The sequence below is a fragment of the Thunnus albacares genome, chromosome 20 (assembly GCF_914725855.1).
Source record: "Thunnus albacares chromosome 20, fThuAlb1.1, whole genome shotgun sequence".
NCBI classification, from domain to species: Eukaryota; Metazoa; Chordata; class Actinopteri; order Scombriformes; family Scombridae; genus Thunnus; species Thunnus albacares.
Genome location: NC_058125.1, coordinates 9,271,927 through 9,382,459, shown reverse-complemented (window position 1 = coordinate 9,382,459; position 110,533 = coordinate 9,271,927). Strand labels below are relative to the sequence as shown.

Here is a 110,533-nt window from a genome sequence, read left to right as displayed (position 1 = left end):
GCCCAAACACACTGATCACTGTACCTAGTGACCCAGGTATCCACCCACAGGCACACACACACAAACACACACACTCCACTGCACAAACCCAAAACACTAATTTACACAGTGCTGCTCTTTCTCTCCCTCTCCGCAGGACGCTGTACACACTTCTCAGAGTTTGAACCAACACACTGACACACACAAACCAAACAAGACATATACCTGGGTAAGTATAGTGCTGACCGCGTGCCTCCCAAACAGACTTAAAAATAACCCCAAAGGTGGAGCAACTCGGAGATTTGGCCCCATAGTCTGATAGTGGAGAAAAGCAGACAGGGTCAGAGAACTCTTCTCAATAACATCTTATTATAGCCACAGACTGTCTGGGCTTTTAAGATGTTTTAAGAGATGACCCTCAGGAGCCTGTGTCACCACTTAAAAGTCTTGATTCGAGGAGGGGGGCATACATCCTTTAATTCCTTTCCTCCTTTCTAAATTTTTGGTATAGGCGGCTCCAGTGGTTTTAGTTCCTTCATTCCTTCCTTCAGTGGTCAGATCAGTATGATGGAAATGAGGAAATGACTTTACCTGCATGTCCAGGTTTGGCATGCTGTAAAACCAGAACTCTTGGAGTTTCTGCATGATGGTACAGAAGCACTGAATTCTTCACATTTCATTTATTCAACAATATAGTTTTCTTTACAGTACTTTTTTTGTGTGTGAAATTGTGGAGTATTTGCATTATAGTGGCATAAAATATGGGCTACAGGTAGTTGTCAACCCACAGATTGTGATTATACTAATGAAAACAAAACAGCCCACATTAACAGTTTACTGTTTTGTCATAATTATTCATGAAGGCATAAATTGTATATTTTGTACACTAATACTGGTGTAGAGCCACTGATCTGAGAAGAGCTGCCAAGATACGTGTTTTTTTAAGCCCTCTGGCATCATCTTAAGGAACAATGAAGTCTCTATGAATATTGCATTTTTCTCTAAATGAGATGCCAATTATTTTTATCAACAACTTCCATCCTTCTGTAAGTAAAAACAAAGTGGCGATCACAAACAGAACAAATCTCTCTCACACGACCCTAATATGCAATCAAGCAGAATGTCAACATTGCTTTGTGCTGACACCCACAAGTGATAATTGTGTAAACAAAAGGAGCATAATTCATTCAAATGTTATAAGGAGATAGATGAAAAGGGACAACAAAGGAGTACAAATATTATCAAGAACAGTAGCATCATGGAAATAAAAGAAGAGCCCCTGGGGGTGAGAGCAATTCAGAGAGAAAGTCTGGTGATTTCAGAATGTCATCGGGTTTCAGGAGACTGTGGGTGTTTTTGCAGAAATGATTATCATGACAGTTTAAACGTCTGTGTTTACACATCTAGCTTCTGAGCGGAGCAACTGTAAATGGAGGTGAGGAGGGGCTGACAGAGGAGGAGGAGGAGGAGGAGGAGCGGTGAGAGCGGCGTGAGGCTTATTGGGGCCAACAGAGGGCATTGTTATCTGTAATATCCATTCAAATGTGCCGTATCAGATGCAGTGAGTGCGGCGCTGCTCAGGGATGGAAATTAGTCTTGTTCTCCACTCAGCCCTGGTCACGCCAAGGGCAAATTCAGACAAATGAATTTACTCAGACAATACATATGGAGAACTGGCGATACAGAGGGATGCATGAATGGCAGGAACAGTGGAGGGATGTGAAGCAGGGAGGGTTGATGCCTCAGTGCGCCTTCCAACTGTTCTAGCTTTTTTCCCTCTTATAATACTAAACAACTGTCAGCATTTCATTTTCATGCAGTTCAGGGTGACTTTCACATTTCATTTTAATATTACTGCCGTGGTTACAACTACTGCAGAAATCCTTCAATAATTGTGACCATCTATTTTTAACAGCTGAACCTCACATGATAATAAATCAGATGAGCTGTGTGTTGTTATTATAATGCAGTGACATAGGAAAAAAATATTTCCCTCCAACTTCTTATGGCGCATGGGTATCATATTCCCAAATAAACCCTGACACAGGTTTTTCTTCTTGTAATCATTCCTCCTTTTCATACTGGCCATTAAGAGATCCCTTCATAGTGCACATCACTACATATTACGTGAGCAAAAACCTTTTTTCAGTGTTCATTTGGGCACCTGACTATTGTTTTGAAGACAGAGTTGAAAAATTGTGAACTTGTCCTTTAATGTGATACACTCCTGCTCTAAACAGGAAGTGCAGGTGAGACATAATCCAACAAAGGGACTTTTTCAAAAGAGTTTTTACAATTTCAACAATGCATTTTGTGCTGTTACAACTTCCTGGTTCACTCAAATACATAAACCCAAGCCACAGTGATGCAACCAAACCTGTTAGTGCGTTTCTGGTATGCCATAAAGCCAACTCTGAAATAGAAAATTCAAGTAAAAATAATAGCTACAAGAAAAATAATAATGGTATTTTGATATAGAAATATAAGAAATAACTGTTGGCATTTGTTGTTATAGTAAATAGAGGTATGTTATGAAATGTAATATCAGTTAACAAAGTGAAAATGCATTTTTCATTTCGACTTGAATCCCCTCAAGCCCAAATCTATTTGGCACACTTTGTACAGTAGCAAACGCACACCTCACCCTTTACTGTGATAGTGCAGATAGGAACACGGATAGTGCTATCTTGCTATCCTCTGAGCCATCTCTCTGAGAGACACTGTGAAGTGTAGAGGACATAAATCTTGTGTATATACAACCTGTGCTGTAGTCAGCTATCTGTTAGGATGCCCTCCTCCTCCTCCTCCTGCTCCTGATCTTGTCTGTGCAAGGTCTAGGTGCTTTTAATACTGTTGTCACATGGGATATTGGAGGATGGTGTTTCTCAATCAGTCTGTTAAGTCACAGATTGTGATCAGAGGGAGCTCTTTCAAAAAAAAAGGGCTTAGTCATTGAAAATGTGAACATTGCACAAAGGGTGATATTTGACACTGGAAATCCCAGGATTGGATGCATTTTCCGCTGTTTTCTCACATGGTGCTTTGTCATTATGGCTTGCACCCTTCCCAATTATAGAGCGAGATTATTAATTTGGTAGAGTTGCAAATTGTCATCTCACAACAGCCCGCTTCTACAGTATTAACAGATCTGAAGCTTTTAAATGTGTTGCTGTAACGTCGAGTGAGTGAGAATCAAACAGTCCTCTTGATTCCTCCTGAAAGGCTCAGCAACAATTGCACAAGACAGGCCTTGTGAGGAACCATTGACCCATCGACTGCTGTGATCCATGTCTGACTGACATCAATACACATTCATCTCTGCTTGTTTCACCTCAGGCTAGTAGGCCACGGGCTACAGTGGCTGGCGTGAGATCTGGACGGGCAACAAGCATCACTTTGTCTTCCACACTCTGCACTATCACTGACATCAAACACCAGAGGAGGCCAATCTGATGGACCTTTTGCTTTGTTAGGAATTAGTCACTGTTAAAGCGCCCTAAAACGTCAATGGTGAGTGTACCTCACGGATGTAAACCCTCCATTACAGTGTAATTTAGGGGAAATGGGGAGTACTTCCTTTATTGCAAATACAACAATCTTTCCTCTGTCTAACACAATAGACAATGCTGTGCAGACGGTTTGCTGGATCCATTGTTAGTCGCTTGACACTTGATGCTACTTTCTGGAATAAAGCAATCACTGCCGCTCACTGTACCACACACACACACACATACACAAACACACACACACACACACACACACACACACACACACACACAAACACACACACACACACACAAAATTTAGAGCTTCAGATTAGCAGTGATCTCCCTGCTGCTGTTTTAATTTTACCTCTATATCAGCTTCATTAACATTCACAACTAATGTTTTGTTCCACTGGGTAAATCCCCCCATAGAGCCTATCTTAAGCCATCTCCACTTTTCTTTCTTATGAATCTATTCCTTCCGCCAACATGTTCGTACAACAATCTCACTCCGTCTCTCTCTTTGGGCTCTTTTAATTATAAACTAATCTAGGGAGGTAATCACAGACAGCATGATCACTTACTCATGCATATATGCCATACTATGAAATGCAGGCAGTTTATTGCCCTGCCTCTCTTGCCTATTTACAGCCACGAAGGAAGCATGGATGCAGCCATGATGCTGCGCCAATTAGCCGTAAAAAAGAAACATTAGTGCACTTACTGGATATTGGACATTGTATTTGGCTTTCATAGTAATTTATGTGGTATACGTGCTTCATGTGGTATATAGGTGAAGGGTCAAAGAAGGAGGAAAGTGTGGACTCAGTTTATTCCTCTATACTGCATAATTTTCTCTTTTCCTGGCCTCTAAGAAAGTGCAGTGCTGAAAGGTGCTTTGTCGTTTTCATTTCATGCGGCCTTTAAACATTATTGAAGATGTGATTGCTGCTGAGTGGCAGCAGTGCAGGATGGAACTGGATCCTCAGACTGATGAGCGGTCTAATAGGCCTGTCTAATGTATCATCGATGGATTGACTGCCGTCTCGGAGGAGACATTTCAGAGGGATTCCAGCAGATGAATTTCAGACAAAAAAAAAAAAAGAAAGAAAGAAAAAAAAGAAAAACTGCTGCGTGTGAGTCAGACTGAATATTGGCCAGTGGAAAGACGCCCTCTTCTTGCACAGTCGGGATGTGCAGGGAGGATTTATTCCAAGAGGAATACAGACAAGCAGTTATACGCTTCACATGGTCGGTCTCTCTCTCTCTCTCTCTCTCTCACTCGCTCTCTCTCTCTCTCTCTCTCCTCAGCCAATCTGCGCACAGTGACGCTGCGCAAAGGCTGGATCTAGCCTTGGCTTCATCATCATATTTAACACACCCACCCAGATTCACACATGCTACAAGAGGTACATTCTCCTATCCCGCTGTAGTCCTAGAGGTTGCCTGGCCCTCCGGGGGGGGATTTCTGTCTCCTGTTACCTGTGGCGAATTGTTCCGTTGGCTCGCCTCGGGTGATTAGTCCGGACTCGATGTGACAGAATTACGCATCTTGGATCGCTGAAGTGGATGAGTGCACGTCGACTACTTTTCGGGGACTTTCCCTTGAAAACATTTAAATGTGAAGAGCTTCACTCCCCGTACATTTTTTCTCCCGGGGCCGACGTCCCAGCTGATCCATGGCTGCTCTCCCCGTATCGGATTGAGGTTCGACGGTGAGACCGATGCGCGCCTTCGGACCTCTTGGACACGCACGTTTAACGGATCGTTTCTCCCGCGTATCACAGCTGCGTTTGGATCCTACTCACTTGTCTGCGACTCTGTAATCCTTCATAAACATTTAGTGGTCGACAGGAGAGGGGACAGCAGCAGTGTGAAAAGGATGTGGCTTGCGCAAATCGACCGCTGGTCTGAACCGACTCGACCTGTTTTACCTGGACGCTTGCGGATGATTTTGCGCTTCTGAAATCTGGACATCCACGCAAATAAAAGCAGGACTCTGATGTTGAAAATACAAAGGCTGAACACTGAATCCTTTACTCAAGACGGCAAGTGAAGATGGGTCCTACGTGTTTAATGTATATTTCATTAGATTGGCGTCCAGTCTAATAAACATCATCAGCGATGTAGTCAGCTTGTTCATCTGCGTGCTGATCATTTGCAGTAAATACTCACATCTGCTCAAAAGGGAGACCATGAAGATGATCCTCCTGCGTAAATTCCGGGTTTTGATTCTCATGGTGTTCCTCATTGCATGCTCGATGCACATAATGATAGACTTGTTACCAAAGCTGGAGAGGCACAGCAACAGCGGCTGCTCCTGCTCTCACACGCCGAGCGAGGAGCCCCAGAGCTGGGGGAAACAGAGTTGGCCTAACAAGCACACCCTGCGGATCCTTCAGGACTTCAGCAACGAGCCCAGCTCGAATGTTTCCTCCCACTCCCTGGAAAGGGTCCCGGTCACAGGCGACAAAACACAGGCTCTCAGGAGGCTCGATCACTACGGGCAACGTGGTGACAGGAAGAGACAGTTCATCCAGGACGCCGCGGTGACCAAGAACATGCCGGCTAGGAGTTCAAGGTTGTCGGCTCTCTATGACCATCCCTTATATAAAAGATCCCCTCCACCTCTGACAGACGAGGACACGCTGTTCAACGTCAACACGGACATCAGATTTGACCCCAAAGCAGCAGATCAGGAATGGTAAACTGTTTTTGCTCATAAAGTCTGAATCATAATCAACTCAAGTGCAAGAATGAATAAACATTCATTATAATATGTCTAAACATCAAAGGGCTTATAGTTGAGTTCTGTGCAATCACATTAGTCTAATTCTGCATCTGTGCTCATGGGCTGTTGCACAACACCTGTCACTCTTTACATAAAAAAAACCTGACAATCCTCTTTCTCCTTTCTTTCCTCCCCTCCCCTCCTCCCTCTTCTCACGCAGGAATGGGGAAGGCAACATGGATGAGTTCAGCCCAACTGGGGAGCTGACGGCTGACTCCTACCCCAACTGGCTCCGCTTCCACATTGGGATTAATCGATACGAGCTGTACTCCAGACACAACCCGGTCATCGATGCTCTCCTGAAGGACCTGGTCACCCAGAGGATCACTAGCGTTGGTGAGTCATAGTGTCAGCCATGCAGGTGGGCTCACCTACATGGCTGACACTAAATAAAAAAAAATCAAAATGATCCAAAATGACACTCTGAAGAAACAGACTAGAGTTTGCACTTTTAAAATCTGACACAAATCATCGTGGGATATATTTTTGCGGTGCGTTTAGGTACAAAGATAATTATGTTTGTGCTCGTATTGGTCGTTGCTTGCTGTGTCACACAAACTGGAGGTCATAGTTTGCAACCCACATTAAACAAGCTTCTAGGGAGTCCAGTGTGTTGATCAAAGACACAGATATTAGATGTGCTCTTTAGACTGTGCCTCTGTAGTGTGCCATGCAGAGAGAGAGGTCAAAATTCAGTTTAAAGGGTCTTCTACACGAGAAACAAGTTGTTTTACAGTCAGCCAAAAAGGAATGTGTGCCTCTGACGTACAGTAACTGTGTCTACAGGTTAGGAGAGGGAGGAGGGGCTGCTTAGTGATGGTTAAAATGTGCTCCTCGCTGCCACAGGCGCTGCTGATATGAACACACACTCAAACACACACGCAAGCATGCATGAAGATGAAAGTCAGCTGCAGGCTATCGTACAACAGCGCTCAATCTGATCGGCCTGCACACCCCTGCTTTACGAGGCTTTAGGAATAATAAAACACCACAGTCTTCTCTCGTGTATTCCTCTCAAAGCGTCACAGCTGAATATATCAAGCCCGAGAGAACACCTGGTCTCGAGATGCAAATCAAACAGCTACATGGCGGTTTGATTCAAATCAAATGCTGTGGCTTTTATTTGACTGACAAGCACACGGTAAATGTAGCTTTCTGCAGAAAGCCATAAAGCCTTGGCTGCAAGTGAAAGTAGATACCTGACAGAGGCGATAATCCACACTGGGGCCGTTACATGGAATCTATTTCTGTTTTTTTTTTTTCCTATTTAGGGGGGGATTGTCTTCCTTTTTGGCTCAGACCGGCTCCCAAATTCCAAGAGTGCTTGTCGACTCAAGGTCGCCCATCTTGCACTCGCTGTGAAAAAGGATTGCAGATTTCAAGTTTATCTGCCAATGACAAAACTTTAACTGGCCTATAGCAAAGATTAAATACTTAACTGGGAGTCAGATTAACTGTTTATGAAAACAAGTATTCCTGCTTGGTCATCAGAGGAAGTATTTCTTTCCTACTTTTCCTTCTTTCTACTAAAGATGTTCTCTAATTTTCTCTGATTTTCTTCCTTTTGCTTTCTGCCTCTCAGCCTGGGTGGATAGAGGAAGCAGTTCTCAGCGTCTCTAGCCAGCTAAATACATGGTGGCTCAGTAATTATAGAGCCTTAACACAGGCCTGGGGCAGAATACCAATAGAATCCAGCAGAAGTTCGTTATTATCTTAACTTAAGGATAGGAGTGATGGGATGTATTATACTCTATAACCTCTTATGAGCCACATTCATTAATGGAAATATAGCGTGAAAAAGCAGATGACAGTAAAAATCTATAACTTATTATTCTATAGCAGCCCTAAAAGAGAAAGAGGTAAACATTTTTGTAACATGAAATATGGCTTGCTTACTGTGAGGAGGTTTATTTTCACTCTTGGTAAACAGAGTCTGAGTTTGTAACAATTACAGTTAGATTTGCTTTTATTTAAAATGTCTCCTAACATCACATGAGCACACACAACTTCACACAGCAGCAGATGAGGTCAAACGAACATTGATCTTTTCACTTGTAATTCTTTTCTCCGTAAACATTGTGCTTGTCCTCATGATTCTCATATGTAAAAATAAATGAGAGCATTGATTAAGAAGGTTGTTCTTTGGCAAAAGGCCACCAAAACACAGTTTCCAATCGATCAGACGAGAAATAACAGGCACGGTGACTGCTGTGCTCTCTTTGTGGATTTCAGTGTGTTTTAGCCTTGTAGTCCTTCACTCCAGCGCTGAGCCCAGTCCCACGAGTGCCTTTAGAATGCATTATCATGTTCAAAAAGGGAGAAAACATCAAGGATAGATGGATGAATAGAAACACAAAGAGACAGCGCGAGAGAGAGATAGACCCTCCAGAGAATACACAGAGAGAGTAAACAGCGGAGGAACAGAGAGCGTTGGCCGAGCACTGGCTGTCCTTCACCCCCTCACTCTCCCTTCCCATCAAACAAAACACTGTGACATCAGCACTCAGTCTTTTCAGAGCGCACACATAAACACAAACACACATCTGTGCGCATACACAGGCTTTCATACACAACAGTCCTCTTCACCAACGTGGCAGAGGAAAGTCATGTTTCAGGCTTCAGGTGTACTATGACACATCTCTAAAATGTTAATCAAATCAATGACAGTGAGTATTACATTATATAAAGGGAATACGGTCCAATTTCACCATGTGTTTATGGACTTTTGGTTTGTCTCTTATCTCTGAGCTTCACGTGTTTTCTTATACTCTGCTGACACTGAACAATCACTAACTAATGTTATCCGTCTTATCAAAATGATCAGTCACTTAATTGATAAGCTGATCCACAGTAAATAACTGATATCTGGCCTTGTTTCATTTGATAATGATAAGTAGCTCTATAGCTTAATTGTAGAATACTTAATAAGGGCTGATATCGACCTAGTCAACCCTCGCTTCTGGTTGGTTAATATGTCGAATAATTCTGTGTTTGTTAATTGATTTAGATGAATCTATAGAGACTGGTGGACACGCTGGTCTTTGACCTTGCTTGTCATGCTTAATGTGTTTTTTGTGTTTTGCTACCATGTTTCATTTTGTTGTCTTGAAGAGGAAACTTTTTCAGTAAACAGTTTAAACAAAGAACATGGATATGGAGCTTTATTGAAGCGTGCATCAATAAACTATATGCTTGGATTCTATAGCTCAAGTTGGCATTTTCAAGAAATAGACTGAGCCACATTAACAATTGATCATTTATGTCTTTTATTAGGCAGAAACATCAAATATTCATTGCTTCCACCTTTTCCAATGTGAGAATATGCAAGTTTTCACTGTTTAATATCATTGTAAATTTATGTCTTGGACTGCTGGTTGGATGAAAAATTGAACATCTCCATGGGCTAGAAATGTTGTCACTGTTTTCTACTTTAACAAAAAAAAAAAAAAAATTAAATAGTTGTTAGGCCTACTTGCAATCCTAATTAGTTTATCATCTTCCTAATTTGTTACAGATTTTAGACAGATTTTCTTTTCTCAGAAAAGAGCTACATATGCAGGTAAAAAAAAGCTAAGTGGTGGACAAAGCTACTAGTACAATTAACATTAGCTAAGTTGCAAACTTGAATGGGCAAAAACTGAACACTGGTGGCAAAAAACTGAAGACAGTGACATATTTTATTCAGGTATGGCATAGGTTCATGTTGTTGCATGGTCAGCAGCCTAGTTACCAGATTACCAAAAATGTTTGGCTAGTCTGAATTTGAAAATTTCGGCTAGGCAAACTAGCGAATATCATTAGCTAGCTAATATCTAGCTAGTGATATTAGCCACATTTTTGTATAACTTAAATTCCAATGGGTCAGTGTATGCCAGAGCAAAATAACTGTGAGCCTACATTACTACATCTCATTTCTTCAAAAATATGTGAAGCTGCTTTCAATGAATTGATCGTTAATAGCGGTGTTGTCTGTTTTATTCCAACAGCAATGAAGTCTGGAGGCACCCAGCTCAAGCTCATCATGACCTTCCAGAACTACGGCCAGGCTCTATTCAAACCCATGAAGTACGTTCATTTGCTTTTCTAGCAGAAACGCATTTTATGTAAGAAAAAGTTCCCGCTGGCCACATTGTTCCTCTGGTCAAACTGCCCTCTCATCTCTCCCGCTCCACTAGGCAGGGTGCACTTTGTTGGGTCCACTCTCTTTATGAAAAAGCAATCTCTTCTGTATCGTGTTAAAGCTTGAGTGCCATTTCAGCAAAAAACACCAACTCTGCAGCTTTCTACCTCGACTGACTTCCTTTTCGCATCTCACCACCTACTCATTCTCCTCACAACATCAATCTCATTTCCTCATTCTCCTCTCTGGCTGTATCAAATTGCTTTCATTTCAGCACAACCTTGATATTCGATTGAAGGCCGTCATCATTCTGCTGTGTCAGAGCCAAATGTTGTGCAGGCATTTCACCTGATAGGGCTTTCAGGTGACTCATATCATCCTTTAGTGGCCATGTTGGAGGTCCTCAGCCATCAGGCAACACTGGCTGTGTCATTGTATGACTGATTCATCTGATCGATTTTCTGTGCTCTGGTAAAGTCATATCATCTAGTCAGCTAAATGTCACTTTCTTGTTATCAACACATGATGTGTGTGCTTGCTAAAAGTAGCTGACTCCTGATTATACAGCGTTGTGTTTGCGTGTATTGTTGCAGATATTTTCTTATAGGTATCATTTAATGTTAATTGTTGGTCCATCACTTAAGTACAGACTAAAATATCTCAACAACTATTGGGTGAATTGCCATGAAATCTGGTACACACATTCATTTGGTGATGCTTTGACTTTTCATCTGGTGCCATTATCACATTAAACTTTTAATTTGTCCAATATTTTTGTTCATGACCACATGCCGGCAAAACTGAACATTCCCATCAGCCGCAGCAATATTTTGTATTTAGTGCTAATTTGTTAGCAGGCTAGCACACCAAACTAAGATGGTGAACATGGTAACTACAGCATTATACCTGCTAAACATTAGTATGTTAGGAGTGTCATCATGAGCATGTTAGCATGCTTACGGTAGCGCTTAGCTCAAAGCACCACTATGCCTCACAGAGCTGCTAGCATGGCTAGCTATTAATGAGTTGGATTTCTTCCATATTGGTCCCTGAAATAAATGAAAAGGCAGCTGAAAAAGACCAAAAGTTCAATTTGAGTTCATGTTATCTTGCTATCCAATATGATGGACAAGTTATTAGATGAGTTTATGCCATAATTTAACAATACTTTTTGGCATGTGCCCAGCCATAACTGAAAGCAGCAGCCTGTCGGGTTGTTGCTCGCCTGGGTGGCCACATATTTTGTCTTTATTTTTCCTTAGCCAGTTTTCTATGATGAAGCCAGACTTTACTGGGAGCTTTGTGAATCAACCACAAAACCTCTGTTCCTTGCCTCATCTTCTTCTGAAGCTTATTCCAGTTATGATATGAGAACATCCAACCAGTGCACAGCATATCATTAATGTCTCACAGAAAGAGGTGAGCACCTAAGCTTACCTCTGCACACCATGTAATACACCTTGGCTTAACTATTAGAGAAGATAAGTCTACCCAATGGTAAAACTGCCCCACTGGTAGATAGTGTGAAATGTTTGATTAATTCACATTTCCTTTATCCACATTGTCATATTTAGATGATAACACATTCCCAAGAGAAGTGCTCTTCGCTCCTAATCCCTCCTCGATTGGTGGATTTAAATGTCACCCATCCTTTGTTATGGTGATTGTAATTTAATTGTGGGTTAATGGTTTTCTACACAGGCTGTTGTCTGGCCCCTGCATGTCAGCATGGAGAGCGGGGTTAAGCCTGTGGATGATAGGTAGTGAGGTTTTCCGTGGGAGGAAAAGCTATTCAGAGACTGTTGTAATTACTGCTTCAATCGTACCACACTAAGTCAGGCCAGACGCAACAAGCCTGAAATCATCCTGACAGGCCGGAGAAGAGGAGAGATGAGAATGAGGTGAGAGGAGGGAACGGATGGGAGAGTGCAAGAGAGGAGGGAGGAGAGGTGAGGGGGCAAGGACTGGAGAAGATACAGGCTGAGGAAGAGAGACAGGGGAGGAGACGCGGGCGAAGAGTGTTGTCAATACACGCACAGAGTCAAAATCCACAGATTATCTCGCTGCATTGCCTCGAATTTGAACCCAGATGAATATGCGAAATGACATTTTCCGAGAAAAGCACAGGGTGATGGGGTTGGATGTAAATCTGTTGCTTGACAGTTGTAGTTTTCAGAGCCGCCGTGATGTTTGATAATCCTGAGAAACGGCGAGAGCAAAGGTTTTTTTTTTTTCCCTTTTCTCTCCCTCCTGCTTGAATGCACTTGACTTTAACAAAATAGGGCAACCCATGCTGGCATGTGTGTGCTCATTTGGACTGCAATCAAGGTCTCGACAGATTTGCGCAGTCATTCCCGCTATATACATCACTTCCCTCGCGGAGATCACACATGCACACACGCCGGCATCCACACGCGCACATCCTCTTAACGCCCAACATCATCTCCTCGTCCGCTGCTCCCAAATCTGCTGGTGTGTTTCCACATGGTGCATCAAAGAGACAGAGGCTGAGAGATCAAAGACTTCTCCGGCTGTGCTCTTCTTGCTCAGCTCCTCTCAACTCTAATGCAAATGTGTGCCAGGCAATCAGGCAGCGAAGGAAGGCAGGCAGGCAGGCATGCATGCAGTGTCTGGGTAACGATCGACCCTCCAACCATCCATATCTGTGGAAACCTGCGCTCTCTCTGCTCTGCTCTATCTGTTTATCGGACCCCCCGTCTGCCTCTCATTCTTAGTATTCCCCGTCATCCTGCCTCCATCTCTGCAACTCTGTATGCTGTTTGTTTTTCTCTCTTTTTCGCACACTCTATACTGAACAGCACAGATGTGGGAATCCATTAAAAGGCTTGCTGTATTGATCCTTTAGGTATTCTCTCTTCTTTGTTTTAATTTCTTCTCAGAGAGGCAGAGAATGATGGTCAGTGTCTCTGTTTTGTGGTGGAAAGGGTCCTCTTTAGGTGGGATGAAACAGAACTTAGCATGGTTTTGCTGTGTACAAGCTTTTACTGTATTGAGGTGACACAAAATGGCTTACAGCTGCTGTCTAGTATGATGTAACATCGATGAATCAGCTTGTTGATTTGCTGTCTGCGGTACAGTTTTCCAGACATAGAATACACCAGTCTTAACTAATGTAATCTCACTCAAGGCGTGTTGTGCAATATTTACGACTACAGGCTTGGTGAGATCAGAGAGGCTTTATGGGATAGCGCCAAATATTCCAGTGACCAACCCCTGTGTTGCTTAAGCAGAGAAAACATCACAGCTGTAGTCCCTGTCACAAAACATCTGCATTGTAACCTGAATGACGCTCAGTTTGATGACTAAGCTCAATTATCATCTTCGTCATCCTCTGCATCCTGTTATGCTTGGGGCCAGAACTGAAATAACCCTGAATTGCGATATTTCCACGAAATCTGCTTTTGTTCCAATAAACAAATGCTTTACAAATGGCAAAAATGCACATAGATGCTTGGGTAGAACAGGAACAAAATAGTCCCAGTTTTCTGAATAGTTTGGTCCCATGTTGCTGATTCTGCAGCTTGTAGGCTCAGCTATTGTTTTTCATGTAGAATGTGCTACAAATCTGCATCTAAATCAAGTGGTTGGCTGAAATAATAGTTCATCCAAAAATAAATGACTCTGAGTTATGAGGGTGTAAGTTGATTTCAGAAAAGGGGCTGACACAGTGAAGTGTGGGCTTCTTTAACAAAAATAATTACATAAAGGCTATTTATTCACATACATTTATATTAACCTGGCAAATAACACAGTACGATGAAATTGATCTTCGTACTTACACAAGCCTAATTGAAGGAATAGAAATGTGGCTTACATTTCTATTTCACACTAACACTAAAAATTATATTATTTTTTTAGTTTCAACAGTGCTCAGTGCTCTATATACAAGATATAATAAAATAAGCATAAAAGACTGAAACATTGTCTTAAAAAAACTCAATTCTTGGATCAGGAACATTGTCCTTTGTTGCCTTAGCTTTTAGATGTTCAGTCTTAGTGTTTTTTTTAAATTAAAATAATGATATTACACATTGTTCACCCTGAATCAAAGATAATTTTTTTCTCCTAAAACATGCTGAGGATGTGAGTCGTGTTTCCAACTCTTCCTGTCAGGCTGCTTATGCCTCAAATAACCTCCGCTAATCACAGGGTTAGGGCAAGCTCTATATGACCTGACAGGTGAAACTGAGGGCAAAATAAGTCCAACAAAGACTCTCCACTGCTCCTGACACTTATTGTTCGAGTTGGATGCAGCTTCGGTGATAACTAAAGGGCATGTAGATGAATGTTTTTATCACATCTGCTCCTCTCTCATCTGGATATTTGTACAGTTATACATAAATATGCTCCCACACATTTTATTTATTTTCTGCTCACATCTTCTACCTTTTTATTTTGGCTCACTGACTGACCATACTACTGCAAGTCCTGCCCAGTCTTAATTCACATTGGCTAACTTGTTGCCAAAAGGGTCACCAGTTATGACCACTCTGACCAGCAGCTATGAGAGAATGACTTCAGCTCGAGAGTGGACTAGTAGCTCATGGTGGCACTCTGTAGTGCTGTGGGGGGAAAAAAGAGTAGATTTTAAAAAGGTACAGTCCCTTTGGGAGGACCATAACAGCAACAAAACATTTTGGACCATCAAAAGCTTACCTTCAAGTACAAATAATACTAATACATATAATGTGCCTTCTGCTGTCAGAAATGTCCATGTACCTTTTAGTGCAGTATGCATGTAATACCTTAAGGACCACTAGAGACCTTTGTTTCAAGTACCAATGCGTACAGAAATAGACCTGCGCCGAAAGGTGTGTTTGAATCCCAGCTGTGAAGTTGTGTTTTGCACTATTTTGAACCTGAATGCCTGCGTAGAAAATACTGACAACAAACAGAACAGAACAAACAGTCTTTTATTTTCTGCTTTTCCCTCCATCTCTTTGTCTTTCTGTCATTATGACTTTGTGCTGATGTAAACTGGGGAGACATGATATGAATATGAAGACATGAATATTTACAGTGAAATTAGTCTCCGAGCACACAAATCCCATTAGATGAGCGCAGATGATCGACAAAGGGAGGCAGGGGAAGGACTGATGATTGATATAATGTATGGTCTTCCGTTCCTTCTTGCTTCCACTTAATTGTATCGCTTGTCAATCAGCCAGCTGTTGGTTCAGTCACACACAAATCAATCCGAGTATTCCTAGAAGAGATATCTGCTCTTTCTGCTGCCCGCCCCTCCCCTCACTGAGCGAGCGATCTATATCTGCGCTGAGTCGGGTCCGTGAGTAATTTTTGATTGACAGTTCTGGGAGACAAGAGGCGGGAGCCACATAATGTCACCTTGTTTGTGTCAGTAACATATTGACAGCAGCACAAATAACAGCCTGGAGGAAATGTGAAATATTAGTGGGAAATTGGCTGTGTATAAGAGCTGGTGTTGTATCATCAAGCTGCATCAGCTGTGGGAGGTGAAAGAATAATATTGAGGGAGTTTGTCTGAAGACATAGAGGGCATGTCTCAACAAAAAAAACCCCTATTATCCTCACTCAAAGCTGCCCAGATTTGTCCTCAAACGCAGCGCCGAGAGACAGATGAAAAACAGGACAATTCAGCGATTGTTCTTGTATGTTCCCGAATAAAGGGATGTCAAACAAAGTAACTTCTCTGTGGACTAACATTTCTCTCCCTCTAGGTTTTTGGCCGCCTTTTTGTTTTAATATATATGTGTTTTGTCCGTTTGGTTGTTTGTTTGTCGGCATGTGCGCTTGTTTACTGTGTGATATTGTATTCACAAGGTCTTCTGTGCCTGTGCTTTGACTTTGAGTCAGGAAATAAAGGGATGAACCGCCTCAGGACAAGTCATTCAGAGCACAGATGATGAGTGCAGCTCTGTTTAGAAATAGAGGAAATTCACAGCAGTGGAGTGGCAACGGCAGAGCTGAGGGGGGGGGGTTTGGGGGGTCTACATTAACCCTCAAACTGCTGGCCCGTACATCTGTAAATGGTATTACACAAACACTTGAAATCAGCAGCTGAATTGAACCTAAAGCATTTACGTAAACACTATCTCAAGAGTAATTGGATTTATACAGTACATACAGTAATTAAGCCCTATACATGCTTGCGGCATACAATATACATCACATCAGTGAAATCCACAGTGAATGTATTTGCATGCATTACATGCTTTCAACTGAAGTAAAAGGTTATATCTGATATAAGCAGTTTTTGTACACCCTCAAATTATACAATCACAATAATTTCTGTATGCACAATCAGAGGCGTCGTGCATATTCAAGTTGAGAGTGCACGTGCCCCAGCTGCAGCTGTGGAAGAATGTGTGTAGAATTTGTGCTGGTTAGATGTTGTTGCAAAATGTGTTAACTGCAGTATGAGATACAGTATGAATAACCAATAGCTCACACCATAAAACAATTTGTAAGTTACCTTGAGCTTCAGAATTTCCTCCCATTTAAAGTGACTTTAGCGTCAGTGGTTTTAACCCACATGTCATTAACATTAGTGTTAGCTTTGTTATCCTTTGCTGTAATTAGTAGCTAAATTATTGTTTTTGTTAAAACAAATTTGAAGGATGTAGCCAACAGTCCTCTGTAGCTGTTTCTCTCTGCAGCTGCGTGTTGCGCTATATTCTAAGCCCCGCCCTCTTTTTAGCAGTCCAATCAAGTGCAAAGGATTTGGTTTAAATCCTTCTTGTAACTGTGCACTGCTCAAATATTCCGTTTCACTGGGAGATGCGTCACAGTACAAAAGTTATAGATGCCGTTTCATGGGGCCTTTAATGTTTTGACTGTTTCCTCTATTTTGTGATTGTTTCACCAGGGTTATTATTCTGCACAATGGAGTTCATGCTGAAGCACAATTTAAAATGTTTATAGCAATATTGTTGGAGGTCATGCTCACTTTAAAAGACATACACTTTACAGCACACACACACACTTTGCAGCACACACACACACACACACACACACACACACACACACACACACACACTCACACACACCAGTTATCACATGTACTGTAGATGAAATTTGCAGTAGCTGAACATACTTTTCAGTATGCAGTGGAGTGATACGTACGATCAAATGGAGCCCTCAGGCTTAGTAATCTGACCCCCTTACTGTCTTCCCTGCAGAGACTGTGACACACTGCAGGCCATTGGTGCACCAGGATCATACAGAGTGGAGCAGTGTGTGTGTGTGTGTGTGTTCTCCCCCTATATATGATAGCCTTTCTGTTCTTAGCACATAGAGAGAGAGGGAGAGAGATAAAGGGAAACTGATGAAATAAAAAAAGGTAAAAGCCACCCTGATGTCACGGAGATTCATGAATATACTATCACTAATTTTACTAATGCTGCATACCAAGCAACTACTGTATACCTGATTTCATATCTGGTAAATTTGTCACTGAGATCTGAATATGCACTTGCACAGCACCATCTGAATGATGATAAAATTAAACATGGTCAAAGGCTGCATGAAGAGCCAATATAAGTTAAATAAGGAGTTTTTGAACTGCAAATCATGCAAAGATATATAGACCAGGAAATATGTATGTTATGTTATGTTTTAATCTGCTAATCGTTATTCTCTTCACTTTTGGTAGAATGTAGCACAAAAGAAATGATCAATACTGGACAAGGTAGTTTCATAAGGCAGTGATGCATGCTGTTTTATTCAGTGTCTGGTTCCAATAAGTCCTTGCTTTTTCTCAACTAGACGGTCAAGGCCCAAAAATGTATTGTGCACATTTTACTTCAAAATAAATAATGTTCCTAAAGACTACAAACTGAAGCCTTATTTCTGTATATGAGGAATGTGTCTCTGTCAATCCACTGTCAGGACAAAAATAACTCCCAGCTCCCTGCGTAAAGTGAATTTTATGTTCTGATGTAAAAGTGGTTGAGAACCTATTTACCAAGCAGATGTAATTAAAATAAAACCGGCAAACTGGCCCTCTCTGATAATAATCTCTTAATATGGAGCTAAGGCTGTGATGGTAATGGACAATAAGCAGTGCAGACCTATGGCCCTCTGTACTATAGAAAAATATGCTAGAGTATGTGCACTCAATAACAGAAGCTTATGCAACTAATCTATGGCCTAGTGGGGATGGGGGAAAAAGCTGCACATGAGCAAGTAGCCCACTGTAATAATCTGTTAATGTACTGTTGGCATCCTGCCATCTACAGTAATCAGCCGTCATGATTTATGTAGAATTTAGATATTAGTAAGCCGGTGATGTTTTCCCCGGTAATGTATTCTAACACACTGTGCCAGTTTTAATCAGTGTTGTTGATTAGCATAATCATTAAGTTTGACATGTTTGTTAGATGCAAACATCCTTTCCTTTTCTCCTATTTTACACTGCACTTTCTGCGAAACTCAACATCCATTCTTCTTCCTCACTCTGCACAGCTGTCTCTGCAGTTGAGATCTCAGTGTGTGTGTGTGTGTGTCAGTGTCACAGTCTTATTGCCACCTCTGACAACTTTGGACATTTGGCGCTCCAAACTGTCACAGTATTCATACTGTAGTTGCCTAGGAGACAGAAATTGGTCATATTTCTTTGTCTTTGTGGGGTTATCTGTGTGTGTGTGTGTCTGTGTGTGTCTGTGTTTTTGCAGTCATGTGCATGCCTGTGCATATGAGCACCAATCTGCAGTGATACTGTTCCAGCAAATTCTACGCAGGCCTCGCTCAGACTTTCCAGGAGCAGAAATGTCTTGACGATATTATCAGTCAACTGCCCCCTTCAGGTAAATGTTATCATCTCTAATGTTGTGCTGAAGGAACGATAACACAGTGTTGCAGCCAGCAGAAATGATAAGCCAGCATCCAATCTGCATATCAAAGCCTAAATTCCTCTGCCATCTGTGTGCGCGTACACGTGTGTGTGTGTGTGTGTGTGTGTGTGTGTGTGTGTGTGTGTGTGTGTGTGTGTGCCTGAGCAATCGCCAGAGCAACACACACACACACACACACACACACACACACACACGGATGCATTTCAAATGCATGTTGTCTCTGCATTTCTCAGAGGCAACTTGTTCCTGGCCCGTCACAATCGCAGTTCATCCCTGATAAACTCAGTCATTGTGTCTGAGAAATAATAAAAAAGAAGATTAATTACTCGCCCATAAACATTTTAGAAACCTGATGCAGCTCTCTGTTTCAGTGGGAACGCATGCTTTGATACCATCTGTCATCTTGTCTCTTTTTTTTGAAGGAGCTGTCACTCAAAGGCAGGCTTTACCCTGTCTGGACACAGCACACCTCAACAGCTGATGTGACAATCGCAGCAGACATTGATTCATCTGGCCTTGGCCCAGCCTGCCTCGGTGCTATTCTTATTGAGGACCAGATGCTGAAAGCAGAGGCACAGGGGTTGCTTCATGACTGGAAATGAGCCTTTCATTTCTTCCCACAGTCAATGAATAAAGGGAGAGTAGGACAGTGTCATGTGTCCCAGAGTTAAGTGGAAACGCCAGCATCCACAAGACTAAAATTGAACTTCCTCAAAAATGAAGTTAAGCTTGGATTGTGGTTTCCTGACACCTAAAGCCATTTTACTATTTGTTTCATTTAGTCTCAGACTGCCTGATTTCAAGCAAAGCCAGGTCTTATAAACAAAAGTGACACTGATTCACAACTTGCTCGTTTACTGGACAGAGTTTTGGAAACCTGTCGTCTTATGAGGTTAGAGATTTTGGCAGCAGGGAGAATCTAAATAAATCTGACTCCAGTCCCTTTAACTTAGCCAAGAATGATGGCCGCATCTACATTCTGTGGTGTTTTTATCCGTGAAAAGCATGTGAAGAACTATGAGCATCTGTCCTTTTGCTCGGCTTTTCAAACACAAGGAGCTGCTGGATATCAGATGTCAACATCCGTCTTTGTGTACCCTTCAAATTTTGCATTTTTTGGGTTGCATTTTTTGCATTGTTTTCTGCAGTCGGTCCAGATGCATTTTTACTTCTTAGAAACAGTACTGCGCCTCTCTTGGAAGAACCATTTCCACCTGTCCTGCTTTGGTTGTGCTTCGGCCAAATAAGCTTGTAAACGCTCCCAGAGTTTGAAGAAACGGCTCCAGATATGGGGTGAAAGTGCTGTTAGTGTCATTAATTATAAAGGGTAAAGTGCTTTGATTTAGCAGTTAGAGAGATGCTCTGAATGGGGCAAATATACTTAAAACTTTTTTGATCTGAGAGCTGCATGGCCTGAAGAAGCAATTGTGGTTCATATAAAACACACAGTATCTGTTATCTTGCCTCAGGGCGAGACAACTCTAGAAGTATCCAGTGTTTTATAGTGTGGTAGCAACCCAAATCACATCAAAATGTGTAATAGCTACAGTGGTCCACAGTGCAAAACGTATTAGTTTCATAATAACAGCTCTTAAATTATGAGATGCCTATGTTTTTTTTGCCTGTTCTTTTCTATTGGCCTCTATTGGATGCTGCTATCGCTGAAAACAGATAGCTTGCATGTTGTTTGCTTGCACGTCATTTCTCGCTAGAAATGTGCATATTTAACGCATTTTAATGCAGAAACTATATTATAATATAGCATTTTCCACTGAGAATAAAAGGAATGGCAGCCATTTTGTTTGTTTTTGCAGACAGAAACTTCATGTGACATGGATGCAGGTGAATAGAAAAGAACAGGCTAAAAAAACATCTCACAATTATAGAGCAGTTATTGTGAAACTAATACGTTTTGTGCTGTGGGCCAACGTAGCTATTATACACTTTGATGTGAGACTGGGTTGGTGATGGAGCATCAGTCTGGTCTGCAGAGCCCAAGGTTTCTCCTGTGATCTTCCTTCTTGCTTTCTGTCTTCACCTTCACTAGCCATTAAAGTTGCTCTTCTCCTCATGCTATCCTGCCAGCAGAAACTGATCCCTTTTATAAGCCATAGTTAGTGTCAGGGAAAACACCTTAGGGGGATCATTAGACAGTAATGAAGCAGGAGGTAAAATACCATGTTCACCCGTCGCTCTCCAACATTCCTGATTGTCAGGTTTAATTATAGCACCGCAAGGTCTTTGGGCGTCAGGTTTTTTTTTTAAACTGCATTTATCTAATTTCTTCAACGCACTCTCCACCTCTTCCCTTCAGCAGATGGACACTTGGTCTAATTAGGCTTTCTTTTCCCCCTGAAGAGTCACCCTCTGAGGGAGGCGGTCAAAAACGTGGCATTATGAGGCCATGTTGTGATACGTAATTAGCAAACAGCAGAACAGAGACTAAGGTTATGGTGGGAAAGAGGTTGTATGAACCACAGCTGTCAGCGCTCTGGCTATAGTGTAGATGCGGATTAAACAAAATCTGTTCCACACTGCTGCGTCCTGTATGAGCTTGATAAACACGTCGCGTCTATATCACTTTAAGAACGGGTGCGACGTTTGCGTGCTGCTCCCTTTAGAGCCGGATGTGACGTGAGCGCGTTTTAGATATCATAGTTATCAAGACATGTGACCGATGAAATGCATCGTGATTTGCTGAAATACACGTGGGAAAGGCGAAATGCATTACGGGATGATTTTTTTTGGTTTGTTTCTTTTTTCAGCACACAGCATAGCCCATCTTAGCCTCGGGTTTTAGGAGGGCGTCTTAGGTCATAATGGATTAAGGTAGAAGGCTCTGCTCTTACAATTCAATATCTGCATGTCCCTGTAAGCTTCACTCCTGACGGCCTCTTTAGAGAAAAAAAAGGAGGTTGGATAGTCAAAACAAGTGATGCAAGCAACCTCAGATGAGTGGAGATTAAAAAGCCACACATAACACCCAAGTCTCAACATGTATTGTTGTCTTGCACCTCACATGAAACAAGATGGAAACAGTGGTACTGTACTGTCAGCTTTCTTTTCCGATCAGTCAGTGTCTGCTTTCTTCTCAAACAGAGCATAATTAAAAGTGATGACAGCATGTCATTTGTTTCACTGTGGAAGTGCTGCTCAGATTCCAAAAAACACACTCAGTCTGAGTTTTTTTTTTTTTTTATTGTCACACTTTAACTGTATATGACAATTCAGATGCATTACATTACAGGTTCATTCATTACAGTTGTAGGTGCTATTATAATACAGTAACCATTATGTAATGTGACAAAATGACAACAAGTGCAGTAATATGTGTTTATATTCTCATTAGTCACAAAATAAATAATCACTATGAAATGTATATAAGATTATTGCCAAAATACATTTTATTTGTGTAGACTGTCATACTGTTAACACACTACTAATAGACTTTTTTGGCCCTGGGGGGCAGTGCAACAAGCTGCAAACGCAGCATTGCCATACTATCATTTTAAAGTATGTATGGCTTACCAGTTAGAAAATAGTTGCTTATTTACACATCCAGATACAGAGCAACATTAGCATTCATTTAGAGTCATGTTTCTGTCCACCTGACAAATATTAAGTCCAGTTTTCATCCACCTTTTTGCTCTGTTTTGACCTCCACCAACTCTTGAGGGAAATATTTGGCTCTTTAACTGCTAGCTAGTTTACCAGCAAGTCACTTACTTTGTCTGTCTTCTGTTTGGTGCTGGGCAGGCTAGTGTACAATGGGTTTATCTGAACTTTTTCACTGGAAAGAACTGTTTCATGCATCTAGAAACAGTTCCATTAGAGTGAGCTGAAACAGTACAGTTATGGGCTCAAAAACCAAAACAATGAGCTGAAAGATGCTAAAATGCTCTATAGAACTGAAGGGAACTGAAGGGTGAGGTGATAATTTTCTTTGGTCTCATCAACATGAACATCACCTTTCATGTTTCACATACTTTGATACATTGTAATACAAAAATAAAAACTGAATAGTGCAGCTTTAATAATAATAATGCCCTCATCAATTATAATAAAGTATTGGCACATTGTTAAAGCAATAACAATGTCAGTTGCAGCCAAAAGAAGTACAAAAATGACAGTGGGATTATTTGAATGTTGGGAGTGTTTTGGCCCTATACCATCTCTCCAGTCCTACAAATTATTAATGTCAGTGGGGTGTGGATAAAGAAAGGATAAAGAAAAGACCATATGGTCGGGCTCACCAAAGGATTATGATTTGTTGTTGTTCGCAAAAAGAGAGAGTGAGAGGAGGGAGGAAAAGTGACTTCGGCATTGTTAGACCCAGCGAGGAGAAAGCTGCTTGGCAAAATGGCACAGATTAGTGTGCTGCGAGAGAGCGCTTTACTTACCAACTGTGATGCTTTGCTGTGTGTTCAGTTCACTCAGTGTGGGTTGGGGAGGGGGGGAGATGGGGGTGGAGGGGCATTTATGGCGTGTTTGTCTAGCGCTTATTCAAATATGAGCTTTGGAGCCTAAGTTCTTGTCCAAGCACGAGCTAACTTCTGAGGGGGCGTGGCTGTGTCATCATTCAAAGCAGTGATCCGGTAAACTCATAGCACAGCGTCTGGCACAGGGCAGGGCATTCACCTTTAATTCCACATGCCTTCTTTTAATTCTCTGTTCATGAACGACTCAAGCAAGTATCCAAAACACTCTCCTATATATAAAACCCTGTGTGTACAACTCTTAATTTATTACTCAGTCTTAAAACGGGCTCTCACATCTGTCATACTGTGTCAGGAAACATTAAAAGCAGTTTGTGTGAGCTCTCAGCCAATATTCATCCCTTTATTCTGCAGTGTAATAATGGTGCAGCTAAGTGCAATGGACTGAGGAGAAGACGTTATCTTTAACATGCACATTTACACAGTTTGTCTTTAGTTTTAGTTCTAGTTTTTCACCATGTATTTTTTATTTCCTAAATGAAATGTGCATGCATCTGTCATGCTGCGCACATCATTAGATACTGTTGCATTTACAGCCAGTTTTTCTCAAGGCTGAAGAGAGACTGGCATGTTACATGAGGATTTACTGCTTGGTTCTCTTGTTGGAAAATCCATGACAAGCAACAACTTAGAGGCAGTTTGTGTCTTGATTTGCTGCCACACTTTTCTCCCTCTTTACTTGCACTTTCTTTGCTAATTTAGATGCATGAAACTGCATGCCATGGTCACACGCCCATTTAATCAGCACCTTTCATCTTCTTTTGCTTCTCATCCTCATCCTCATTCTTGTTCTTGCTTTTTTACTGCTTTATTTCCTCGTTCACCTCTCCGCTTCTTTTTGTAACCCTCCCTAGGCCATCTCCTTTTTTCCTCTGTCCCTTTTCACTTCCCCATCACTCCTTTTCACCATCACTCGTTTTTTTCCTCCAGCCACGCCTCTCAATCTCACATCCTGGGAGAATAAAAAGCGAGAGAAGAGCACTATTCTGGCTCCCTCCGACAACACCTTTCTCTCATTTTCTCCTGATATGATATGAGCAATTCAGCTGGGAGAAACATGCTGTACACTGTCCTTTACTCTTCCAGCTCTCACATAACTGGAAAATCTGAATCTGTCATTTATTGTTCCTTCTCTCACAAAACTTGTTTTTCCCTGCTCATAAAACCTCCCAGACACTCCTTATAAATGCTTAACAAGGTCAGTTTTGTATTGTTCTTTTCCAGCAGCGTCCCTCCTTTTGGCTTCCTCTTGTATTTGCAAGGTTATAATGCTGGTGCAATAAAAGAGAAGTTGGATTCTCTGAGGAGTAAGATGCACCCTTTCCCTTGATTTACTGGTCTCAAGCAACAGAACAACTGACTCATGGTGTTAGTGAGATCTGAAAAGTTTGTTGCTTGTATGTTTTCTTGTTGGATACATTCCTCATTTGATTTGCTCTCTCTGTTTTTCTGTTCCTATCCCTCCAATCACCTCTTTACCTCCTATAGATTATTTCTGCCTCTACCCATCCCTCTTCCATCTCCATCTCACTCGTGTTTTCCTGATAATTTTTGCACTAGCACTCCACAGCTCTGGTTTGCCTTCCCTCCCTCCCTCTGCGTCCTTGCCATGCTGGTCCCATGGCTCCAGGGTTTCCCTATGTGTATTTATAGTGTATTTATAGGCGCTGAGCCCTGTTTTCTATCTGCTTATCAACAGCCACCGTGTACCCCACCCACCAATTTGCCAGACACAGCCCTGGGATTTCAGGATACCACAGGCCTTGACTACAGTCACTCACAGCTCACCACACCTTGATGCCTGTCCTCCCCTCTCTCATCCACTGCTCTTCACAGTTTTTTTTCTCCAAATCCCTTGATTTGTGTGCTGCTGATTCATGTTTTTTTCACCACCCGTTTTTTAAAATTATTTCTCTTTCTTTTACCATCCCTCTCTGCTAACCCACTTTTAGAGCTTTCTCTCTCCCATGCTTTCCTCTGCCGTCTCACTAAGCACTCGTAGCTCTGAGACTCTGAGTCTGCTCCTGTGTGGTTTTCTCCAGAAACAACAGAAGAATAACCACTTAAACACTACTCTGTTCTGTTCTTGTCATGTATGTATTACTTTAGCTATGAGGTGTGAACTGTGATCCGCAGAGATTTGTGTCATAAATCAAGACACGGTAGTCGCCTACGAGGGCTTGTTGCCAAATCACATCTGTGCACATTTTTACATGACCTCTGTTTTTCTGCTTTTGCAATAACATGTGAGTCAAAACTGGAGACACACAGAAACACACAAGTTGGATCCTGTTACAGTGGCATGCCATCGCCTTCTCAGCCAGGCGGCAAGTAGTATAATTAGACTAATTGTTCAGCAATAAATTTCCATCCAGACATGAAAGAATTTGGTGGGGTTACATTACTAATTACTCACATAGTTTGCAGCCCATGTTCAGAGACATAGGTTTCATGCCTTAGACTGGCGCAGAGATGTATATTGGGTAATTTTTAGGCACGATTGATGAAATTAAAATTCACAAGTTGAGGCATAGTTAAATGAAATTGTGCACAGCAGCCACAAGTTTTAAAAAAAAGCACCTTAGTAGTTTGTAGTGTACCGTATGACTCAGAGAGAGAGACAGAGAGAGAGAGAGAGAGAGACAGAGACAACGTGGGAGGTAGACAGGATGAAGCTCTGCCTGGCAGAGTGAGCCACTTCAACTGGATTTAATGGGATGTTTGTAACGGATGTATGAATGGTTTATCTTCTCATGTCTAATTCAGCTCCACTCTGTCCTCATTGTCAGCCATTCTGAATGAGACGAAGCACTACAGGTGAATAGGGAGAAAAAAATCCTTTCATCCCATCCTAATGACATTTTCCAAGTTAAATATAGTCACGTACTTGACATATTATACCTCCCACAATGAGGTTAGCGAATATTTCATTAATATTTCAAGATACATGAATTTGCATTGGAGAACACTTTGTGGATGAATTGTGCTGCTTCATTTTGATAATACTGCACAATACAGCAGAATTTGTAAAAAATCTCAATGGCATCTGTAATGATGCTGCTGGTGTTAAACCAAATGGAAATGAATTGTGAAGTTCAGCTAGAGCTTCGTCAAACTGAAGTGAACCCAAACAAAAGGGGTCAGCTTTCTCCTGTTTTACTCTATAGTGACCCTAGTTGCAACGCTCAGACTACAGCTTGCGCTTGTGTTACATTAGGAATTTTCCAATGACACACTCCAGAACACAAAGACATATAAAATCAATCTCGCGTAGCTCCATGTGCGCATTAGCATGTTTTGATGAGAGGAACGATGCTAGTCTAATGTCTATACAGCAAATATGAAGCTAAAGTCAGGAAGAGATTTTCTTAGCTTAGCATAAAGACTGGAAACGGGGAAACTGCTAACTTGGGCTCTGCCCCAAACCTGCAACAAAACACACTGATGAGCATGTTATATCTTTTGTTTGTTGAATCTGTACAAAAAGACGGTAATATAAAAAGAATAAGTTGAGTTACATTGTGTAACTGTTAGTGAGCTTGATACAGCAGGCAGAGTTTTTACCTTTAGACGAACCCACACTAGCTGTTTTCTCCCTGCCTCCAGTCTCTATGCTAAGCTAAGCTAACCATCTCCTGACTCTAGCTACCAAAACTGCCAGGTCTCATGTTTTGACCATGAGACTCACGCAATTGACACAGATCTCACAATCTCAGGCCACACATGCCTTTTCTCATGCTAACTTTTTGTCATTGCTTCCTCCAATGTAAAGTTTGTGATTTTTAAGCGAAAGAACAGCAGTTTTTTGTTATTTTGTTTCAAGTTCAGATGGACTTAACAAGGTTAAGGCAGCACTTTTCATGGATTGTCCATGAACGCACAGATCATCATCTGTTTGAACTGAAAGTGCGCAACAACAAATAATTGTGATGTGCGTTCTGGTGGAGCTGATAATTAATTCAGATATTATTTCTATTTAGACCTGAGAGACTAAGTTTGGAGTGTCAGATGATGGGAATGACTTGGTGAGGAGCCTGTACACATGAGAGTGGTATCCATACTCTCATCTAACTCTTGGCAAGACAGCAAATACATTTTTCCCAAAATGTCAAAGTATTCATGCTTTTTGATAACATTTTTGTTGTTCTTGATACTACAGAACAGAAAAAATGAACACCTCAGACAAGGTGAATTCAGCATACTGAGGATCTTTCTGTATCTTAGTTTTGGTTCCCACATTAAGAACAAGTCAGTCACAGTTTAAGATGGGCTAATTTGCAGAATTATTTGACGTCCGTTTATGGTGATAAAAAGATAGCCCTCTTTTGTCTCCAAATTGGCACTCTTAACAAATCACTGCCCTTACCATCACCAGCATCTTGTGATTTTTTTCTTTCTTTCTTTCAAGTCCAAAGCCACAGGAAATGAGGAAAATCCATTAGCTGGGTGATTTTAGCAGTTTTTTCCTCCGCTCTGTACTCAAGTCCAGTGGAAGCGCAGTCCTGCCCTGTGGGCCTGCCTGACAAGGGCAGAGGAAATGGCCAGGCATTAATGGCAGCTTTGATTACTCTCCTGTCACTAATGTAGCCAACATGAAAGTCAAGAAGAGGAGAGGGATGACTTCAGCCTCAATCAAAGGCAATCTGATGGCATCTACATGTAGCCAGGCCATACTTACCGTGCCATTTGGAGCAAACACAAAGGATCTGGGGGGCATACGTACATTATTCTGTCACCGCATACCCCCAAGCACACGCCTCATATCAGTATATCTGGGTAATGATTGAAGAGGCTTGTGATATGGGAGGTTGTGATGTTGGAGGTTCCGGGATCTTTGCTATTATCTTTGTCCTTCTTCAGCCCTCTAGACTCAGAAGGGTGCTGTTTTTTCCTACATGTTGATAGTGTTGTCTGTTGTTGGGGCATGCATGGATGCATGGCATCATGTGTCACACTGGGTGTGTCAGTGACATGCAGTTATACCTGTTTCAAGACATGGTGTAATGTTATTAAGTTATAAAAAGCAGAGATTGAGTAAAATGCATGAGCAGTTGTTGAGAGTCTTGGTAAATAATGTTTGTTTTTATAAATCTGTGCTTACTTTTGAGCTTTTCCAAAGTGCACCTGCGTTCATATGCATCTGTGTTACAAGTCAAGACATGGACTGGTAGTGGAGGTATCTATTGAGGCCATAATGCTTCATGCAAATAAAATATTGACTTTGTATTTCAAGAGAGAATTTGGTACTTTTTGAATGGATCCACTTGGAATATGAAAATTTTTTGGACTCAGTATCTAGTGGCCATTGTTCTATGTTGGCTTCAACTTTTAGCCATGCTGGTGTCCACTTAGCTGATATGCACCAACACTTCAATTTAGTCATATTGAATTATAAGCTAACTAATTAGCCTAGGTGAACCAGAGCACAGCAGCAATTGTACTTGAGTGCAGACCAATCAGAAGAAGTGGTCCCAAACTAATCTTGAGCAGTTAATTTGCGGTGCGAATGTGATCTGACATCAATCCGAACTACAAGGCATACTCTGCAAGTTTGAGCTAAATGGCTCCCGTTGCCAGGTTCGATTCACATACTGGGATGTGGATGAGCGAAATCAACAGCATAGCCAGAGAGTGACTCAAGATCCGACCTGGACTAGTGTAATGTGAGTATGTTGCATTTGGTCGAAGGACCTTCTTGCTGTGTTTATGTACTTACTCCTGCACCAACTAACCAATGGGCGGAGTGAATATTCTCACTTGGCATTTAATGAAATATTTTGGTTTTTTTGAATTTTTTCTGTGTGAAAAGAAAACAAACCAACAGGAAAACACAAGTTTACCGACTCACCACTGACTCAGACCAGAGCAAACAAACTTAAAAGTTTTGAAAATATCCTTAACCTATCCTCTGTAAGACAGTCAGTTGATCCTCCAAAGTCATGAATGGAGAGTCAATTAATTGATTAGTCATTTGACAGAAAATTAATCATCAGATATTTGTGAGAATTTGCTGCTATTCTTGGTCATACATTAGACTTGAGTTTTAGACTGTTGGTAGGACAAAAGATATTTTATTACGTCTTCTTGGCCTGTAGAACATTGTGATGGGCATTTATCAAGGTTTCCTGATATTAAATAGAGGGAATGATTAATTGCAGTTCTACATGAGTGCCATGTCATGAATGAATGAAAAGAATAATATATCACCACTTACATTTTTATTTTTAATTTGATTAGAGTTCTTTCTTGGCCACTCAAATTAGTGATGTAATTTTTCAACTAAAACACTGCAATACTTTAGCTCTGCCCACCGACTTATCTCAGCCATTAAGATTAGCTCTGCCTCCACAGAAGCTCTGGCTCCTTGAAATGTTTATAACTAAATTTCCAATTTGCAATATGCATGCCCCCAAGGGCTTTGGTGTGTCATATTAAACCTGATCATGTACTCGAAGTGCAGACGTGTTGTTATCCATCCAGTTCACATTTGGAGTCTGTGCCCAGTGGAGCCATTTGTGATCCAACCTGAGAGATATAACAGCAGCATGGCAGCCTGTGCTGGCCCTCCCCACACATACAGACAGGCTTACATACAAACTACCAATAGACAGACTCTAGTGTTAAAGGATAAAATTTAAAGGAATACATACAAGTCAATACAGGTAAAATAATTTTTCTCAATCCCCTTTTAAAAAAAAAAAAAAAAGCATATCTTGAAATTCCACTAGACATAATTTTTGAGTGAAAATAAAACGATGGCTGTAATGGAGAGGAACATGCTGTCCCCTCCTAATTGAGATGCTATAATTTGGCTTATTTGCCCAAATTAATGATGCTTGTGGGAAATCTTCTCAGCACACAGGACTGATGAATAAAACTCGAGAGCAAAATGCAAGGCTGTCCTCTCAATAGCAGCAAGTGAGCACTTTGCAGGGAGGAAGCTGGACTCATCCGAACCTGCTGTTAAGACTTCTTTTGTAAGTTCGAGTATAATTTCCATGCCAGCTGTCATTTTGTGAGGAGCCGTATCTCAGAATTCTCATTTTACAGTTAAAATTAGCATGATAATAACAAATAAGTGATCTTTTTTTGCACATAGTGTTTTCTTAATTAGACTTTTTTATAACGGAATTTCATATTTTGAATCAAAACACATTTAAGAAACAGACACACTAAGTCTGTAAATGTATTTTAAATGACCTCAAGCACTTTATGACAGAGTTAATAACGTGCAACAGGACCCTAGTGCATTACAAAACTATTAAACCACATTGTGTCACGCTGTTGAGCAGATTGACCCCGTGTGAAGCTCTGTGCTGTCTACCGGTGTTGATCGGCCATGTCCAGCTGTTTCCAGATAGTCCGACTGCTCTGGCCTAAGCCTCTCTCCTGGGGTCACACAGACACTCTTCACATGCATCACTGTACACTTCACAGTATGAAGATATCCATGTGTGTGTCTACGATTTGAAATTCGACTTTCCCACCTGCTCACTCAGCATCACTGGCAACAGTATTGCCTACGGTTCACATCTCATCTCTCTCCCTTTCTCTTTCTCTTTCTCTTGGCTGCTCCCCAATCACAGATGTGGATGTGTTTCCCCCGGGTGCCCTTACTCTGTGCCTGTGAGTTCATTTAGTGTCAGGCATGGCCTTATTGACTGGAGCCTGCACAATGGCTACAACATATGTCCACGAGGCCATTGCCTCCTCTGGAAATGAATCCGATCTCAACAGAAACATCGCTGCCATTCTCTTCTCCTTTCATTCCCTCCTCATAATTCTATTAGCACGTCCTATTCAGGAACTGCCTGATAAGCCCGTGGCACAATGAGCGGCGAGATGGAGAGGTTCTTCTGGGGTTTGGATGGCGCTGGCCTGTACGATGTTTCAAAGAGCCTTGGCTTTGTTCTGAGTAGTGTAGCCTCTAGCAGCTACTGATGCTGCTACAGTAAGCTCCAGTCTATCAGCTCTGAGAGACGCTTGATGAGCTTAGGAAGGGCCCATGTCTTTGTCGGGGTTTTCATGCTCTGTTTCTGATGCCACAAATGGCACGATGTAGCATCTTTTGAGTGTGTGTGTGTGTGTGTGTCACTAAAAGGCACACACATAAATGAGCAAACCTAGTGACAAATATGCAAACGCACTAGCACATCCATACAACTGCACACATGCACACACTGTGACACACTTAATCACACTGACTCGTCTCTGCTGCCTCAGGGAATATGTGCTAGTGCTTGTGTGTGCTTTTATGTTTGTGTTTGTGTGTATGTGTGTGTCTGTGTGTGTGTGTGTGTGTGTCTGCTTGTGGGTTGTGACTCGGCCACTCTCTCAAAGGAAGATTAATATTGCCCGTGCCCATCTGCACTGTGTGCTTGTGCCATTAAGCTGTGTCAGACAGAGAGCTGTAATCTGGACTGAACAGTCTTTGGTGTGGAGATATTCTGACTTGGTCATCTGCCTAGATTTAGAAAAGTCAACCAGTGTATCCGGCCATCCATAGAAGAATGTTACTGTAAGTGTGTCTGTTGTTTGTACAGGCTTGGGCTCCAGCCTTCACTCCTATGATGCAATGCAATGACGAACGCAGCCCATTAAGCAACCGCTCCCGCGAGGCTTTCATGGCTGGCCTGCTCACTTTATATGAACAGTAAGAGAAGACAAAAACAAAGACAGACAGATGCACTGAAGGTTTGATGGAAGGATAGGCTGAATGTCAGAGAGGAAAAGAAACAGAAGGCAGGTTGAGCAGCTCAGAGAGCAGAGAGATGAGAACATAGGACATGTTAATACGACACAGCTTCAGTAAGGCCACACAGAATATTTAAAACATTCTTTTCGTGTTTTGTTGTGGACACAGATGATAAAAAATGTATTTTAAAGAACACATTCTTGTCTCCTCCCATGAATGTTGTTGTTGAGTTACCTGTTGTGTTGCCTCCCGTGTTTTCTTCCTCCTATGTCTGCTCCCCCCTCCTCCTCTCCTCTCCTTCCCGCATTGTGTCCGTCAGGATGTGAGCACAGAAGCGCCAGGCCTTCTTGGTAATACCTTCTAATAAATCCATCGCACGCTGTGAGAGCAAAAGGGCGGATGAGGGGATTGAGGGAAGGAAGAAGGGAAACAGCGGCGAGGAGGAGGGCGGGCATGAATAATGAAAAGCGCCAGAGCTCGCGCTGTCCCATCAGGCTCGGCGACACCCCAGCATCCTCCTGTTCTGTTTTGGTTACAGGCAGATGAAGGCTGTGTGTGTGTGCAGAGGGAAAGCAGAGATAGAACCAGTGAAAAATGGCCTGAGAAGTGAGCGAATGGATGTGTGCAACGTGCTTCGAGTGCTAAGGGCAGGAGCTGAGGAGAGCAGAGCAGCTGATAATTAGCAATAATTGTTGTTCAAGGAGGAAAGGAAAGGGAATTGGATTGGGTTTCATCTCAGGTGCTTCTCTGTTCGTGTCAGAGAGTTTCTCCTGTTCACCCCTACATTTGCTTTAAACAATTTTATATCATATTTCATGTGATTCCAGCACTATGATGGCATATTTCTGCCAAAATCTGCAAGAGCAAATGATATCCATGCAAATGAGATAAAAGTAGTGTTAAAAAAATGAAAATACACAAACTTTCCGAATCTGCTTGAGCATTCATTCTGAAAAAAATATAAGCTCTTGCCTACATTACCACAACTATACAGAATAGCCAATAAACTGATTTTCCTAGCTGTTTGTAGTTTTGTCATTTTGTAGTGGTGTTACAAATGATACTGACAGTGCCTTTAAACCTGTTTTAATGGCCTCTGCTTAACCCTTGTGTTATCTCTCCCTGTGTGTGGCCTACGAGCATATTGATAGGGCCAAGTTTATGTATGTGTGTATACTCACGCACACACGCACACACATGTTCTTTTGAAATGTATTTGAAATGATTACTGAGTGAATTACTCTGTTCCTACATATGATCCATAACATTACTGTTAACTGGGGATTCATTTCAATATAGCTACTGTACCCCCTCATCCTTCCCTAAACATAAGCCCTTCATCAGTACTCATACACACACACACACACACACATACACACACACACACACACACAAAGGTCTAAAACTCAAATTGGTCCTCTGTGTGAGACAGACAGTACATACATACATAAACTTGTATGCCCCTGTCAATAGGTTCATAGGCCACACACAGGGAGAGAGATAACACAGTGGTTGAGCAAAGGCCATTACAACAGATAATCCTTGAGCCAGACAGCAACAAGATCCCTCAAAGTTTTCACTTTGACAGTGACAGTTGGCTTTAAAAGAAAATTACTCTAAAACTGTAACATCTTAACTGGGGACCCTCTTCAGGCCAATCAGTGTCAAATATACAATTTCACACTATAGTGCCAAAAACCTAATTCCTCTGATTTGATTGGATCCCTCCAAAGTGGGTTGGGCTTAGTGAATATGGACGGATACTGAGGGAGTAAGGACTAAAATAGACCTTAACCACATTCTTTGGTAATGTTTAAATGGTAATAAATGTTTTTAAAAACTCTAACCCATGATATTGCTCTGCTAGTGTCAACAACACACAAGCTAACTGGAATTGTAATATAAAAATACTCATACATACATATATTTGGCATATCAGAAGAGATAACTGAACAATTAACACAGGGATGCATGATTATAATTTGGAAAATGTTTTTTTTTAAAATCACATTGTGTTGTCAGAGTAAAAAATGCTGCTTTTTAACTGGTCTGGTAAGACAAATTATTGTAATATGTTAAATGCCACAAGTTTTCTCAAAAATCAGGAATGACATCAAGAATGTCAAGATATGACACTTTCAGAGAGTTGGAGGACTAGCTTGTCTGTTGTGAGAAAGTGCAAAGTACAACCTGATATGCAAACTGCCTGCAATAAACTTTGACATTTCTGCACAATAACCATCTCACTAAGGATTATGATATTGTGATGATTTCAATATTCATTTGCATTTAATTGCAGGTTAGATAAACATAGAATGCAAAAAAAGTCTTAGAAAACACACTGGATGCATCTGAGCACTGCATCTGCTCATATGAATAAATATATGTCAACAAAGTGTCCAGTGAAGACCTACAGTCCTGATACTGTTTTTCACTGTAAATACAGAGCTGTAAAAGCAGCTGACTGCCTCAGGGGGAGAGAGATAGAAAAGTACAGGGTGAAATGCAGACATAAAGTGAGGGAAAGGACGGACATGATGGAGCTGTAAAGAAGCAGCTCTGTATGTAGTTACATTGAGGCCGGATCCATAAGCTTTTGTTGCTGCACACTGGAGAGGAAAGCTCTGTGTACGTGAGTGAGTGTACAGACGATGGAGAAAAGTGCGGTTGAGTGTAGAGCACAGTCAAGATGGCTTTCAGAAAGACTTAAGAGACTGATTCCTCTCTTTTTATATCCGCGTTTCTTAATGAGAATCCCTCTTCAATTATTCATCTTAAAAATGTTCAAGCATATTATAATGAATGTATTTGAAAAGGAATTATTTAGAAATCCAGTTTGATATGGAGGAAAATATCGTAAGCATTTTTTTTTTGTCAGTTCTCATAAGATGAGGGATATTAGGAAACAGCAGTGGATTTTTGACAGTTATTTATTCCATGAATATAGTTCACCTTTAACCCCGAGGCATCAACCTGCATCTCATCATGGCAGACAATAGCAATCGTTTTCTTAACCCTACCTGCCGAGCCGCACAGCTACATGGATGGGCTGCTCAATTCCAATTACACTGTAGTGATTGCAACACTGTCACAAAGCCTGCAACGGCTGCTCAATGGCGCACGACCACACATACACACACATACACACACAGGAGGCCAGAACGGCAGGCTATTGTTGACGCAAGGAGAATTCAGAGAGGCTACATCAATCTTGTCATCAAAAATCAACATGCTTGTTAGTCTGTGTCTGTGTGTTAGTGTGTGTATGCATGGGCTTGTGTGTGATTGTTGTGCGTATGTGAGTGTGTGTGTATGCGTGTGTTTAGAAATGAGATTCACCTTTTGGTCTGAGCGAGGTTTTACTGGACTGTGGGTCGATAGATCAATGTTGAGTGGAAGGCACACACTCAGCAGAGCCAGAATAGCTCTGAAAAGGCCACAGCAATCAGTCTTAGCCGAGCCTGTCCCCTAATCATCCAGTGGAGATTCTCATTCTGAACAGAGGCTATTTTTACAAACTGGCACTTGAAGCACTTCCAATGAAGTCAAATATGCAGCAATTACAGATATGGATAATTGAATGTGATGATGATTATGACGCATTGACTGTCTATCTTCAGCCATGATTGTTTATTGTGTGCATGATGAGGATGAATGTTATAGCAGCAGGTTAGGACTTTAAATTAATCTAACAGTTCTCAGAGGCAGAGGGAGACAGATACAATCTCAGTGCTTGAGTTAAACCTAAATGGGCAGAGCCAAAACCACCGATTGCTAGCTGGCAAGCCTGAATAGCAAATAAATAGCCCTGATCAAAATGGTTAGCATTCATCAAGAGAGTGGGGCTTTATAATAATACAGTAGCTGCTTTCTCTCCCCAATTGAGGTTTAACTGAGCCAATTAAATTGTTTCTGCCTCAGAGAAAAGCTTGTTTAAGCAAAGGTTTGGATTATAGAAACGCCTTACTTACTTCCTTCTCAACTGCGGTAATGATCAGTCATCTGTAATTGTTGCTATTACAGCTGCAACCATAGCATAATTTCATTTAGGAACGTTTAGGAGATTTTGGTCGGTGGTTGTTGCTACAAATTGCAGAAAGAAGTAATCAAACTTTGACGTTAACTTTGTTCCATTTCAGTTCAACTATAGTCTAATCTACAATTTCCTTTTATTACGTACTTTAGATAAATACGAGGCCATTTTTAGCCACACTAGTGGTCCACCACTGTGGTCACGACTGAAATATCTCAACAACAGTTGGATGGTTAGCAAGCTAACCTGCTAAAGTAAGATGACAACCATGGTAAACATTATACCCACTAAACATCAGCATGTAAGCAATGTGAAAATGCTAACATTTAGCCCACGCTAAATTCAGCCTCACAAAGCCACTTGCAATGCTCTCAGTCTTTAAATGTACTTTCCCACAGATGCTAGGCGTAACAGCAGTTTCTTTCAAACAATCAAAATACTGATATAGCATTTTTTAACCTCTATAAATTACAAATTTTAAAAAGTATGCTGGGGCAGTAACTGTTTCCTTCAAAGCAATTGGGGGTTGAAATTGCAAATCAGAAGTGTGATCTAATTTCCTCCCCATAACACATCTTTTAGCCCTGAACAGGAGATTCTATAGAGGTTGTACCCATGTATCACAATACATACTTCAAAGGCACAGTTCAATTCTCTTTACATTCGTAGTCCAAACAGTTGTGCAGCGTAATGTGATTATTTGGCCAATATGCAGCCCTGCGTGCGAGACACTTGAGCAGCACTGTGTGAGCCGACTGACGGTGGCACCGCTTCATTGATGTGATTCGTTGGAAAGCTGAATGAATGGTGAAGATTAAGGATCATCTTTTATGCCGTACGGGGAAATTCATCATCTCCCCTTCCCACTCACCAAGACACACACGTGTAATCCACCTCTGCTTTAGAAATGGAGATTAGAAAACAGTTTGGTTGTCCCCTTATATGGCTTCTATAGGAATTCAATGCATGCATGTTTACATTTCTGTGAAGAGATTCAGTTTAAATCTTCTGCACGTTTGTGATGCCTTCATGTTTCATTGATTGGTTTGGTGCATGGAAAATGGGATTTCTTTTACTCTATCTATCTATCTATAGTATGTATCTAGCTATTAGTATGGATGACATCAATGTATTTATTTCTGTCCTTTCAAACCTTTCAAGCCATTTTTCCCTCTCTACACTTGACTTTGAAGCATCCATCCATCCCTGTCTTAATCTCTCCATCCCTTCCACTTCACCTTCAAGGTGCAAGGGGATGGCTTTTTGCAATGCTTAATTGCATTCCCAAGCTCAATTTTTAATCAAAGGCAATTTAATTAACTTGGAGCCCTTCCTGATTTCCTGCTGGCTTTGATGCATTTGAAACGAAATAAGAAATGATTGGATATTTCCTAGGAATATTCCAGCACTGGAAGGACAACTTGCTGGTTGTCTTCTCTCATGCCGCCTGCACATTCGCCCAGTCAAACCACGAAAAATATATTTCTTATGTGAACTGAAACAGAGAAAGTAAAAGCATGAGGCTTGGGATATTTTTTCTTTGAGGGCGATCCAGATGGAGAAAGAGAGAGAGAGAGAGAGAGAGAAGCTGACAGACATAGGTAGTAGGCTTGATGTTTTTTTCTAATAAAGAAAGACTTACAGAGACAGTAAGGAGGATAGAGGTGTTGAGATGAGAGGAGGTGCTGTATTAGGACGTGTACTGTTGGGAGGAGGAAGCATTCTGTACAGATAAGGAGGTCGAGCTGGCTGTCAGAGGCAGCGGTATATCTGTCTCAGATTATGTTGAGATGATGGCTTCATCTTTATGGCCTGTTTATCTGCTCGGGATATTTACAGGATGACATGACAACAGCTCAGGCAGCAGGAGTGGGAGAAGCCTAAGATTTTATCGTGTGTATGTGTGGAAGATAGGTGTGTTTAGTGTATTTGTGTGTGTCTGTGTGAAGGGGTGTCATGCAGTCAATTTTTTTGTTCATACCAAACCAAGTTGTTACCAGTAATTATCTGCTTTGCCTTCTATATTGATGATCAAACCGCCCCCTATCTAAAGCTATAATTGAATGACACTTAATAAAACTATATTGAATTTCATAGCAATATTGAACAAGAAAATGTTAGCGAAAAGGCTTTAAATTCAGGGATAACATTAGCTGGTTAAAAGGTTTTTACTTGCACTATTTAGTTCTTGACACTTGGTAAAAAAAATCTCTTATGTCCATCCTCCTCTGTTTTATAGGAATCATATTTTCAGTGCTGCAAACTTGTTTTTACCAAAACAATAATTTAGCTACTAATAATAGCAAAGGAAAACAAGCTAACACTAAATGACTTGTGGTGATGCTAAAGTCACTTTAAATAGTAAAATTCTGAAGCTCTAAGTAATTTACATATTCATAGAGGTCATTCTGTTTTATGGCATGAGCTAAGATTGGTTATTCATAGCTCACACTGCGGTTAACACAACTGCAATGTGCAGCAGCTGTACTAGCTTTACTGCTACTACATAATGCTTTCTAGCTGGAAGGAACCAAATAGTCTAAACAGAGAGAGAGGTGAGTGTGTGTAGCAGGCAGAGTTAAAGGGGGAATATTATGCTTTTTTGTGATTTTCTGTTATTTATATACTATTATGATGTCAGATATCTATGTTAAACATAGTCAAAGTTCCAAAACTTGAGGTAAACATATGTAGAAATGCTCCCTGAGAATCAAAAGCCAGGGCTTCAACCTGGTCTGAACGCTTCCTATGCAACGTTTTTTTCTACCTGCTGACAAGCTGACGTTGGCTCATCGCACATGTCCATAAATGGCCATCCGTTCCGCAGCCTCGGTTCTTAAAGTTGTTGCTAAGGTTGTTCCATGTGTTATTTGTATTGTCCTCTCTCATATTTCAGATCAGATTTTGGCTCAAACATGTACAGATATGAAATTGACATCTTGAGTAAAGAACAAGAAAAAGTAGTAAAATCGCACTACTTTAGTTTGTTTCATTGTTTATTGATATAGCTTCCAAGAGCTGGCCAATCAGAACAGAGTGGGCTCATCGAGAGGAGGGCCTTAAAGAGATAGGAGCTAAAACAATCTGTTCTGCACAGAGGCTGAACTGAAGGGCTGCAAAAGGGTCAGTATAAGATAAATAAGGAGTTTTTGGAACTGTGAGTCATGCAAAGATATTCTAGTAGAGCAGCAGAATAAAAATATAGACCTGGAAATGTGCATAATATGTCCCCTTTAAATATGAATGAAAACATACAGAAAACGACTTTTGTTTATATACTATATTATTAAGGCTAATTAAAAACACTTGTTGGGAATTTAACAATTTCATCAATGCCTCTGTCTGTGTGTGTTTATATGCATGTATGCATGTCTCTCTTTAAGGGATTAATGCTCAGAATGACAATGCAAATCCATGTTGACTTAAACTAATGGCACACACATTTCACCCCTTTGTCCCTTGTCTCCTGCCGTCATCTAAAAAGCCTCTCAATAACAATCTAGCTGAACATCCTTCTTCCAGCGTCTCCCTCCTCCTCCTCCTCCTCCTCCTCCTCTCACAGCTAACACTCTTCATGGTGTCTTGCCACGCACTAAACCTCTAATAGCTGTGTTTTGCTCAGTGATTTTCATTTAGGACTATTCTTTGCTGAAGCGCAGGCCTCTTTGAAGTGGCTCCAGATAGAAAAAAAGAAGAGTCTGTTGTCTTGTGAAGGCGTTGGCTATTTATTCAGCATGGCTGCATTTACATAGTGTTGGCCCCGAGGAGGCAGAGGCTAAACTTAAAACAGGATGTTTTAAAATCATCTCTATTGCATAATTCATTTTATTGACATTATCTTTATTCATGCTCATTGTGATGTATGTGAATCATGGGTATGTCTATGAATTGCATTTACAGGAACATGAATACATGGCTGTTTGCTGTAGAGAATAGCTAATTTTCTATATAGGAGTCAGGCTGTAACGGTGGTTTTTGCAGAGAGTGTGTGTTACTCCAGCTGCCTCCATACTTTCATCCTTTGCCAGTGTGTGTGAGAGTGTGTGTCTCTCTTTTAGCCTATATATGCCTATTTGTGGCTCTCTCCTGTTCCTTCTATCCTAATCTGTTTTTTCAACTTGTGTGTGTGTGTGTGTGTGTGTGTGTGTGTACCTACCTATATACATATGTGTGTGTCAATGTGTCAGAGAGAGCGAGAGAGGGAGAGCTTTGCTGGAAGGAAACAGCTGTCTCTCTGTATGTCAGGCCTGGGATCTGAAGGGGTAAGGGAGTAAAGGAGGAGGAGGAGGAGGAGGAGGAGGAAGAGCACTGCAGTGCCTGGGGAACTATGACAGCCATCACACTTCGAAACTGCGACACACACATAACCCAAGCCACACACAAAGACAAGACACACACACACACACACACCTGGATAATGGTGTGAAGGTTATTTAAAGAGCCCTTGGGTGTTTGTGGTGTGCTAGTTAAAAATCCTTCAGTGAAATTTGTACTCCGTGACTCCGGGTTGACTTTATGGCATTTCGAAGACTGTGATCATATTTGACCATTTTTATGTCAGAACATATATTTAATATATATTTCAGTTTTGTTTCCTTCAGATTATTTTAATTGTCAGTGTGGAAAGGCCTCTGAAACAACTGTAATAAGCTTTTAAATGAGTAAATAAAATAACTAAACTCTATGGCAGGTTTAATGCTGTGGTCAGAGAGGAGCTTCCGTCATATAATATCCACCTTTAAAGAAAATTCTGGTATGATATGAGGCTCTGACACCTTTCTTCATTTTTTTTCTTTCCGTCTTTCCATTTTCCCTTCTTCCTCCTCTCCTTCTTTAAAGAAACAACTTGTTGATATGATAAGAAAGGCTACTACATCCTTCTTTCTTTCCTTCCTTACTTCCCCCTCTCCCTCCTTCCTTACAGGAAAAAACAACATCATATGTAAGAATACTACTTTTCTCTCTCTCCCTATCTGTTTCTCTTTTGCTCCTTCTTTATGTCCTTTCTTCCTCCCTTCCTTGTTTCCTTCTTTCTTTTCATATTTCCTTGCTTCTTTATTTTTGCTTCCTTCCTTCCATCCTTCCTTCCTGGTTTCTTTCTTTATTTTCTTGTTTCCTTCCTTCCTTACTTCTTTTCTTCTTTCCTTCCTTTCTTCTGTTCTTCTTTCCTTCCTCCTTTCTTTCCTTCCTTCCTACTTCCCTTCCTTCTTTCCATCCTTCCTTATTTCCTTCTTTCTTTCCTTCCTTCCTTCCTTGTTTCCTTCTTTCATTTCTTGTCCCCTTCTTTGTTTTGTTTCTCTTCTTTTTTCTCCCTCTCTGTCACTCTGTCTTTTTCTGTACATCCTTTCACTCACATACACAAAATGTCACCTCCACCACTAACTGAGCACTTACTCATGCATAATAGCCTGTCACACCTTGCCGTTTGTGTGCCCAATCCTCGCCGCGGATATTAAATTACAGTGGAAGGATACAGCAGCAACACCAGTAAACAGTAACATGTATCGTCAGATGCAAAGGCACAGGTACGCTTGTCTCATATGCCGGCAAGCGGCTTTTTTTTTCTCACTTTATCAAATGTCATTGCTCAAAAGGTCAGCCTTCACAGGCGTTATGCTTGAGATAAAACAATGTACCGCCTCCTCTCATCTCCACTCTCCCTATGGTGGTGTTTTTTTTTTTTTTTTTTTTTTTTTTTTGACCCATAGACAGGATTTGCTATCTTACCCTCTCATGCATTTAAAGCTCACCTAGATCCTCGCAGCTCAACACCCCCCTCTTGAGGTTTTGAAATAAACGGTCCCCTCTTCTGTGTGCGTGTGTGTGTGTGTGTACAGCGCAGTATGGCTCTATGTTTGTGTGTACAAGTGTGTAAGATTTGTGTGAGCGTACGTGCACTGTGCCATGCCCGTGTGTTTGACGGATGATGTGTGACAAGTGTGTGGAGTCAGCCCTTTGGTGGGAACCCGCTGGGGCTGGAAGATGCCCTTGTCCTTTTATATTTTACAGCATATCTTTTTACTGCTGCGCTCTGCTTCCCCTCTGCACTGTGGCCTGCCACCATACTGTAGCTATAAGCTCATATGCTGATCGATTGGCAGTTTGACTTTGAAACTAGATAAAACAGCCTCTCCATGCTACATTATTCTGTGTGATGTGGTGACACTAACTAAAATTATACCTAACCTTGGATAAGATTAGATGAAACAGAAAACTGTACCACGAGCGAGGATTATTCCAAAGTGAGCAGGTTGAACCACAAGAAACATGAAAGAATTCACAGTGAAACGCTTTGTGCACAATCTTGAGCTGTCACAGCTTTTGGATCCTTCATAATGAATGACTTGTAGCTGCCGGAGTGAAATGTTAGTGTCTTACAGAAAGGAAAACATTGATTTGAGGTGTGAACACCCAAAAATGTTGTGGGTGAGGCAGAGGAGGTGGACATTTGTTAAAATTTGTGAAAGTTCTTGCACAGACTCAAGCTACAGATTTACCATCCTGCTCGGCCTGCAATGTTTTACACCAAAGAGAAAAGATGTTCGCCTTTCTCTGTACAGTCAGAGAAGGAGTGCTGTGTGGGAGTGCACATTTCACCCCCAACTGAACACTGACGGCAGGAATGTGACCGAACCAGAATTTTACTTGGACAAACAAACGCAGTGTGTTTTTATTTTGCCTTTTTCTTAATGTTGATAACAGCGCAAAAGGAAATGCCTCTTCTTTATTTTCCTTCCTTCTTCCTCTCTCTCTCTCTCTCTCTCTCTGTCTCTCTCTCTCTGCTCCCGGTGTCTCTGAGGTAAACTAGGCACAGGTAGATTTTCCAGATGCGGTGCTCTCGTTCACCTTTATACTCTCTCGCTGCTGTGTGTTTGCTTGCTAGACCTCCGCTGCCCCACTGGCTGCTGGGGCCCCATCGGAGCTGGAAGCGCAGCCAAGAAACTGTCTGGCCACCCAGTGTAAACTATGTGTTTACAGCCGTGCCGGGGTCACACTGGGCATGCTCCGCTCAGTACGTCTCACCTGCTGCCGATGATAAAGGATCTAATGTCGGTGTTGACATAATCCTACATAAAGAATATACATTTCTATATGTCTTTACAGAACAGCATTTGGCAGTTCAACTATTCCTCACTGTGGTTGAAAGGAAATGTATGCTTTTCCTGGCAGCTTAGTGCTAGATATCTACTTATCATTCAGCATAAATCCGCTATGGATTTGTAAATATTTTAAAGGTTAAGCTCAAGCAGGCAGTCCAAAGTGAAAGGGACGAGTAGCTCTTGAGCAACAGACATGTCTGCCCTCTGCTCTGTTTTCTCTGAGCTCACTGCGCACTGTGTACTCAAACATTTATAGAGCCCCCACCAAGACTTTATCATGTGGTCGCATTTATGTATGTTTCCTCTGCCTTAAGTTGACGGCACAGCCTCCTCGTAACAACATGCCCCTAATGGTTTGCTTGATCAGAGCACGCTCAGAACACAGGTGCCTGAACACAGGTGCTGCTGTTAGAGGATTCAAACATAATGTTACGTAACTGCATATTTGTTAGTTCAAAGAACACTCGCAGAGATCTACTGTGCTGTAGTTTGTCCCTGGTTATTCTCTCCGTTTGACTCCAGCGCCTTTGTCACGTTTTACTTTTTCTTCTCTCTTTTATTCTTCCCTTTTTTTCAGTCGTCCTCTCTCCGGGTCAGTGGGGGAGTGTTATGCCATGCTCTAAATAACTTTATTGACATTTGAATTTGATGTGGATCACGGTAATTATCCAGCCTTCCTGCTTCCTGGCTCTCATTCACATCAGTGCACATCTCAAGCCGGGGTGCAGGCAGAGAGATTTGTCTCAAGCTTGTATTCACATCCTGCTCACTCATATTATCATTCATATTCTTGTGGAAAAGCACTGACACAAAACACATGCACCTAACGCACGTCATCGTGGTTCAAGAATAGAAGCATGAATAAAGCAGCATATTGTGGTATCTTCCCCTATGGAGATGGCAATGTAGCGGGAATATGTGAAGTATGCTTGTGGATTTCTTTAAGGCTGAATGACCATGAATCATTTCACCAGTATGTTTGCTCATGCTTATCCTCCAAGAGATCTCCATGACTACGCTCCTGCACAGACAGCACACTCTTGAAACACTGGCAAGTTAGAACTCCACTATCAGACAAGTTGTCTGTAGTATCTAGACGATTTGACTGCACATGATCCTGTCATGCAAAACTTTCCTGCTCAGATGCCAAGGGAAGGTTTTCATATTAAAAATGCACTAACAATATTTTTGATGCTGTATCATATTGTCCTTATTATGTGAAAATGTTGTATCTCCAAAATGTCAGCTTTTTAGATTGTAACAGTTTATTTTACTATTTATTATAACATTTTAGCTTGATGGCAGTTTATCTGTTATATCATCCTGTGGGTTTTGAAATCATAGAATCAGATGCAATGTGCTAATTTTGGGAAATACGTTTATTTGCTTTCTTGCCAAGAGTTAGATGAGAAGATTGATTCTCATATCTAAATATGAAGCTACAATCAGCAGCCGGATAGCTTAGCTTAGCATAAAGACTGGAAAGAGGTAACCTGGCTAGCTCATAAATTAACACCTCATATCTCGGATGACTTCCTGAAGTTTTGTTGTCCCCTTGAGTTGCCTGACAACCAGCTAAAGCTCTACCAATTTAAGCCAGGCTCAGATTACAGGAGTTTTGGGCCAATTTATCCCCGATTCACCCCTCCCGACAATCAGAGGAGAAATCTGGTCTGTGAGCTTGGTTGGTACCGATGTTCAGCCCAGATTATCTTGTAATGTGAGGGGTTAACAGATCCAATCTTAAACCTCCTCTTGCAGACTCATGGGGGCCGCCCCGTTAATTTCAAACATGTTTGATATTTAGGATTTAAAATCTGGATGATTATGTAACTACTCTCCGAGCAGGACCACAATAGCCAATGATAGAGCTGACAGTAATGCCAAGCAACAGTAAACGTTCTAGCTCTTGAGGCTAACGTTAGCTAGCGTACTACTGTTGACATTACGCCTCCAGTTCCCTTGAAGAACAGACTTTTTTTTCATCCAGACTTGTTTAGCCTTCTGCTTTATTAATTTTTTTTTTTTTCTCACTGCAAAGCACTACTAAAGCAAGTTGCACCCTGTCAGTCTCTATTTTGTTTACATTTCCAATTTGTTAATATCCTGTAGTGTGTGATGCGCTGTTATTTTGAAATCTTGCAGAGTGTGCAATCTGTGAAGTTTCTCCTTATGTGCGTGATGCAACCCCATTTCAAAATCGGTTAGGATTTTAAAACTCAGCCAGGCTTTAGCAATCAGCTAAATTGAATTGACAATCTCTATGCTACGCTAAGCTAACTGGCTTCTGGCTATTGCTTCATATTTAGTATACCAACATGAGTGTAATGTTGATCTTCTTGTCTAAAGCTTGGCAAGAAAGTGAATTTACCAAAATGTTGATTACAGTTGCTGTTGATAAACAATTGTAAACAAGACAAACATAGAATAGGTCAACATTTCTCAATAGAGAATGGAGAACTTCGTAAGCACGCTATTTGGTAATTCTACCAAAGAATTCCATTGGATTTAATCCTCTCACGCTCACTTTACATAAAAAAATCAAGTTTAACCTAAACTTTTATACATTATCGTCCCCAAAAGACATCACTGATTTATCCTCCCAAGACTAATTTTACAGACATTTGGTGGGAAATAAAACAGTGACACCTGTCCCCATCTATAAAACAGTTGTCACTGTGTCACTCTATATGCTGGACTGAATGATACTATCCTATAGCGTGTGCGGGGCTGAGCAGCACTGGTGTAAATAGACCAGACTGCTCTCCGCATTCAAAGTCTGCATCATTTTTCCTTGATGTAGAGTGAGAGCTGTGTCCCTGAAGCAAGGCTATCTGTGAAAAGGAGAGCGATACAATCAACAGACAGCGCTCGGCCTTTACTTACAGAGCCGCGCAGGAGTGAGGGATGAACAGCCATCTGCATGTGGCTGTCTGTCAAACGCTTGCAGGGAGATAGAGGATGGAGAAAGATTAGAGAAAGACAGAACAAGAGCAATAAAAAAGCAGAGGAAATTGGGGGATTTTTAGTGGACGAGTGTGTTTCTGGGCTCCATGTTGGGCTAGTTAATGACTGGTGCATATGTCAGCCACGCAGCTGTGGAGTTACAATCAGCCAGCCAGCTGAGGAAGGGAGCGACGAATGGAAGGAAAGGAGAAAGAAAGAGAGAGAGGCAGACAGATATGAAGTATTAAGCTGTGGATGCACAGAAAAGTGGAGAGAGGAGTTCTGCGCGAGCGAAGGCGAGAAGCAGAGGAGGTGAGACACTGTAGAGGATTTGAGCGAAATAAACAGAGAGAGGCATCCAGAGGGAATAGAGAGAGGAGAGAGAGAGAAGTTGCCAAGATAGTTTCCATTCTTCTCATCCTCCCTCAACTAGCTGAAGCAGAAATGGCAGAGGCTGCAGTCCAAATCATTACACTCAACTGCCTTCCTGGAAAGTATTTACTGTTGTCAATAAATAAAAAGCAAAGAGACGGCAGTGTTCATAAAAGGAAAAATAACTAAAATCTCAAGGAGTATTTTCACCCACACCTCCTTTGACTTTGGTTTTTTACTCCGGCCTGGTCTGTCCTGCCCCGTCCTGGCCCATGTTCCATCAGCTCTGGGATTTAAGCCTTAAGAGCCTCTTTTCCCTCCAGTAAGAGCTTTAAGGCAAAATGTGTGTGGAAAGCAATTTTTGGGGGAAGGATCAGAGCCGGACAGAAATAGGTACAGATCGAGAACAGGAGTGGGCGCTTTAAGAGGAAGACTTTGACCTTGAATTGTCGCCGCTCCTTGTTGCCCCACAAAACACCCACATTCACTTCCGCGAAGGCTTTTTTTGTGAGGCGAGGACACTTTTATTGTGTCTTGGTTATTGCTCACAAATGCTGTTCGCAGTATTAGGTACACGGCTGTAAAGCCGGCGTGTTTTATCACAGACTAGCCTGCTGTGAAGTAACACATCTTTGGAAATGTGAAGTTCTGCAGATGTCAGAATAACACATTCACCAATACCGATGTGCTGCAAGTACTGTAATATTGAATTCCTGTATGAAGTGAACTCTTTTCTCACGATGCTGTTTAAAATATGTTGCATGTTGTTGATTGTGAAAACCTTGGCTTTGCATGACACTTATACCTTACCTCTGTGTCTTTTCCCTTGTGTCTCTGCAGGCAGACTCGGGAGCAGGAGACCCCCCCAGACTTCTTCTATTTCTCTGACTTTGAGAGACACAACGCTGAGATTGCTGCCTTTCATCTAGACAGGTTAGTAAAAACTAGCCTGTCATGTAGGTTTTGTTTGTGTAGTACAATGTATTTGGGGCATCATGTTGTCACATGGTCATCTGTCTGTCCTCTTGGCCATTTGAAAGTGAATGTTGTCCCTTGTGAAGCAGATTATTGGACTACAGTAGAATTTTCAGAATCTTGCTACACAGAGCTGTTGCGGTATTATTAATACTTCTAAAACTGTGAGTGAATGAAAATGCTGAGCCACAACACATAGAAACAGCAGTTAGTAGTTCTAGTTAATGATTTGACAGGAAGCTACAGTGAGCGATGGCTACTTTATGTTTCAAAAATGGTCATTTCGCCTCTATTTCAGTGACATTTTGCACCTCTACAGGGCTGCAGATGGTTAAAATGTCAGTATTTTTTAAATGCTAAGGTTTAAGACAGCTTGTATAAAGCCTGTCCAGACCTTACTGCCACAACAGATCTAAGCTGATACCCAGCTATCAACAAAATATTAGGCTACATAAAATAGTATAGGAAAGAATAGGATATAAATAACAGGTCAAAACAGCAACACTAAACTATGCATGTAAAGGCACTAACATACATACTGTCTGTTAATGATGATTTGACACAAATCAGAAGCTGAATGAGGTTGAGTTAAACTAAAATATCATGAAATTATTGGCTGTGAAAAGATCAGTCCCCTCAGGGGCCGCAATGGATGTCTGGCGCCAAATGTCCAGAAATGGCCCTGCTCCTACAAATATTTTCATCTCAATGAGGAAAAAGTCAGTGTTTTTGAATCTCCTTCATGCCCAACTACTTCTCTCAGATCCAGGAGGGCCAGTGTCCTGCAGGTTTTTGTTCCTCCCTGATTGCTAATTTGCCACTCCTCGTGTCAGCTCATTAACCACCTGGGAGGAACAAAAATCTGCAAAACACCAGACCTGGAGGGAGAACTGGGTACCACTGTTCCTGTAATGCCTTAAGATATGTGTTTGTTTTAGTATAACCCATATTTTATATGAAGACAAGCATACTGGTGTGGAAAGAAATTGCTAATTAATGTATGAATTGTGTTACATAATTGCCTACTTAGCATAATCTGGTTACGTTTAATAAAATGTCAAAGGATAAAGAGATCAAAATCCTCCAGTGAGAGGACATTGTGCCAGTCCTCACTTCTTGTTGAGAAGTCAAAAAACACCCTGAGTGTGTCTGTTTGCAGGCACAACTGCAGGCACACTCATTTCTCTTCTGTGCACGAACACCTTCCATGGACTCCAGTTTAACTGTGCACTTATTCCTACATTTGCTTCTCCCTTTCAGTGTTTCTGTCCCTTAGAAACGTATCTTTTTTTCTTCAAAAACAGTGAGTTGTGTGAGCTCCAAGAGGCCATGAGTCATAGAGAATGAATGCCGCCCTCCCGCTGCTAGCATCTGACCGAACAATGACTGCAGCCTCCTTGCTTAGCTAACCACCACGCTCTCTGACTTCACTGCCTTTACAAGGCTAACACTTTATGGCCGGGCCTGCCTGCCTGCCTTCTGGAGAGACTTTAATGAAAAGAGAAAACCTCACGAGGCTCTGTGATCGACGAGGGAAAGCAATGAGTTTTAGTGGCAGTGTTGCTATTAAAGTCCAGCTGATGTCACTGTGGCTGTGTGTTATTATGAGCAGAGAGGTTGTGTTGTAGTGTGAAACCTGGTGTTTCTCTCTACTGACACGAGATGATTCCGAGGTCACACACATATACACACACACACACACACACACACACACACACATTCACATATACGCACACACACCATGGGGAAGTGATGTTTAATCTGCTTTTCCTTCAGGCACAATGACACAGTTCAGCAGCAATTGCATTAACAGCAGCTTTCTTCACCAGTCTGCTACACATCTGGTCCTCCTCTACACACACACACACGAAAATACGCTCACACACTCCCGGCATATGTGTGGGTTAAGGGGAAGAGAAGGAAACCAAAGGCATGAAAAGGCCCTCTGCCCGTTCTAAATATAAGCCAGGCAGGGTTTGCCAAAAGCAGTGCTTTATTTTTTTCCTTATTTTGTCTGTTCTAAATTAGAGCCTGGCTACAGAGCTGCTGCTGCTGCCGCTGCTGCTGCTGCTGCTGGTGCAGGCTTAGGCTACACTGCCTCCCAGGGGGCCTACAGCCACACATAGCCTCTTTTTAAAGCAGCATTCGCACAGGCATGTGCACACATACACACACACAGCCACTGTCTTTTTCTTATATAGGCTACACTGCTGTAGGCATCATTAATTATGTGATTGGATTTAAATGGGGAGTGCATTTGGTATCGCTGCATTAGGTGGGAAAAAGAGAGTAAGCAGTCAGTAGATATAAAAACACACAAGGCCTAATATGATCTTAAACTCCAAATTCATGAGACCCTCTGGTGTCTCATATATTTTTCAGGTGGTAATATGTGAAGTGATGATTCCCATCAATCCCACCCTGAATATACTATATAGTAACACAAGTTTAAAATGACCACCATGGGAATAAGGTGTTTCAAGGAGACAAGGATGAAAGAAAAAGCGTGAATGTTGGAGGAAGGAAGCCAGCTCTGGCTGTTCCCTTTAGCATGGCAGCAGGCCCAAACCCAGCGGGCCAAACGGCACTGTGTCCACTTGTCTGTTTGACAGCAAGGAGGAAAGAGACATGACTGTGTGCATCTGTGTCACTCTGCCTGCCACCATGACACTTGATGGCATCATTTGTACGACAGGCTCTGTTTTTTTTTCCGTTTTTTTTTTCTTCTCTTTCTCCACCTGTCTCTCTCTTTCTATCTCGCTCCTCTCGTTCCACCGCTTCCATCTTTAATCTCAACCTCTCTTCCTGCGTGTCTCTGCCCTCAAGCCCAGGCCATTAGGTGTTGTCAGGGGTATCAATTTTTAAAGAGCCCATGCTGATGTTGTGCCGGGGTGGTATTGACGACAGGGGCCACACATGCATAAAATAGGCGTGTGGCACGCACACAGAGAGACAGCCACGCTATCTTTCACATGAGAGAGATCATTGAAAACCTTTATTTCTCCATTTCAAGCACACACACATAGCTGCATTCTACAGTAGTTTCCAGGTAATTATACAAGTTGCCAAAATCACAACAGCCTCATAAGATGGAATATAGATACAAGTTCCCAGAATGCAGTGGGAACTTATATCTCAAAGGATTTTATATCAGGAGGCTGTGTGGAAGTAAAAAATGTGTGTGATGTAGAATCATAGCCACATAATAACCACTGGGTGGTTTACCACCATGTGGTGTAGCAGTCAGGTCATCAGTTATACCACAGTGCCCCCTGTTGACGGTGAAATTCAATTACATGAGTACAGTTTTTACATATAAGTGTGGCTGTCCGCCCCAGTGGCCTAATGGATAAGGCACTGGCCTCCTAAGCCAGGGATTGTGGGTTCGAGTCCCATCTGGGGTGAAATCTCTTTTTCAAAAGCTTGTTGTCATTGTCACTCCACAGACAGTCGTTTATTAGATACACAGCTCTTCAGGTGAACTTTTAAAATGATATTTTATAAAAATAAAACTGTTATAATCCATGATGCAGATCCTGTATCCTTGTACATTCCTCTGTGCTTAAAGCAGAAGGTAACCCTCAGTATGTGTCTCCGTCCTGTAGGATTCTGGACTTCCGTCGTGTCCCTCCTGTGGCCGGGAGGCTTGTCAACATGACGAAGGAGATCCGAGACGTCACCCGAGACAAAAAGCTCTGGAGGACGTTCTTCATATCACCAGGTACACACCAAAAAATTTTTAAAAAGTTTTCAGAGGCATATCTAGAAGGGAAAAACTTCCGCAACTACTTCTGCTCTTTTTAGTTGCAGTGCATGTACCACAAAACAAAAAAAAACTGCTATCAGTGAAGAATTTCTTCAACATGCAAAAGTTCAAGCGAAGCAAAAAAGAAGAGTTTTCCATGCTCATAATGTAGAGCAAAGCTACTCCTGTGCCCTGAATTGCTGGAATATTCATTTGCATGAGATTAGTATTATCAAGGGACTTTCGCTTGTGCCAAAGAACGACAGTTAATTAGAGATGCAACTTTTACTTTACATATTATACACATGGAAAATTCTCACAGGATTAAAATTACTGACGATCTCAGCAATTAATACAAGTCATTGAATGTCCCTAGGTAACTTTAATCTTGTGTAAAATGGGCTTTCAATATATGTGGTGTGCATTCCAATAAGGGCAAAAAGAGGGTGTTGTCATGTTTTAAGTATTAAATACTGAATGGTATAATAGAATAATAGTAATAATAGAATACAAATAAATATGACTTTTTGTTGTCATTAACAAACTGTTTTTTTTTGCTTCTCAGCCAACAACGTGTGTTTCTACGGGGAGTGTTCTTACTACTGCTCCACTGAGCATGCTCTGTGCGGTAAACCAGACCAGATTGAAGGATCCCTGGCTGCCTTCCTCCCAGACCTGGCCCTTGCTAAACGCAAGACCTGGAGGAACCCGTGGAGACGCTCCTACCACAAACGCAAGAAGGCAGAGTAAGAGATTGATTTGCCGACACTTGATAGTAGCAGCCACTGAGGGAGAGTCCTGTAAGCCCAACTATCAGAGGATATTCTGCACCCCATGTGTCAAAGCTGACTGACACCCAATAGGATAAAACAAACTGTACAGATCTTTACATGCAAGAAATTACAATCTTGTTATGCTAAAAGAAACACTGACAACTTATTTTCCCAAATTCATCTCAGCACAAGAATAAATTGAAAAAAAAAAAACATATTAAAAGGGGAAAAAAATGGATTTTGGTTATCATTCTGCTAAGCAGATGCATAAATTCTAGTAGATTAAAAATGTGAACAAGATGTTTGTGTAATACTTTCAGATGGGAGGTGGATCCGGACTACTGTGAGGAAGTCAAACAGACTCCACCTTATGACAGTGGGACGAGACTGCTGGACATAATGGACATGACCATCTTTGACTTCCTCATGGGTGAGTTGGCATGTCTGAGATGAATTCAAACAAGGGATTTCCTGTCACTGGGACCACTGTTTCTAGTGTCCTGTGTTTTTCAAACAAAGGGTAAAACACATATGTACTGTCTGCATACACATGTAGTGTGTAGTAACATAAAATACATTGACAAATACTGTATTTACTGTATCTCTTTCCTAAATTGTTTACATGATTTCCAACACAGGAAACATGGACCGCCATCATTATGAGACGTTTGAAAAGTTTGGAAATGAGACCTTCATCATCCACCTGGACAATGGCAGGGGGTAAGCCACCACACAGTTATTCACCATATTGAAATGTAAACATCGTCACACTGTTCGTTATTCTGAACTCTGCTGCTTCATAACTCCACCAGGTTCAGCATCAGTATCAGTAACAAATAAGAGAATTACAAAAACAAATACATGTGCAGGTGTGCCTGAGCATCATGTCCATAAATCTGGAGTAGTTTATAAAATTGCTGTGCGTTCTGATGCTGATTGGTATTCTCTTTGGATCACTTTTAATGACATGAAAACTCACTTTAAATGATCAAATTTGTAGTAAACTAAAAAATTGTGTTTTTCAGGAATAGCTCATCAAATTTGCAAAAGTATGCACATTTTGTTTGAAAATGCAGCAATCATACTAATAAAACAGAAAATTGTCTCGGAAAGAAATGTAAATACCAGTCATCACATTTAATACCATCTATGCTTCTGTTTTTCACTCTAGCTTTGGAAAGCACTCCCATGACGAGAAGTCCATTCTGGTGCCATTGACCCAGTGCTGCAGGTAAAGCCTTCTTTATGCTGGTTTCATGTAGCTTGATACAAAAAAAAGGTGTTAGGGGCTTTATTGATCCCTGAAGAGACAAAAAAGTAAAGATAGAAATTTTTGTGAGGCTACTTAAGTTTCTAATCACCCAAACCATATGCAACAGCTGGATATTCACATCATCTGTTTTATAGGCAAAATATGTGGATATACAGCAGCTAAGCACCTCACCACACTGCTCTCTTTCTTGCTCTCTTTCTGCAGGGTAAGGAAGTCGACCCACTTGCGTCTGCAGCTGCTGGCTAAGGAAGAATACAAGCTGTCCATGCTCATGGCAGAGTCCCTGGTGAGGGACCGTCTCAGTCCCATCCTCATCCAGCCACACCTGGATGCCATGGACCGACGACTACGCCAGGTCAGTTCTTACCTAAGATGTCAAACTATTCCTTTTGACTTCCTTTTAAGGCCATTAAGTACGTTGACCTTATTTGACCTCAACTTCCTCTATCACTCAACAGTTAAACAGCTAGATGATTTTCCTTTTCACCAGGTGCTGAATGTGCTGGCAGAATGCATTGAAAAGGAGGGCTACAGTTATGTTGTAGAGGACGACCTCCAGAGGGACCAAGGGACAGACCACGCCCACACCGCCCCACGACGGAGGTAGCTGGCTGGGAGGGGGTGGGTGGGTTGGGGGGTTGGAAGCTGGGTAGGACGGAATCCCTGAAGATAGAGGATTGGACTGAGCAGGTCCAGTCATCCTTTTAAACAGAACTGGCGTCCTGCGACACAGATGAGCTCCATCTGTATTGAGTTTCTCAGAGGGTTTGATTTGCTGAACTTACCAGGGACGCCCGCCTGCCGGAAGTGAATATAAGCTGTCTGGAAGTGGAAGCCTGCTGGATAGGACTGGACTCTGACAAACAGTGCAACGGCTTTAACTGCGCCGAAGCTCGAGACGCAGGTGATGTCGAAGACTTCTGGATGGATCTGGGGCCCGGATCATAAACTGAAATTGATCCACCCCCTCATCACCTAGACTCCTTAAAATATCCAACCCTGACTCTTGTGTAGGATAGTATCACCACAGCTGACCCCAAACACCGACCCACCGCAGCACTACCAAACCATGAAAGTCTTGCAAGAGACGCCTTCTCTTTGTCTTCTTCTGGACCCTTTTTTGAATTCAGTGAATTCTGAGGGACTTGTAAAGAATCTCCCGACCCTCCCTCCGCTCTTCACAAGCTGAATTATGTGTTTCTACGTATCGTTGGTATTGCAAGTGTTCCGGTTCACGGTGGAGGAGGAAGAGGTCGACTTCCTGTTGTCTTAATTATCAAAAACTATGTTGTATTGGTTTGCCGCAAAAATGATTTATTGCATAGTGTCTTTTTTTATTTTAATTCTGCTGAGCTGCTTCAGCCTTTATCATCGGTATTCAAGATGGAAATATTTGATTGGAGTGCAGGTTAACTCCTGGATTTGTCCATTAATTTTTGCCCATAAATGTTACTTGTCCTTAAGAGAGTATTTATTGAAAGTCATATTTATTGTTTGAAATGAGTAATAATACATAATCAGTAACACAGCATCATTTGTTCTGTTAAAAAGAGCTATTTAATTTACATTACAGAGGTGTACTTCCTCATTTGTCCAAAAGAGGGCAAAACGAGCACGTGCAAAAGCAGCTGCCAGGTCCGTGCCTCTCATTAACGTCACAGCTCTGCATATTTCACCCCATTTTTAATATCAAGCCAGAATTAAAACCGGTTTACAGCTACCGTCAAGTATTGGTTACATTCAAATGAGCAAGTCTACACCTGTGTTTACAACATTGAATCCATTTTCAACTACTGTTTCTGTTTTTTTTTTTCTTTTCAGTGCAACAGATATGAGGTTAGATTTACAGTATGGTACCAAAAGCCAAATGTGACACTAATTGTTTTATATTATTGTTTCTTTGTAATATATTTGATGTCCAGATGTTGCTGTTGTGGAGAGATTATTTTTCAGGATGTATATTTCATTCATCACCAACAGCTGATAGTTTAGCTGTCGGTGTCAACGATTCAGTCACTGGCTGAAAGTTAATATATACAGTAGGAAAATCTAGTGCCTGTGCAATGATAGAAATACTTGAATGTGTGGTTTCATAGCAGAAAGGTTTAAACTCCTCCCGGGTACGAGCTATAGATAAGATGCGGAGGTCTACATATATGTGTGTGCTGACTCCATCTGTTCCATGAGGGTTTTATAAAGTCTTAAGTTTCCATAGTCCTGTGTCAGTACAGTGTGTATGGACGTATGGGTGGATCCATGGAGAACGTTAGATGATGTGTTCTTAAAGTGAAAATGCTTCTTTTTTATTCGACTCATTGTTTCTGTGGATTTTTTTTTTTCATTTCTTTGCATCATGGTAAAAGTGCAATAAAACAAAATACGCAGAATATTATAATGCTTCAATGTAATTTTTAGGAGTATTAGTATGTGAGTGTGTTTGTTTAATATGCATGTTTTAATATTATTTAGGAGATTATTCATAGACAAACATCCACGTAGCTCAACAACAGTGTCGTCCAGCCTGTGAAGCCTGGGTAATAATTCATGATTATAAAACATATAAAACACCATTTCATGAATATGTAAACACAGTAAGTATCCACCCATCTGACGTGTTTGAGGAAAATATATAAATAATCTTGCTTTGGAAAGAGCCAGAAAAATGAGAAGAAGAATGAAATTTCTTTTCCAGGAAACTTTCAGGAAAACTTCCTAGAAAGTGCGTGGCTGGAAAGTTTATAGCATAGCACTAAAACATAAGCTTTCCACCACTGCAAGCTTACAAGGCTTACAAATGTTCCCTTCCCTGCCTTCAGAGGCTGAGTAGTACTTCACATTTTACTTTGACATGTAAAATTGGTGGAGTACCCCTTTAAACAACCAAAATAAGTACTTTGACCTTATTTGACTTCTACTGGTGACCAGAGAGAATTTAAAAGCTCATCATTTAACCACTGTCTCATGGTATTCCAAGCTTTCAATGATCATGAATGGCACTTTTGATACAGTACACACTTCCAGGACTAAAGCAATTAAGGAAAATAATGCTAAATATGCTACTAATAATAATTTAAAAAGCCCACAGATCGAAAAGAAGTCGTGTTTAACTCTCCTTTAGTTCTATTTTTGTTGTCCACTAACTACTGAGAAATATATCTGCTTTTAGCTGCTAAAAGCTCCATTATGTTCACCAGCTAGTCGCTGACTTTGTCTGTTGAAGCTTTTTTGCTGAAAACAGCTGCCTGCAGTGCTCTGTCCAGTAAACAATACTGGTGAGAGCAGTGACAGTGAACCAAAACAGTGAAGTTGCAGTCTGGCAAATCAAAGTAATGAGTTGCTATAAGGCTTCATAGAGATGAGAGGAAGTGCGGAGTCGGTGATTATTATCTGTGGGCTCATAAGAAGAAGCTGTACTCCCCTCACATACAAGTACAAATATGGCAACATTAATGTCATTTGCAGACTAATTTTATGTCGAGCGGTAGCTAATATGTTCACTTTGAAAGAATCAGAATCCTATCTTAATACTTAATGATTATTGAATTGCTTGCCAAAGAAAAACTGATGAAACTTACAGCATCAACTGTATCATGTCCTCAATTGTTTGAATAGACAGGCATGCAGCTCATGGAAATAAAGCTTTGTGTTAACCAAAAACAAAGGAAGATCAGGGATTTCATCAGTAGCCGTGTGACCCTCGGTATGGGCCTCCTTTTAGTATCACACTGAAGATGTCACCAAAAACAAAAAGCAGTCTGAACCAAGTTTTTAATTCTAAAGAAAAAGTTATTTTTGCACATGAATTTTGTGCCAGTGATGAATCAGCTTAATAACCCTCTGTGGTGAAAAATGCTGCACAACTGCAACGTGACTTCAGCTCCGATCAAGATAAACATAGCCGACCCCATAAAGTCAGAACTGCTCGAGTTTTGCTTCATCTACTTTGTACAGACTGAATACTCAGGTGAACACAGGCCTGCTCTGGAGGTTTCTACAGTGTAATTTGACAGAGGATGGCTGCACAGTACAGTGCAAAGGAAAATGGCCCTCAGCCTCCGCTCTCTGCATAAGCATGTTTACAGTTCCCAGTACACTGTTGTGTTTTGATAACCTTTCCTCACAGAACAGCCCCCGGAAAAGCTACTTGGTTGGTTTACATAAATGAACGTTCACACACACACACACACACACACACACACACACACATGTAAGCAGACAAAGCTATGAATGGAGGAAGCGGAGTTTGAGACAACCATCAGAGGGACAGAGAGTGACCAGAGGAGAACTAAGGGCTGTAATCGCTGCGGCCGGCCGCAGACAGGACGGCAGAGGAAGCCTCGTCATGGGAGCGAACCATGAGGTGCTTATCAGATCTCACTTCAAACCAACCTGATTCCATGACCCCCTCTTCTCCTCTGCACTGCCTCTCTCTGTTGGTCCTATTTGGTCTATTTAGTTTTGTATGAATCTGTTTTTCTTGTCTGGAGTGAAGCAGCCCAGACGACTCCTCACAGTTCACCTAAATGAACTTATTCTAGCCCTGTGGTGGCTATTTGTGCAATGAAGTCAATCATGTTGCTTTGTGGTTAAGCATTATAGTAGATCAACCTTGTAAGACAGTATTAAAGATAATACTGCATGTATAATGGGTGAGCAAAAACATTCAATTGTATGCTACTTATGGGCTTTAATTAATATAGAGTGCATTACAAAAATGTACTAAATTAAAGGCCAGGGGTGGACTTAGCTGAGCTAACACTGAGAAGTTGATCAGGCAAAAAAGCATGCACTATATATAGTAGTCTATGGTGGCCCTTTACACTTTTTAAATTGTACTTGATAGTCGACAGTGTAGTCACAGGGGAATGACGTTGATGTATGGTGTTGCAGTTATATGGTATGTATGTGCCTTAACCATAAAGCTACCAGGATGCCCCTTATTATGTTGTTTAAAAAAAACCATTTTATTAACTGTGACTTTCCCAAAGTTTGGGGATTTACAAGAGACAGATTATAGAAAAGATAAAAAATCTAAATCAAAGCAGCAGAGGCCGAGATATCCTGACTTTTAAGACTCTTGTGTGGGTCCAGCTTGAAAAACACTGCATCCTACATTTCCCGTAATGCAAATTCATTGCAGCTTTAATCAGACCCTCCCTATTTTCTAAGTGTGCACGTCTTTCGAACTTCAAACCCATAGTTTATAACTCAGGCAGGCTTTAAAACAATGTAGTCTCTGTGCACATGCTGATAACCCTGATGACATCATCAATATTGTAATCAGCCAATAAAATATTGTGTTAGTATTTAGTTGTATGTAAACTCCCCCTCAGGTTCTTAAAACCCCCAAATTCCTGGAAAAAAATAGGAAAGACATGACCTCAGTATCCATGGTAGCAAGAGAGATCAGTGATATCAGTTTCCTTTTTGTGCTTCTAGATGCTCTTCATCTTTTCATGAAGCCACATAGAAAATCTAGGCTTTAAAATTGAGTTGACCTTTCAGTTGCTTCATTAGCCTATCAGAAATAATCAGAGAATTGCTTTAATGTCTCTGGGTTGCACCAATATAGCGCCTACAGGCTACTCCTGCACCAGCGAGGCCACACACAGAGTCCTGGCAGACCTCAGGCTGTTTTCCCGGCCTCTGTCGCCTCACGGGAGACCTCCAATTGCCCCGTTAAGAGCCCTTCAAAATACACATCCCACTGTTTTATAGACACGGAAACAATTTATGGCCATTATAGAACATTATAGATAGCATCTACAAAACTTCCCGTTGTTGACTAAACGTCTGCCAGAGTGGACACACACACACCCCAAAGAGTTAACGGAGAGAAAAAGAAAACAAAGATGCAAAGGATCTTGTTTGTTGGTTTGGGGTTAGATGTTTTAAGTACAGCTACAGAGATTAGACTATAAAAAGAACCAAAATAAAACATGAAGGCAGTCTACAAGACCAGCGGACCACCCAGAATCCTGCTGGAGGTGGGGTAGAGGAGCAGTTTTTCCAGCATTCTCGCCCCGGGTTCAGACGACCCAGACTGCTACTGTGAGACCGCCTGGATGGGACCAGTTTAGCTCAGTCGAGTTCAAGTTAAAGGACCAGTGTGTAAGATTTAGGGGGATGTATTGGCGGAAATGGAATATAATATTCATAAGTATGTTTTAATCAGTGTATAATCACCTGAAAATAAGAATCGTTGTGTTACCTTAGAATGAGCCCTTTATATCTACATAGGGAGCGGGTCCTCTTCCGCGGAGTCCGCCATGTTGCACTGCTATGTTTTCTACAGTAGCCCGGAACGGACAAACCAAACACTGGCTCTAGAGACGGCCTTACATGTTTTTCGTGAGTTTCATGGCCACTGTAGGTTCTCTTACATACTTGGAAGGGGAGGGTGAGGGAAGGTGTATTCAGTTGGTTGCAATCTGCAACCTCACCGCTAGATGCCACTAAATCTTACACGCTGGTCCTTTAAAGGGGAAATCCACTGATTTTACATGTCAAAGTCTATTTAGTCACAGAGCACCGTGAAAACTGTTGTACAATGTTCTCTGTAGCTGTGGAGTTTTAAAAGATGTGGGTGTTTACCAGGCAAAGAAGGTCTAATGAAAGATGTTATTGAAAAGCATTATGGGAAGTGTAGGATCTTTTTTTTTTTTGGTGCTATAAATCAGGATATCTCGGGTCACTTCTATGCCAATTTTGTCATTAAAAAAAAAAAATCTGTCTTTTGCAATTCCCCCAACTTTATAGAAGTATAATATTAAATCTCTGGAGTGCCCCTTAAGTCCAAGACTGGACCCAATGTGGCATTCAAGTGAGGACTAGTTCCAAACCAGGGAGGATTAACACTAAGTCACAGGCAGTTCAGGAAGAACTTGGTGTCAAAATGTAAAATTAAAGATTTAAAAGATTTAGCACCTTCATTAAAAAAAATAAGATTTCATGTAAAAGAATTTGTCTGAGTTGGACAGAGATGGGGAAACTGACCAGAGACCTTGACTCATTGCTCAACAATGTTCTACAGACCCCAAGGTTGTTGTGGGCAGTTGAAAACATAAATATGAAAAGGGACAAAGTATCCTGCTCAGCCTGCTGAGCCTTTGCGGCCTGTAACAGCTACAGTACGTAGCCCAAAGCAAATTTGTGGTGTTGAAGCCCACTGGCTCTGCTATTATGTATTCCCAATTTGTGAGACTTTATATTTTGACTCTGCACTTCCGAGGCAAACTGCACTAAGTTTATCTAATAACCGAGGGACTAATTGTAGCATTACAGGATTAAAGTTTTAATTGCAAAACATTGGCTATTAAGATAATAAGAATGAAACAGTGCAGGGAATTATAGCAGCTACAGCATTTTTTTTAGAATGATTACTTTCCTTTTTTGAAGGCTATTTAATTATTTAATTGAAGCAAAAGTTTAACTGAAGCACTTTGTTAATGTAAGTTTGAAGCATATTAAGGTTTTGAGAACTTTTATCAACAAGTGGGATAGTCTAGGTTGATTTGAAAGATGAGATGCAGTAAACAAATTGGTGCTGACTTTCCTGTGGAAAAAGTGTGCAGTGCTGGTGCTAAAATAAATATGGACAAGGTGGTCAAACAAACAAAAAAAGCCTGTATTTGAAATTTGAAATTCATGCAGATGGCAAAAGTGGTGCACAAGACCATAAGAGCAGAGTTCAAAGACCTGAGGGAGGTGTTCTTGACTCTTGAGACCTCAAGCCGTTCCTGGAGAGCAGCTGGGATGAGGAGGGGAGAGGGGGGCTGGAGGCAGCCGTCATCAGCAGAGCTCAGAGTGAGTGTCAGCTGGCTGAGCAGAGCATGGTGGCAGAGCAGAGCAGAGCAGCGGGACAGGGTGTTGCTGCTGGGCTTTGGCCAGGAGAGTCACAGGAGCCAAACTGTTCAGAGCACACAACTGACCCCTCAAAGTGTAGATATGTTCGATAACTCTCACTACCCGTTCAACTGTTTTAACTATGATGGAGACGGATACCCTTCTTCTAGCACAGATGAAGAGAAGAAAATGTGCAGACCCGCATACAGGTATGAAGGATTTCAAATTTATCTTTTTTAAAAAAAAATGTATTTGTAACTTTTGCCGAGGTGTCACATCGGTGTATTTACTAGTATGTAAAAGCTTTAAAACAAAAGTGATTATAAGGGAGTTTTACCTATTTCATATTTGGCCTTTAATTTCTATAATTTCATAATAATATCTCCCTTTTAAAATTGTAAAATGAGATTTTTTTCATATGATTTTTACATTATTTTGTCAAAACTTGTCGGTTTGGACAAAACAAAATATAAATATTTTATGTGGCAACCTAGTTCACTTTTACCAGCGGCACTTTTTTCTTTCACTACAGCGCAAACATGATGCACATTCAGAATAATAGCTTTTGAAATATATATATTTTATATATAAAGCGTAGTTGACTCTTTGATTTTGGGCAACATTTACCATCAGAGGTGCACTGTAGATCATTTACTGCTCATTTTTGCATTTTTAAAGATATCATTTCAACTTTATTTCATTGATTTTCAACACAACTTTTATGTGGAAGCATAGTTTATTGTGACCACATGTGTCTGTTTTAACTCTTAAATTAGAAATATAAAAATTTAAAAAAAAATTCCACCATCAATAAGTTAACCTTGATGTTCTGTTTCTTTAACAGCTCAAAAAACATAGTTAACATTGTTTGATACTTGATAACTTTTCCAAATTTTATTAGAATTCCTTATAAAAAGGATTTTGAACTGATGACATGTTTCAGAGTTTCAGAGAAAATCACACGTTAGTCTTTCTCGGGGTTCTAATAGACCCCAGCTTTGAAACATGGATACATTTACATATTCTATATATCTATCCCAGGAGTTTACTTACTTTTTATGCAGCACTACACAAATCCAAAGAAGTCCATTTTGGACTTCTGTTATTGGAGTTTTATAACAGTTCGTTCTAATTGACACAAAACAGAAGTAACATCACTTTATAGGATAAAATACTGACATTTCTTTTTCTGTAAACGACTTTCTGTCAGTCAAAAGGAATATAGATTTGTTCATGCATAGACCATAAAACATATAAAACATTAAAGATTTCCTTATTTGGTGTAGAAACAATGCTTTTATAGATTTTGTCACGTTTATAAAAATGTCAAGACCAGTATGTGGTAAAGAGAAGTGTTGCCATTTCAATTCTTTGCTACATATTGGGTTTCAATAAGGTGAGAATAAAAGAGTAAATATTTAAGGAAAAGAATTATTACTTTTTCAGCAAGCAGCAAGCAGAATATCAGCAACCACAAAGGTTAAAAGTCATGTCGTAGATTTATATATCGTCATTTTTCTTATGTTACCTGATTAAAATGTGTCTTTTTGTGTCAGCTACATCGCTCTGATAGCCATGGCCATCCAGCAGAGCCCTGAGCAGCGGGTCACTCTGTCGGGCATCTACGAGTTCATCATGAAGAGATTCCCATACTATCGCTCCAACCAGAGAGCCTGGCAGAACTCCATCAGACACAACCTCTCCCTCAACAGCTGCTTCATCAAGGTACACCGACACACAGCGCTGTGCGTTGGGAGAGCTGGGAAATATTGTCAGTTTTAACATGATGTCAAAATAATTGTGTGCTTCTTTCAAAGCAAAAGAACTGTCCTTTTATTTAGTATTTCACTTATTGTTAGTTTTCATTTTATTTCTTTTTCTTTTCATAATTTCCCTCTTCATTCTTTAAATATTACAGGAATATAAACAGTAGTAGTGTGTTCTGTTTTTCCTTTCCTCACAGTACTACTATTTTTAGTCGTCTTATTACTGGTAGTAGGAATATTTTGAATAAGTTCTGTTATTATAGGTATATAAGTAAGTATTTTTCCATTGTTCCACAGGTTCCTCGGACAGAAGGCAATGAGAAGGGAAAAGGAAACTACTGGACTTTTGCCACTGGCTGTGAATCCATGCTTGACCTGTTTGAAAACGGCAACTTTCGGCGTCGCCGGCGCAGGAGGAACATGAAAATCGGCCTCCGTGATTCAGGAGAAACCCCTTTCCATCCTTTAGAGAGCCACAGCAATCACCACGTACCCGCAGCCCGGCACCCTGAACCCGACTCCACCCTCTGCCCTCTGAACCCTGAGAGGCCGAGGACGGGCCCCCAGCCAAACCACCTCATCCCAAACCCCAGCCAGGGGAAACCAGAGTCAGAGATCAAGTTTAGCATTGACTACATTCTGTCTACTCCAGATCCACCCCTGCCAGGATTCAGATCCTCGCACGGCCCTGTGCACATAGGACCCACGGGGCCACCCATACACGTTCTGGAGCCCCAACACCTGAACCTACACTTCTGGACTCTGTGAGAGAGAGAGGAGGAGGAGCGGAAAGCAGAGATTGAACTTATTCCTTTAGTAGCGTCTGTGTCTGAAACTGGGAAGTACTGTGAGGACAGAAATTCCCCAAGAGGAAATTTACTGACTTGAAAATGTAACCAAGGAACAAAATAAAGAGGTACAGTATTATATGATGGATTCTAGATGGAAAAAAGTCACTTAAAGAAAGCAACATGCTATCTAAGAATTCATCCAAAAATAAAAAATGTGAACAATACCACATTCATATTGTCATTATACTGTATGTGCAGTGTCTAGTGCTGACATAGACTAGATTTACAGTATTCTCTATATGTATATACACAGGAGCTGTGATGTGTAGATGTCCACTGACACATGCAAGGCTTTAAAAATCTGATTGGGTAAAAAAAAAAAAAGGTAAACTTTTTGAGTTATTGAGTAATCTTCAGTTCAGAAGTTGAGATGGTTTTCTTCATAGAAGAAGAATATATTGAGAATCGTATGGCTTCCCTTGTCGTCTTTCATTCTTTTAGCCAGACTACGCAGCCTGATGAACTGTTTACTGTATTTTTTCAGTCACTTCTACTTGATGGTAGATTTACCTCATCTTATTTTAGTGTGTGTGTCAGGACAAACATCTCTGACAAAGGGTTCATCAATAGAAACTGTCGGATGAAAATTTGAACTTTTCTGTTATTTAAAGGGAACTTCATCAGTATCAACAAAAGATATATATTTTTTAGCTGAAAGGTTTTCTTATTGCTATGATTGTCATAGAATTCTCTTAAAAACATACAGTAGGAGCATGCAACAATGCTCATTTCTTTCTGCAATAACAGAAAACAAAGTTAGACCTTTTTCATGGAGGACATTTTAACATATGACAATAGAAAAAGCACAGGTGTAAACGAACTCCATTCAGCTGTCTCAGTTTTAGGGTCCTGGTATTGCGCATGCTCGCTCACTATCAACATGTGCCATACTACAACCATACTACTTACTAATTCTATACAAAATTTTACTTCTCAATAATCATCATAGTGTACTGTTTTAGCAGTTAAAATAAATCCTTCAACCTTCATTTATCATTTCACACTTGAAAGGATACGGTACTCCAATCTGCCACTTTGGAGTGTCACTGCCAATTGAACATAACAAAGAGAATGTCTTTCTTAAGATTTAATTCTTTTTTTTTTTTCCAATTCCAAATATCTTCTAATTTTTTCAGCTGTGAGGAACTCCTCATTTTCCTTTGAGCACTGCATTATGGGAGAATAGTGTCCATTGACAGCACACTCAAATATCAACCATATTTGCGTGATATCTGGTTGGAATACACTTAATTTTCTCACCTTTAAAGCATGAACATACCTGAAAACCTGCTTAGAGTATGTATGCATTTTGGACTGTCACGGATAATGTTATTAGTGTTTAATAATTTAATGTTATTAGCAACACCTGTGCTTCTCCCTCTATATGACAAGTCGTAATGTCTGCTGTGCAACAGTCTGTCACGACTGCACTCATCTCGTTCACACTGCCCGCATTTAACTAATTTTGTCATTGACCTTTTGAAATCCTGATTGACTGACACTTAAATTCTAATCCAGTCACTCCTCATTATAACGCATTATATATACACTTAAAAGACGCAAAAACAGAGGTCTGGCTAACATTTATTTCCTGTACGAAGGAGATCAATCATGGTGCGCTCTTGTGCTGTTGAAGGGACATTTTTCAATTTAACCTTTATATTATGTCTTGACTACATCGGAGAAGGGTTTCAACACACTTAACATGAGTGGCATTTAATATAGCATAACACTTGCAAGGTGAGGCCGAGATGTGACCCTATTTAAATACAGGGAGGCCCCTGCCTGAGCCTTAACAGCAACACCTTCCCCACCCCACCCCCTACACACACACACACACACACACACACACACACACACACACACACACAAACCCCTGATGCAATTATAATTAAACACACCTTATGCCTCCTTTGCAAATGCCCCTCATCGATCTGTAGGTTTTTAACATTCATACGTGAACTGCCCCCCAGCAAACGTCTGCAGCGGCACAAGCGTTTATGGATCAGCAAGTTTCCATTAACAAAGTTGTTGATGTTGAGTAGCGGGGGCTGCAGCTGCTGCCATGACGCCGTAGATATATTTGGGTAAATTAACTTAGCATAAAGTGCTCCGAGGCTACAGGGGTCTTTTGAGGCAGCTAAAAAGAAAGCAAGGCACCAGTCAGGCCCGAAAAGTCAGTGCACATATTATGTCGCCAGTGAATATGCGAAACTGTAGCTACTGGCACAGTGTCCCAAAGAATGGCCTCTATTAAACGACTAAATGCATTTGTTGTGTTTCCACTTAATCCCTCTACTATCTCCACTTGTTTATAATTGCTTACACGGTAATGTTTCTCATTTACAGAAGTGTGGACAGTTATTTGGTTTGAGACTGATAACTTCATTATGTGTACGCTCAGGGCGAGAAGCGGTGGAATTGCAGGTGGAGGAAATTGGGAAAGCATTGATCTGCGACGTTAATAAAAAGTAAATCATAAACACAAATAGGTCATTTAGTCTCGAGTGCTTTGTGTAGCGATTGGATTTCACTGAGGCTGTGGTGAGGATTGTGGGGATGAAGATAAATATTGGTGTATTGTTTTGTTCTGATGAGAGCGGATCTGTTTAGTGTACGGATGTAATTTACTGAATGGTTTCCTTTTAGCTGTGGTTGGAGGAGGAGATATTGTGCTGGGGTGGGGGTGAGGGGGAGAAAAAAAGAGTATGAATGAACTAAAAGGCTGCGCATTGATATCATTATGAGCTACTAGCTAATGAAGATCAGTGAAATAGCCTGAGGTCTTTGACATACACACAGACATCTCTGCCCTTTGCCATTTGGTGGCCGTGTACGTGTGCATAGCTGCTGCAGGTGCAGCCAGTATCGGCCTGGAATATGCTATTATTTTTAAATGGCTTCAAGTGTGTGTGTGTATGTGTTCGTCAGTAATGAGAAAATCAACACAGCATGTCAATCAATGGCAGTTGGGAGACATGTTTACATTTTATTTGTAGTTGAGATCCTGCAGTGGCTGTGTGGTGGCTGTTGGAAGGATGTCCCTGCTAGGAAAAACAACAGAAGTGGTTGACTGAAGGTGACCAGAAGGGTTTTTAGAAAGAAAATGGAAAACAGGCAGTTTAATAAAGGAAAGGGTTTGACATTCAAATGAAAATATAACTCAGAAATCTGCCAGATATCTGTTTAAATTTGTCAGTTCTCATTTGGTAAACATGCGACTATAACATCAAGGTGTTCAGTCTTTTCTACACTAGAGGGTCACAGTTTGACCTTCTGGCCCATACAGAAGGAGAAAAAACCCACTAAGAAATCTATAAGAGAAAGAAAAAAGACATACAACAAGAACATCTTGCAACTTGTATAATGTAATCTAGTAAAGTAGGCCTCAGATATTACCATATTGGATTAACTCCTCTCTGACAAAGTCCTAATCAAGGGTTTTAAGCTTAAAAAGTGTACTATTTATTTATTGCAGGCCAGGTGTCATTTTGTACACCAGCTGTAAATAAATAGCAGACAGGTGAGGAAATAACAAAATATAATAGTGTCAAATACAAAAAAACATGTCACTGAACTGCTTAACTGTAAATAAAACATTCTGACAGTCCTTGACAGGCAGAAATTACAATTACAGTGTTTGGAATTGACACCTGAACATGAAAAACGTGTCTGTGTTTTATACACTGATTACAAAAAAAAAGAGACATCTCCTCTTGAAATATTTGCAAAAATTCAAATGAAAGGCAACGTTCACAATTCATTAATTGAAACAGTATCAGATATTCTACATGTGTATGAAATATATGCAGAAATCTGTACACACTTCAAATATGGTAACCTAAAAGTAGTCCAAAAAAAAAAAAGGAAAGGAGCTTTCAAATGCAAAATAGTGAGAGAATTTAATATGCTCAATATGTATGCAAAGATGGCGTTTTCTGTGTATTTCATGCCATTTAGTGTCTGTATTCGTGCACATACTGAGCATATTAAATTCTCTCACGGCTCCCTTCCTTTTTTTCTGTGTATCCTCACTGACCTGCTTGGGAACCCTTTTTCCATTGTTTTCCCGTGGACACATAAAAGTAGATACATGCTTAAATGTGTGAATTCCCTTGAATGACCTTAGTATTTACAAATTTGATGAAAACTAGTAACTGTATCAGAACAAACCGTTAAAGCACCCTGAACTTCTGTACATTCATTAGTGGAACATCCCAGAGGTTTACAGCATCACAGAAGCTGTAATAAAAATATCAGTTGTACAAAATAATGAATTATGCTTCGATCGTACTTGTTGATGTTTGCGGTTGAGTTGTATTATGACCATGTTCTGTGTTGCAAAGCAGTTACATTGCACTGTGTCAACATAACATGCAATGCAACTACAATGCACCACAGCTCTGGCCAGAAATTTTCATTCACACTTGATACACTTGGCGGATAGATGATTGTGGGGATTTGTGTGCTTTCTTTGACAGTGGTTATATTTTCTATTGAGCCAAACAGTAGGCTGCTCCTTTAAAGAGGTTACATCAGTGTACTCAGACTTCTAGATGGGTCAAGTTGTTGGGTGGTGATTTTTTTTTTTTCTCACTCGACTTGACCTCTGGCACCACCGTCCAACCACCAGGGTGTGCTAACTGCATGCGGAGAGGGGGAATCACAAACACCAGGGTGGGGTATCACTGTGGGGAATGAGGCCTGAGAGAAACGTGGATCCTCCATATTTCTGTTTCTCCACCATCAATCCTCTAACAATCCAGCAGGCTTCTGCAACAGATGTCATGATGTTAGGGTTAATGTGCCTCTTGTCAAATATGACTATAATGTGTCTAATTTATCTTTGAAAGGGATAACAGTCACAACTAGGCTGTGTTGAATTTAGATTTTGTCCAGATGACTGTGTAACTGCATCATCAGCAGTCACTATCGGCACATGTAGCTCGTTATTGTGGCACGTTGTCTTACAAAGATTAACATCACACAATCTCACACCAACAAGCAGCACATGGTGCTTCAGCTACTGGCAAATTATGATTTGTTTTCTTATTTACCCCCATATTTTAATGTATTTTCCCTCCAGAAATTTAAACATAAACAAATTTCTTAAAAGTCACCGATGATCAGATTTCTAAAAAACCACAAAAGCATCCATTTACCTTTCAAAAGAAACAATCCACCAGCAGCTCTGTTGTGCAATATACTGTAGATTTTAAATGAAGTACTCATGTCAGAACGACACATGTTGAGTCAAACGGGGATCCTGTTGTACTAGTGTGATCCAGTCTGCTGTCCGACACACCCCTCTTTCTTTTTGACCGGGAAAAACGCTCCAGTGACTGAGGCAGAATGTGAGGGGCCATGTTGTGGGATGAGGCGATTCCAGGCGACCAATGGGGAAGCCCCTTGTGTGGGGCCCACGGGCCTCCAGAGAGAGGAGGAGGGAGGGGTGGAGGGTGGTGGACAAGGTAAATGGAGAGGGTTTACTACAGGTCAGCTTCAGCTTATTACCATCTGAACAAGGATCTGGATGATAGATGGTATAGCAAGGAGAGAAAAAGGTTTGATTCCCAAAAGTGTGTACATTATCAATGCAGGACAGCGAAAAAAAACCCCCAAAAAACACAGAATGCGGATCACACACTGCCAATGTTTTATTAAGAGTTCATGCAGAAGTCAAACACAAAGAGAAATGAGAGATGAGGCAACTCAAGGAAAGTAGGGATCACACAGCACAGTCTCCCTTATCAGCATCTCTTTTCATATTATCCAGTGACATACAAAGAAACGCACTGTTCCTCTGCAAAAACAGGTCTGAGATGACTCTCCGGTGTGCTGAGATTCAGTTACAAAATCGCTGACGAGAGCTCACACTGAAACAAACCAGGCTGATCCTGGGCGGTATCAAACAGGATAGTGACAACGTGGATTCTTTAAACACACATTTGGAGGCTTCTTTTTTTCAGTCAACGGAGATAAAAACGATTCTGTTACGCAACGGCTGAAACACGCACACACGCACGCACACACACACACACGCACACACACGTCGAACACTAAAAACAAGGACACAGAAGGAGGAAGGACGTTTTCCTTCATATGTGCAATGTTGATGCTTTGTCAAAAGTGTCAAAAGTAAGTTAATTCTGTCTATTATGTCATGTGCTAGTCAGTCCATAAACTTATGAGTGATCTATGAAAAAATATGTATCCTTCAAGAGAACTGGTGTGATTTTTTTTTTTTTTTTTTTACAGCTACAAATCATCTGTTTGCTCACAATCAGTGATGATCTGCCTTTATATACCCACATAACCAATAAACATAAATACATTAGCCAGCAGCAATGTATAAAACAGAAACTCCATAAACACACACCTTTATGACAACTTCTTCTACCTCCCATTTTCCTTTAGTACAATAAAATGATTTAAAATACTGATCTGAAGAAAGAAAAAAAAACCCAACAACATAGCGCTAAATAAATTATTTCTACACATCTGCTCAAATATTTCCAAACATTTCTCATTAATTACAGCTGGTTAAGTGTTCGTCCTCTAGCCCGATTTACAGTACGAGTTGAAAGGTAATGCGACTGTCAAAGTGCACGCTTGTTTTTAAGCTTGTCGTGATTGTGTAACATGTTGCATTTATTACTGTCAAAGAGTAAAATGTCTCATTTGTAGTGCTGTGTCTGCGGCGAGCTCATTTCTGAAAAACAAATGTCATGCTGAAAGGTCAGGCCTTTTAAGGTGTCAGCGTAAAGAAATAAAGGAGAGCTGCACACAAAAAAAACACAGCTTTTATATAGTGTGACATTGAATTCTCATTATGTCCCTGGATATAAAGATGTGTTAAAGATAGGGCTGGATTATGTATTAAAAATTCAATTATCCAGTCTATTCATATTCTGAGCTTTTTTTTTTTTTTTTTACATCCGCATCCAGAGGAAAGAACAAATTTGGTCCGCAAAACTCAAAACATACAGCACGAGCTACTCAAAACATGAATTAAAACCTACAGTCACTGACTGATGACAGCATGTGTCTCTACAGCTACCTGTGACTCCCTGCCAACTCATTCGACGACACAAAAATATATCTGTATCCGTCTTCAGCATAAAGATGATCACACAAACGAGAATAATTAGACGGTATAGTTCAGCAGATGGAATTAAGACAGACTACAGCAGCTTTAGGCGAATAAAATCTCATCAAAATAATCTCAAGGAATTCATTGTGACCGACTTATCATCAAACAACTGCAGCTGAGTGTGTGAGAGAGAAATCTACAGCGTGAGAGTGCAGATTTAGTGTAAGGTTATTAGTGTGTGCAAGTATGCCAATCGTAAAAGCTAAATTCCCTTCTTCTTCACCTTTTAAAAATGTGTTGTTTTTTTTGTGTAAATGATCAGATGCATACTATTCCCTTTTCATGTGAATAAGCAGCCCGCAGTGAGGTACATCCCTATTGTCAAAGCAGCTGGGAACATGAGCCCGTTCCAAAAACCCTTTTCCAAAAAAAAAAAAAAAAAAATCTACATGAAATCAACATCTCTTTCATACATACGTAGCTTAAATATACACACAGCTTGACATTTGTCATTTACAGATTTACAATTCAACTTAGACTGACTTGCAAAGGGAACGATACAAAACACCAAAACAAATATCCTTGTAACTCAGTCAGCCTGTAGGTTAGCAATTCTGCAATAGCAACCATAATGTGTCAGTTAGGGCTTCTTTAATAGTAAAAACTTAAATAATCAAGGTTGGTAGTGTTAATGCATGCTTTGAGGGCTTGGATTAGAAATGTATATCCTACTTCTGACAAGGCCAGGGGGGGGGGGGGGGGGGGGGGGGGGCCTCTTTTATAAAACTCTACATTGTATTATTAGGATTTAGCTGCAACATGAAGCTCTGCAGTCCACGGACAGGCTGAGGGAGATTTCTTCACACATAAAGAAGAGGGAACAAGCAGGCAGCCTCATTGTCTCTGACACTGGTCATCGTGTGTGGGGAGATCCGTCGTCCGGTGGCGTATCAAAATAGACCATTTGTTGGGTTTTCCCTTTTGTTTAGCGAGAAGTTAACGGAAAACATGAATGATTCCCTTTTTTTTTTGTTGGTTTTTTTTTTTACAAAGGACAGCATGTACAAATCTCTGTAGTGTAACTGAATAGTGTTGTGATGGAGCGGCGATCAGAGCGGAGGTGGATGTGTTTTAAGTGTCATGTCAGTCTGTCCTCGGGTGATGCTGTTCGGTTGGTCGGGTCTTCGGCTGGGGATCGGAGGTCAGAGGTGAAAGGTCTACATGGCAAACAAAGCGTCCTCCGGCCTGTCTGGCTTCTTGCGGTCTGGGGTTCCCTGCGCCGCACCTGGATCGCCACTAGGGGGTGACGGTAGGCTGGGGACCATCTCTGCAGCTTTGGCTCTCTCCTCGAGGAACTTGTCGAACTCTGCAAGAATTGGATGAGATGAGAAAACAAAAAAGGGGGAAGGGGATATGAATTTGAGAGGACAGGTGGTAAAAATGTAGCAAGAAATTGACTTAAGGAAAAAAAGGATGGAATTAAGGTACACTGTGGAATTCTCTTGTAAACAAACAAAAGTAATGTTTACATCCAGTGTTACTCATCAAAACACACTGAGGAACAATCAGGAATGCATTTCCTCCCTCATAAAACATTTGCAAAGCTGATTTTAATTATTTTAAAAGACACAAACAAACCCCACTTGGGTAAACACACCGCTCTATAGCGCTACTAGTGGCCAAAAACTCCACAGGGTACCTTTAAGTCATCTTACCTTCACTTGTCACACCTTCCTCGCCTTCATCTCCTTTCTGTTGAAGAAGAGAGACAAAAGTTCACATCTGGGAGTCGACTCTGCGAAATGTAACACACTGCAAACCACCCCAACCAAGTTAAATTCTTCTAATTCCTGTGCAAACCACCAACAGCAGCACTCTGTACTCACCGGTCAGGTTTTATTATATAACAAGAAGCCACTCGCCTGTCAATACCGTGCAGTTAATAATACACCCATGAATCCACCAGGTATTTCCCAATCAAAACAGATGCATATCACCACTCAATAATCCAACACAGTCTCACACATATTTGTGTAAAATGAGCATGAACTGTTGTAATGCTTTATAATACATGGTGTATACAAAATAAAGATACATTTTGACTTTAGGGTACTGGATACTACCTTAAAGGGGACATGACATTTTTTTTGTGATATTCTGTCATGTATATACTGTTATAATGTCAGATGACTGTGTTAAACATGATAAAAGTTCTAAAACTTGAGGTGAACATACATAAAAATGCTCCCTTAAAGTAATAGTTACTAAGGTTGTTCTAGGGTATGTTCGTGTTGTCCACTCACATATTTCAAATCAGATTTCAGCTTGAACATGTACAGACGTATTTGAGAAGTTTACACTTTGAGTAAACAATGAGAAAAAGATGGGGGCCTTAAAGGGACAGAAGCTAAAACGGCCTGTTTCAGACAGCTGCTGAACTGAGGGGCTGCATAAAGGCCAGTATAAGATAAATAAGAAGTTTTTAAACAGTAATTCATGCAAAGATATTCCACTATATAAACACAGACCTGGAAAAATATGCAAGATATGTCCCCTTTAAAAGTGAATTTAGCTAAAACTAGAAGAGTCTCTTGTTTGCCAGATACAGTCATGTCCACTCTGATGTTTCAGTACCAGAGTATAAGCTGATTATGGACAATTAATACTGTGTCTATATTCCAAACACATATCCGCATTCAAAACCTCATGCTCATTTTCACAAAATGTTGTCATAATATGTCAGTTTGTCCCCACAGCACACTGTTAGTAACTTCAAATTAAACTAGGATAATAAGATGTGATTGATCAAAGAGTGAAGAAACATAATGTGAGAGAAAAATGTTACTTTCTGATTTCAAAAACCATTTTAATACGACATAAGGGATAAAACAGAGTGAAAAGGAAAGGAGAAAGGGGAGAACTTCAGGCAGAAATAAAAATCATGATGGGCTCACCACATCAGTACACAGCCACTCCTCTATGTCATCCATGACAGAGGACTGGCCTCCGACACCCTAGGGGGCAAGCCAGCAGCAAAGCCACAACAGAAAAAAAAAAAAACCCCAGCCCCAAACACAACAGAAAATATGACTTAAATGAACTTCTTCACTGTTAACTCAAATGCAAGTTAAGAATTCAAATAAATAACTGAAATAAGAAGGTGAATCAATGTGTTGGAATGGTATGGCACATCATGCATACGGATGACGGAGACGAGAACCCGCAGTCACACAAAAACACATTTAGCGCATAAAGCCGTGCTGATGGGAATGCTGCGTGATGCTGGTGAAGGTTAGCGAGCATCGTATCTGACGGCGAAAGCAGGAAATTGCTTCATGGAAAAGCAGAAAGTAGTTCACTGTTAAGCTTCATTAATTGGAGAAGAACTGAAACCGAAAACAATCCTCAACAAATAATTAGATAATGTCTGACAGAACAGTCGCACAGCCCGCTGACTGCAAGCATGTTGGGGGGGTGGAGTTTTCAAAATTGTTAAGTGGATGGAAAACAAAGCTTGCTAGCGTTCATTTCCCTACCTGCGTGACAGTTCACTACAACTGACAGGACAAAATCTATGCTAGTCTTGTTAGTGATGCATGAACAAAAGCCAATAATGGTTAAGCAACTAAAAAAAAACAAAAAACATCAAACAAAAGCAATAACTGTGCTGGAAATGTAGCCTGCAGGTTCAATTTTAAGCAAAAATAGCCCAATTTTCAACTGGTTTTCTCTAAGATTAGTAGCATCCAGCAGCACAAGTCAAAGCATGTGAGTAAATGTCTGCTTCATGGTACAGCCTGCTGCACAGCACACATACACACACACACTCCAAATGTTCTCTAAGTGGTTATGAAAACACAGACTCAACATTAAAGCCCACACTGGACATAAAAGCCTGTGTCTCCCAGACTTACCACTCCTGCAGTTGGCTGTAAGACATCCAGAGTGGGAGGAAGGCTACCGGCGGCATGACTGTCCTCTGCTGTAGTGCTGAGACAGGATGGTAAAAAAATGAGATGTTAGAATACCGCTGAAAACAAAGGTGGTTTTGTTTTTCCTTCAGGTCTTATGCGTCCTTACGTCTTCTGTGGTTCAGGCAGAGCTCCGGTCCTGGTTTGGGCGAACACATCGAAGTCATCCTGCGCAGGTGGAGGCTTACAGCTGGACAGAGAGCTCAAGGTACTGCTGACGCTGTCTGCACCCATGTCTGGAGGAAATAAAATACACTTGAAGTTGCAATGCAGATGGACATTTCGTAATCCTATACAGACTTTGCAATTGCGAGGAGAATAATACAGTTCTCTGTAGTCAGTTACAACATGTAATCCCAGAAGAAGAACGCCATTTTTGTGAACACTTGGCTAATATCTGAAGTAGGAGATGCATACCAAGTCCGGCCAGACGGGAGGCCAAGGTGGCCGGAGAGGAGGGCCTCCCTGTGGGGGCTGTGATGTGGTGCAAGCTGGTTGGAGCTGCGTTCTGCATGTTGCTGACCACCGCAGGGGAGCCCGGGCCGAGGTCTATGAGGTTGTCCTCTGTTGCCTCACTCAAGACCTGGTGGAGAAGGAGTGATGAGACACGACTATAGCTCTGCTGTCATGTGGGAGCTAACAGAGGGATATAGGGTTTGTGGCTCATGAGCAGCAAAGCTAATCCTTTTGCAGGGATGGCTAAGGAGAGGCAGGGTTATACAGTATATTTCCTTGAATGTATTTTAAAAAAAAATACAAAATAACAAAAAAAAAACAAGACAAAATGTGTGGTTTAAATTAAAAATAAATAAATAAAGGCATGTGGTAAGAGTGAGAAACTTGTTGGTTAGCTTCAGGAGAGCATGAAAATGTCTGTGATTGTGGATAGAAGGAAATAATGCAACTTTTTGAAAAACTGTTTCTTAAGGGGGTCCAAAGGTTCTACATTAGAGACGTATTTAAGTTTGAAAGGTATTCACTTTTAGAGGAAATGGAGAAATTTCTTGTTAGTTTTATCAGTTACCACAGATGATGGTTGATGGCTATTCATACAGATTTAAAAACTCCCCTTAAGAAGGTAGAAATACAGCAGGGAAGGAGGAGGGAAGATTGAATCTTTTGGCTCTGGAGGAGTTGCTCCATCGAGATTATTTTGCAAATCCCAAACCTCTGACTGTTTGAGATGATGCAAACACAACATGACTGTGATTGTGGGGACACATTCACTTTTAGTGCCATCCTAAACTTGTATCACTGTCATTCTACCTCCAGATTCATCGTGTCATTGGCTGTTTGGGGGGCTGCATAGTCAAAACATGCCATATGGGGTGAAAGATACCGGAGGAGCCACAGCCCATATTATTTAGCCATGTTTCAACAGTCGCTGTGGGGTCAAAATACATCACTGGGTGATACTGGTCATTTACGGAGGCTGATAATATTTTCATACTTGCCTGTCTCAGCTAGCCACAGAAACAGAAAAGAACAGAAAGGAAGAGACAGTGAATACCATTAACATGCCTGTGCAGGGACTCAGTGTAATGGCATGGTAACTATGGGAGATATACTGTGCTCAATTAATATGAAAGCCAACAAAGACGTAAAAATGTTCAAACAGATTCATGCTTTTCATCATTTTTCGGGTATATCTGAGAAAATGTGAATACATGTTATACATAATTAATTAGTGGGAAGAACAAGAAACGGACAAAAGAAACTAAAACTTACTCTCAATCTATATTTGGATATTTTTAGCTCTTTTTTGTTGACTGATCAATTTGAATCATCGCAAGGTAGGGTTGGATTTCACTATCTCTTCAATAAAGAATGACAAACGGAAACCAATCAGAAAACAGTGAGGGGACATCTGTTAGATGATCTGTTAGTCAAAGTAGGATTATAGTAGTTAAATATGTACTGCAAAGACTATGATGTGAAAGCTAGGCTTCCAGCAATGCTGTCAGGTCCCCTTTTGGAGCAGACTGCTTGGCCTGCTCCAAAGCTGTGATTATATTTCATTCTGGCATACACAACATAAGTCCATCTATGAATACAATCAGCTCAATTCCAGTACTGGACAGTTCCCCCTACTGGACAGGACTTCAATGCAACAGGCCTGCTCTGATTGTGTTGTAGAAGGACAAAATCATGTCACCAAATAAATAATATTTGCTTTGTATTTTATGATGTCTTTGTTGGATTTCCATTTAATTTAGCATGAAAATCAGGTAAATCACTGATATATCAAATAACAGATAACAGCTCTTAAAAGACATTGTAAAGCCTGACTAGTAATGTAACATGCAAGTCCACACTACTGACACTGAAAGGGGCAGACGTAAAAGAATGAGTAAATATGAGGAGAAAATAAACATCATGCTGTGGGAAGGTGTGATAGCAGCACTGAAGACGTAGCTCAGAATATTCAGACAGGTAATCCAGGGATTTTAAGTGTGATGTAAACATTGGGTTTTTCACCACCTGAGGTACTAACTGCTGACTCACCCCATTGTTGACACTCTGAGCCGAAGACCTTCCAGACCTAAACCTCTCGTACCTGAGGCAAAGAGAGGACCACACGATAGAACAAAAACTCTTTAGTTTATCTAACCAAATCTGTGCAAACATGCCATGATGTCTGGGTAAAGAAGAGTTTGAATGTGTGTATATTCCCCCCCCCCCCCTAAAGATGAGTTTGCGCCTGGATGTGTATGTTTATTTGTTGGTGTGTTTTGACCTTTCGTAGCGTAAGAAAATGTTATTGAGGTCGTCGTTGACATGCAGCAGCTCCTCAGTCACCGCCTCGTTGGAGACGCAGGAGATGAGCTCAACTATCCTCTGCTGCATGGCTCTGCAAGTCCTGTTCAGCTCCTAACACACACACACACACACACACACACACACACACACACAATGTACACACAGTTCATACAAACATGTATACATAGTGCTCTGAGGTTACTTTAGTCTCTCACACACACACACACAGACTCAAACAAGAGCGGTTCCTTGCCTGTAGTAGCTCGTAGTCTGAAGCGTCCTCCTGTCCTGGGACCATCTCAGTCAACATCTCTGACATCACCTTAGTGTTTCCACGCACAATGTCCAACTCACTGCGCAGCCGGCAAATCTGGACAACAGGGTGATTAATCGACAGTTAGTCTATTATAAGGGCAGCTGGTGTAGAAAATAATCTAATTTGCAGCTGACAGTTTTTGCTCAGGACAGAGATTCACAACCAGGGATTATTGCATTTGCAAGCAGGTACATGGAAACCTCAACTAACTGACTCAACTGAACCTTACCACTGTCTGATTAAGACTCATATAATATTTGTAGTGAAGACTTTGAAGTAATTTAATAAAAAGGTATTAAGTGTATTCTTTGGCAAAATGGAAGTTGTCACTATATTGACATGTATGATTCCAGTGAGTAATTTCCATGTTGTCTTCACTTAGAGACTGTGAAACTTTGTCATAATTAGCATATAAATTCTTAAGTTATGGCCAAAAATGTATTTTGTGAGGTCACAGTGACCTTGACCTTTGACCACCAAATTCTCATCAGTTCATTTTTGAATAAGAGCGGACGTTTGTGCCAGATGTAATGAAATTCCCTCCAGGCGTTCCTGAGATACCGCATTCACGAGAATGGGACGGACGTGAGGTCAGAGTGACCTTGACCTTTAATCTAATCAGTTCATCTTTGAGTCCAAGAGAACATTTTTCCCAAATTTCAAGAAATTCCCTCAAGATGTTCCTGAGATATTGCGCTCACGAGAATGGGACAGACGGACGGACAACATGAAAACTGCCTCCAGCCGCGGCTGTTGCCGGTGCAGAGGCAGTAGTGGATGAATCATTGAAATAGTTAGCTAAAGGTAATTGATTAACACTTGAAATAGTTATCTAAAAGTAATCAATAAACTGTTAAAGTAGTTTTCTAAAAGTAATGGATAAATAATTGAAATGTCCAGGTTCTGCCACTCCCAATAGCAGCAGTACAAATACAATCCAAAACAACCTAAAGACTAACAATTCAATTGTATGAAAAATGTTATATCGATAACCACTTTTATATAATAATAGTGTTTTGATAACATCCAGTTTATAATCCCTTTACATGAACGTATCTGGAACATGATATGTTGTGTCCATGAAGGGGTACTTGAGTTAAACTCAAGTCCACGCCTTTACTTGAAGAGTTTACCAACTTTTATGTAAACAGTGTCACGGCTCTTGTCAATCAGATGTAATTGTCTTTTTAGACAAGTAGCGGTACGTTAGACAAAAAAGGTTGGGAACTGGTTTAGGACATCTTTGCACTATGTATATGTGCAGTGCAGCAGTATATTCAAACTCTAAAGTGTTTAATCATGTGCAGGTACATAAAACACCAGTTTGACTTTATGGCACCAGAAAATGTTGAAGTCTGTCGTTTTCTTAAGGAACTGCACGTTGCATGTATATTTTAATCCAGCTGCTCAGTTTTAGTATTTTAATGGGATTAACATCGTACCTGTTCAGGTGTAGGATTGATGGATCCAGAGGCATGAATGTTGGGGACCTGAGGAGTGGTGTAGGCTGGCAGGACAGCCTGTGGTGTGGGCTGGGAGGTGGTGGTGTATTTATGTAGGGTGGAGTCTCCCTCTGGAACAGATGCCGACTAGAAGCAGCAAAGACAGTGACATTATATAGACCAGAAAATGACAAATTACCCCACAAGGTAGTCAGGTAGGTGTTTGGTCTTTACACAGAAACTTCTGTACACAATGCAGCTGCTTAGTGTGATGCCTCCTACCCGCTGAGGTGTGTGTATAGGCGACAGGGTCTCCAGTTCTGACATGGGGAACTCGATGCCTTTCCTCTTTAGCTCCTCATAGGTTTGGACCACACCTGTGAGGTCCGGACTGCTCCTGAATGCATCAGCCCATGCCTGGAGAAGGCAGAGCAAGAAAAGGGTTAAGAGAAAAGAGAGAGAGAGATTGAAAAAAAAACAAACAAACAATGGGGAGGGCTGACACAGCAAACAAAGCAAAGGATGTAAGGAAAGTAAAAGAGTGCTGTTCTCTGATCATTTCTGTTTGTCTGCCTTGAATACATTTCATCAGGAAACCACAAAGCTCTTGGCTTGTCTCTCTCAGCAGTGGGAAGGCTGAAGCTAGACTGAGCCATTACAGCAACTCAAACACATGACACACTTTTGAAAAACAAGTGCACAGGGACTTTGAGGTTAACTTGCGCTCTTGATCCAAAAGTGTTCTCCTCAGCCAAAACAACTGCATTATTTTGACTGCAGTGTGCCTGAAAACATCAAGGCGATGCTTGAGCCGAGGCTAGTAAGAGCTTGGTTAGAATCCGTATGTATATCTAGGACCACACATTACTTCATCAGCTGAATAAGATCTTGGGTCAACATTACAAATGTGAAGAGGTTTTAAGTTTTATTCAGAAAAACCTGATTCATGAGACTGGTGGTTAGGAAGCTGCACAACACAACCGCAGTCTGTTGCCCAACTGGGTATTTAGCATCCTACTCTGACTGTTGTGTGAAGGGAGTGTTGCTCGATATATTTTCCCCCACACATATTTCCCAGCTGACCTCACTGTCACAAACTTGTTTGTCCAATGACTAGACAAACAAGAAACTATTAGATCCTCCCTTCTCCCTCACAGCTATGCCCCTCTCCTGGATCCATGCTATAGCTGTGGTCACATGGTTTCCCTGGTGGAAATAAGAGCAGCCCACATGAGCCTTGCAGGGTTATCTGAGCTGCGGCAGGTAACGAGAGCTGCTCCTGGCTGAAGCCCTGGAGACACTGTACTTTACCTGAGGCTCCGCCTGGGGATGATGGGTGACCTCCTGGACTGCTGCACAGCCGCAAATGCTGTAATAAACACCTACGCTGCAAACCTCACTTCACCTCTCACTAACTGACTCAATCAAAAACACCACAGGGGCAAAAGCATTGTTGTATAGCATACTGAAAGAATATCTATAGACTCAGTAACGTTCATGGGAATAAGCTTGCAAGATTTATAACACGCACTGACTGCTCTAACAAGATACTTTAGGTGCATGCAGTTGTATCTTACCTGAATCAGGGCGAGTACTTTATCTTGAACGATGGTAGGCGGGTTGTTTTTAGGGGAGATAATTTTAACAAGTACGCCATCTACAAAGTCCCTGCTGGTGACCAGAGCATGAAACCGATGACCACAGTTCTTCACACAAGTCTCCAGGACCTGATAGATGCAAAGAGGAAATTAATGTCAGGTTATGCAAATGCATGGAAAAACTCTGAAATCCTGGTATAGACATGTTATTAAGACTTCTGCAACTGAGCCATGGAATTTGAATTGCAAATTTTCCATAAAGGCACGCAAACAAATTATGTGATAGGATTAGAATCAGTTGTCTGTGAGCAATTCACTCTACATGCGGTAATACTGCATAACATGAGAGGAAAAAAAACATAGTATTTTAGGACAAATGTGAGTCACTCCTCTGATTGTGAAATTAGGAGAACCAGGCTACATGAACCACATTTCCATGACAGTAACAGGTAAATATGTTTGCCCTCCTTGCCCACTTTAACTCACCGTTAAAGCCAGCATCACTTCCCTATAGTTCCTGTTGCCATTCAGCCTCTTCTTGACAGCTCTAATGGCATCCTTTGGCCTGCACACACACACACACACAAGTAAAGGAACATATTACATGAAAAGCACAGCATGCCTACAGCTTTTAAATGGACTGATAAGACCTTCCAAGCAGAACAAACACAATTACCAGGAACTTAATGACTGAGGGCTTTAAGGAGCATTTTAGTTGGCATAGACAGGATGTTGGGCATGAAGCTGAATACCAGGTGCAGCCATTTGTCAATGATTCTCTGACTTTTCACAATGTCTGCACTGACAGTTCTCCTGTAAGGTGGTAATAATTAACGTTTGAATTCTTTGACTACTTCTGACAGATCAAGTCAGCCTCACAGTATGGGTGTATGACACCTTACATCCCCCTGACACAAAAAAAGGAAAAAGAAAAAAGAGTGGAGTCTTTTTATAAACAGCTTTTAGACACAGTACAGACAGCAAGACTTGACCCACCTACACCAGTTTACAACCCACTAATCAAACAAGACCTGGACTTCACACACCAGCTTAAACATTCAGTACAAGGTTACTGGAGCAGTGAGATAAGCAAGGAGGCCTTGCATAAATCCACCTCACACAGCCAGAGCTGGGCTTCTTCTCTCAGTATGACACAGATAAAGAAGGAAGAGGGAAATGAATGACTATCAGTATATCATGCAGCAGCAATGCTTTATGTAAACAGCACAGGAGCAAGGAAGGCAGAATTGAATCAATGCAATTGAGAGAGTTAATCAATAAAATTATATGGATATTCACCCATCCTCTGTTTCATTGATGATGTCACATATTTCCATGTTGAGGGTCCAGTCTTCGCTTTGCAGGGAGCCATCAGTGGCTCTCTCTGAAAGACACACATGTAAGATAGCTAAGAAAATATATAAAATGAAGACGCCTTAGTAAAACACAACCGACTGGAGTTAACAAGAGGACGATGACTGGTGGCTAGCTAACTTAGCTAACGCCATTCATCCTTTAAGCTATACGTAAATGTATTCGTTAACATTTTTTTTTCGTTGAACCGACTATGAAAATGACAGAAAACTACCCTTTTGGTTTGTTAACGGTAACGCCAGCACAATGACAGCAGATGTTACCGTAACTCCTGCTTAGCTAGGCGGCTAACAGTTCAGTGACGTTAGCCTGTAAATGACTTACCGCACGGATTAGATACATTTTCAGTACACATATACACATTATCTGCGCGCAGTGTCGTTTCTGAAATGTCCAGTTACGTACCAATGCAATGCCCCACTGGGGTACTGTAAGGATTTCCCAAAAGGAACTCCATCTTGCTCGACAACAAACAAGTCAGTCCATGGAATTGGGATGATGATGATACATGAGGAAACGTCTAGCAAGTCCCGCCCATAGAACAATGTGATTGGCCAAGGAATCCTGACCTTTAGCGTGATTGGACAGCTACAACACACTTCATGGGAGTTGGGCGATTGTAAATAAAAGGCTCCAAAGGTTGCATCAATAAAACTCAAATAAATATTTTATGACAGTGTCACTGAATACAATATATCCATACAGTAATGAATAATAACAAGACACCTGTAAGATGTTTTAAATGTTTGTGTTTTAATTCTCAATAAACTTTGCTGTAATATTTTGCTTTCAACTTCTGGAAAGGAAACAAACAGGAGTCAGATACTGCAATTCTGTACATTTCTTTGATCCATTTCAACCTTAAAAAGAAACCAAATTAAAATGAGCACTGGGAGGGTACTGATGAATAGGCTTTCTCTGTACAGCATTTAATCAATCACCTCATTACCATACAAAAATGCTAAAATACACAGACCATGAATGATGACAATCTTAATTACAGAATGCAGTATGTAATACAGTATATTGTTCCACCTAATGCAAATAATTTGTTTTTCATATGCAGTGTACCTTTTCCAAACACCACACATACAGCACAATTGGTATGGACAGTATGCTGTTAAGATTGCATATCCACTTTGCAATATTCAAATGTCGCAGACAGAGAAAGCAGGCATGGCATTAAAATTCCACCACCAAACAGAAAACAACATTAGTCACCATTCTCTTGAAACCATGCACAGTGTCCAAAATGTCACGGATGACTGAGAACCGACTGGAAACTCAGTGAGGGGTGTCGAACTTGGCAGCTGCCACATATAAACACTGCAAAAAAGACAGCCAATGTGTTTTACGGGAGTGAGATGACTCTATAACAGATCACAGACAGAGCAGCTGTCATTGCTAAATAGAACTAACAGGATGTGTTGTGTTTGTCTGCATGGATGTAGAAGCATGTTGAAACTGAGGTGCTTGGGGTGTTCTCAGTTTGGCGGCAGATTCGTTGTGTGCCTTCTAAGAGTTTTATGTTTGAGCTTATCCTTCTCAGTCCTGCATGAGTTTGCGTTTGACAGTTGAACTCTCAGATGAGAGTTGTATAAAAAGAGCCCCAGCAGCAGTTCGTGCCCTCAGCTCATACATGTCGTAGTCATGAGCCCACTCCACGTTTCCCCAGCGCTGAATCTGTGAAGGAGAAAAAGAAAACATATTAGAGGAATAAACAGAGAATACCATAACTATCCACAGAAAGAGCAGCAGATCTAACATGTTGTTCATAAGTGAGGGCACTACATGCAGCAGTAAAGGAATACATTACACACATTTTACTTATGTCATTACTGATGATAAAAAAGCAAGGTCAGGGCTCAGAAGAGCAGTCAGCCTCCACACTGCATTGTACATTGTGTGCTGCCAGGTTAGATTTCATGGGAAATACTATGAGAACAGAAGAGGGTGCTGTTCCTCCAGAGCGAATAAAGCAAACTTTTTTGAGTGTCTGGCAAATACAGATGGGGGACAGAGTAACAGTAAAAACACTTCCAATATGTTTTTTTTCTGCTCTTCATTAAAACTATTAAAACACTGACTGAAAGAATCCTTTTGCACGAGACGTACTGGGATTTATGGGAAATGTTAAAAAACAAAAACACAAGCAGTAACAACAACAGTGTCACAGTCACCAAGGTCTCAAAAATTGGACAATTATACAAAAAGTTGATGGCAAAACCATTCTGCCACTCTCTTACCTGGTATTCCTCCTCCAGTCTGGAGAGCAGCACAGCCTGCTCCACACTCAGATGTCTGTCAATCATCCCAAACGACAGCACGACAGACTTGAGCTGGGTGATCACATACTCCAGCCCTGCACAGGAGAAACCATGTTACAGCATATCTACTATTACAGCCAATTACTACACTATTTACGCAAGTTATAAGATTGAACATCACTGCTATTACTCTTACTACTCTCCTGTCTGTTTCCTTACCACACAACCTAAACAAAAACTCTTCTATGCATATAATCCTGTCATCAATATTTTGCCAAATTGATACATGTATACCATATCTAAAAATATGGCCTATTTTAATTGTTAAAAGTGCTCATTTGGGATAAGTTTACAAATGTTTTACCTGTCATGGACCAGAAGTTGTATGACTTCAGGTGTTGCCGGAACGTGTCTTTGGTTGCCTCTGGGATCTCAGGACCCAAAATACTGGACGAGGAGCCAATAGTAACATTATATCTGCAATTAAGTTGTGAGAAATAAAGAGAATTAGGAAAGAGCTTAGTACAGAAACGTGATTTACAAGTGCTGCATCACCATTTGGGGGGGCTTTAATGTCAGCCTATGACAACAACTAATGCAGCTGTTACCTGTTTTCAATCCAGCGCAGCACAGGGTCCCACTCATTCTTCTGTAGCTCAACCAAACCATAGGGCTCATCTACCCTGTAACTGCACCAAACATCAACACCATTAACATTTCTAGCAACAACTGCAAGTATGACTATATAACTAACAACATGTGAAAAACATGTGAAGTCATCATGTTTGTTCCAAGGTAGAAACCTGTTTTTTCGTGCAATAATAAAGTCAAGGAAAAAATTATGACCCATGTAATGAGTCCATTTCATCCTTTTGTGTTGGATATTGTGTTAATCTGAGTCTTTAGCTGTCATTGATGGCAATTATGTGTTAACAATGGTTATATTCACTTTTAATCCCTATTACAGGTGTTTTGTTGGAAATTAGCTCTAGCTATACAGGCATGTACAGAATATTCAATATATTATTGTTGTATAGCAGCAATGAAGCCCCGTTTTCAAAAGGATTGATATGGATTAAGGTCATTAATATAAAAAAATATTGAATAAAGACCAATAAGTAACATACCAGACAGTGTCAGTCTCCAGGAACTTCAGAGCAGCATTGATCATTTGGTCCTTGTCACGCTGAGTGGGGTTGTCCAGAGCTGTGTTGCACAGGGTGGTCTGCAGGAAGAGTGTACCAACATTACTCAAATCCTTCACTATTAGCATGAAGATAGAGGAAATTGTGACCAGAGCCTCAAGACAGAAGTTACTTAGCACAACAAATATTTCTTTTTATCTCAAACACATACAATAAATCAGAGTTTCATATCCTTCTTGGACCCCTAGCCCAGTTTTTAGGTCATACAATCCTCACAAGTCACAAGGCATACTATTATACATCTGTGAATATAAATATTTCATATACATATTAATATATTTTAAACATTACTCATGTAATATAAAACACATTGTACTGTTTCAGAAATCTCTCAGGACCTCATCTACATATCAAGAGACCCCAATTAGGGTCTGACTACAAAGTGACAGTGTTTCCCCAGAAAATTTGTTAACATACTGTGGTAAGATCGTGACATCCTCTTGTTATCAGTGTAGTTACTCAATGACTGTTTAAAGAATCACCTGTCATTAAATACAAGGCATTTACTATGTGTGGAGCACCACTGCTTGTTCTCCCTGAAGCTTAATAAATCTAATATTAAATTTCAAAATAATGTAATGATTTCTTCTAACATTAGTGGAGGCAATCTTTATTTCAGGTGAGGCAGGCATCTCAACTATAAAACTTTGAGGTAAACCTTAAAAGAGAAACTCCACTCAAACCGTACCAGGTGCATAGTGTAAAACTTGAGTGTGTCTCTTTGAGCATCCCACTCGGTTGCCACAGCGATGGCCAGGGCTTCATTTGGGACTGTGAAGAGCTTTCCTCCAGGAGTTTTCAGTTTCCTTCGGTCGAGGTTTATCTCATATAAACCACCTATATAAAAACATTAAAAAAAGGAAAAAATATTGAGTGGAAGAATAACACAAGTATGGAGAAGGAACGACCGATTAATCCATGATTGCTACATCAGAAACATGAAATGTGGTTTTATTACCAAGACAGATCACTAGTTACATTGTGAGGAGCACTTTTATCCTTTGTCATGACTACGGAAATACATCTGACACCACAAATTAATCCAGTATTCTCAATCACAGAACTGCTTTCAATCGACCTATTACTGGTGATACCTACCTTCACCTTGGGATATACTGACATCTTGATAAAATTTCTTTCTTTCTGGAAACAGCAGAAAACATCACATCGGTCAACACTTGGCACAGTTGGTCATACAAAATACTGCTGCAGAAGAAATGCTCAAACACAGGGGAGTTATCTTACCTACTGTTGCTGTGGAGTATTTCAAAGAAAACTGACTTCTTGGGCACACTTTGCAGAGTGAAAGGGCATTTCCAAACCGACTCTGAAGTCTAACAAGGTTCCTAAACATAGCGGCAGTGATGGAAAGGTGATGTTTTGAAGAAAAGCTAGCTGAGAGGAGTCGGCAGGCTAGGCTATATGTTTCTGACTGTATTTCCTTAGTTAATTAGATGCAGCATTTTCATACGAGTGGGTACTTTTCATATTAGCATCAACTTTCTTATACTGCACTGGTTAAAGTCGCTATATTTCTACTTACTGCCGCACATTTCCTCCTCAGCTTTCATACAACAGCTCCTACGTTTAAAAGCACGCGTGTGACCTTCTTTGCTTGACAGGTAGCGTCGTAAGTATTTAAATGTTGGGAATTGTAGTTTTATTAGTGCTTCCACACACCCTTACACAACAGGAAAAAAAACTACACCCAAAAATCCCATAAACCCTTCCGCCAATCGAACCAATGAGCGTTGAAGATCGTAGCCAGGTGAACTCGGCTGGCCAATGAGAGGGGAGGATGCTGCTGCCTGCAGCGCCGCGTCGAAGTCCACTCTACTTTTCTGGGAGCTCGGCGCCTGGTAAACTAAACTGTAGAGGAATCAGGAGGGATTTGGATGTAGGAGGACCGCTTTAGTTCTCCTCCGCCTCTTCGTAGACGCCGACAGAGTCCATCGCTCAGACGGCCATTGACCGCGGTCGGTGCCCAGCCAGCGAAGCGGGAGCCATGCCTGTCCCCGCTGGATACCTCAGCGACTCCCGCGGCGCGGCCTTCGCATCCTCGGCCTCGCTTATCCCGCCGCCGCCGATAAACACACAGCAGCCCGGTGTTGTCACGTCGCTGCTGTACAGCGGGTCCAAGTTCAGGGGCCACCAGAAGAGCAAAGGGAACTCTTATGACGTGGAGGTTGTTTTGCAGGTGGGGCTTTGAAACGGATATCTCACTGTCAGGGGCATTTGGTGATCTGTCAAACGGGCGTTGTGATGATTGACAGCTGCAAAATCAATGAGTCCTGGCCTTTCGTTGAGTAACTAGCTTGGCTAGCTGTTGATGTAGCAGAGGCTGGGACTGTAACGTTACACTAGCAACCTCTGTAAACCACAAGCATACGTTTTTATTGAGTGTTATTATCAAAATGAGCTCTTTTGACTTCTGTATTTGTATTTTACAAAGCTGCATGTTTATGGCTGTTTTGTTTGAGAGGATATTTGAAATTGATATTTTCCATCATAAAATCATATGACACAATGAAACTGCCAATACAGAACTTAATGTCAACCTTCTCTGTTGTTTTTCTTTTTAAGCATGTGACCATGGAAGATTCCTACTTGTGTGGCTACCTGAAAATAAAAGGACTGACAGAGGTGAGAAGAGCAATCCCCTGTATTAAAACACAAACATAAATGATGTAAGCTCTGTGTCTGGCCACTGCACATTGTATTTGTGTCCTGTTAGTCTTGTGCAGTCTAGCTTCAGCCTTTCCATTTCTGTTTAACTGTTAGTATTGTAGTGTATGCCATGGTTAACTCTACTTAACCTACCACACACACCAATATGCAACACAAAGCTCACAGAACATGGCAGAAAACCTTTTCTAAATCACATGCACTGGTATATTTAGCATGCATTTGACTGTGTGCCTCAATAACATGTCAACTTTTAAATGTGTGGTCAGTAAGACTTTATTTCCACACTGCCTAGAATGACCACAATATGGTATGGAGAGTCACATGCCACTGTCTAGATAAAATCCATCACATGGTACTACGGGGCAGATGTTAAACTGTAATTCAATTGGAATTCTCAAGTGAAGCTGAATCGATTAGTCGATGGAGAGAAAATGAATTGGCAACTGTCATGATTACCAAATAATTGTTTTAGTCATTCTTTTTTTAAAAATGAAAGAAAATGTAACAAAAATGTGCTGCTTCCATCTTCTCAAGTGTGAGTTTTGGACTGTTGGTTGGATGAAACAAGACATTTGAAGATGTCACGTTGGGCTGTGGGAAATTATAACAGGCAATTTTCACCACTGTCTGACACTTAAAGACAAAACAAAACAATTGGCACATTAATCTATAATGGAAATAATCTTTAGCTGCAGCCCTGCTCTCCTTGACATCAGTAATTCTGTGAAAAATATTGTGTTATTTAGGCTACATGTATTCTTACAGCAAAATAAAAGGGTAAATCCTAATTTACATTGTACTAATCCCACAATATAATCAGTGATGGACAAAAAAAAGCAAGGATCTAAGATCTACTGGTGTATTACCATACTTTCAGAACTTCAAAAGTCCCTTTCTGCCGTGTGCTGTTGTTTTACAGTGCAAACAGTCCACCTGTTCTGTACACACTGAACATTGAACTGACCGTCTTACCACCGGGGTGTGACATTCAAAGAGAGGACCAGACAAAACGGCGTGTATCATGTTTGCCGCACCAGGGCAAACAAAACCTCACCTCACTGTTTCTTTGTTGCAATTGCTCTCATAGGAATACCCAACTCTAACCACATTCTTCGCTGGAGAGATCATCAGCAGAAAGCGGCCATTTCTCACCCGGAAATGGGATGCAGACGAGGATGTGGATCGTAAACACTGGGTAAGGCGAACACTTGTTGCTTCAACCTGCACAAGTGCACCTGCACAGGCTCTACAGGTGACTGCTTTACTGTGAAATGATCCTAATTTTCTTTTTGTGTCAAGGGAAAGTTCCAGGCTTTCTACCAGTATGCAAAGACATTCAACTCGGATGATTTTGACTATGAGGATCTGAAGAACTCTGACTATATTTTCATGAGGTGGAAGGTAATGTGCTACCCAATTGCTTGAAATATTGGATGTATGTTATACTGTAGTTAGACCTGTCATCTCTGAACTGCAGCTCATCCCGTCTGTCCCCTCAGGAGCAGTTCCTGGTTCCTGATCACACAATCAAAGACATCAGCGGAGCTTCCTTTGCTGGATTCTACTACATCTGCTTCCAGAAATCCACAGCAACAATCGAGGGCTACTACTACCACAGGAGCTCTGAATGGTAACACACTGCAACACAAGTTAATGAGAGTGTGATTTTATTTTGTTTGTTTGTTTGCATGCTGAAATATGGCTGGATTAAATCCCAAACCAACTGGGAAAAAAGTCTAGGTGGGCAGTTAACAGACACGATTTCCAGCTTTCCGCAGCTTCTGTCAAGGTGTCTGTAATTTGGAATATACTCCTATGAAGCTAAAACTCAGATGATACAAAGATGAATGTGACTTTTCTGAAAAGCTTCAGGTTAGACTGGGTGTGACGTTTTATTTTATGTGGTTATACTGCCTGATTATTAGTAAACCACTTCCTGCTGTAGTGTATTCATTTTTATTTGACATTCTTTGGAATTTCTTTCAGTTTTATTTCCCTCTCCGACCACAGTATACTTTTACTTTATGCCATTTTTCAAAAAGTGGAAAATGATTAACAGCCAGCAAACTCTTATGCCATACGTTGGCAGCATTGAATGTCCAGTGTGCTTTTGGCACACAGTACAGAAATCTGTGCTTAAGTTCAAGACATTCAACATTTTGAAAACTTAAAATTAGGTGCGGAGACGTGAGCAGCTTATTGATCTTTGCTGCCATTTAGCATCTCTTCTGTCAACCTTGCAAACAACACAGGAAGACATAACTGAATATGAGCATCAGTCCAGGCTGTGGTTTGTTCCTCACACATAATTAACTGTTGCCTTTTTAGATGTCAACATCCATCTTTTTGTGCTTGTAAATCCTTTCATTTTGGGGTTGTTTTTAAAGATCCCCTCCCAGACATGTTTTAAGACATTTAAAAACACTCTGAATAATAATTAATGTTTTCTCCAATTAGGCTACCTCATTAAAAACACATTTACTCCTCTGCCATTTAAAAAATCCAGATTCTATGAATATGAAAATACTTTTTATTTCAAAAGTTTAAGTGCTGGACACCAGATCTCCTACCTGTCAAACTTCTTTAAAAGTACATTCTCAGTGTTTATACACTGGAGGCTTAAAGTTTCCGCATAACGTGTGTAAGTCGCACACTGGACCGCAATTGGCTTCCAAAGCACCTGTGATATCACAAATCACACTCGTATTGTAGATACATGTTTTAAACTCAGATTTAAGCTGAGCACAGAGAAATTTTCCCCCTTTAGCAGATTAATGTGAAAACAGCCTTCTAGACATCATATTTTAAAACTACAAATGAGTGCCTGGTAGGGCTGTGCGATATGACCAAAATCTTATATCCTGATAAGCATACATATTCGGATATGGCACATTTTCTGTTAATTCAGTGAATAAATAGTTTCTAGCTCGCCAAACCCCCCGTTGTCACTGGTCCATCCTTTGCGCTGATTAAATTACCCTTATTGGCTTTTTACTTGGCTGTTATTGCACTTACAGTAACGTAGTGAAGTTGTCTTCAACTCGAGTACCTCACCTTGTTCACTATCTCTCCTCTGCTCCGCTGTGTGCAGCACACACACGGAGGGATCAGCCCCAACCGCTACGAAACACAGAGAACAGAGGAGAGTAGCAACCAGAAATGACAGCAGTAGAGACTCTCACACTGAGATGAAATGAAATGAAATGAGTGCACATAAATTAGGTAAATAACATAAATAAACATAGTCTCTGCTGTGTTTTGCTGTCATTCATGCTCTGCTCTTTCTCAGTGTGGGCAGGGCTGAGAAATCTTCAACTAATCGATTAGTTGCGGGGGAAGAAGAAATAAAAATGTTTGGACGTTACGGGACAGAATGAACTCAGCCACTACACATTTCTCTGATCTCTATTCCTCTGTTTTTGTTAGGCTAACCAATTGTTGCTAACTTTGCAGTTAACCCCCTTTACTTTTGCAGCACTTGGGGAAATAACAGACATGACTTTTCTTGGTCTTGAGGAGCTGCAGCATTTATTAACTGACACAATGTGGTCTATACTGTACATTTATTGCCAGACTGACAAATCACTGCTAACCTTTTTCTCTGTTCCGCTTGCATTCACTATCACTTTTCTGCGGCTCGCTCTTTCCAACTCACTAACGTTACACACACATACTACGAACTGCCCTATTCCTTAACGGAGCTATGCTACCAGGAGTTTCCAAGGCAACGACACAGGTTGACTCACGTTTCGGAACAATGCTGCACAGTGGCTCCCAAATGCTATGGATTTTTGAATGAATGGATATTTGGCTTTATTTTTGGCATTAAAAGAATAATTTAAATTTAATTTAAAAAAAAATTTTTTTTGGCCTGGCGGGGGTTCTTGTTGTTATAATTATAGGAGAAACACTGATTCAGTAAAAGTTCAGTGTGTTCAATAAACACTCAGTAAATATTGAGTACAGTTAGACCCAGCAGTCTCCATTAGGTTGGGCGAGTTCAAAGTTGTGAAAACAACGGTGGTGTTTTGAATACACCCCCGTTTTCACAGGTAATTTGTTAGTCTGTCCCTCCTGCTGCAAGAAATAACGGATTAATCCTGGAAGGCTACTGATGTAGCACTTTTCTCCTTATGAAAGTAACAGCGATTATTCGACCGATGGGAATTTGGTCAGAAGAGAGCATATCCACCAACTAGTCAATCAGGAGACTACAGCCTTAAACAATAGAGCATAATATGAAACGATCAACGTTTTTTCTATCGTCACATGATATATATTGTCATATCGCACAGCCCTGGTGCCTTGGATTGTTCTCACCTGCTCGAGTGAACTAATGAATAAGTAGATGCATCAGATTTTCAATAAACTCCAAACATGCTTGATGGGAACTTTGCCAAATTTTTTTTTTTTTCTGGAAAAATAAATGGGAAATGGTGTTCATGAAACCAGCGTGCTGCTGTAGTAAAGGTGCTTCTGCTGCTTATAAGCCTTGAGGAATAAGCAAACATGCCTCTACATCATGTACATGCTAGTATTGAGTTTATGGCAGGGTTGCCTTGTTCATCCTTCTTTTTTTTTTTTAATTCTAACATAATCAGTGTACTTCTAACGCATATTCTATTGTCCCATGTTGTTGCACCACAGGTACCAGTCTCTAAACCTCACCCACGTTCCCGAGCACAGCGCAGCCATCTATGAGTTCCGGTGACCCCGGCCGGCATTGTGGATGTTATTATTTGAGATGGACAAAGACTTGGGGCAAAGCAAAGGACTGCAGATGCTACTGAGGTGGAAAGGGAGAACGACTTAGGAATGAGAATTTGAGCTTTGGAGAAGAGCAAACTCTTACATGTTCTCAATATGTGGACGGACAGCTGATTGATGAGTGAACAGGACGGGACAAATGAATGTATGTACGGATGAGGGGAAAGAAAGTGCAGTTCTGCTCCCTGGCTGGAGCTTGTAAAGTTAGAACCAGGAGCAGAGAGACTGGGTGTGGTTCCTATAGTGTACCCCTTTCTTCATTTGTTTTAATGTCTGGTTTAAAAAAAACAAACAACAAAAAAAAAAAAAAAACGCTTGGCACAGTATCTCGAGACACTTTATAAGCTAAGTTGGGAATTCCCCTTCTTGTTTTGCAACCAGAAACATTTCCAGCTTTCATCCAGCCAATGCGGAATGAGCAGCATTTGACTACCGTTGGACAAGGATTCCTGTGAGGAGTCTGCTCCTGTAAACACTATCTCTAAAGATAACCAAGTCTTTGTGGATTAAAAGCAAGAGAGAAGCTTGGGTTCATGATTAGGGCTCTTCAGGTTTTAGGATTGGAGCTTTAATCAGCCCATAAGCTAGAAAGACAGTATTTTTTTAAAGCTAAGCTGGTTCCTTGTTTGCCTGCCAAGAGGATATTTTGTTATTTCACTCTAAACGATGGACAGAGTGGCACTTTTTAAGGCTGCAATGTGAGTGACACACAAAACAAGCTTTTCCTCCGTGTTCATAGAACTGCTTGGGAGATTATTATCACATGTGATTGCTGTGGATCTTGTTCTATTAAGTTACATTTGCACAAAGAAGGACTATATTACTAATGCTTGCAGTCAGGATTTTACACTCACATGCCCCCAGGACACGAGCTTCAAGGTGGCAGGTCAAGCTGTATCTTTAAAAAAAAAAAAAAAAAAAAAAAAAAAAAAAGCTTTTTAACTAGTTTGAAGGGGTTTGACTGTGTGGCGGGTTTAGAGCCAAAACAATCACTTAAAAAGTATTCAAAAAGAGAGAAAGTATTTTTTACCCAGATCTGCACTCTGAAATAAACAAAGAGCTTTTTACTCCTTATGTGTCATTTTAAATTAAGACCCCCTACATCTATGTCTCCTTGACTATGCAACACTTTCAACATAGCACTCTCCAAACATAAACCTTCAGTTTTCAGAGACAAAATTTTATTCTATCCTTATAGTATATGAAAAAAAAGAGTCTATCTTCATTAAAGGAAATATTTTTGTTAAATTGCCTATGAAAAAACACTCTCCTCCCTAATCATGTTCCCCTTCCCATGTGATGGTGCCATCTTTTTAAATCTTATCAGAGTTGTATTATAACAGATCAGAAGTGTGTTTGAGAATAAGCCTGGATTTGATTGATGGTGTGACTGTAAAGAATGGAAAATGGATTTGAAAAAAAAAATCATATCAAAACATCATTTGCAGAGTCTTGCTTGTCTGATTAATAATGTTTTCACATGTTTATATCACACATTACATTAATTATTACATAATCTGCTCATTTTAACACTGAAACAAATTCTGCATTCTGTTCAATGCAATTCAATGATATACATTAAGCATTTGTCAAATTGTCAACACTGATAGAAAAATGAGTTTCTCGATGAAGATGCCGTGCTTGACTGAAATATAGGAGGTTCCATGCTCCTCCTGGCTGATGACTTGACTGTTAATGACACTGGCTGTCACTCTTTACCCTGCACTGCCCTCTGGTGTGTATAATCTTCTGCTGTTACCAGCATGTAGAGTTGACAGTGAAAGGCATATGATAGCTGTTGCAAACAGGGCACATGCACAAGAGGCATCGAGGTAATAAGGTGCACATGTTTGCTAGACAACTGCTAGGATTCTTGTGTTGGCATACAAATGACAAAATCTTAGATAAAGCATGAGGCAATATGGAAGTGTTGAACATTAAATGGCAGAAATTTGATGCCATGTGAACCAATCATAAATCTGTTACTGTATATGACAGTGATGCACTGCTCCTGCATATACCAGTATGTAAAAAAAGACAGCTAATGCTAGCTCTCTGCTTTTTCAGTTTTCTACAGGCTCATTTCCCCCTGATTTTTTTCCTCTTTTTTTTGTTGAGGTTCACAATCAAAAGTGATGGACACCATCATTTCCACCAGGCTGCGGAGTATGAAACTGTTGAAACTCCCTCTTGAGCCTACTGTGCCTCACAGACATGCGGTGTAGAAGTACTCTGTGACTATATTCTGTTTTTATTTATTTTTGGACTATATTCTGTTTTACCAAATTGATGTGCAAACATTAAAGAACTAAAGACAGAATCAAAAATAAAAAAATAATTATCGTATTAGGAAATAAAGAGCTGGTCTTTTGGACTCAGTCCCCTAAGGGAAGAATAAGAAAAGAAAAAAAAGAAGAAAGTGAACTGCAGTTCATGTGTGTGAACATATCAGTTACACATATAGTATGCTAAACATTTCAAAAGTATACATGGTATGTACACTCACCAGCCACTTTATTAGTAAAACCTGTGCAATCTAATGCAATCCAATACAACAGCTCTACCATAAATTCTACATTTATGAAGCTTATATATTTTCAGTTTTTATTGACATTGTCAGAAAGGTGATAATTCTACTTTATGTTTATTATTGAGGTCATAGTGGATGGTGGTGGTGTACTGGGCTGCATTATATTGAATGGTGTTCCTAATATACATACATGAGAGAGGCAAAATATTAGGAACACTTTTATCACCTTTTTGACAATGTCAACAAAAACTGAAAATGTATAAACTTTGTAAATGTAGAATTTATGGCAGAGCTGTTGTACTGGCATTAGATGTATGTGTGTATTGAATGTCAGTGTTCACGTGTGTGTCTGGCAAAATGAACCGGAACAGAATGTGGTTCATTTACAGTTACTGTAACTCTTGGCTTCATATAAGCATGTGGAAGTTCCAGTAATAAGAAACGTGATGCTGTCGAACAAACCTTTAAATAAACAAGACACACGTTTTTGATGGGTGAGAAATAGAGAAACTATTCTTACATACTTATCACCAACGGGGCAAAACTGCAGTCTGGCCTGAAGATGGCAGCAGAGAAAAGCCATGCTGTTAAATAAATGAAATGCCAGGACAAACAGACTTGATTTCTCTTGACTATGATTGACTTGGCTCCACTTTTATCTGTACAAAGGCTTGGTCAGACACTGTGGTGAAAAGCAGGTAGGCTGGGATGTCAAAGCTGATTTGTCAGGAGCCAGTATCAATACACCAAAACAAAAGTTTGGCGCATGCAGTCTTTACTGTACCACTTTACTGCTCTCTCAAGATAAGAGGGTTTTTCTGAGATTGGATTCATTGGGAGTCACTCCAAATAGGAGTGTCATCTAACAGCAGAAAGAAGTCAAGTCAATTATGGTGAACCAGCATGTGCGATAGCTAAAACCTGCACAATTCTTTAATATGTCAAGAGGAACAGTTTGAGACAATATTCCAATGTCTGTTAATTGGGAACTGATTATTAGTTTACATGGGTAATATTCTGTCTACATAAGTGACATTGTGTGGGTTTGTGTGCTTCTGCGTGTGGTCATGTAAACAAGTCATAAATGTCCCTGTTTCTGGCACCAAGACAATTGTAATAAACCAGTTTCTTTTCACATACTTACTTTTGGCACATGCACTGCTGCTACCTTGCCAGAAGTGTCACGAACAATAGACAAAGATGAAGGACGAAAAAAGAAAAAAGAAAAAAAAGGGACAGTATCTCTGAAATCTACTGGCACAGTACACCTGATGAATTCTAACCACATTATTAATTAAATACCTACAATGACTGTCTCTAATCATCTCAAGTTCCCAAAGCAACCGCTAAGTGCTAAAATAAGTCTGGTAGTTGGTGTTTATAGGTCACAAAGTTCAAGAAATAGATTTCAAACACAAATAATTTTTACATATTTGATAAATATATTGAACTTTAATGCTTCGGGAAGTGTCTTGTGAGTTTTAGCCATGCTAGCAACATAGCTTTAGGCTCTAGTCTACCACCTTGGTCATTTAATTTTCACTACTGGATGGATTGCCATTAAATTTTGTACAGCATGGTCCCCAGTGGATGATCCCCTGACTTTTCCTCTAGTGCCACAAAGTTGACATTTATGGTTTAGAATTAAGATTTTGGATTGCTATTGGATGGATTGCTATGAAATTTAGTACAGATATCCATGTTCTCCCTCAGGATTAAGAATTAAAACTCCGGTGACCCCTTAATTTTTCCCATATGACACCATCAGATCAAAATTTTAATTTGTTTAATGACCGAGTACCTAAACGAGTGACATTTCCAGCAGCCTCAGCTGTACCTTGTGTTTAGTTCAGACATTCTAGAAGATTATAGTTTGGTTTTACTTCAGACATTTTTCCAGAAGCAGTTATTTATATGACTTTTCAGAATATGTACAGTATATTTAGATAGAATGATACACTTATTTATTTATATCTTAGAGCTAGTGATACATTATTTCAAGTTAATAGCCAACTGTGACCCAATTCAATAAATGAAACCAAATGGTGTTGCAGTTAAAGTTGCTCAATAACAGGTAAATGTAAAAGCATTGCACTTGTCTCGTGTGTCATTTTGTACATTCCAGAAAAACGTGACTCATTCATAAGTCATCCAAGTATCTTCCTTGTGACATCATGCATGTTACTTTTTGGCATAACATTTTTAGTGATGTCTCAGAAGAGAAGAGCCTCACCTCATTTATAGATTTTAAGCATTATAAGCCTAATTTTTTTAAAAGCAATAGTTACAAATAGCCTATCCGCTATATTTTCCTCACAGGTCTGTGAAAAAAGGAGCATATGCTGAATAAATGTCTCAAAAAAGAAACACGTGCAGAGACCAGAGGTTTGCCAGAACAAACTGGTTAGACTATTACATAGTTGCAGCTAGGCTGTCAGTGATGGATAGGTGGATGGATTTAGTGATGAAGTGTAGTAATTACAGATGAGTTTATAATTAGAAATGTTTGTTTTGTAATACAATAAAGGAAAGAACATGGGTGAAACACAAAAATGATGTCCTTTTGTATCCAAGTCTTTGTACTGATGTATGACTAAGAATCTTGAGACTGTAAAATCCAAAGATGTGAATAGTGTGCAAATAGTGACACAAACTAAAAAAAATAAACAAAATATTGATAACCTACAGGAAGTGGGAATCACAGGAGGAGGTTGAGCATTACCTATTATACTTTGGGTGAATAATGTTCGTTTAGAGGGTGTGTCAGATACAACAACAACTGCAAATAAATTTGGACTTGGGTGTTGTGCACGTGTGTGTGTGTGTATTACAGTGGACAAAGCGCTGGTTTACCGGCAGTGCCTCTATAATTACAGTCACTGGTTTATTTACTACTGCACAGCTTCCGTCTAATGGTGATAACCACTGCTTAGAAATTTCTTAGCTCTGCACCCTTATCTACTGACTCCACCTCTTCTGTGCATGACCAACCTTGAGCAACGTCCTCAAGAAGTACAAGTCTCAATATTAAAGTATTAATGTTTAATGCCATAATATACAAATAAGTAAAATGGCATCGGCTTCTCCATTATGTTGCAGGTTTACTGTTAAACTTATACCTGCAGCTTCCTTGTAGTTGCATTTGGTTGACAGATACTGACTGTAGTAATTATGGCCTGCAGAAGTGGTGCAGTTCAGATTACATCTATAAAAGGTGACAAACTTCCATGTTTGGAGGTGGTAGTTTGGGTGACTAGCTAGATATTAACCTGCAAAAAGTGGATTTAGTTGACTATGCTGCAGGAGACTGCTGTTTGTTTCCCATCAACTCCCATTTAATTTATTATATTTAGCATTATTTAATATTTTTTTTTATGCATTTTGATTACAAGGGTTGCACTTTACTCAAGCACTTATTAGAGGTGTCTATTTTTATAAAATAGTTTTTGATAAACGATTTCTTATGCATGAGTGTCTATATATCTCTATTGATGAAGTGTTGTTGGTACTATTCAAATGCTAAGAAACCAAACAATGCTCCAGAATATGTTTACTTACGTCCTCTCCCCCTCCTCTCCTTATCTTAACCTTCTCCCTCCCCTGGATATTTACTTTTACCCTCCCCCCCTCCATTTCCCTTACCTGCCTTCTCTGATCTTAACCTTCCCCTCTCCTGTCCCTTATCTGAACCTTCTCCCTCCCCTAGATACTTACCAACTCTAACCCTTACATACTTCCTCTTCCCTCATTTACCTCTAGCCTTAACCTTTCCCCTTTCCTACCCCTTATCTTAACCTTCTCCCTCCCCTGGATGGAATTTACTTACCTTAATGGCACATCTGTCTTCTTCATCCTTTGTTGGGCTTTTCCTCTTTTCCTTCCCTCTTTCCCTCCCTTCCCTAGGCTCCTAGTATGATTTTAATCAACTGTAACAAATTAAGAGTATAAAGATATAGGGGTGTCTTGTAAATTAAGGCAAAAACTGAGGAGGTCAGACGGTAAATGACATTGCTTCATTCAATGGGTTATCTAACCTGATCAATTGGTTTTCTGTATATGGTTTTTTTAATATGTTTACTTAAATAAATAAATATATGTATGCTTATTTATGTCCTTGAGCATTTTTATTTTTGATTGAACAGCACTTACCTTGAAGGAAAATTATTAGCACTTGTAATGACTCTGTTGCAGTTCCTGCTATTCCGGGTTCCCCCATGCTCTCCAAGTCCCCACCTATAATAACAATATATATTACAGTGGAGAGGGGTATTAAGTGGGTTATTCTGGCTCTCCTGCTCTTCTGAACCTGACCTAAAAACAATTTAAATATGGGATACAACTAGTGTCAGTCCATTACTTAGTACTTTAAGGAAGTACTAACTTAAACCCAATGATCCATAAACATTCTTATGCCATCACATCCCATGCTTACACCCTGAAGAATATGACTAAACGTTTGTTTAGTTGAGTTTTTTCCTCTTATGCTGTCATAACAACAAGAGTGGAACCCATAAAGTGCACGTAATAATCATAAATGTTGAATAACATACTGTAACTGTGCTGTAACTGTACTGTAAAGGAGAAGATTTTTGCTTCCTGGAATTAAAATAGGGCCACTTTTAAATTAAAATGGACAAGGCCAGGATACCTAATATGTGAGATTTGACTGACTTATAATTTAATTTACACTCAAAACATGCAAAATAATCTGTCAGGTGTAATATGTGCCGGTTTTATACTCAGCCAATGAATTTTTCAAGATGGTAGCACCCATATTCCTGTAAATGCTGAGTAGAGATGGAAAATGAAATCTGTGAGGCATGCACCTGGACAATTTCACTGACATTTCCATTGTCTATTGTCATTTCCAGGTTGCCCAAACAAAGAGCCAATTGTCAAGCCAGTCCAAATGAAACAAAACGATGCTGTGTGTGTGCAATGCGGGAAATCCTGATGAAAAACATCTTTTTGATTGATGGAGTCACTAAGCTCAGTCATAAAATTACTGGCACACAGAGATCCTTCGTATAACTAAATAAACACCTTCACGTTTTCAGAGCTATCATAGGAGAGTTTTGTTTCAGTAATATGGGCAGACTTTTTTCAAGGCACTACGGCACCACAGGAGAAATAACAACTGTCTCAACATCAACTATTGTTCATTGTTCTGAGGAGATGTCACTGATATGACTCTGCTCTGTAAAAAGATTAAATCTAAATATCTACATCCACAAGCAGGGCAGATGAGATTAAATGAAGCAAGTGAGTGTTCTTCTGTTGATGTAATGTTCAGTTTCTAATTTGTTTGGGATCTTAGAGTACTCAATACTGTTTGTATTTTTTTTTTTTTTTTAAATTGTGAATTTTATTTTCTGAAGTTGTACAACACATCACACTCAAAAATACTTAAGTCTGTCCATTATCCTCAAAAATAAATAAAGCATCATTAACTTGTAATAAATATTTCATGTCATATACAATTTTTTGCATTATTATTATCCAAAAATGATTAAAAACACATTAGTGATAATTAATTGCACTGGCTGACATGTTACTTCATTACCTTGAACATAGGCACTGTAGTTTATTTTGAGTCATCACACATTCATTGTCTTGCTACTATACTCACTAATGCACTAAATGTGTATTCATCCGCATCTGAAAATAGTCCCCCAAAAATGCACTATTTACTCCTATTTAAGCTATATCTGCTAAAAACTACAGTGCCCAGCTCTTTCAGGAAATCACAGAGCCTTTTTTAAAAATGAAACTATGTATATGTGAGCTGCTTTTAAAGATCAGTAGGTACAAATGACGAAGGCTGGGAAAGTCGGAAAGTATTGAGAGATGAGAGACGTTTTTGGTTTTGGTCTTTTAATGGGATTTTTTGACAGTAGGAAAAATATAGAATAATGCAAGCCTTAATCTTTAAAATGTTTACATGATGTTGACATGAACTAATGTATGAAATGAGTACTTACTGGTAATCTTGACAGATGAAATAGATGTTTGGTTGATTTGTATATCTGGCAGTCTGTTCTCAAGTAACTTAACATTGTCTAATCTTTCATTCAGATATCGATACATTTACATATTATACATTTCATATTTATAATATTTTATCAATTATTGCTCGAACACTATTTGAATCACTGAAAAAAAAAAAGAAAATGCGCATTCAAAGGTTGGAAACCAGTCTAACTCAAGCATGTCTTAAGTAATCCCTTCTGATCAAATTTAGACTTTTATTTGGAGGGACTGGGATAATAGAATAACACATTCACCTTTGTGAGAGAGCACACACCCATGGGAAACACCTGTGGTGGCTGTTTGGTATGTTGCCTTGTCTATTTTAGAGGTTTACTGTACTTTACTCACAGATGACCGCTAGTTCGAACATCAGTAACAGACATCCTGTAGATATTGACTCTCATTCAAAATGCATCAACTTCTCTCTAGAAATACTAAGTTTTTCACTGAGTCAACTGCTAAATTTGGGCCCTCTTATAAGTGTGCTGGTGTTCATTCAGGCATCTCAGAGATCATTCTCATGCCATGAATGCATGCAACTCATACCATAGAGCCTATTCTACCTGCATGTTATTAATTTACATCATGTACCTCTTTTTTATGTGCTATCACAATATGCTTTGTGAGGAAGTATGTGTGAGCTAGTAATTGTATGATTGTATGCATGAATGAGTGCTTTGCAAGTGAATGACTGTGTATGTTTGTGTGTGTTTAAAGGTGTTTTGTGACCACATACAGTACATTTCATGCATTTCTCTCATTGCCTGCTCTATACCTGCACTTGTGTCATCAGCTGATGTCCAAAAAATTCACAGTTGCTCAGTGTGGGAAACCTCATGTGGCTTTACACTCAGGTGTTGACATCTTCACAGGTCATACACAAAGCTGGACAGTCCTGACCTTTCAGACCATAATACAGTGTGAGTGGTCTGTGTGTGTATGTGTGTGTATGTGTGTGTATGAGAGTAATAAAATCCTGGCATCACTTCAGACAAGGACTCCACACTCACGTTCGTCTGATGAGTGGTTGGGATAACCCCTTCTGGTTCTAACCCTCTCATGCAATCCTCACTTTGAAGAAACACCTGCTCCTCTCCCACACACATGCATCCTCTTACCTGTTTAGTCAGTCTCAACAGACGCACACACACACACACAGCTCTCCACACTAGTTGGTGATAAGGGATATTACTGCCAGATGACACATGTGAAGTGATTGCACGTGCAGAGTTTTCATTATGGGAGTTGAGTATCTAGGAGATGCAGGACGTTATTGACAAAGACAGGAGTTGAGCAGCACGAGTTTATTTTGACTGTTAATTACAATGTAAAAAACCATCCAGCACAAACTGCAACACAAAATTACTATCAAAAATATGACAAAGAGCTACAATGTGAAATGCAAAGAAATGTGATTTGCATCTAAAATCACAGCTTGCATGCATTGTCTTTTGGTTTGCATAGTTTTTTCCTTTGTGCTTCTCGGTTTTTCTTATTGTGAAAATACAGCAGAATGGAACAATTTCTAAAACCAGGCTTTGGCTCAATTACAGTTAATACAAATTTGAAATCAATTCTGAATCCATTGTGTGCATCCAAAACACTCACACACACACACACACACATGCACACGCACGCGCACACACACACACACACACACACACACAGTCCAGGTGCATACAGTGAAATTGTTTGAAGTAAAGCAGCCGTCCTCCTGATCCTGAGCTCCATCAGAGCTGTGCAAAAAATTTATTCAGAAGCTTAAAGTTTTGTTTTACATGGATAATTTCTTCTGTCCTTTCAAGTGTATAACTGTACTTTTTGGTTTTACTACTTAATTGTCCCACGATAGTAGAGACATCAGCCTCTCTAGCCTTCAAAGTAAATCATTAAATAATACACTGTGAATCGATACAACACACAATAAAGAAATAAACTGGAAATTCCTGATTATGGACATAACTATACGTCAGCCTTCCTCAACGTCAGCCTCAACCGCCGCCTATGCCTGGAAGCGCTGCCTCCGCCACGCCTTTGGATTTTTGCATCCTTTTCTCAAGCTCTGACTCCGCCCTCCTGAGCCCTATATAACCGACAGAGGGACCCTCCGCTGGCAGTCCAGACTGAAAGTCAGTAAAACAGTTACTTATCCTACGAGCTGAGCGCATGATGACTGGTGACCAGCGCTTTGCAATCAGTGTCCGCATCATTGGAGCCGTCCATCGGGACTCACCAAAACTCAAGGTGAGTGACTTCAGTCGTTCATTTTCTTTTTTATATTAAAGATATGTTACAATTCGGGCTGTCTCTCATCCTGCAATTGTTTTCTCACCCCCACAGATGTTCATGATATCTGTGTTATGGTCTGATGAGACTGAAGTGATTGTCTACAGGTCCTTCCAGGATTTCAAAAAATTTCATGTAAGTCAAAATAAAAAATTAGATGGATGGATTAACCTGGTTTAGAGTGATAGTGATTTGAGAGTGATAACATCATATACTGTATTTTTTTTTTCTTTTCAAACAGAGGCAGCTGAAAAAGAGGTTCCCTAACATGAACCCATTGCGGAAAAATGACAGAGTGATCCCTAAATTCAGGGGTAAGATTATTTTCATAATAGTGAATTGTTCATATTCATAAGTGAATTGTTTCCCCTGAGATATCTAAAACTAGGCTATGTTTTGTTTACACTAAGACTCTGGTAACCTGAAGACTACAGTATTAAAAAGCTTTAACTTAAATATTTCTACATACATTCCATGATTTTTTTGAGCTTGTTTATCCTATGAGGTAAACTCATACATCCTCTCAGTCTGCATTAGTGCTGTGCATGTTTGCAAGTGTTTTATCTTAAAGTCCGATATTCAATTATAGAAAAAGGTTGTACAAATATAGTTCTTACCGTGTGTTTTTTCTACTTCACAGCCAATGTAGTATTAATCGTCTCCTCTCCTCTTTCCAGGGAAAGCCAGGAGGAGCAGCCTCACGCAGAAAGGACCCAAGCGATCTGTCCAACGGATGAAGTTCCTGGAGAGCTACTGCGACCTGCTGCTGAAGTGTGACCAAACCGTGACCCAGAGCTCAGAGCTCACACAGTTCTTTATGCCCAAAGACTATGACCTGCAGCCAGATTTCACCAAGAACAGGTACAGTAGGCTGTGACAGAGCTTGTGTAAGCGTTCAGTTGGGGTTGATAGAAGATCTTGGTGATCAGATAATGAGATATGTTTTCAACATAACATTTCTCTCACACAGCGTCATGATCCTGCTGTCGGATGATCTGCCTGAAGGTTCAGGTGGAGGAGGAGGGGATGTTACCCGCCAGCATGCAGGCAGCGTCACCCACCCGTTCGTCACCCAGACTTACCGCTGCGTGGCCACTTATGAGACAAAAGACACCAAGAATCGCCCATTTAAAGTTGCCCTGGATGAGAAACTAGATGTCCTGATCAAGGATCCTGCAGGTCAGTACTACAGCTTTAAAGTGGTTTCTTCTGAAATTTATTAAAAAAAGATAAATGAGAAAAAAAACATTGAGAAACCTTATTCTCTGAACTTTGAGCCAACTTCACACTCACTTCTGTTATGCTTAAAAGTATGCTTCCTTTTCCCTTTCAGGCTGGTGGCTGGTAGAGAATGAGGATAAGCGTCTGGCTTGGTTTCCTGCTCCCTACCTGGAGTTATGGGAAGGAGAGGAAGATGATGACACCGAGTTCCAGCTGGGAGGTGTGATATTTACTTGTTGTGGTAACAGTTCAATTTTAACGTGCAAGAATGCATGTGGAAATACAGGATAGCTTGATTAAATTACCTTGTGCGTGCCTGATGTTGGTGTGAGATTTGGCATCATTTGGCAATGACTGTGCCACTGCATACCAGCCATACAGTAGTTATTAGTAACAGTGACATATTACTGTGAAGGCAGGTTGTTACAAACAGCCAACACTGGGGAGTGCTCTCTAACCATTGGAAGTTTCATATATTTATGTGTGATCTGATTTTATAAAGACAATTTGTGTATTTGTCCTTTTTTTTTTAAACTTCATGTCCCAAGAAATATTCTTGCCATTCAGAAGTTTGTTGTTTGAGCTTGTTTTCTTGGTTGTGGCCTCCAGGTGCCCTGTACTGTGCCGTGAAGAGTTACTCGACTAAGAAGGATGACGAGGTGTCTGTGTCCATTGGCTCTGTGGTTGAGGTGCTGAGGAAGTCTGACAATGGCTGGTGGCTCATCAGGTATCCCAATCTTGTCTGTCTGCACTGCAAACAATAGACTAGGAAATTGGAAACATTCAAAATATTACTTTTAGATTTTCATCAATGCTTCATTGTTGTCTGTGCATGTAAACATCACAAACCATAGACATACTCTGGTGTCTGTAGAGTTGGAATGGGAGATTTATAAAGAATTGAAGTACATTCCTCAACAGTATCAAATATTTCTCATTTCTAAACTTAATCTAGGGTGTTACACACTTTTAAATTATGTTTTATGTGTTGAAATAACCTTTAACTCTTTTACTTGTTATCCTCTCTTCAGATTCAATGGCAAGGCGGGTTACATACCCTCCATGTACCTGCAACCATACAACAACCCTCGTGCAGGCCTCTACAGCTTGCAGAGAAAGCTGCATAGCTCCACCCTGAACCTGCTTACCAGCACAGAACCTCAGGCTTCTTATCCACACAGCACCACTGAAGACAACAGCACACCACAAGACTCTGCAGGTCAGTCCAGAGGTGATGCGAATGTGTCTGGGCGTCTCCAAAAAGCCAGATCCCTTGATGTTCTCTCTGAGACCCGGTCTCAGACTGCTCTGCCCGCCCAGGCTGAGCAAGACACCACAACATCAGAAAGCCGCGCTCGCAGCATGAGCAGCACAAGCACAGAGTCCAGCTTCTCCAACTTCTCCTCAGGCAGTGAATCGTCCTCAAGTTCAAATGGAAAAGTGCAGCGCCAGAAGCGCACTGGCCGACCTGCAGCCTCACACCAGTCTAATGTCAGCGACAGTGGGAGCAGCAGCCCCGATCTGAGCCTCTCTGACCGCCGCAGCTCCAACACTAGTTCTGTCAGCACTGGATCTTCCTCAGTCACTCCCAGGATGCCACCCAGACCCAAGACTGAGGAGATCCTGACCCGCTGCACCACTATTACCCGCAAGGCAGCTTTGGCCACCAAAACCCAGATCCCGCCGGAGACCATCCACAGCCGTTAAAGAATTAGAGGCTAAAACTTTACATTACAAATACTGAAGATAGTCTCTTTGCTGAAGTCTTTTTGGTTGATTCATGTAAATAGTTAACCTTTTAACTCCACAGATCTTTTCATGGGTCTATCAATCAAATGTGTTTTACGCAGCATTTTTCGTTTAAATTTTTGTCATACCAATGGTCGCAAGTAAACCAGACTTGAGAAGAGAGATGTATACTGAATTATGCCACACTTTTTCATCAGAACAAATGGAGCATTAAAGATGGCATCTTAGATTTGAATATTTCACTCAGTATAAGCATTATGTAGCTTCAATGAAGCGTTAGAAGGAACAGGTGCAAGAAAATTGTATGTGATATTGTCATACAGTAGTAGAGAAATATTTTTTTCTAATTTTGAAACCAATTAAGGGGAAGTTTAAGTGGATTATTGGAGTTCAAGAGGTTAAATATTTGCTGAAATCAGTGCATGGCTGCAGGGTGATGAAAGATGAAAAAGATAATATATAATTGAATTATCATATATTTTCTTTGCTATGTCATTTTATGTCATTTAACTACTTTGGTATTTTAACAGGTATATACTTTATGTAAATTGATTCTCAATGTAAATGAACTTTCAGCAGGTCAGTCATTTGTATACAGCCGCAGGATTAATGACAGCAGCAAAGAATGCATCACTGAATACTCTGAAAACCAGTGTGAAAGCCTTAAGATCAATTAGCAAATCAGGTTACTGAAATATGATAGGTGTGGTAAACAAGCTGTCAGCAAACAAAGAGAGATGACTTCAGAATGATGTGTCAGAACTGCTCTTAATTAATGATATGTACTATTGTATGAATATGTTGCTGTCCTTTCCTTCACTACATTATAAACTTTATGAGTTCACAATGCTGTATCACAGTGTGTAAGTTTAATAAACAGGTCAATAAAATCAAATTTGCACAAGAAGTTAAAAGATGTCCTTCTTTCATGAGTGTTCAATGAGTAGATGAGAGACAAGTGGTTTTACATTTGGTTATCCATAACTTTTCAGGTATTTCCATTTACGTTATGAGAGCTAGAGAGAGCTAAAGAAGCAGCATCATTGTTATACCAAATGTCTTAAATTTAAAGCTGCATTAATCAATATTTTTATGTTGACACTGGATCAAATAACTATGTCTAATATTAAAGGGGTTGCTTGTATTGACAAACACATAATTGTCATCCACTATATTTCCCCTCAGCTCTATGAGCCTTTCAATATTTTGGATAATTGTTTTGGTTTTCCCTGCCAGCCATTCCTATCTCGTCAAGCTTATTTCCAGTTGCAGCAGGCTGCTATTTTCAGCAACAAAAAACAAAACACAGATAAACCCATTGTGCAGTACCTGCCCAGCACCAAAGGTTAGGTTAGCTAGGAGATAGCTGGTTAACATAGTGGAGCAGCTAAAAAGCCTGTTATTAGCTATAGAAGTTGGTGGAGACCAAAACAGAGCTAAAAAAGGAGCAAAATTTGGTATTCATCAGAGGAAGAGAAATATGACTCCAAATTAATCCTAATGTTACTCTGTGTCTACTGGATGTGTGTACGGAAGGGTTTTGCTAAAACAACTTTATAATATCAATTAATGCAGCTTTAAAAATATGTTGTGAATATACTGTATATTTGGATTTAATATTCTTGTTTTGAATGAAAATACACTATAGAGCATCCTTATACTGACACATAACAGCTCCATGTGATATAGTGCTCTGCCTGTTTTGTTAACATTCTACTCTTTGGAGTTCATTTTTTCTTATTCATATGGATAACTGTCCAAATGTATCATATTGAGATATTTCCAGATAGCAAACCATTTAGTAAAAGTGCCACTACATTACACAAGGAAAGTAGAGTAGAATCATCTATTATCTGTAACAATGAAATGTTGGACTTTGGTCTTCTGATTTTGGTGTTACTGACTTATTTGCTGAATGTGACAGTATGTGTAAACAAATAGCATTGAGATAAAGCTGTTAGGTCAAAAAGAAAAGCTCTCTTCTTTATACATAATGTTCACTTTCTTTGTATAAGTTATGACAAAAGAGAGGTGTGAACATGCTGACGTTTCTTTTCCATGATAATAGTATCTGGGTTATGAGTGTATCTATGTTTTTATTCAGAGTAACAAGAGCGTCTTGTCAAACCTGCTATCATTAGCGATCTTTCACAGAGGCTTTTTTTTTTTTGCACAAACAGAAGTCTGAAGAGACCCAAATTCAGTGTGACATTTCAGCATAGGAAAAAATCTGTTGCTTGAAACTTGTTATCTTTACACCTGAATGCAAAATCAATTTTACAGCTGAATAGAAAAGATGCGGGTGGAACTCTAGGAAATGCAGGATACTAACTGAAACAGAAATAGACAAGATGATTAGCAATGTCTTCTAACTTATTTTAACATTTTAATTGCATTGTGGTGATTATGTATTATCATTTCTTTTTGCTTGCTTTAATTATTTGTATGTATCATTTGTATAATAGGCTATATATAATTTAGTTAAACCAGGAAGGTCTAAATGTGAAAATGTTTTGTCCTCGTATCACTTTGTCATTATTCTAGGACTCACCCACACTTGGCATGCCTTGTACACTGATACATATTATGCAAGGACAAGGACAATTTAATGAAGATGAAAATAATTATAGGGAGAGGCAGATTAGCAATTACTGAGAAGAACTGGCATTGTACCCATGGCAGTTATACAAAAATGCTGATGGCACATCTTACCTATAAGAAACTATAAACTGATGTGTTTTTTCAAGAATAATGGTCATTAAAAAAAAAAAGAAAAGATCATCACACTTAAAGGCAAATCACATGACACATACCGGACATTAATAACAAATTTATTACAAAAGCAAATGTGAGTACAAAAGTGTTTGTGCTAATAAATATAAAAAAAACTAGTCCGGTATTTTACAGAAATACTATGCTTAAATAATAAGAAAATAAATAATAATGAGTTACACTTTGTAAAGAAAATTTAACACTTCCTAATAGCTGTTTGAAGAGGTTACTTGTGTTGCTGCTGTGTTGCTCTTTCTTGTCACAAACAGAGCATCTTGCCGTGTTTTTATCTACAGGTGATAAGAAGCACCGCACCACACCACGCTATGTTTCTTTTCTGCTATTCTCTCACAAGTTTGATGCA

General features: G+C 40.4%; 6 protein-coding genes, 1 long non-coding RNA gene and 1 other non-coding gene across 9 annotated transcripts; 5 read left to right on the top strand and 3 right to left on the bottom strand.

The window, feature by feature from the left end:
* Positions 1-4,835: 4,835 nt before the first annotated feature.
* On the top strand, positions 4,836-55,998 carry fam20cb (FAM20C golgi associated secretory pathway kinase b). The gene is made up of 11 exons (XM_044338050.1): positions 4,836-6,168; positions 6,416-6,591; positions 10,242-10,320; positions 47,713-47,805; positions 51,453-51,568; positions 52,158-52,338; positions 52,686-52,795; positions 53,004-53,085; positions 53,537-53,596; positions 53,843-53,993; positions 54,129-55,998. Exons 1-11 carry the CDS (start codon positions 5,660-5,662, stop codon positions 54,243-54,245), a joined length of 1,674 nt encoding a protein of 557 aa, XP_044193985.1. The 5' UTR covers positions 4,836-5,659; the 3' UTR covers positions 54,246-55,998.
* On the top strand, positions 51,179-51,251 carry trnar-ccu. Its single transcript has one exon. It is a non-coding gene; the product is annotated as a tRNA-Arg (tRNA).
* Positions 55,999-61,469: 5,471 nt separating the features above from the next.
* foxl3 (forkhead box L3) lies at positions 61,470-64,446 on the top strand. The gene is made up of 3 exons (XM_044338429.1): positions 61,470-61,692; positions 63,040-63,208; positions 63,547-64,446. Exons 1-3 carry the CDS (start codon positions 61,586-61,588, stop codon positions 64,015-64,017), a joined length of 747 nt encoding a protein of 248 aa, XP_044194364.1. The 5' UTR covers positions 61,470-61,585; the 3' UTR covers positions 64,018-64,446.
* A 2,623-nt stretch (positions 64,447-67,069) lies between these two features.
* On the bottom strand, positions 67,070-69,426 carry LOC122971400. The gene is made up of 3 exons (XR_006399464.1): positions 69,263-69,426; positions 68,745-68,873; positions 67,070-67,147 (listed from the first exon to the last, which is right to left on the bottom strand). It is a non-coding gene; the product is annotated as an uncharacterized LOC122971400 (long non-coding RNA).
* A 307-nt stretch (positions 69,427-69,733) lies between these two features.
* On the bottom strand, positions 69,734-83,167 carry tom1l2 (target of myb1 like 2 membrane trafficking protein). 2 transcript variants are annotated; one of them, XM_044338716.1, is made up of 15 exons: positions 83,060-83,167; positions 82,580-82,664; positions 81,767-81,845; positions 81,260-81,409; positions 79,965-80,099; positions 79,683-79,829; positions 78,178-78,294; positions 77,902-78,035; positions 77,670-77,721; positions 75,582-75,747; positions 75,274-75,400; positions 75,108-75,183; positions 74,148-74,207; positions 72,909-72,945; positions 69,734-72,559 (listed from the first exon to the last, which is right to left on the bottom strand). In XM_044338716.1, exons 1-15 carry the CDS (start codon positions 83,109-83,111, stop codon positions 72,411-72,413), a joined length of 1,566 nt encoding a protein of 521 aa, XP_044194651.1. In that variant the 5' UTR covers positions 83,112-83,167; the 3' UTR covers positions 69,734-72,410. The 2 variants fall into 2 exon arrangements, with proteins under 2 accessions (XP_044194651.1, XP_044194652.1); XM_044338717.1 differs by lacking the exon at positions 74,148-74,207.
* Positions 83,168-83,386: 219 nt separating this feature from the next.
* On the bottom strand, positions 83,387-87,762 carry atpaf2 (ATP synthase mitochondrial F1 complex assembly factor 2). Its single transcript, XM_044338718.1, has 8 exons — positions 87,372-87,762; positions 87,225-87,269; positions 86,815-86,963; positions 86,049-86,146; positions 85,530-85,610; positions 85,286-85,398; positions 84,901-85,016; positions 83,387-84,337 (listed from the first exon to the last, which is right to left on the bottom strand). Exons 1-8 carry the CDS (start codon positions 87,478-87,480, stop codon positions 84,200-84,202), a joined length of 849 nt encoding a protein of 282 aa, XP_044194653.1. The 5' UTR covers positions 87,481-87,762; the 3' UTR covers positions 83,387-84,199.
* A 103-nt stretch (positions 87,763-87,865) lies between these two features.
* LOC122971952 (glucose-induced degradation protein 4 homolog) lies at positions 87,866-95,022 on the top strand. The gene is made up of 6 exons (XM_044338719.1): positions 87,866-88,323; positions 88,710-88,769; positions 89,902-90,009; positions 90,114-90,215; positions 90,314-90,444; positions 93,462-95,022. Exons 1-6 carry the CDS (start codon positions 88,132-88,134, stop codon positions 93,523-93,525), a joined length of 657 nt encoding a protein of 218 aa, XP_044194654.1. The 5' UTR covers positions 87,866-88,131; the 3' UTR covers positions 93,526-95,022.
* Positions 95,023-104,190: 9,168 nt separating this feature from the next.
* Positions 104,191-108,292, top strand: LOC122971311 (NADPH oxidase organizer 1-like). The gene is made up of 8 exons (XM_044337900.1): positions 104,191-104,385; positions 104,482-104,562; positions 104,669-104,741; positions 105,105-105,288; positions 105,398-105,606; positions 105,761-105,868; positions 106,258-106,375; positions 106,680-108,292. The coding sequence occupies exons 1-8, from the start codon at positions 104,308-104,310 to the stop codon at positions 107,353-107,355; spliced, it is 1,527 nt and encodes a 508-aa protein (XP_044193835.1). The 5' UTR covers positions 104,191-104,307; the 3' UTR covers positions 107,356-108,292.
* The last annotated feature ends 2,241 nt before the right edge of the window (positions 108,293-110,533 follow it).

Bases quoted from the DNA above. Each gene is read 5' to 3' on its own strand.
- fam20cb (XM_044338050.1), top strand. From the start codon at position 5,660: ATGAAGATGATCCTCCTGCGTAAATTCCGGGTTTTGATTCTCATGGTG. The intron at 47,806-51,452 runs GTTAGTAAAAAC...TCCGTCCTGTAG, and splicing joins GCTGCCTTTCATCTAGACAG to GATTCTGGACTTCCGTCGTG. The intron at 52,339-52,685 runs GTAAGAGATTGA...TAATACTTTCAG, and splicing joins CACAAACGCAAGAAGGCAGA to ATGGGAGGTGGATCCGGACT.
- foxl3 (XM_044338429.1), top strand. From the start codon at position 61,586: ATGTTCGATAACTCTCACTACCCGTTCAACTGTTTTAACTATGATGGA. The intron at 61,693-63,039 runs GTATGAAGGATT...TTTTTGTGTCAG, and splicing joins ATGTGCAGACCCGCATACAG to CTACATCGCTCTGATAGCCA. The intron at 63,209-63,546 runs GTACACCGACAC...ATTGTTCCACAG, and splicing joins TCAACAGCTGCTTCATCAAG to GTTCCTCGGACAGAAGGCAA.
- tom1l2 (XM_044338716.1), bottom strand. From the start codon at position 83,111: ATGGAGTTCCTTTTGGGAAATCCTTACAGTACCCCAGTGGGGCATTGC. The intron at 77,722-77,901 runs GTCAAAACACAC...TCTTTGCCTCAG, and splicing joins ATTTTCTTACGCTACGAAAG to GTACGAGAGGTTTAGGTCTG. The intron at 75,748-77,669 runs GTGAGTCAGCAG...CTTCTCCACCAG, and splicing joins CTCAGAGTGTCAACAATGGG to GTCTTGAGTGAGGCAACAGA.
- atpaf2 (XM_044338718.1), bottom strand. From the start codon at position 87,480: ATGTTTAGGAACCTTGTTAGACTTCAGAGTCGGTTTGGAAATGCCCTT. The intron at 85,399-85,529 runs GTAACAGCTGCA...ACTTAATTGCAG, and splicing joins CTGCGCTGGATTGAAAACAG to ATATAATGTTACTATTGGCT. The intron at 84,338-84,900 runs GTAAGAGAGTGG...TCTCCTTCACAG, and splicing joins GACTGGAGGAGGAATACCAG to ATTCAGCGCTGGGGAAACGT.
- LOC122971952 (XM_044338719.1), top strand. From the start codon at position 88,132: ATGCCTGTCCCCGCTGGATACCTCAGCGACTCCCGCGGCGCGGCCTTC. The intron at 88,770-89,901 runs GTGAGAAGAGCA...TTGCTCTCATAG, and splicing joins AAATAAAAGGACTGACAGAG to GAATACCCAACTCTAACCAC. The intron at 90,445-93,461 runs GTAACACACTGC...GTTGCACCACAG, and splicing joins TACCACAGGAGCTCTGAATG to GTACCAGTCTCTAAACCTCA.
- LOC122971311 (XM_044337900.1), top strand. From the start codon at position 104,308: ATGATGACTGGTGACCAGCGCTTTGCAATCAGTGTCCGCATCATTGGA. The intron at 104,742-105,104 runs GTAAGATTATTT...TCCTCTTTCCAG, and splicing joins AGTGATCCCTAAATTCAGGG to GGAAAGCCAGGAGGAGCAGC. The intron at 105,607-105,760 runs GTCAGTACTACA...TTTCCCTTTCAG, and splicing joins CCTGATCAAGGATCCTGCAG to GCTGGTGGCTGGTAGAGAAT.